Source organism: Gambusia affinis, linkage group LG02 (genome assembly GCF_019740435.1).
Source record: "Gambusia affinis linkage group LG02, SWU_Gaff_1.0, whole genome shotgun sequence".
NCBI classification, from domain to species: Eukaryota; Metazoa; Chordata; class Actinopteri; order Cyprinodontiformes; family Poeciliidae; genus Gambusia; species Gambusia affinis.
In genome coordinates this window covers 20,791,693-20,935,871 of record NC_057869.1, presented here as the reverse complement: position 1 = coordinate 20,935,871, position 144,179 = coordinate 20,791,693, and the positions used below count along the sequence as shown (strand labels likewise).

Below are 144,179 nucleotides of genomic sequence, written 5' to 3'. Positions count from 1 at the left end.
CATGAATAATTTTCCCTTGGACTTTTTTTTTTCCCAATCACGATCTGCTGTGTTTTTACCTCGGTTCAGATTTTGTCATATTCTGCATGGATGTAGTCCCTTGTATTATTTATCAAAAGTTCTTACCATATTGGTTTTTTCTTTTGTATTTCATTTCTTAGTTTATTGATTAATTTTGTCTCCTTGGGCTTTCTTGGTTTGTTATGTTCTCTTAGTTGCTTTCGTGTTGTTAGTCTGCCTCCCGTTTGCAGTGTGTTAACACCAGTCATCGTTACTCATGCCATTCACCTGTGCTGCTTTGTCATCCCCAAGCGTTTCAGCTGATCTGCCACTCATTCTGAATTTGTTTGCTCTTCAGCGCCAGATCCTCTATTTTCTTTCCCTGATTAAAGCTAATTTATTACTCTGGTCTTCCTGTTCTGGAGTTTTAAAAGTTTTATTTAATTTCTCAATAATGCCTGTCATTAGTGGTTGTTTGCACATTAGCTATGTCTATTGAACATGAAGCTTGACACTCTGTGTGCCAGCAGAGTGCGAAGGTGACGGATTAGGAGGAAGCAGACACGTTTTTTTATTGCCTGTATGGTGCAGAAAGGTATTGGGAGTATATTGATGGGGGAACACAGACAGACTTTGACACCTGTTACAACACCAGGAAAAAATCAGCAGTAAATGTGGTTAAAAAAATGTCACAATATATTGAAGGGTAAAATGTAGAAGTGGTGAAATTACATACAAACCAGCCAACTTAAAGCACTGGGTGGGTGGGACACAGGATTCTTTTACTATTTTACCTTACTTTGGTTATCTCCTTCTCAAACTTTAATTTCTGAATTGCCTTGCTACCCTAGGATATCAACTGCAAATGAGCAATATCAAAACTCTGCCGGCACCAACCAAGGACAAATCTTTCATGCTTAAATTTGTTAGTGCACTTATTCTTTTCACTTGTCAGTTCTTACAGATTTTTCTTTTAAATGAACAAAATAGATGTCACTATTTGTAGGTAATGATAAAAAATATGCATTAAAAATGAGATTATATTCCCCTTCAAGAGACGGCAACGCTCACTTGAAGGTTTCCAGGTAAGAGTTTTGGCTAATTTGCTTGTCAGAATTAATTACATTTTAAATCAAATGGACTTGAAAAAATGCAATAAAATAGACTTCAAATATAATTAAAAAAACCCAAAAACTTAAAGTAAACAAAAAATGTGTACATTTTCGCAAATGTGTTTTGAAACATAGTAAATATGTACGTCAGGTGCCTTACATTGTAGGCAGTTTTTAAACTATCCTTTCTTGGCATGCATGGTCAGATTGCTGCTGAATCAGAGTTTAGCTATGGCTTCCAGAGAGAACATAGAGTTTTTCCTGTTCTTCTCACCACAGTAATGGTTAGAGCATTCCTATTATCTGCTCTGAGCTCTGAAGATGGGATTCCTGTTGAGAAGGCTGGGAGCGGCTCTGCTGCACTGCATTGCGATGAGTTATCCACTGATGTTTTCCTGCTCTCGCTTCTCTCGACTCATCTCAACAGTTTTACTTTGCTTGCCTCCTCTGTTTAACCATAGAGCAGTTTTTTTAGTATGTCTGGCCTTTTTGAGCTAATTCTGTCCTGTTGCTTCACCGACGTGAACTCTTCACACAGCATATTTTTCTTTCACTTTTTGAAACTCACTTTCTAACTGAAATTGAAGCAAATTACATTATAGATGATTCAAACAGCTCTTTGTAGATTTTTCTTTCCTTGTATTTTCTTTTTAAAACACCCCTAGGTTTCACTTAGTTCAACATTCATTATTTGGTCTGAAAATACAACCTGAAATGTAAGTAGCCTTTTTTAACTTTTTATTCCTTTATGGAAAAAAAAAATAAAATAATCTGTGAAGTTTACTGTTGCGAAGAAGACCAATCTTTTACTGTTGTGCCTATGTAGCCTGGCAGTGTGATAGATTGGTGATATGTTTGATGTTTACGTCTTCTTTTGCACCTTGTCAGCTGGTATAGGCTTCAGATAAGTTGCAACCCTGAACCAGAAAGCAGGTACCAAAAATGAAAACGGGAAAATCATGTAGTAAACTTTACAAGCTAGAAAACATAAAAGAGTCAAATTTTTAGTTTGCCTGACATTTACTGGCTTTTTTGCAAGCTATGGGCAATTACGTACAACACCTCCTTCTGCAAATAATAACTTAAATATATGAAAGGCAGACTGCCTGTCTTTTTTTCCAACAATTGTTGTCATGCAAGATTTGACTCCTGTGATCCATACCTTTTTTAATTGTTCTAATGCAATAATGCATTGTTTGATAGACTCATCTGCACATGTGGCAATATTGGATGTTTGTAATGAATATACAAAACATTGCATGCGTCACATTTTAATGGAAATATGAAAGAAAAATATGATGAAAGCTGCACAAATGTTATAATTTTATATAAACATATTAGTGGCCTAACCAATTGATTGAGTGATTGATTAGTGAATTGGTTAAATTATTTATTGGTCAATTAGTTGTTTGACTGATTTTTTATTTTTTTTAGCAAGCTGTCAAATAGATGTTAAGCGAAACTAAAGTTTCACTAGACTTCAAACAACATTACTGCAAAAGAAAAAAAGACTGTTTTGCAAGAAAGGACATTTTACAAAGATTGGCTCAAATTGTCAGGAAACCAGAAACCTGCTTACTTTCATTATGAAGCTTAAAGAACCAGAATGAGATGCATATGTCATATGTGCCTCATGTGCAATAACAAAAACTGGGAAGTTTACTTTCACAAAGAAGAATAGAGAGACTGAAATTGGCATCCCTTTGGTCCCTACTGTCAGTTTGTCTCCTTATTTTTAACTTCTGTCCTCATCCTCATTTCTCTCTTCCAACTAATGCTTCTCTATGTTGTCACTCCATGTCGTGTTATCAGACACCATTGTCATCTTATTTCTCATGGGAACCCCGGTTGTCTCCTTATTCCCTCTATATCCTCTCTCCTATCCTGCCCTCCTACTTTCTCTATCTTCCCCCAGAGTCTGTTGTCAGTTTTTGGACTCCCTGCGGCACATCTCACAGCAAACATTCCTGAGACATAATTGTAAAAAGATTTAAACAGAAATATAGAATTGAGAGGATCAAAGATATTGCAGAGAAGATGCAATGTAGCAATCCAATCAGTAGTAAGTGCAAAGATGTGTCTCCATTGCTCTTGTTTTATAAAATCAAGAGATTTAAAGACAGTTTGAGACATGGAGGCATGCTGTTTGTGGGTGTGTGTGTGTGTGTGTGTGTGTGTGTGCATGCTTATATGCGTGAGTGGGTGTGTACATGTAAAATAGGTGCCAGGCTTGAAAGTAAAAATGAAGTCTGTAATCCCCAGACAGCTTCACACTATTCCTTCAGACAAATACCCCTCCTACTTTCAAAGCCATCTTCAGGGTAGTTCTGGCATGGGACACTCTTTTACTGGGGAGTCGACAGGAACCAATATCCTTTCCCTCTGAGCCTGCAGGAAGTCTGGGTTTCTCATCACAGAACTGGCTGCCTGACAGCTCATCCATTCAGCATGGCCCCACTAGGCTTTGCCCCAGTGCTTACTGTTTTAACTGGGCCTCCGCAACAAACCTCTTTGCCATGTTGACTGTGTTGAATAAAAAGCCGTGACACTGAAGCCGGTCAGGCTGCATGATGGTCAGATCTCAGGAGTCGAGGGGTTGTTGGTATGGTGGAAGAGGAAGAACTTAGGCAATGGGAGACAGAAAATAAAGAAAGACAGAATGAAGAGAGATCTTAAAGTAAGTAACCGAAAGCAGCAGTGTAAGGAAGAATAGGCATTTCTCTTCCAAGTCCCTTGTGGTTAGCACAGTGAGCAATTTTTCAAGTTAAAAAGAAGGATTTGGGTTAGATATGGAAGCCCATGAGAGTCAATGTGGCATTTGCACTACATGTTTAGCACCAGCTGAAAAAGAGAAAAGAACTCCAGAATATAAATAAACAGGAATGTATTTGAGACATAATGAGAAAAAAAAAAGATTTGTGTGAAAATAATTTCAGTTTGGTGTTAATTACTATTATAAAACATGAAACACTTTCCCATTTGAAATTTAATTGGTATTAGGCATATAGGCGCCACTCTTTTAATCACGTAGACCTAGATACAAAGAAGCGCAACCAAAATAGCTCCATGTTCCACCCGTTTATTCCCTCAAGTCTGTGCGGGTGCACCACTGCTCAGTGACGTCCTCCATACTCTGATGGTGGCCAGCCTCCACCACAGATGGAGAGAAAAATATACGGAGAGACAAAAGAATGGAATTAGGACAAGCAAGGCCTGAAGCAAATGGAACAAGTAGCTAGAATCAATTTTATCATCTAATTATCATTTTGGCCTGACCTCTGTGCACTCAATATCACTTCTTACAGTAATAGATTTGAAAGCCCTTTCTCTACATCCTAATTAGAATGGGCACATAAACCTACAGGTGGACATGCATCAATTCGGCTAATATGTGAGTTTAGACTTCAGGTGAAAATTGTTAGAATAGTTATGTGAAAGCATACCCATATGTTTGAAAGCTAATTTAAATTAGTTAAATAATGAGCCTGGGACAATATGGAGGCACATCCACTATTTGCAGAACTGGATTTTTGAGTACCAGATCTTCGACAACTTAAAGTGTCTGTATACATGCACATTGTCCCAGTTTGCTATTTACTGGCTGTGTGTACTTTAACTGTGATTGTAGGGAAGGGAAGGAGGTCACAGGTAGTGACAGTTAAAAGACAATTTTAACTGTCTTTTTAAGACAGTTAGCTCTCACTACAAGATCTGGCTAGTAATTTTTTTAAGAAAGCAATGTATTCTTTTAAAATATTTGAACATAGCAAATGTACAGAATAACATCACAACATCAGAGAGGTTATTGTCTGTTACTGGCTTGCTGTGACACGACCGGACACAACAATCAGTTACAAAAAAAAAAGCATGCTGACACCAAATTTCTGTAACGAGATCTTGCTATCGTGTTGCACAAAGTGCAGACATCAGACATATTTGTGGATTAGCAGGAGTGAGCGACCTTTTGCCCACCAGCAGCACTTGTGAGTCATGTTGCCTTGTTTATGTATCCTGACTTTGCCTTTGTCTCTCCTCATCTGTACAGTGACAGCCAACAGTGACCTCTGCCAGCATACTTCAGACCTGACCTGCTCTCGTCTCAAATAATGAACAAGTTAAGCAAAGAGCTTTGTAAATAAAAAAAAACAAAAACCATGCTGGTTTCTGGATAAACCTCTATTTAAAATTCAACCAAGACAAAAGAAAATACATGTATTTTAAATTATTATTATACTTTTCAATTCATTATGCGATCTGTTTCTTTTAAATTTTACAGACTTGTAAAGCAAGCATGTTCAATACAGTCACACAAACAATTCTAAGACAATTTAAAGATAAAATGAATGTATGTAGACCTACCTCTCATTCTGTGTTCCCACTCTTTCTTTTTTTCATTTATAGCTTAATGTCTAAGAATACAAAATGCTATTTGATTCTGAAACCCAGCAAGATCAAAGTTGTTTTTGTATGGATTTATGAAAGAACTGATTTGATTTAGGAGCTTTACTTTCTTCAGATTTGTTCACAGTGCACAATAGAAATAGATCTTTGTGTACGATTGTCTGTCGGCAAATGAGTCAAAATCTCAGAAAAGGTTTTGCCTGTATAAGATGACAAGTGTCACAGTTGCACCAAAGAAGAATTCCTTTGTTTTAGTGCAACATCACAGCACATCTAAATATGAATATGATTGTATTTTACCTTGCTCTTGAGGTATGTAACTAAAAAAAAAGAAAAAAACTTACAAGGTTATTTGCATAATTCCTCATTTGAAATTGTACATTTTCTCTACTTAGATTATTGCATTTTGAAAACTTGCAATAATTATTATTAGTTTATTAATTATTAGTTTGTGTTATCTCAATCATATTCATGTTTTAGTATATGACGCTATTGCACCCTCTTTTATTAAAGCTGCATAAACCTCAAGGTAAAGAGGCAACCTCTAATCCCCTCTCAGGATCTCAATGCTTACTTTGTAATCAGAGGATATGATTGAGATATAGAACTGCTAGTGTGCAATAAAAGTCTTGTTGTGTCGCTTGAACAGTTTTTCAAAAATGTAAACTTAAATTTAAAATTTTTCCTTGTAGTTTTACTGGCCAGGTTCATAAAATGTTATGCACCATGTGTTACGCCGATCCATTTTACAATGTAGGAGGAGTAATCCAAGCTTTGCATTTGTCTCGTTACAGAAAAATAGTCCGGTTTGGTAGAAGTGGGCATGGCCAATGTAAAAGTGAGGCAGAGTCATTCAAGGATTGAGCTGTTATTAGGTTTTTTAGGGAAAGGCCCCACAATTCAGGAGTCATTAGTAAAAACACATTGTCTTCCCCAATAGGGCTCCCCAGATATTGAGAGGTAGAAAATTTTTAGTCTGAGTAGCAGTTGGGTTTTTCTGCCAAATTGCTTAGTCAGCTTATCCCAGCATTTTCTGGTTCTTGTGGCCCACACGTTTTAAATTAATACTAATTAGTGAGAAATAAAAAATTCCTATAACTACAATAGAGTCCCCTGCTATGCTGGGAGCAAGAAACGGCCCAGCTTAGCATTGTGCATTTGCCTGCTTCTGAGGATTTGGAACCTTAATTACAGTTAACAATTTCTTCAATGGAAAGAAATTTTCCACACCTGAAGGATTTATTTTAGAATAACATTTATTTATCAGTCTGTTGAAACAGATTATGTTGTATAGACCCTTGAGTATATGGGACCCAAAAACGCTTTCTTTGTTGTAATGGTGTAGGTTAGATTTCATCTGCTGGGTTACGTGTTGACATTTTCTGCTACTAAAATTGAAGTAATCCTCTTAAGTGTGGTGGTTGAAAAAGTGCACAGAAGCGCAGCGACATGATGTCGCTGAGGTTAGTAATAAAAGTAATTGTAACAGCTTCCAGAGAGACCGATAGTAATCCATATGGGAACCTAGCAGAGATTAAAGCTTCTGACCTTAAGGGCAACAGTGTCACATGTGGCTGGATAAATGAAACCCGAAAAAAAAAGTGATTCAACTAAAATTGATGACTTAACTTTTATTTTGCTACCTCTTCCTAAAAGCAATTTTAAGAGATTGGATGGTGCAACGTCCGTACAGTGATGTAGTGGTCAGCACTGTCATCTCGAAGCAAGAAAGTCTAAGGCTTTATCTCAGGTGTGTGCAGTTTGTGTGTTTTTCAGTGCATGGCTGGGTAAACTGGTGATGTCTAAATAAGTTGTAGGCTTGAGTGCAACTTGATGAACTAATGACCTTTGTAAACTTTAGGTTACTTATAGCTTGTTGATGGATAACAAAGATTGATGGACAGATGGATGGCACATCTTAGATAACCTTTAATAAAATATTTAACTCAGTCAAAATCTATAAAAGTCTATTTTTCCAAAGTTTGACAAAGACTTCAACATTTTGCAGGAGATAATTAACAACTAGAGTTTAGAAAGTGCTTGCCTCTTTATAAATTATTTATTTCAAAACCAGACTTGTTTGACCTGAAATGTCTCCATTTTTGCTAAAATAAAACATAGTGGAGGCATCAGATTTTTACAGGCGACCTGATTTGCATCCTGAATTGTTAATTACAAGGGGGCTTTAACATCTTTGTCTAATGGCAGAGGTATAATTAGTTTTCTTGAGTGGTGCTGTTCATAATTTTCCCCATTCAGGATTATTCATCCTTTCCACTGTGAATTTTTTACTTGTCTACCAGGTGCTCTTGTATTTTTACACCTGGTTTATTTGCCAGATTTTACATCTTCCTACTTCCCATTGTGTGTCCAACACTAGCCTCATTACTGCTTGGAGTCTCACTTGCTTTTTGTTTGAGATTGCCTTATTTGCCATGATGCCTTTGTTAGATAGTTGTGATCCCACAATCCTGCCTGATACCTGTTCTGGTGTCATTGTGTGTCCCTTATTGAAACCTCATTAGTCAGTGTGATTTTGCATCTGACAGTTTCCCCTTTTAAGCAAAATCTGTCAAACAATACATTAACTACCTTATTCACTTTATTTTATGAATTTATTTTATTTTAGAACATTTCTGAAATGTAACACTAAAACTGTTACCGTCCATTTTAGGAGCTGATATAGTCAAGAGAGCCAAATACCTTTGAATCTTTTTTTTCTCTTTTCATCTTCTGTTCAATACCAAAGTATGAACATTATACCACTTTCTTTTTGGTCAGTCTCTGGCAATCAAGATGATTTGTCACATCTTGAAAAGTCCCTAAAACTAACTTATTTCCCTCTCTGATGCTTTTGATTTGAATGGTTTTAACAGTTGGCTGTCTTCACAGTACGTACTAAAATGCTGCAATGAGATTTAATGATTTCATTTTATCTTATGATTTGAACAGACATATGATCAGGTGGCCAATGAGCGTACAGTTTAGTATTTAAACTATATATTTTTTATTTCATATGTATCGCAATTTCAGGAATGAATTCCTTCTTCCTGCCTTGTAAATGTCTTCATGTCAGAAAGGTAACGTGCACATCGGGTTTCTGATGGGTCCATAGGGTGGAGGATTATGAACAAAACTGAAGTGTGAAGGTTGGTAAACCACAGGTAGAATGAAACAGAGTCTTTATGTAAATATAGCTCATCCAAGAGAGAACCATGCATTTGTGCATCTTTATGGCCTAGATCACAAGTACAATTGTATTTTATAAAACAGCAATTTAATGCATTTCTCAACAGATGAGCAGTCTGACACCATCACAAAAAGGGTTTGTATCCTTGAAAATCCATTTGATATAACAAATCACACACACTGCCTGTGCTTATGCCAGTGTGGACAGGAAACAAAAGCTTGACTTTTGTCCTTGACCGACTGCACTTGCATGATGAAAGAAGCCAAAATCCAAAGAAATATTTCATATTGAATTATGTTTGCCTGAAAGTGTTGGGAAAAAAGCACTTTGTTATGGCACACCATGATGACATACAGAATTATGGTGTCTTTACCTTCAACTGGATGAAAATAATGAGTACTAAGTGACTTCACAATCTAACTCAAGCCTATTTCTATTAAGGTCAAGGTTCGTAAGCCATTGGTGAACAACAATCACTAATCTACAAGTTTTGCATAAAAACGTGGGACGTAAAATTAAAGGTGTGTGTAATGCAACATTGAAACTGAAGCCTGGCGTAGTTTTTATTTTTTATTTTTTGGGTTATCTTCGAGAGGCTGAGGCAAATTTATTTTTGCCTGAGTCATGGCTAAAACATGGATTTGCACAGTGTTTTTCTGCTCGCTAAAGGCCTAGCAATTCAGAAATGTCTTTTGTGACAGGTGGTTCCTTTTGTTTGTGAAGTCATGAAGGACGAGTTGTATCTCTTAAAGCGCTGCTCCACAGAGAGCCGTCCTTTCTTGTCGCTGTATGACAACAGTTAAAATTTTAATTTGAACTGAGACATGTCAGAGATAAAAAAAAAACCCTGCAAGAATATTTCACTCCTCGTGTTCCTCTGCAACAAACGGTAGGCAAGCAACATTTTGTGTACAAGTGTTCTGGTGCTGTCATAGGAAATTAAAACATTGCCTTAGAGCACTGGGATGAGAAGGAAGTTTTGTTTGAAGTTTCTTTATAGAAGGAGAGCAATTGTGTCTTATACAGTACACTGAATAACTATATAGACAGTGATACATTTGGAATCCATACTCATGCTTTTTAAGACAAAAACTTTTCAGTTTTGCTAAAGAAATTACACAATTATAGGTTAACATTATCATAAACTATGTACAAAATAAAGTGAACAAAATGTCAGAAGCAACACTTCCTGTGCTTCCAACTGAAAAAGGAAATGAAACAAAGGACTCTCGAGTTCATTGTTTATATATTTAGTCCATGCTTTCATTTGTGCATCTGTGGAGAGCAATATTTCCCTTTTATTTTACCAGTAGACAACTACTGCACAGCTTGCCCCGACCTGGTTCCATATTGCATGTCATTATTGAAAACCAAGTTAAACCTTAAACATAATTATAGCAGGAATTTTACCAAAACTGTTAAACCGCTAAACTTTAAAGTAAACATTATTTATCTGATCTTGTCATTTCAATTTGCGATATGTCAATCCGTTGTATTATGTATTACTGCCATATATTATATAGTCATATGGTCCAATTGCAACTTTCAGGTATTACCCAAGCACTGGCAGAATCAGGAGAAATGGGGCTTTGAAGATTTATTACATTATCAGCACATGGAGTTGAATAAGTTCAGTAATGGGCTCCTTTTATTCCCCTTAAAAGCAGGAGACAATCTTCTAATGAGCAGCAGATAAAATGTAGGTCAGCTTCTTGTGAAAAGAAACTAAAGCCAAACAAGACACAAAGACGTACATCTCTAAAGTGTTGCCAGAGACAAATTAGTTTCCCTTTTAAGCAAAATCTGTCATCCAATATATTAACTACCTTACTCACTTTTATTTATTTATTTATTTATTTATTTTAGACTCATTCTGAGATATAACATTAAAACTGCTACTATCTATATTAGGAGGTGATATAGTCAAGAGAGCCAAATCCCTTTGGCAAAGAGAAATTTATATTTCCAGTAATACAAAATCTCTTTTTCTCTTTTCATCTTCTGTTCAGTACCACAGTGTGAACATTATATCACTTTCTTTTTGGTCAGTCTCTGGCATTGACAGGAAATCAATAAGACATGCTTTTTTTTTCTCTCATGGAGTTTGGAAATTATGTCGAAATGGAGTGATGAATGGCTGGAGAACAGGTCTAACCATAGAGAAAAATGACCTGGACGAGAAACTGTAGGTCAATCAGGTTAATGATGTTGGCAGTGATTGTTTTCAGGTAGGAATGATTTGAGGTTAATCATTTGTTGAGCAGAGCTTAAATGACAGAAGAGGTGAAATGGCTGTGATCAAAGTAGCAATGTTTACTCCATCAAACCTTTGCTGAGGCAGAACAACATTAAGCCGGTGCAAATAGTGCCATCATCAGGAAATGTACAGAACAAAATCAGCCTTTTTATATATTTAACAAAGGCTTTATGGTTGACATAAAGTCTTTATGTTATTTTATTTAGATTGCCTTGCAGGACTGTCATTTTTAAATATTAAACATATTGGTATCCATCACCAAGTACAGTGAAGATATATGAATGGACTCAAATACACATTTATATTGCTCTCTCTAACATGTTAGACATGTGCTCAGTCGCCTGACTGGACGAAAGCAGATTACCCAGGGCTGTGACAAGGGAAGATACATATATGTCTTTAAGACACACCTGAGAGCCCCAGAAAGCAGCTGATATAGATTTATTGGCTCAGTTTAAATTGCATCTCCACGCACATCTAGACCCAGATGTCTGTGTGATGCAATCAGCAGCCCAGCACTGGGAATATCGTAACAAGCAGAATGAGTGGGTACAGTTCCAGAAGGGTAAACTCTGAGATTGCAATCTGTGGTAGAATATGTGTTTATCTATAAAATGTATGTACAAGTGCATGGTCTGGCATTATTAGATTTGATGAGACTCAAGTTTAGTTTTAAACACTATGAGTAAGAACCCATTTCGGGAAAGGAGAAGCTCTTGTGCTGAGACTAACAGTTTTGTAGGCATTACTTTTATCCATGTAGATGCTCAAGGACTGGTTTAGTAACGGAATAAACAAAAACATGTCTGGTAACAGTTTTATTATGCTTCAGTCTGCATTTTGAATATCAAAAGAAAGTCCGTCCAGGGACTGACATCCTATGCATGGACACAGGTATGCATACAGATGAGCTCCTCGATAGAAGCAAAAGTTGAATGTATGCTGCAATAATGTGAAACTGTATAGAAATATGTACAATTTTCACCATACCCTTGAGAATCACATAGGAATAAAGCAACACATTTGATTTTTCTCTAAAGCAGAATTTATGATTAGTGCCGCATACGTCTGAAGGAGAGAAGAGAAGGTTGTCTGAGTAACACAGAGGACCTAAGTTATGTGAACACCATGATTTGTTTCAAGTATTTTGGTTTGGTGCTGCATCATTCAGCATGTGAATGATTGTAATTTTAATGAAAAGGATAGGGATGCTTTTCATAAAAATGATATTTAATCATTACTACAAAAGGTATGATTTTTCTGCCACTGGCCTGTCATTGGCACAGAAGCACACAGCATGAGTCCTGAGGAAATCAATAAAGTGACCTCCCACAGAGCTGTTTATGTCTTACGCATCTGACACATAATCAATTGATAAAAGTGGAATTATGAAGTTGAACCGATCACGTTCCATGAGCTGTGTGACTGAGCAGCATACTAATGGACAGGAAAACAGCAATCAGAGACAACATGACAGCAACATACAGTGTATGGGTGTATAGGTTAAGAGGATCTCTAAGAGTCAGGGATGATAAAAGTGGATTCTGTGATTTTTTTGTTTTTTTTGTTTTGGTTTTTTCATTAGAAACAACATTGTAACAGATGAAGTACCTCCATTTCCTTTACCCATCCTTTAGATTACCAAGATCCAAATCTGATTTAGTGTGGGAGGGACAGGTCAGAAGGAAGCCACATCCTTGAACGCCACACCCTGTAAATCACAAGATACAAATAATCTTCGGGCATGTTCATGTTTGAACAAATAATGCTCTTTTGCAGCACAAGTGGTAAGTGATAAAGTAAATCATAGAATGTGAAAACCTTTAAGAAAGGGTATAGTTTAAAAGTAATGGCCCTTTTCTTTTGCTTTCCACTAAAACAATTGACATCTCAAGAAATGTTCTGAGCTCCCATATTTGCCTTTCTGTATGACAAGTTTTGCTTGCGTGTAGATTTGAAGACACAACTCCATACTCTCCATGGTTCTAGTTATAGAATTACAAGAAATGTTCTATCATGCACATGCGAGCCCTTATTTTCCCTTGAGTTCTAAAACAGATCCAGTTCCTAAAGTCTGAACTCCCAAAGACAGACACATCATAAACCCACACACTAGCAGCTTACATTTGGAACAGTAATCAGAGATAACACGTATTCTCATTAATTTCAGATTCAGGTTGCATGTGCTTTAAAATTACATATCCTTCAGAGAACCCATGTTATTTCTCAGACAAGCTCAAAATGCAAAATGTGTAAAAAAAAAATTAATAAAAAATGAGAGAGAAAAAAAAACACTGCAAAAGCATCACACCATGTAAGAAAAGAATTTCCTTGTTTGAAAGTTGCAACTATACTGAGAATTTTACATCCCATTCCTTTGCTGTTCTGAATATTTTGTAGAAGCAGCCACACACATTGTGCCTAGGCTTGTTCTGTGAGCTATGGGGAGGGTTGGACAATAAACAAGATTAGAATCACAACAATCAGTGGGTGTGGTTAGAGCTGACATCAGATTTGACCTATGGTTTTTCATTTTCTTTCCTAATAAAAGTACATCAGTTTAATGCAAATATTTTTCTTAGTAGAAAGAGACTCTTTCACAAGGGATAACACACAACCTGATTAATGAGCGTTGCAGGATAACACGTTTGGTTCTCTCTTTTTTAAATCAGATCAAGGTGTAACCTTTCCAAATTTATAATAATCTTTTTAGCAGCAAACACAAAAGATAGCAAGGAAGTACGCCATTAAATATATGTCACATTTAAGTGGCTATGTATAACAGAAAGGACTGGAAAACAAGTTTGGGACTGACAAAAGACCTAAACCTATCAGGTTCATGTAAATATATAGAGAACTAAGGTCATTGCAAAGTTACCCCATTAATGAAAAATACTTAATTAAGTATTAAAGGTCAAAACATAAATGAAAGACGTCGAGCAGCCTGGTGAAGTTCATTAGGTTTTCCTTCCAACTTTTTAAATTCTGGAAAAATTCAACAATTAAATTAACTACTCTGGAGAAACTCACATCAGTGTTAAAATATTACTCCTAAATAAAAATACTCAAAATATATTTGTCTCTGCTTGTGATTATTATTGTTCCTATTCCTCAGAGAGGATTTTACTGATAAGTGGCAAAACCTATGCAGTAAGCACATTTGGAAATTAGAGGATCTGCTGTTTAGTAGTGTTTGTTGAAGATTTTCATTCACACATTGATAATACCTTTGGTGTCAAATAATCATCATTTTTGTGTTTTTAAACGTGGGACCAGTTTGGCTCTAAAATCAAACTTTAGCTCAGATTAATAAGAAGACCTTCTGGCTTCAACATGAAAATATTAACAATCTTTACTGTAGTTCACAAGCCAAAGACAAATTGTACAGTCTACAGTTCTTGATACTCAATGTTAGTGCTGCATATACACAATGAAATTTTCCTGTGTAATTAACAAAAATAGAAATGAGATATTTACATGTCCTTGTGACAACCCCTATATTAAGGGGTCTCTTTTTCTTTTCTTTTTCAGGCCGTAACCTGCCTTTAGTGGCATGAGATGCAATGTTTTCTTACCATTTAAAAGCAGTTCCTACCTGTTGTCAGGCTTCATTTATAGACCTTTAATTTGAAATCAGGCAAAAATAGAGGTTTGACAGTTTGTTTGCCAAGTTAATGTGCTCTATGAAAGAATCTGTGGTATTAATATTTGTCATTGTCTACAGCCATTCATTAAAATCAGCCTTTGGCAAATTTTGGACACCTCTACCAGGAATATTACATAGAAGATTATTTTCTGTACTCTAGTGTTTACCTGACATGCAAAAGGTTTCTGGTTTGAAAATAGACAAAAACAGTTTTCCAGGTTATATTTATCACAGCGTGTAGCAGGTCAACACGAGGGTTTCTCTTTTGTGAACTGGCACATGCCAAGAGACTTCAGTGCTTTCAAATCAAAGCTTTTCTTAAGGTTCATTTATGGACTCTAATTTCAACTCAGGTTTGCCAATTGTTAGACCTTCTTTGATTTCCCTTAAGCTGACCACTGACTTAATTTTGGCCCGTCTTCCAATACATAATTTTTATCATAGTTTACAATATGGTTATAGTTTTGAATTTCTCCTCTACATTCAATTTATCAAAGTATAATATTCTGTTGAAAGTGTGAATTATAATCCACCCTATTCAGATTTTCAGAGATAACTGCACCGTAATTCCCATGAATTGACCTTCACACTGCTAATATTTTGAACATCCATCTTTGAATTAATGATTTTAAACATAACTGCATGTCATCATTTATTTATTTAAATTAAGTGTACTATATATATCTTTATAAATTTGGTTAAAAAAAAAGTACAAATCTCAAGATGCTCTATATACAGTATTGTACTGGTTTATACTATTGGTGAAAATACAACTTCCACAAACCACAGTGAGTCAGTAAAATAACAATAAAAAATACTTTCAAGGTAATCAGAAAGAAATTGTCATTTTTGCAGCAATTTTCAAGGTATGCTTTGCAATTTCAATGTTAACGTGGCAGCTTGTGTTTCTATTTGCTTTAAAATGAAACGACTGACTTAAAATCTTGATTATATATAATTTTATTTATTTATTTATTTTTGTCATGGTACCTTAAAATTATAGTCCTCGTTATTATTTCGCTCTGTTTTGAAATATCATACATAGTTAGAAAATATAGACTAGAAGCTAATCTAAAATTATTCTGGTTGGCAAGAACCAGTGTGTACTTTTCATACAATAAAATACAACAGTCTTTAGTCGGAGGCTCAGGTATTTCACCAGAATTCAAAGAGTACTAGCAGAGTCATAAGATGTTCACCAAACTTGCAATGTTTTTATTAATCACAGACCACACTGCTGCAGATACCAACACCGTCTGAAAATATCAAACCACTATTCACAGATGTATGTGTAAATGAATTAATTGGATGGAGAACATGAGCCGAGCTTGTTTCACCACCAAGATATAAATAAATAAATCTAAAGAGAATACAAAGAATTGGAATTATTTTAACATGAACAGTGCTTGTAAAACCAGCTAATCCTAATGTGTTTAAAGCTCTGCAGAATTTTTTTTTTTTTTTTTTAACATTCCCCGATCTCCATTTAGTTCAGAGATTATCTGAGCATAGTGTATGTGCAGGTATTCAATTGTACCTTTTGTTCCTTTTTACTTTCTGCAATCAATACAAAGAGCAGAGCAATATACAAGGCATTGATCAGTGCGAAGCAAAAGACATACTTGGTCATCTTTTTACACACACACACGCACACACACAAAAAAAAATAAAATAAATAAAATTGTATTTAAAAATAGCTGCTTCAGAGCAGCACAGTGGGAAAATATAATGTTTTCTATACCCTTTTGAGAAAACGGAGCAGTAAATCTTTTGAAAAATGGAACGTAAGAAACCCAGGTAGGTTTTAACATCATTCATCACCAGCCTATTGGGTCATCAGCTCAGATCACCTTAGCAAGAACTTTCCCAGTTATCTAACAACAGTGTACTCGTCTTGCCAAGCAATGGCCAATTTCCATGGACACAAGTGATATCATTAGTTTGGTTTAAATTATAGTAAGTGTGAAATATTTAATAATCCTTCCATCTGTTGTTTGAAAAACAGCTTAAGTGTTTCAGCCCTTAATGGGCTTCCCCCTACATTAACCATCCTCCCTCTGCCAACAGGCTGCATCCAGCATACAGTAGAGAACTTTCAAATCAACAAGCCATCTGCAAATAGACAGAAGGGAGGGATTGGGGTGGAACAGCAGTAATTCTTCATTCCAGATGTGACCCTGCGCCAGGCCTGGCAGGATGGAGGCACTGATTCGGAGTAGGGAAGGGGGGGAAAGGTTATAGAGATAGTAGGGTAGCTGGCCTTGCACTGAATGGAGAAGAGCAGGCTTATTATGTGCGCATGACTCTCAAAAAGAGGGCATGGAAGCAAACAACGTCTGGCTGTGGGAGTGATGTGGCAGCACAACGAGGGCTCAGAGGCAGCCAGTCGCTAGTTGGAAAAACAAACTCCGAAAGCTGAGGTGGGAAGGCAGATGGGGCAGGAACCAGGACCAGCCGAGGACAGCCATATGCGAGAGCCAGCTGATGTGTGAAGTATTATGCCCAGCAGTCGTCTTCTCTACGCACTGCTGTGTGTGAGGGCACCTTGGCCCCCTCAGAGCTACCCAGATAAACATGGTCCAAACCTCCTCTTTTACGGCTTCTCATTAGTTAGAGTGGGGAGGAGGAGGAGGTAAAGCAATCCTGCTCGTAACCCCGGCACTCCCACACGATTGAAATGGTGTTTTATATTCTGTCGTCTTTTGAAGCAATATTTCTTTCTTTTTTGTAGACAAATTCAAAGGTTTTTTAGATAGACTTTTGTGCACAATTTGGCCTTGTTATCATTCATCCTGAAAACTCCGTTCATGAACATTTCACTGTTTGTCCTTTAGAAAAGTTAAGTTTTTATTATCAAAGTTTCTTGGAGATCATTTAGGAAAGCTTATTCTTTAAATGTCCATTTTTGTTACAAATTGAGTTGCTCTTAAAAGAGCACTTTAGAAGATTGTTTACGTCTATTTTGCGTGACCATAAGCCTGAAATATTCTTAATGTTCTCAGAAACCAACTCAAATATCTAGTCAGAAACCACATATAGGGCTAATAATACCACTGTTATATATTTCTGGTTTTCTGGACAATATGTTGGTTAATATATGCAATTTTCTTACTCTTTTCCTGTTCGAAATTGTAAGACCAGTTGAGAAATGGCAAAAATTTACATTTTGCACTGCATAATCTTATAAAGGTCCTAAGTAAAGCTACAAAATCCAAAAAGAAGAAATGGTGGTGAGACTGAAAAAAATTAGAGTAAGCATTTTATTGCAAACAACTATTAAACTCAAATAGTCTGTCCATCTACTGATTAAGAGTCTCAGACCATCTTTCAAAAAACCCAAACCACCTAACATAGAAAAAAAAACCTCAGTAATGAATAGATGTGCCATTTTTGTTAAACACCTCAAATATTTATTTGGGGATTTTTGATGCCCGTGATACATCCTAGGGAAAATAAAATTGTCATTTCTGGGCCACTTCCATCTATTCAACATATTATCAGTATAACCACCATGGAAATGTCTAGCTATCCGAGTTAACATGCTTTGATATGAGCAAAAGACCATGTAAAGATAATTTTATAATCCACAGTGAAATAAGCCCTGTACCTAACATGTGCTCAATTGCCATTTAGACAAGAAGACAACCCTCCAAAAGCAACATGAAAAAGCTTGAACCAGGCAACAGGTTTTTGAAAACCTGCTCTGTTGTCTAATTAAGTTAAAATTGAAGTCATTGGCCATATTGACCATCAGTGCATTTGAATGAAAAAGAGAAAAGCTTGCAAACCACAAAATATAATTTCAACTGTGAAGTACAGGGGGAACAGAATGATGTTGTGTTGGTGTATTTTACTGCACGAGGGACTTAAGCACTTCACACACTTAGTGGCATCACAGGAAAGGAACATTACGTCTAAAAATTGAAGCCACATTTCTAGGCATCAACCAAGCAATTAAAGGCTGGTGGGTGAATAGGTCAAACAGACAATGACTATAAGCATACTGCCAATTAGTCACACAGTGGCCCAAGGAGAACAGAGTCAATGTTCGGAAGTGTCTGTAACATAACCATGAGCTCAGTCCAAAAGCAAATTTTAGAGCTTAAAATGGTGTGTGTGAGCAAAGTCTACATCTCTGATGGAGTGACACTGTTCTGAGGAATGGGCCAACACTTCAACAAACTTGGAAATCTTGGAAAGGATGTTCAAGGATATTCATTCATATTCATTTCAATAAAGTCAGAATTCAAATGTTGAAAAATAATCTCTAAAAACTGTTCTTGCTCATTGATTTGGCATTTTAGCAAATAGAAATCATTTTAGTAATCCTAATTGACCCGGAGCAGCAAAAGCTTCATCTGGTTTAGTGTCAGACAGTAAGAAAGAAAGCTTTGTGTTTTTACACAGTGTGTTACATGCTGGCTCAAGAACTGCAACAAAAAGGAAGACAACATGAGGTGGTAGAATTTTAAGGAAATAAATTGTTCATCTGAAGCAGAAAATTGAAAGGTTTGATCAGTTGTCAGTAATTTCTGGATGTATGGAAATCTGTATGGTGAAAAATCCCAGACATAACCAAAATCCAAATATCAGAGACCACTCCCCACTAAACAGAGGAGTCACCACTAAAGAACAGTTAGAGTATCGAAAATGTTCAATTGTGCAAAATTTTAGGTGCGATGCCAGAATGTCCTATTGAGACTTGAACTCAGACAGCTGGATTTAAAGTCCAGAGTGCTGACCATTACACCAAAGAACCCATATATGACAAAGCGACTGAACAAGTCGTTATTTCAAAGAGGCCTGTATTGAGTTTAGATAAGAATGGCGCACTCCTCCATTTTCAAGGTTTTGAAGATCTTTGTTAGAATCCCATTGCTGAGCCAGAATTGTTGGTTCCCATTCTCCCAGAGAGAAAATTTCTGATAACCTAAGAATCAGAAGTTAGTGACTCTACCTAGTTAAAACAGATCAGACTGAACAGACACTGGAAAACTCTGCTTTCTTTTGTCATTCTTGAGAGAATTTATAAAGTGCTTTTCAAGTGCAAATCACAGATCTCTGCTTGGCAACTAATCATGACAGTACATTAAGGGAAACTCCTTTTTCTTTCTTTCTTTTTTTTTTTGCATAATCAGTTCTGTAAAGCAGTAACAAATTTGATATTATATTTACACTTTGAGTGTTCCCAATGTACTTCCCTTCTCAATCATGCTACTTAAATTTTAAACACAATTGTAGGTGTGTAACATCAAGCTGTTTTTCACTCCTAGCAGGTTTTAAACTTTGATAAAGCTGTCCTCTCAACATATTAATCTCAGAACATAAACCATGTTGAGAAAAAGGCATTTTCTTGTAATAAAACTAAATGAATTGAAGGATAACTAACTGCTGTCTGTTTAGGCCAGGTTACTTGGCTACATTCCTACAACAGCTGCCTTTTTGCCAGCTTTTAAAGCAGAGCAAGAAATCAATACACATTTTGAGACAGCATTGGTAGTGATATAGACATTTTGCCAGTTTAATGACAAGCTTCTTAATTTTTCAATATACCAATGATCTATGTCCAAATCCTCACCAACACCAACTCATAGTAAGTAATGATAGAAAGAATAAGTCTGCAAATTTGATATTTACACAAGTAGCTGAAACTGCAGGATGGCTGGACTCAAAAGTAGTGACAGGGAGATCAGGCCAGAAATTTAAAAGGAGCTCAAAGTAAACCCATTGTTTCTCCATATTACAGGGGAGTGCAGTTAAGGTGGTTTGGTCATTTAGAAAGGAAGGTTGGAAAGGAAACCTTCTGAAAGCCTTCCAAGGAAGGAGTTTCAGGCATGAAACCAAAATGAGCCACAGGAAAGACTTTGGACTCAGTAAAGAAGGAAATTTCACACCTTACAGTTTACTTGTGAATGAATCTGAATCTGAGTTCCAGCTGATGACACAGTGGAGGTATTTGACAACAGGGATCTGGGGATCACCTCTAAAGCTGTTGCTGCTCTGACCTGGACGCAAATAAGTGCATATAAGTATGTAATAATGTATGGATTGTTGTGTGGACTGTTCTTTCACTTGAGTACATTCTTTTATTCCAGATTCCTCCTGTGTTATTTACATATTTTAAAATTAGATATTTCTATGCTTCAATCAATCCACAGTCAAGTGCGTGATTGAACAATTTATTCACCAGACACCAGACAATCAGCACCATAAATACAGGTATGCCCTGAGTCATGTAAATATTATACTTCACCTCAACATAAGTATGCAGTTTAGTCATCTTAATATAGTTAAAAAAATATTGTAACCTTAGTAGTTAGAAAACTTGTTACAACCTGATCCTCATTAGTTTGAAAGTACAATCAAAGTAGAAAATTTATTTTATTTAATCTTCAATTACTTTCAGAAGCAAAAATATCCCAATGATTTTTATTTGTTTATTTTTTTTATTAATGTTTTGGTTTAGTGAAGGTATACTGTTGAGAAATAAAAATAAAAAAAGAGTGAGTCTGTAGAGTACAAATAAAATAGACTGCACAGACAATTTAATCTGAGAGTTTACGTTTTGTCAGTTTATAGCAATTTGGCTTTGTCTTGCAGTTCTTTTTATATGTAGATATGAAAGGAATTCATTTGAAAATGTACCTGCACCATATGCTGCTTTACACATCCATAGCCAAAACCCCATTACTTGGAAACTGCTTACAGCTGTTCTTTCTCAAGAGTTTGGCAAAAGCACCCTGTCAACAACAACAGCCCATCTAAAGCCAGGGGGAAAAGTGTTTCCAAAATGTGACTTCATAAAATTGGCCTGGGCTCCCATAAACTGTTTACCTGCTTGGCCAACAAAATACTATACCTTTTGCAAATCTGATTGGACTGTGACGTTTGTTTCTGAAACAATTTTAAATAACATCTATAACTAAAGTGAAACAACACTGGATGTGTTTATTTGACAGGAACTAACTCAAGCAGTTAGTCTCTTAAGTGCTCCTTTAAAAAGCAATCAGCCTGCTAAATTTAAATTGGGTTAAAAAAAAAACAAAAAAAAACAAGAAAAAAGAAATCCATTTGCACATATGGATCTCTGCTCCAAAAGAGATGTTTGGCAATTGCTTCTTTCATATATTTGTGGCTCACTATGATGCATACTCTGTCATAAACTATTGATGATAATGATCTCACCTGCTGAGTTCTGCCTATTTTGAGTTCGTTTCAGAATTAGCTTTTTTAGGGCCTCTTGTTACTTTACATCCAAATAAACTGCTTCTGGCTACACCCCCCAACTCGGCATGTACAAACCTAAAATTATCAGCATGCAACAGCTTTATTCACTTCCTTGTTGTTGGCCCCTAACTAGAACAACCCATGAAAAGATATAGACTTTTCCCACAAGAATTTAATGTTGTAGACCTTAATTCAGAAACCAAAACCTGTTTTTAGACATTTCCCAGTGTTGGATAATAATTTCTAAATGAAGAATTTGGGTATTGTAGATTAAACTGCATGTTTTTGTTAACCCCGTTTCATTGTATGTCCGTTAATTTGAGGTTGTGGTAGGTTATACAAGCCTGCCTGTTAAGGTAATTGCAAGTTGCCACTGGGACCACATGTAACGTGATGAGGAAGGTTTCTATGGCCTGTTGGTATATCTGTTCTGTGTCAGAGAACCGATATACTAGTTGATCTGAATCTTATCTCTTCCTCAAGTTTAAATCCAGCCATTAGATTTCATTCTAAAAATCCTCAAGAATAAAACAAATGAACAGATTTTATAAATTAATGGTAGAATAGGTTTAGTTTACACGGTGTAAGAATTATAGTCAAAATTCTGTCCCTAACTACTGTGTTAGGATTTGGTTTTCTCTGTGTTGATTTGAGTTTTTCTGTGTTTATTTTGAGTTTCCATGTCTCCTGAGTCTCTGTGTTGTCCTGTCTTCCCCTTGATTGTTCCCAGGTGTGTCTGATTCCCTCATTACCTCCTGTGTATTTAATGCCACTTGTGTTTCTGTGTCTTTGTTGGGTCCTAGTCGTATGTGTTGTCCCAGTCTGCCTTGCTGTCCATTTGTTCCCGGTTGCTACCCGCATTGAGCCTGAGCCTTCTGCTCTCAGCTGTGCCGCCTGGATTTTGGATTGTTGGACTGTGTAATTTTGGAATATCCACATTAAAATCATCATTACTTTTCACTCTAACCAGGGTCCTCCGCGTCTAACCTCACCACCACTACCGACCGCAACTCATAACGTATTGTTTCCCTTTGTGTTTTGTTTGAAACATAACCTTTTGCATCTTTATGTTAAATAAATAAAAAGAAATTGTGACATTTTCTTTACAACACCGACATTAATCATACCTATGTTTCTTGCTTTTGTTCAGTAAACAGCTGTTAAATATTGTAGCACAAGTTGGTTATCTTTTAAGAAAGTAATGCAAGAAAAAGGAAGACAACCTGTTGTAGATGCAAAGTACTTTCCACCATAAAGAGACAATATGACTCACACGTGCCAAGATGAATTCATAATAAATTTGAAGGCAAAGTAGATCCAACAAAGGAAAAGGTGTGTTTCTTAATTGCACTTAGCTCTTAAAATTGTACTTATATATTTTATCTGTTTATAGGACATTAATTAGAGATTCTTGGTTCTGATTGTGTGGTTATTTTGGAGATGATTCACAGACAGATTCCCTTTTATTTCACATATACATTGTTAAAATCATGGGGAGCAGGAATTAAAGCCCACATATGAAGGCCATATCTAAGATTCAAACTGGGTAGATTTTCCTTCCAACAGTGCACACTATGATCTTTCACAAGAAGCCAGTAATATGTGACTAAGATGGCACACGACCAGAATTACTGGAACAAATGACTGTATTTTTGAAGCTAAATGTCTCTTTTTAGGATCATAATCACAGCAAAGTGGTTGAATACATTTACACACTGCTTTTTATAGTCTTTTGAGTTTTTAAAACATGTCTTAAATTTTTGTTTCAGTTTACTAATTTAGAATATTTCACGTCATACAATTTAGAATAAGCACAAATAATTTTTTTTTTCTAAAACATGAGAAAAAAATTTATTGAAAGCTGCCCTATTTTTACGAGCATCCAGTTTTTCTGTGCTCTTGCCATTATTGCTTGTCTATAACAAAAAATGGATGATGATTTAATTATCTATTTTTAAAAGGGAAACAAATCACAAAATCTGTATTTTTGCTCACCCACATGGTCTCAAAAAAGGTTAATTGTGAAACATTGAAAGACATGGGATACCTTCTGAATTTAGTAGACATACATATAATACTTTTATTTAAACTGTTGCAGAAAATCTTAGCTGTTTTGCAAAGCGGGTGCTGGCATTTTGGGCAGTGTGTGCTGGTTCCATTTCCTATTGGACAAAAAAATCAGTTTGAAGTGCTCCAAATTTCCTCCCACATAGCTTTGACAATTGACGTTTTATAAAACATAGTGGAGCAACACCAGCAGAGGACATGGATCATCAGTGAATGTGATTAATTCAATCTGGTTTGAATTTCAATGGATTTTGCTTTATAATCTTCTCAAAACTGTGGATAGCCGTGTTGCTGAAAAAAACGTTTTTTCTCATTATGATGCATGATGTATAGGTAGATTAAAAAAGGATATTCTGTGGCGTACCTTCCCTGTGTAAATAACTTTATGTTTTCGATCCTGTCAAGTCAACAGTCTTCTTCCCCTACGGTTGTGTTGGCCATACAGTGGCCATAACAGTTTCTTGAAACATTTTGTTTTGTCTGATGTGTAATTCCCTTTCTTGAGAAACAAAAAAATTGATTTTCATTAGTTGTAAGCTACAAAAATTTAATAAAACCCCGAAAAAATGTAAACCTAAGGATAAAGTTAAAAAACAGATCATGATAATCATTCAACAAAGTAAAGAAAGAAAAAAAGATAAAAATTCCAAAGTTAAAAGATTTTAGCTGATAAAATCAGATTTCCTCTGCAGTCAGTAACATTTTAATTACAAGAACTGTATTAAAAACATTGCATGTTGTTTGCATTTGATTAGTGACACAAAAGAGAAAAACAGTTGGCCAGTAATGTTGATAAACAGAAGAACTGCGATTTTATTTGCAATGTGGCTGGGAATTTTCTTTTGCAATATGCAATACTTCACACATGCACAGTTAATATTAACAGAGGTATCTGTGTTCAGTTTTTCCAGAACATCATCAGCTTCTTCAAGTTTCTTTCTGTTTCCTTTGAACTGACAAGGCTGCTTATGATAATCACTAATAATAAACTAACCAAAAGACAGCCCTCGGGGTGAATTTGTCAAGCACATGCTTAAACACACATTCTGGAGTGATGGGGAAGCCAATGCAAACTGTTGCTGGCATGTACAAAGGAAATGTTAAGTTAAAGCAAAAAAATATATATATATAAAATAAAATGCCTGACAGAATGTTGCAATAAAAGTGAGATAGACAGAAAAAGCACAAATTAAACAAATTTAATAAAATGCTCCTTGTGAAGATTTGTATTTTAGAGGGCTTGACAACAGACAACCAAATCTAATATTCAAGCGGCCACTGCACAAAATGAAACTTTTTGTGCAGTAGATATTAATTTACACTTCCCCTGTTTATAGTTAGTGCATCAGTATTCTGATTGAATATCTGTCAGATATCTCTAATATCGGAGAGTAGATTTTCACAAATCTACTCTTCATGAATTCAAGTCTTTCCTTAAGATGTTGCTCTCCAAGTGCAGTTGAGAAGAGCTAGGCAGATACTGAAAACCTCAGGCGTTAAACTCTAGCATTTTCAAACAGTAGGGTATTTTGTTAGCTCAGTATTAGAAAATCTTACAAAAAAAAACAACAACAACAATCCAATAAATCCTGGCCTGTTATTGAAAGTGAACATTAATTATAAAAGCATATTTTGTTATTCACATCACCTCTCTTCATTCTTGTTTTGTATTATAGTATGAATGGCAGGGGATGTGAGCTGACTCCTGATTTCCCTTCCTTTTGCATTCGGAAAGTCCCAGCGATTTGTGTTATTACGGCTCTGTCAGGCTGATGGAGGCGGGATTGATGGGGCTCCTGAGATTCCGCGGCGTACGTGAACAAGAATAGAGGTTACAGTCTTTTTCTCATCAACACCTATGATATGGGAATGACTGGCGGCTTGCAGTTTTGACTGACAACTAAATGTGAGGCCTGCCAGATACTTATATTTGGATAAGAGACAGCATGTGACTCTAATTTCAGAAAACCATTGCAATTCATGAAGCATTGGAACTTACAGTTTGAAAATTGTTTGAGTAGGAGACAAAAAAGAACAGGTAGGGTTGAGAGACAGGAGGAAGGTTAGCAGAAGTGTTTCAGGCTGAGAAGAACTGACAGAAAATAATAAAAATGCATCAAAGTAGGTGGAGGTTGACTTATCAAAAGTGCAATTCATCACCTTGTCAGTGTACTCTTGTTTGTTATGGTCTACTTTACATGTGGAATAGCAGAAGAGTTTTGTCCCCTGAGGTAGTTTGCAAGCGCCTGGGGTGGCTAGCAGAGTGTAAGGCACTTGGGTTGGTTTTAAGGGCTATCCAGTTCTTATATACTGTGGAGAATTATCCATTCTCCATGCTAAGTTCTTGATGTATGACTTTGAAGAAGAGCCAGTGAGATGAATTCATGAATTCCATTTATTAATACCAAAATATAGCTGGTACATTTCACATGCTACGTTTAGGAGCTAGCAGGACAAAATGTCAACCAAGAACAGTTAGTGATTTCCTTTGTTAGCCTCTATCTAAGCTAAAAAAAGAGATAGAAGAAAAGCACTGAATGATTTATTCTCAACAGTAGAATAAGAACTGTGTCTGCATTATTGGGACAAAGTTGGGCTTGTTCCTAGTGCGGTCCATGCAGTCAATGAGGGACTATCCCATGTCAGCGATCCTATTTCTGGTCTTCATCAGCATGACCTCAAGGTGTTGTCATATAAAGGGGGGTGATTCTTTTTAAAGCTTCTGGTATGGTCTTTGCATTTTGCAAATAAACTTGTTCAGTTGCTTTCTTTACCTTTAGGGTCCACTGAAGGGGTAAGTTCATGTGATGGTAGGATGGGCTGTGAGATAGACAACGGATTTCTGCCATGTTTGTGGTAATGAAGGAGTTGGTTCTCTCTGCTAAGGTAAAGAATGAGCTGAGCTAGAAAAAAAGGTCTTGATTTCTTTCGTTCTAACTCTCACCCAAGGTCATTAGACATTACTCACTGAGACGTTTAGTGGCTGTGATTACCCTGAACAACTGGATGAAAAGCTTAATGTAGAATAAGTTTGCCATATGATTAGGATCTCTTCAGTGTGGCTCTCCTTTCTGGGCATGCCCATGTAAGAGAGGCATGTTAAACTCTAGTCCTCAAGTCTCCTGGATGTCTGATATTTGTCCTTGCTACAACACATCTGATTCGAATCATTTACCTTATCTGGATCTGATCAATTTCTGTAAAGGCCTTTTAATTAAGCACTGCCTAGGTTCAGCTCTGTTGAACCAGGACAACACTTATAACATGCAGGATACTGGTCCTTGAGGACTGACGACAGACACCACTGCTCAAAGAGGATGCCCAGGAAAGACTCAATACAAATTGGAGGGACTACGTTTGCCTTGTGAACTGTGAAGATCCTAGAATACCCCGGGATGAGTTGAAGAGTCTTGCTGTGAAGAGAAATGTGTGAGTTTCTCCTCACAAAGCTCTTACTCCTTCAGATAAGCAGAATATAATCAATGGGTGCCTGGACTTCAAATTTAACAGGCAAATGTCTACACAATCAAAACCATGGCCAGAAGAAGTGGACATGAGAAATGCTCTTGAAACTTTTAGCATTTTTTAGACAGACCTTGGATAACCAGTTGACACTCATGGAAAGAGCAGGTGAACATAACAAGGTTCCTGGAAAAAGGTCTGTCTGCAGGAAATGAAAAATAATGACTGACACAGCAGAGAGTGCCAGGTAGGGAAAATTGGAGTTCTTTGGCACAAAAGGCTGGTTTAGTCTAGGTTTACATCAAGAGAATTTTCTTTTTCTTCTTACATAAAAGAAAGGACACAGGAAATGTACAAATAATTTTCAGCAATCACCACATTGGTTGCTAGCAGTGCTAGTTAAAAAAAAGTTATTTCCAATTTTGCTGAAGGGCCAAAGTGGCTTGACCCTTTTCAATGTCATGTTTTTCATCTGTCACTGCATCTGTTCTTGGACAAAACAGCAAAGCGAAAACAAGAATTAGGATTTGTGAAGCAGTCTTGTTGATTATGTGCCCTACCTCTCCAATTTGTTTTCATGGTGGGTTTGAAATGACCTCTATAATTGTGGCACAGTAAATGGTCAGATGTTTAATCCAAAGGGAAACTCAGAGGTTACACCAGAAAGCAAGACAACATATGGTTGACATGATCCTGTCACACATCTCATCCTCTTTAATCTCCTCGCCTCTCTCAGTCGCGTTCAGGCCTTTTGCATGGGTGCCTGTATCAACAGAGCCTTCTAAAGCCAACATCAGCAGGTAGTTTATCTAACTCTATATCCTCCTTCATCACAACAGACCACCAGCTGTCACAGCAGACATCCTTTCAGCCACCACACTGAGAGGAGAAGAGTTCAGTCCAACTGAGCTGCTAGGGTACATCTGCAACATCAAGCCCTCCTAGGAGGTAGGAAGCATGAGCAAAGGGAGCTTTCCCTCTCTCCCATGGCTCACAGTGTGCAAAGATAGTTATTATCAGCAGAGGGAGGTGAGAGAGCACCTTATGAGGCAATGAGGTGTCGAATGAATGCATCTCTTTCTTCCTTTTCTTTCTTTATGCTTCTTTGTATATAACCAGCACTTCCTCCCTTACTGTGCTTCTCTTTCCACCTTTCCTCTCTTAATGCCTCTTGCACTGCTCCATTTGCACACAGCTGACATCAACATACGTAATTCTGACTAATGTGACAAATAAACTCTTCTAATCTCAACAAAGCGGCTGTTGCTTTCTCCCGTGCATTCATCTGTGCTAAATCAAAGGTTTTATGCAAATGCGCAATTTTATGAGGTACTTTTCATCCAAGTAAGTAGGTACATCGGGTTGTAAGCTGGACAGGTTTGAATTTATGAAGTAAACAAGTGTCAGACTTAATTTTGAAACCTCCCCAATGTTTGGTTGTCAAGATCAGAATTTTTTAAATTTGAAATTCTAACTCTTCTAACTAACTAAAAAAACAACAACATCCACTTCTGAGAGGTTTACCTTTCTTATTCAGGTATTTCTAGTGTGCAATTCACCTTCTGCATTTAAATCTGCCGTGACCTTAAACAGCTTAGTGCAACATCACAACTTTCTCCTAACAGTCTTAATGTAAAGCCACAGCTTTATGCTGTCAGCTGTGCAAACTAGATAAATAACACCCGTAAAAAGGCTGAAAGCTCCACACATGAAAACGTCAGATTTGTTGAGCTGTGAAGTCTGATTAGTCACTTTCTAACTCCTAAAGTTCCATGCACCTTATTTTTCCATTTCTACCTCTCATCCTTGTGAGGAAGTGCATTACTGCGCTTTGTATTGGCACAGCGGTAAAAGCATTTAAACATTAACAACAATACATCAGAACGTATGGGTGCTGTCAGCCTGTATCCTTTGTGTTTGGCTGGAAAGCACATCACCAAAGCACAGCTGTCTTGTAAGTGAGGTTGGGTTCAGTGCTGCAGAAAGACAAAGCGTCACTCTGCAGTATTTATGAACAGTTTTTAGAGGGTGGTGCTGAGTGCTCTCCTTTGTACTCACCATCCTACATATCCTGGCCTACATAACCTCCGTGTGACAACAAGCAATTGTCTGCTGAGCAGTCTGCTCCCCAAGGGAGAGTTCTTGTAGTCTGTTTAATGTGCCGAGCAAACGATTCGTTGGCATGCAGGTGCACAATAATGGGTACACCAACATCCGTTCACCTGCATCAAAAATAAACATAATTCCTCCCCTTTTAGATCTGGCCATGCAAATAGTTTGGGTTGTATGTGCCAAGCTTGGAGGTCTCTGCCAGTGAAAATTATGCTGCCAATCCATTACAGTAGAGGTCTGTAAAATTCTGTTCTGCCGAAAGCAGTCAACGTTTACTTCTAAAAAATTGAAAGCCACAATGACTTTGCAGACAGAGTAAATAATTTCAGGCATCATGTGTCTCATTCTGAGATATTTGTATGCACAATGTCACAACAACATTTCCATAAAATGAAGCAAAAGCAGTCTCAAAAAAATATCTTGCTGTGTTTTACTTATTTAAAAGGATAATCCTTTCGTCTTCTGACATTTTGAGGGCATCAGATAGTTTTTGCAGTTTAGCCTTTCAGTTGTCATTGGGCATCAGTGCCCCTCTGGTGCTGAATGATGCCATCAGGAATGGATGTGGTCTACATACCACACAGGCGCCTCAATACCGTGCCAGATGCAGCTTTGCCACCCGTGGCACCATCTCAACCTTTGAAATTTAACGGTTCATGTACGTCAAGGCTGAACCATCTGGCCCTTTAGAGCAGTTTTGCATGTCAAAATGACTCGGGAGATGATACATGGGCAATCTGATGACTGCAAAAACATGCACTGTTTTCCATTTATATTTTATGACATTTGGGTAGATGGTATAGTTGCAACATACATCATTCATGTTTTTTCAGTGCCATATTATACACCAGGGGTATGGTAACAGGGTTCTAATAGTATGATAACCTTGAGTAAAAACAACACTGTTCTTTGCTATGATTCAACATGTAAAGCTATGAAAAGAGCAAAATGTTTTCACCAGATGCAGAGTATTACATTTGATTAAATTATTTACGATGTGACCAAAGCAGTCGTAAATAATTACGACTGCATCTATAATTGCATCTATAATAATTTTTATTTTATGTTTTTGGTCATTTTAGCATCTTTGGCATCTCCAATAAAAGAACATTAAACCATCGGAATATATTAAAGTTTATCCATGTTAATTTCACATTGAATGTTCTAAACTCACACCGATGTTGCACACAGCAGTTTTTGACCAGTCATTTAACAACTGGACATTGAAATTACATGTTTTAAAACAGAAAATGCAGACTGGATAAGACTTTGCGGTTTCCTTACCTTTTAACAAAGCTACAGTTTAACATTCATTACTGTGATGACAAAATATATGGAGGCTGCTGTTATCTTGCAAAAATAATTTAATGGTGTCTTCTGCTGAAAATAACGTTAATTTGTATATTTGGAATAAAAGTGTTGTTTTAATACACATCTTACATCTATATTAAAAGTCTAACTTGACAAGTTTAGTTTAATATTAGCTGAAGTTGATAAGACTAAACAAGTGCATCAGGTGAGATGCTAACTGTATGCTAACTGCAGTCCGTGTGTCCTGATAAAAACAAAACCCTTCCTCATCTGTCTGAGAGAAATTCTGTCAATGCTCCATCATCTCTGTGTTATGAGAAACCTGAGAGAGAGGTACTATGGCTGTAAGGAATTAAGTGTGTTTCTAATTTCAAATTTGGAGGCACTGAGAGCGGAAAAAGTCTGTTGTTTGATGCCTCTTCAGTGCTACAAACCATCAACATACTGGTTGAGAGTTTATGGAATAGCTCACTTTGGTAGAGTTCACTGGATACTGGATGTGTCAGAAACACAGGCACAGAATAACAATGTCACTCTGCTCATTTCCTATGCTCCCATTGTTTGGGTCTCTCATTTTTAATGAATCCAAAGGCCTGTCCTTTGTCAATGAAATATTGATGTTTCTCAGTGGCTAAAGCGAGACTGAAACCTCGGTCATAGAAAGCTTGTGTATAATGAAATCAATAGACATATCAATAGCACAAACTATTAAGCAGTTGATTGGTCAGATAATTGATGCATCTCCATGTCACAACATGAATTTTAGGACAAAATAGGTCATTTAACTGGAATAATTTGCCCGAGAACACACCCTTCTCTGTACAAAGTGACACATCATTGTAAGCCAGTGACAGGTACATTGTGCAACACAACGGATGTGAGACAGCAAGTCACCGTCCTTCTGCCACTCAACGGATACTTGAAAGCAGGGTGTTCGGATGTTCACTGGATTGTGATCTAAGCTGTAATACGAGCTCAGATGCGCGACACACGCACAGTTACTCACTCACGTCACACGCCAATACCCAAGTGGTCCTGTGGAAGACAAAGGGAGGGAGAAAAACAGCAGTATATCTAAAAGGTGAAACAGTAGAAGGGCATTTCCAATGTTTTCCATTAAGGTAAAGGAGATATGATGGTAGAGATGTTTGACCAGATAAGAGCAGAAAGTGACTTATATGGAAATGTATGACTTTATTTTTTCTATTTCCTGAATAACCTCAGGCTGCTATGATTTAACTGTGACTTTGAATGTTTATCTCGAGGCAGTACTTCAGAGTGTGGTCTGCTTACAATAAAAATATAAATTACAGCACAAATATGGACAAAATGCTTGCAGTGAATAATATGTAGTGTGCTCCATATCTTGATTTCGGATAATACAATGAAGTGTTGGTGCTGTGGCATTGCAAATTAAAAAGGAAGATGGAAGCTGCTAAAATCATGAGGGTAAAATGTTAAAGTCTTGAAGGTAATTTTCCCGGTAAGTGGTTATACAAATGTCAGATAACACTTAGATGAATCAAACCCTCAAACAAGTGAATCTTGATGGTATGTGGCCCACATCTCTAGGGACTGTCTGTTATTTACACCCTCTTATCCGTCCTGGGTTGTTGCCATGTGGAGGCATTGCATTCTCACTTTGTTGTAGATCTGCCTGAGACTGCTTTAACTGTCAGCTGCAGCCCTTTAAATCCCTCAAGGCACATTTTATTTGCAGTAGCCATTAGCTGAGAGAAGACCCCTGTCTGTTACTCTGTCTGTTTAGCAACTCACTGTTTGCTTTTCTCTTGCCAGTTTATTTGATCGTTCCGTTTCTCACTTGTCATTGATATGGAGTTCATTTTAACTCTCATGTTTCATTTGATAAGTTTGGGGAATACTTGGAGGGGTGGCTGTGGAGGTTTAAAGCTCAGAAGGATTGTCTAATCATATGCAGGCAAGCTGTCACAGGCTTTAATCGCCTTTGTGAACCATGGTTTTGAGTTCAAAATGAGGCCGATGTCCCTGCATGATATCTGTTGCTGTGTTCATACGAGAGATCTACGAATTTAAAAATCAAAGGGAGGCAAGCAGGGGGGTGGAGCTTTGAACTCACTATAGGTTTCCAGTTCCCATCATTACACATACTATATCATGCTAAAGACAAAAGATTTTACAGAATGGACAAATAAAAGCAGTGGCAGAAGCTAAATGTTTCCTTGGTTGTTAGTGGTCAGATCAGCTGTCAAACCATGACTACTATGAATCAAAAGAGAAGATGTAAAGGTTTATAAGTAGGCAAAAAGTTATCTTTACCCTTGGCAGACTAGAATGTGACATTATTTTTTTATTCAACCAAGAAATCTTTCTGACAGGGAATGAGGTAGTTGTCACTCAAGAGATTAAACAACGGGAGTATCAATTTTGGAAAACAAAAAAAATACATTGTTCTAAAAACTTGCAAAATTACTTATATCCTTCACAATAATCAATGAAAACATCTCTACAGGCAATGCAACAATTTTAATTTCTGATCAGTTTTGATGATCACCCCAATCATCAGGTTCAAACTGGGATGTTGACTGGTCCACTCTAAGGCATCAATGTTTCTTTCAGTCAGAAGCCTTATGTTGATCAGACTAAAATAACTCTGATCAAAATATTTGATCAGAATAAAGCTGCAAGAATAATTTTGGTCGAAGTCATAAAGAATGTAAACTTCATGGTGTTGTTGTCATTGCAAGTCAGAAAATCCTATTTCTTATAACTATACCCTTTGTCATTTTAAATCTATATAAGCAAAATCTATAAATCCACACTTATATAAAATTGCGGGTTTGTGTGGACAGTGTGATATGTCTGATTTTACCACAGTGAATAGAGAGCTTGTTGAAGGTGGCAGCACTGCTTGATGAACCAGACAGCCAGCCAGGACGGCAGCACTAAATCACATAATTGCTTGGAAATGTCATTTGTGTTCTTATTATAACAAAGTAAGCAAATATAGTAGATAAAGAGCAAAAGCTATTACGATAAATGTAATAATTTGTTCCACTAATTTATTTTTCCTATCACCATGATTTATCATGCAGCAAAAGTAATTGGTGAGTGTGGGGGGTACCCGTCTGCATGTGTCCCTCTTTCACTTCAGTGTGTATGTATAGCACAAGAGATTTCCCAAAGAACGCTCTCAAAATGACATTGCGACTAAAAGCTCATTTAACGATTGTATGGCTAATTGATATTGGAGCAATGGATCAAAGGTGTGGTGCTGCCAAAGCACAATAGGTTTGGTCATAAGAACTTTGTCCCCAAAGTCATATTCTGTTACTGTAATATTGACCTTGCTGTCCCATTTGGTTCAAAGCACATCCTGTTGCTATAGTCCAGGCAGTTAGGTATCTGTCTTTTCTTTCATCCAATACATCCGTTTCCCATTGGTCTCTGATGATACATCAACAAAAGCTAACTTCTAAATCACATGTATTGATTGCTTTTTTTTTTCCACAGATAAAAGAATAAAAAATAAACTAAACAAACAAAAAAACAAAACATTCTTACAGAGCCAGATTCAGTTTGCAAACAACAAAAAACGTCCTCATCAATATTTTTTGATAATTTCTAGTTTGGTGTGAAGAAAGACAAGAACATTTGAAAGTAGCTTTGTAATGTCCAAAAAAAAAATTTAAAAAATATAAGCAACAAAGAAATACATCTTAGTGAAATATAAGAATGCCGAAAGCTCACATGCATAAGTCATCACAAGCAAAAAAAAAAAAAAGACCAAATACAAGGGACAAAATAGTTGAATGGAACAGTTCTAAAAGTCCTGTTGGCATTTAGTGGAAGGTCCCCTTAGTACTCAAGTGTCTCACTCAGAAGACATTGGATATTTATGAATTGATTCAGCAGTGTCAGTCAGTCCTGCACTTTGCCAGCGGCACTAATCCATGTGATAGAATTCATATGTCTACTTCATATTAAGTTTCCCGTGCTGCTTATTGACCTTTTCATCTAGCATTTTCCCTCCACTGATGTGAACTGGTCCCTTCACAGAAGCTGTCTAGACCCATTATTTGGTAGCTTTCAATTTTGCTTGAGGTGAAAAACACTCGAAAATTTAACGCAACGGTGAAAAGGGCTTTAAAAGTGAATGAGGACGTGCAGTACGCAGTCTGGGGAACATAAACAATATTCTGTCCATTTCTGCTTAGACTGTATATATCATAAAACTCTCATAACTTTTTGCAAGTTTCTCCACCAGTGTTAATTTTTAGTTGAGCAATACCTCAGGTGAAAATGCCAGAGAAGCAAATATACTCAATGTTTGATTTGACATATATTCTATATTAATTGTTGTTTGCTCCAAATAGCTGACAACATATTTTTATTTTAAAAAAACAAACAAAGAAAAGCAATTTAGTCTCTTGTTGGATAAAGGCAAGAGTCTTAAATATTGTTGCTATAGTTACTTTCTGCACTCCTGTTTTTCCTAAAGCTTCTGAACTCTTTGGCAGGAAGAAAATCATGTTTCCACACAAATGAGATGCGACTTGAAAAGCGATGAGTGGACTTTTTAAAAGTCAAAATATGCAGTTATGAGAGAAATATTTTTGGCTTATGTAACAAACGTTTTTTAAATAAAGATTTTTACATTGAAAACAATTAAAACATATTCCAAATTGTATAAAACAGACTGAACAACAACATAATGTTAACAGAAACAACCTAACTATCCATACTTTATGGATTTGTAAGTCACCAGTTGCATGAAAATATCTGCATACTTCGTTAAAGCAGAATTGAATTGTGCTGGCATTGAAATTTTGTCAATGTCCATCAATAAAGTGTTTTTTGAAATGATGTTTATTCTAAGACTAAACTTTAATAAATCCATTTTAAACATATTCTATAGTTATTATTTCTGTTAAATGAAACTAGGTGTTGAGGGGATGTTGGTGGTTGTGGCAACTGTAAACACATTTTTAAAAACTCTGCACCTTGAAGAAGAGGAAATGGGGACACACTCTTTCCCACTCTGAGGGAGTGGGTAGGGACACTGATAGTTAGGGCAGTCCTACAGCAATCAGAGGAAATTCAAAGCCAACAACATGAGAGAAGCAGAGAATAAGCACAAGAAGAGGGACCAGTTATAGCAGGGGACAAAGAGAAAACTTTGAGGAAGTTGGCTGAATGCTGATCTTAAAGTGGATACTCAGCTTTTTGGAGTCACCACCCCATTTCTCTCTCTTCAGAGAGTGAGATGTGAAAAGTTTGAATGTTTCCTGATTACTTTTATCCTAGGCTAGATGGTGGCTTGGAGCTTTGGAGGTAAAAATTACTTTATACCAGGTTTTAGCTATTTTGCAGAATAGATATAACAAGAAAAATATGCTTAGAACACATCATCATTAATTACAATATAATTCCAACCGGGGAATTGTTATGAATTTCAAACCAGATGTCAGTTACAACCTCAGTAAGTCACAGAGACATATAAATCAAAACAAGTTGGACTATAAGTTAACCTGACAGAGGAAACACATTTCAAGCACCTAAAGAAAAGATGCTGCAAAAACCAACAGAATCCAGTGAAACACTGGATTCTGACAGCACACTGAAACAATCATTACTCACAGCAGTACAAATAATATCAGCTTGATAAGTCCTAACTGATGACCTGTAAAAGGCTGTCCCCTTACCAAAAAATAGCAAAAGATGAAGTTATGATAGGTAGTAGCAAAAAACTATTCAATACCTTTAAAACTTTATTGTTGCAAAATATACCATTGATATTGGCTACAGATTTACTTCTACGCTGAATGTTCTAGAAAGTACTGACAGGGACATTATGAGCACGTGGAAAGAACATGATTTCACCAGCCACCTTATAAAATGTCTGCCATATGAGAAAACTGGATCCACTTGCAGAGAGGTTTAAAAAGATGTGGAATTTGTAGCTTCAGATTTTCTATGAAAACGCTGAGTAATACAATCGATTTCACACATAAAATAGGAACACTGAATCTTGTTTGCTTCCTGCAGAACATTTGGCCAAGCAAATGCAGTGCTGGGAGGTGATAGTTTTGTCAGATGTCACCAAAATGGAATATCTTGAATGTCATTGCCTGCACCTTGTTTGGGGGAGGAATGGTGCTTCACCATAATAAAAGTGAAAGAAGGACACCTGGATAAATATACCATGACATTCCTGGTAAAAATCTAAAAAGGAAATATGGTTGGATTTTTAAGCAAGACAAAAATCCCAAACAAAGAGCAAAGGCAAATCTTTTTTTTTTTTTTTTCCAGAGGAAAAAAAAATCCTTTTTGTTTGCAATGTTGTTTGCAATCCTTTTTGTCCTTTCATAATTGCTATACTATTTAACAGTGCACTAGAAAGAAAAAATAAAAGATTATTCAATGTAATGTCAAATTTTGTTAAACCTATCTCAATAATACAAGCTGAGGTCATGAAAGCAGTTTTAAATGTGTTAATAGAGTAAATCTGCATGGCAGGCATTTGAGTTTTGGGGGATGGGGAAATCCATAGCTGATCAAATCAAATCAAACTTTATTTGTATAGCACATTTCAGCAGCAAGGCATTTCAAAGTGCTTTACATCAAATCAAACACAAAAACACAATGCAACACAGAATCAACAATAAAAACACAACATCAAGTCAGATTCCGTCAATAAATTTGCAATTGATTACGTTTCAAATACATCTCTAAACAAGTGGGTTTTTAGTTGAGATTTAAAGGAAGTCAGTGTTTCAGCTGTTTTACAGTTTTCTGGAAGTTTGTTCCAGATTTTTGGTGCATAGATGCTAAATGCCGCTTCGCCTCGTTTGGTTCTGGTTCTGGGGATGCAGATTAACAAATTGGTTTTGTTTTGCTATTCACATGCTTTGGTTATTGTTTTTGGCTATTAAGCTGCACATCTAAAAGGAACACATGGCTACTTATCACCCCAAAGCAAAGTCTGTAATTCTCCACTTGGGACATTGTCGTCCAGCTGCAAACTTCGTCCTGTGGAACTGTAAGCATGGATTCTTCAGCAGCAGAAAGAGAGTGGCAGAAAATTAGAATAATTAGACATCTAGAAGGTAACATGTGTACAGTCCTTATTTTGCAGATGACAACATCCACCATGAAAACAGTTTTGATACAAATGTAAAAAAAAAAAAAAAAATCGATATTTTCTGAAAGTGACATATTGCAGCATAGAGAGAAGAAGTGAGAAGAAAATATCCCAGGACCACTGATCAGGCTGCAAGTATACCTTAAGTCTATCAGTGAGTGAGTTTCAGAACTTTTGTTTTTAGAAAACAATTATTTTATAGCACTAAAATATTTTTTAGGAAATTTATTCAATACTAGCAGTGTAATATGGTTGATTTGATAGATCTTGATTTCTATCACACACTTATTGCAAGTATGTTCCTGTTCAGTCCTGTGCTGTGGTGCAGTGGTTGTGCTTAGTGTACTATGATAGTGACCAGGAGGGTCTTGCATCAGCAGTGGTGTGCACTGCATAGAGTAGCGGTAACACCTAAAATAAAATTATCTATGCCGGGCTTTCTTCAGCATAACAAAACATTGTGGAACATGTTGTATTTAGGCGTGGTTTCATTTTACTATTGATCAAGGTTCACTGACAACTCCATGATAAAGGCTCATGGTAGAAGCTCTCATCCTTATTGGAAAAATGTGGGTTAGATTGTTGCAAAGTGATGTAAATGAACAGACACTCGCAGGTAGCTCGTCAGGTATGGGGACAACTCTTCTCAAACTTTGAGGCCTGTTTTCTCAATAATCTTTGACATTTTCCAACATTCAAATGGTCATATCTCAATTTTTTGTGTGTGTGTGAAATCATTAGAAAGCTTAGAATCCACAATTTCAGAAGCTGTAAATAACTTAAACACTCCTGGAGAGATTTGTTCCTGGTTTTGTGGAGGCCAGTCACATTTTCACTGCACATTTATGGCTGAACACGTAGACTAATAATGTCTCATTTATTAAATTTGCTACGCAGGCTGCAGAACGTCAACATGTGTAGCACATGTGTAATCAAACATGTATATTGAGACAGAAAGACAGCAATGGGCATGTGCCGACTGTCTGCTCCATTCATTGTGTGACACTTCACCACCAGAGGTGAAGCACAGCTCATCACTGCCTCATCCTGCGCTTCTCCCATGTATTTAACCTGGCAATGCATAAATTCAGCAAAAAATAGTTGAAATCATATGCAAACAAATTTATTGAACAGTCAAGTGGACAAATTGATTTTATTCTGTCCTTGTTAGAACCCATTTTACTTGTCATGATAAATATCTGTCCTTTCTGCTGAACAATAGAAAGAAGATTTTCATTACTGTCATTACCAACAAAGGTTGTTCTACGAAGTCATAAATGCATTTCATTAAATTGTCAGTACCCTCATTAGAAGGTTATTTGTAGTGAAAAAATTTTAGACATTCAATATTTGTTTTCTCCTTTTTACTCTCAATACTTCATTTTTATTTCATTAAAATTTCAGTCTAAAAATTTGCTTTTAGCACATAGTATTCCTTAGTAATCAATAGGGTAAGCTTTGCCTGATTTCAAGGATGCACAGTGGCTCTACTATCTTGCAGCAGGAGGCTCCTACATTTGGTTACCGGCCTGGTGTCTTGCTGCATAAAGTTTTTATGTTGTCTCTTTGAATGAGTAAGTTCTCTTCAAGTACCCTGACTTCCTTTCCCAGTCCAAAAAAAATTACTGTCATTAGGTTTGACTGTGTACATGTATGGTTGTTTGTGATGCATCTCTCCATATTACCTTAAGGATTAATGACCTGTCCAGATGCACCCCCTTTCTCATCCTTTCACCCTTTAATTAAATACATTTGCTTTGTTTAAATGGTTAAGACTATACTCTGGTTTATTATCCCAAACAATGGACCAGGAGGCCACAATGAGTTTAATTTGGATCAAAGCTAAGAACTTTTCTTACCCGGCCCAAAGTGTTCTTGTCTGGATTTAACTCCAGTCTGTCCTTTGAATGTCTTCCATTTGATTTTTCACTTTTCAATTCTAAGAGAGGCTTGCATTTACATATTCTGTTGAGTTTTTTCTCACACAGACGTAGTCTTCCTCTCATAGAGATGCGTCGCGTATTCTAATTTTCTGTACCCTCCTGAACACTGTCACAAATGAAAGGACAATACATGTCCTTTTACAATAAAGCATGATGAATACCTTCTCCTCTTAATGTTGAAATGATCTTCTCCCCAGCTGCCCTTTTAGTCAGCTCAATACAGAACAGTGCTTGATTAAATCCCATCAGCACTGCTATTTGGATCAAGGACCTTGATTAAAATGCAGAAATATGTTTTCCCATCTACTGTTAAGCTGAAATCTCAACCTGAGCTCGCCTGAGACTAAACTAAACGAGGCAGTAGATTCATTTAGTATATCAAACCCTAAAACTGCATGCAGAGTTTAGTGTTTCATGAATAAACATGACCTCTGTATGCAACGTTGTCATTGTGGTTACAGTTTCAGTTTCATGACTGAGTCACTCTGGAATGGAGTGTGCTGCGGACATGTGGGGATGAAATGCATATCTTCTCATCTTTGGGTTGCATTTACCTCACTATGCATTCCTAGCTGCTACAAACCATGCTCTGAACCATGTCATTAATATTTCACACCTTCATGCGGTTTCCTTAATGAGTGGTGTGATCTGTAAAGTTTTTGGTTGAAGGTAAAGAACACGTACAAGAAGACAGTCTGTTATTTGCTCGAAGGTATGCTGTGGGTTTTTGAAAACTCTGACTAGCGGCCAGAACAAGCCAGTCAAGCATGAACCTACTGCAGTCCTAGAAGTGGTGTTTTTATGTAGGAGTGCCTCAGCTATCTTTTTAATTAATATCTGCCTTGAGGCGACTAGTTAGATACAAACAGAAAAAAAAGAGGGGGAAAAAAACCCTTGACGCATACGAATGGACTGTTAATCCAGCAAGGGGTAAAACATTCCCTCTCTGGTCAAAATAAAAATGAATTTGATTGAGTCTTCTTCAAATAATAAATTATTCCATGAATAATTTGCCTTGATGTAGCTGAATGAATTCTTTTGGCATTGAATTTTACAAGCATAAACAATTAACTTAGCTGCTACAGCTACAGTAATTTTAGTGTTTTAATTTAAAAAATATATATATATATAGATAGATAGATAATTGAACATTCCAGCTGAAATTTTATGGCCAGGTTGAGAGGGAGCATCAAAGAGGGATTTAGCCACCTTCAAATAGACTTCTAAATCCAGCTTGTCATAGAGCTTTATGTGAGCAAAGTTTTGTTTCATTAAGTATTTTTATTGGTTTTATACTGCCCCATTTTTATGTTTTGTAGTTATTCTGATTAGCAGCACTTTATCTGTTCTGCCTAATGTTGCCACCTTGGTCCATTTAATTAGGTCAAGCCACTCTAGCAACAATTGTAGCAGTTTTTTCTGACTATATTGGAGATCTTAACATAAAAATATTTTTATTATTATTTATTTTTTATTTTCTCAACAAGCTCCAGATACTAACATGAATCTCATCACTTTCCCAAAATTTTCACAGCTGAAATTGGAAATTATGTGGATATTATAAAGATCCTAAAGTGGTTAATATTGTGTTTTGCTGAAAATGGGACCATAAGGTTAAAAACCAAACCAGACATTAGAAAAGTAAACTACAGTAAAAAGAAAAGAAAAAGGCAAACATAAATAAACAAATAAAACAAGGAATAAGATGAATAAAAAATATACTTTCTACTTTGGATCACTTCCAGGTCTCAAAAAGAAGAATTTCGACATTGACAAAATAGGGTTTTAGCACTGAACATTTTTTGTCTCTTTCATTACGTCCTCCTGCAGCTTCTGTTTGAAATTATATAATCAACTAATTTGCATAGTAGGCCGTCTGCATTTGATTCTGTTACTAGAAAGAAAGCCAATAACTACTTTACTTTTACTGAGGAGTTGCAATGGCATCCTCTGTATGTGGTTGTTGCCAGTGCAGTGAGTTCCACCTCTGTTTTCTGTGTACATTGGCATTTGAGTCAGTAATTGCAGAATTCAAACGGGAAAATAGCTTTCAGATTCATGAAATAGTGCTCACATAAATAAATGAGTGTTTTTGTGATTGGAGTTGTTTTAAGGCCTTCTTCACATGGAACTGGTTCTTTTTAAAATGATGTTGTGGAGATATTTGTTTCTATAAAACAATTTTGTTCCTTAAAGTTTGCATATCAACACTTTAAGGAAAGTGTCGATACGCACAAACCCGCTGAATTACACTACGGCGCATTGTTTTAAACATGCCAAACCCATAGGGGGCAGTGTGGGACAGGGCTAAGTGCTATATCAACCAATCTCAATTCTTCAAAATAACTACAACTTCCCTTTAGGAATTAAACATTTGTGTGGACAGACAGACAGGTTAAACTACTTTTAAATACCGTGTTAGAAAATAAAGTCAATAAAATACAATGTGAACTGGGAATCATGTTAAAGCAAGTATGTGGACGCATGTGGAGGTTGAACAGGATTGTGTCTCGATTGGGATAGATGCCTGTAGTAAGACAGCTGACCTCCAAGTGCACCTTCTCCTTTGCAACTCAACACATTGGTGCAATTGGGCTTATGAAAAAAAAAAAAAAAACAGGAAGAGTTTATGAACAAGATAATAGTATCTAATTTTTAAAAACCAATGACTATGCCTTTAGAGAACCACCAGGTTCCTGAAAATGTCAGGATGAGTATTGTAAATGTTTACAAGGCTACAAGCTAAAAAGTTACTAACTTTACTCTTTAACAGCAGAAGAAGAAAAACACCCATATGCTTGTGTAATCAAACCAAGTTGATGGACAATGGTTCCCTATTGCAAATGCAAACTATAGTGTATTGTCATCTTCTCTGTTTCAGTTTGTCTTGGGCAGCACTAGTGTTTAAAAACCCATTGAAAAGCAACAAAAAATAAACTTTTCCTCTTGGGAAGCAAAACATTTCAAAGAAGGTCACACTTTGAATATGCTCCTTTGTTCAGCATCCATTGCCTGTAACAGGCATAAATGAGCAACATTTTAACAGAGCAAATGTGAAGCCTGTTGGCTATCAATAAAAGATGTGAAGAGAGAAGTGTGTATGTGTTTGTGGTCCTGGTATTTGTTTAATTACATTCGATCCGGTGTATTTGTATAAAGCCAATTAAACATTTAACTTTTTATATTTGAATGCAACACAAAGTTTTTACAACTATTTTGTGCATTCTCATTACTGATTAGTTGTATTTTTATATTTTCTTATTTTGTGAACGTACAACTGTGAACAAGCAGTTTTAATAAAAAAAGATGAATAAAAATTGCAACTCCTTTTTAAAGTAACTTACTCACAAGACAACGCAATTCAAGTTGACAATAAAATACTGGCTATGTAAAGATTATTGAGAGGAAAGAAGTATCGGGTGCGCAAGGTCTTCTCCTGGGAAAAGAGAAATTAAATCAAAGCCATGACTAATCATTCCTCAACCAAGTCAAACAAGGACAAGAGAAAAACATTTTGGTTATTTCCTTTTTATTTGCGCTTTTAACTGTTTTTCTTTTTTAACTTCAGATAGATCACAATGAACACAGCCTTTAGACAATAGCAGAAATAATCCATACAAATAAAAATGTCTCTGGTCTTTTCACCAGCTGCTCATGATAAAGTGGAGCCCCACGCTATCAGTGCGGGCCCTGTGGGTGAGGGAACAACACCAACATCATTGGGTGCTTAATTTAACAAACCAAAAAGGCATATTGTCTGATATGTGTCTGTGTTTGTGAAGCAGTGACTGTCTGAGTCTGGGTGCACTTGCATCAGTGTGAGTAATAGACCAGAGGTGGTTAGCCACATTCAACAAGGTCCTTCCCTAATCGCTTGGTAAAGCCAACAAGTCTCAAGTGGGCAAAAAATATCACACTCTAGGCTTGAGCAATGCACTGCCAACAGTGCAAGATGCCAGTGTATAATTAGACAATAATGAGAGACCTCACATAACGCTCAATCTCTAAACTTCTGAGGCCAAACTATGTGTTGGCCCTGAACAGCAGCCTCTGCTCTATTAAACAGCAATAGCCTGAGAAAAGGGGGCCATGGCTTTAGAGAATTCCTTTCCACAACTGGACCCAGCACATTTCTTCACCTTCGATTTTTATATGTGCAGACAGGGGCCAGGGCGAGGGAACACCATCAAAGGGGACAGTACCTTGAATTGTGACAGCGACAGTGGAAACAATAAAACCTGGGATGTCTTCAACATACCTGTTTTGAATAAGGAAAAGAAAGGAATGACATCCAAATGGAGTTTGAGGTGGAAAAGAAGGGAAATGGACAATATGTACAGAAATCAAGCAAACAAGCACGCAACGCAACACAACACAAAGAAAGACTGCTGGCTCTAGCTAAGAGGCAGACAAAGTCGCGCAACATTAAAAATCACTAGGGTAAATAAAGACTCAGAATCAACTTTGCAATGTTTTTTTCCCCTCCCTTTAAGTATTTATTTCATTTTCAGTGCTTATGAAAATGAAATGCTTAAACGCACCAGTGCATTTAATCACTATGTTACTTAAACACACTGGTGTTATTGAGTGTGTGTGATGGCATTCCTGGCTGGATCAAAGTTCCAGTGCAAGCTGATAATGTGAACTGTTAGTTCTGCCTGTATCATGTAATTCTGAGGCTTGCTTGATTTATCCAGATATTTAAATTAAAATGGAAGAAAAAGTCTCCTCAGAAAAAAAAGAGAAGCGTAAATATTTGTGCTCCTCTGTCAAAGCCTCTAAGCTCTGTCTAAAAATCAGCATTCTGCTTTTCTCCTGCAAAAAAGAGCAAGGGTAAACCTAAACCAAATACTTTTCAGATGAAAGAGAGGAGAAAAGGTAACAGTTGCTTTGCCCCTCTAAGGAAAGAAAACAGTCAAAAAGGGAGAGATGTCAGTGAATGAATAGCAAATGCAAAGAAGTCAAAATGATGCAGAACAGAAAAATGATAGAATGCCCAAACAAAGTAAATCCAAAAAAGATGGGTGTGATTTGCCTGTATGTCAACAGGCAAATCTACTTCCAACATATCTGGGTGCCACAATAAGTCACTGTTTCCTGTTATGGCTGCAGGTTATATACATTTTATGATTGTGGTCACATTTTCCAGAACACAAGTAGCCTACTATTCAGTGTACCTTACTCTAAGGGATTTTTTTTTTAAAAAGCACCCTGCATTAGTATTTCAGACTGGCCGAAACTTGCCAAAATTCTCAAAAATAAATGTTTTTCTTCATTTTTTTATTTTAAGAAATCCTGAATGCAAAGACACCTGGTTATACAAACCATGTACCCAAACAGCAAAGATTTTCCAAAGTAACTTCAGATAGAATTTCAGATAAGTCTCTCTGCAAAGTATGAGATTTCCAACATGTATTGAAGAAGAAGTACATACATAAACAACGCAGACTGTTGAAAAAGAACCTGTTTTGGTCCTTTATAGGAAATGCACATTTTGGTGGACCAGGGCTTAAGAAGCAGTCACAAAGCTCCACAGATACAACAAGCTCTCTGCAGAGACGGTAAGGCAGTTTCATGATCACCAAGGAAACCACTCCACTTTCCATATGGCGGGTTTCTTTTTTCTCTTTTTTGGAAAGAAAGTAGAAACAGAATGAACAGAAAATATGCAGACTTGTTATTGTTAAAGAAAATAGCTGCCTTATAAAAAATTTGCTCAGTAAAAATAGTCAAACTGTCTCCTTGTTGTTGTTGCTTTTTTTTTTGTTGTTGGTTTGAATCGTCTTCCAGATCAGCTGGCTCATTAAGCTTCTAACAGTTATTGTATTTGATCCAGCTGGATCTCAGGGTAAAAAGAGGCGACATCTCAAAAGCACTGAGGCCAGTCTGCCTGCAAAGATGCAGAATAGAGATGGAAAAAAGGAAACACCAACAGAAACCCAAACTAAAGCAAACTCACAGAGTTCGACAGCTACTAAGGCAACTTTTGCCAAATACAATATAAGCCCATGTATATTGCAACACAACAATATATTAATTTAATAAAATACACAATATAGCTTTTGTACACATAACAATTTGGCTCAAATGCACAGAAATTGCAGTAAAATCAATAAAAATATGTCAGTTTTTCTGATGTAAACACATCTAAATTGGATACATATACACATATAATGATATTATGTATAGTGATAATGTGAAGGGACATTTTCTTGTTTTGTTATATTTTTGGATATTTGTCTTTGAAACAATGGCAGTGTCCTTTGCAGTTCTTTCCTGAAAAGCTTCTCACCTGACCTCAACTCCAGGACACTATTCACTTCAAATTCCTTTTTTTTCCTCCTTATAAAATGTATAAATATTTTGCTGATATTCGGACACTATACATGGATTCATACATACAGTCATCTATATAACCATATAGATATTATCTTTTCACAGATGAGGAAAGACATGTCCCCTTTTATACAACTTGGTTGCCTTAAGGCATAGTCACACACATGATAATTCACTGTACACAAGGGACTAAAAGCTGATGGTGTACATGTATAAGACAAATCCACAGATGGGCAGTTGTGTGTGAGCATTCATTTGTTTGCGTGTTTCCGCGAGTGGTGCAGCGTCAGCGCGTGTCAATGTACTGCCGTGTGTGTATGCAGTGTGGCAGTGGACATGTGGTGACGTTGGTGCGTGCGACTACATTGCTGAGCAACATGAACATTTAAATAGAGGTGTGGGACAGACACAGCTTACACATGTAGTTACAAAATGAGGGGTGAGACATGGTTACACTGTTAATAAATCCAACTGAAACAGATCCGACTGGTCCATAGCAACCGCCCCCTAAAAGGAAATCTCTTCAGGTACGGATCTGGTCCATCACACGCTACACTTTTTGTTTATCACTTAATAAAAAAACAAACAAACAAATAACCAAAATAAACAGGTAAAGTTGTGTTCCTGTCTTTCACTGTCCGATTAGATCAGCTTTTGTTTCTCTTTTTCCACATCGATTGTCAGGTCTGACCATAAGTAGTCCTTTGTCATTCAGTTTCAATGTCCAACACGCAAAACAGAAATCCACCTACGCACACTTAAAAAGATATGTAGGATTTCACAATAGACCATGAACAACACACGAATGAGCTGGTGGGCACTTAGATAGGAGCTTGCGAGGTGCCAGAGGCTTAAACCCCTGCAATTTTCTTAAGAATCCAAAAAAAGTTTAGAAATTCAGAAAAAGTCAGATGTCAGTTTCTTATTTTGTTGGTTGCCATATGACTGACGTAATAAAAGTCCAGTGTCTGTACTTTTTCTACAACAAATACAGTGAAAAACGCTCTGGGGACCAGAGAGGTTTAACCTTTTCAATTTGTTTTGGTGACAGTTTTGGCATGAGAGTCGTTAGAAGAGCAACAAACCCCGACTTTTATCTTCACAATTCCTATGTTGCAGTCCTTTGAGTCACTTTCTCAGTGTGCCAGTGGCCTCACTTTCTCTGCAGTCCTGCAACAGTTTGTCGATGTCTCTCACCACCTGGTCAGCGTCCATTCCGTCGCGGCTTGAATCTGGTTCCGCCTGCTCCAGGACACACTCCATTTCACCTGCTGCCTCCTGACTGATCCTGGAGCGGGCCTCTGCAAGCACCTTGGCCACTGGGTCTGAGGGAGGCAACGATGGGTACACCCCTTGGTCTCTTGTTTGTTTAGTAGGTGACAGGTATTGACCATCAGGTGGCCCGTAGTGGACAGAGCAGCTGGCTGGGGGAGGTTTGCCCTCAGCCCCATCTGCTGGGCCTTTTACTGCGGAGCACGGAGGCATCGTGGAGCAACCCTTGGTTGGACTGCCGGAGGCTGAGGGTACCTCTTGCAGCAGGGGGCTGAGGGCACGTTTTGCTTTTAGGTAGGGCTTGACATTGGCGACAAGGATGGTGTGGTCGCGTCGCTCCTTGCCAAAAGTACAGAATGTTTTCTTGCCATTGGGGTTGACAGTCTCATAGGTTTCTGTCTCGGCAACTGCCTCCATCCCGGCCGGCACAAACATATTGTTGCGGTAGTCAACACCTTCCGCCTGGTTTCCGCCTGCAGGGAACTGAGGCATCCAGCAGCGGTCAGAATGACCCAGTACTCTGCACTCCTCTGTGCAATTTAAACAATCCTCATCTGCAGACAAAAACAAAGGGAGGGGATGGATGGAGAAGAAAGCAACATTAATGTCAAACATCTATGTAAAACAGAATTAAAATGCACAATGAGACGGCGCTTAAATCCTACTGGCATTAAAAACCAAAGTAAACTTGAGAAGGAGTTAAAGGTAGAGGAAGAGAACAAAAGCCCACAGAAATCCCCAAAACAGAGGAAAACCAGCAAAGAATGTCCCATTCTTAGCACACATATAAACACAGTCACATGTGCACTAAAGCACACATAAAGGCACACAGCTTTCCAAGGGAACTGGGGGACACCTGCTTGCATTTTCCAAAGCTTTGATCAAGGGGATGGCAGAGCATACAGAAAAGATGGGAAGGGAGTGAGAGGAAAAACAACAACGGTTCAGGTTTGGCAAAGGCACAGTGGCGTTATCATAAATTCATGTCAGTGGGCTTTGAAGCCCTCCCTAGATAGTGAGCCTGTGCCAAATGGCTTGTGCTTCTTCCCCGTGTGTTTCTGCCTGTTTATTTGTGCGTGCCTTGTTGATGCCTGGCGTGTGCATGCGTGTGCATAAAAGTGTGTTTCTCTCTTTCATCTCCATTCAGAAGGAAGCACACTTTGGCTGATTATGGGAGTGTTTGTGCCTGTGTAGAGTGGATCCAAAACTTGGTTAAAATAATAAAATAAGAAAAGTAGATTTTTTTTTCTTTGTTTTTTTTTTGCTCCTGATGGAAGAGAGGAGAAAACATTGTGTGTGGCACAAAAGGTATGTTGGATACAGAGACACGATTCTTACAAACAATGTGAAATGAAATTACTGAAGTTTATGCCTTATTTCTAACAAAAATTAGAGATCCTAAGGCCACTATAAAGTGACAAATTGGAAAGATATTAAGAGGGGTCTTAGTGGATATCATAGTCAGTTTCTGTAATGTTATCAGTCAATCTAGTAGACAGATATGGTATCGCTGTAAACATGTTAGAAAAACATCTCCATAGCAGCGAAACAGCTAACAGTCTGTGTTTGCCTGATTTTATTATCTTTCATACTTACAAATTGTTACTCATACTTTTACAGAAAGTTCGCTATATTCACCAGTTTATAAAATTTCCTTAAAAATCCAGAAAAATATATATATAATTTCAAGTAGATGTGAAACTCGGCACACAGAGCACAACTTCAATAACACAGTAAGAGCTCAAAATGATAATAAACTTTGGTCCTAATGGTCAATGGAAGAAGCTCATTTGCATTAATTGCTGCTGCTGCGCCCTATAAAAACACATCAGTCAAGCAGTGGAGGGACAGAAAGTATGTCTTTTTTCTCCTGTGTTTCTTTTTTGATCATACTTACAGGTTAATACACTTAGTTTTAGAGTTGGACAATGAAAAGAGGAAGAGTGGCACAAGGAAAAAGGACACAGTCATAAATGCATCCGTGACTGGGCAAACCAGACGTTGGTCAGACACTGTATTAACCTCCATAATGTGTTGTATGTTCATTTTACATTTTACAAAGAATTGGTTTTACTGTGTATCCAGATCTTTATGGTAGCAATATATCTGTTGTTTTGATTAAGATTAATTAAGATATTCTGGTAATGTCATTTAGACATTACAACTGTTTTCTTTGCTACAGCATTTTATGTGACAGTTGCAACAGTTTCATGCTGAGCTGAGATATAGTGGAAATAATGGACTTTTTTTATTTAAAGGTATTGGATAAAGAACTCACAAGTTCCTACTTGGGGTATCCATGTTTGCAATATAGCCAACATAGAAAGCCATTAATACTGTTTGCTTAAATACTTAATTATTACAAGCATGTCTTTATTGCAGCACTCGTTAACAGTATTTAATATCACATGTCTTGCAGTGACATTGGAGAATTTTCTTCACTACAAAAGATTGCAAGATGATCGCAGTGTGAACCTGGCCCTAGTTGAGATGTTGTTAACCTTGTGTCAAACACAAGTGTCTCTGCCTCTTTCTTCCTGTGTTTATCATCCAGGTTTTACCAGTTAATTTCCACCTACTTTACTTTTCTTAAGTAAGACTGAGGATACATTTTTATCCTTGTACATCTGAATTTGACAAATGCACTCCATCATTTTGATGTTGTTTTATAGCAAAATCAGAGGCTTTAAATTCTGACAAACTTATCAACACAAGGATTAGTTTGTTCTTGCAAATGTAAAAAAACAAAGGTAACCTTTTATTGGAGTAACAACAAGGCTACTTCGAACCGTGCAGCGTTTGAGCAACTATTCTCAACTGACTCCTGAAGGACAGAATTGCTGTTAGGAACTGGAAAGCTACCCCATCAGCTCCATTATGCAATGCACAAGGCTCTACAGCACGGTGAAAGTGCTGCTTTAAAGACCACAAACCTGGGACTAATACAATCTTTCGTTGATGCGAATGAGCAAGCAGAGTGGATGTGCTTGAGTGCACTTGGCTTGGCCGTCTTTGCCGTGTTGCGGGTCAGCAGCACAGATTCCCGAGAGACTGCCCTTCCTAAGCTGTGGAGATGAGCTTAACACTTCACAAATGTTTGAAGAAGCCAAAAAGCGCTGCCAGGGAGAGCCTGACATTTCCCGTGTCAAGGCAGTCATCTGCAGAGGAAATAAGGTGAGCAGGAAAAGCGAGACTAGACCAATACAAACTGGACTACATTTAAGTGGTGTCGATGAGTGAATGCATCTACGAGTGAATGCATCTACACACACCGACTGAGAGTGATGCATGTCCGAGGTTTTAAGAAAGTGACTTAAGATTGGAGTAAGAAAATATAAGCGAGATATCAAAGCGCAGATATCGCTGATTTAGTCAAAAGACTGCACATAAAAATACAAACTTGAATATTATTTTCAACCAGAGCACACTATTACTGTAATCCATCAGCAAGGTTTAAAAAAAAAAAACGAGCTGGCATCTAACAATGCATATCTGTTGACAACTGCTGCCTTTCACCCACCCACTCACAAACACCCAAACAATTAACTTTGCCCCTACGATGTCTTCATGCTCTCCGAGGTGATTGTCCATTCAGCATATTAAAGCATAAATAACCCATGCAGACATATTTCTCTCTATTTAGTCGAAGAAAACCTCTGATAGATTATTCATGTCTCTGCTGCACGTACAACCTTGAGGCACTCTCCTCATATCTATGGCTAACAATATGACATATGAGAACAGGGGTGACATTCATCTCCCTCTCTCTCTCTGTCTTCTTCCCTCTCTCTGTTTTTTTTTTTTTTTCACTCTGGCTCAACCAGCTCTCTAGGATGGGCAGCAAAGGCCTCCACCAAGGACACATTTGCTTATGATGATTTGGCTAGTGGGGGCATGTGCTGTTTCTTCCTCTTTAGTTCCTCTGCACTTACATGCACTTCAAATGCACTTCAGTGGCGCAAGATAAATTACTCTGACACATACCCTAAAACACGCCATCATTTGTCCAAACGTAATACAGCTCTCTGCCAATAATCTGGTTTAGGGCACTGGTTACTGAGACAAATTATTTGGCTCGTTCTTTAATTTTAATTTTCTGCAGATGATTAATAAAAACAGTAATATTACAAGAGCTCCATTACCTTCCATGCTGTGGACTTACTATTAAAAAGAACTCTTCATTAACATGTCAAACGAATAAGTGTTATGGTCATTTCTTATTCACTCTTCTCATCGAGTGCACAGTTGCCATCTGGGTAACAAAACATAAAAACAACAAGGTGCATGTGCAAAGAGCTTGATAATGGCATCCTTTCCTGTCTGCCTCCAACTGTAGCAGACTAACAGCAGAGAAATGTTTCACTACATTTGTCACAGCACTTTTTTTCTCCCGTTCTTTTTAAAGAGGCTGTAAAGAAAAAAAATCCACAAAGTTGGTAACAACCAGGGGAACTTAAGCACAAAGGTGACTGCTGAGAGAGGAATGACAAGCAGTAAAAAATAATAATGTAAATATTCAAAAGGTTCAATGGGGTTTGTTTATTTGTGGTCATTTGTGACCTGTATATGACTGCCTGATACCTGGATCTTCCAGTGTTCATTGTTTATTCAAACTGAAATGACAGGTACTGACTTTAGCTGGCTACAATTTGGTTTAAAGTTCCTCAGAATGGACAGAACTCTTTTCCAAAATGTAATCAGAAACCCCAAAAGTGCTTTGCTTTAAGGCAAGAGTCACTAAACTCTGATTGAATCCCCTGATCGGGAGTCAAGAACTATTGACTATTCTATCTTGGCAACTCTACTGAAGACACTAGACCTCGATTCCTGATTGGAATTAAATATTACACCTCTGGTGTCAACAAAAAGGTTTAATTAAACTCTACACAGTTTTGCGTGCTTGTGGAGACATTCCTACCAGCAATTAGATATTAACATCTTGCTACCTCAGATAAGGCTTGCTACAAATGACTGAGGTTAGATGTGATGTGCAATTGCGCACACTGAAACTTGTGAATGTAAAAGTCCTCTTGTGTATCAGTGTGTATCATAAAACATGGTGTGATTTCCCTAAACACCCTTTTCTTCCGCGAGACACCTGCCCTCTGGCCCTACAAGCCCGTCCCTTCTCGCTTTATTACCCAGGCCGGTGATTAATGTCCCTCTGTCACATGCTGTGGTTCCCAAAGAGGAAAGGATGAGAGCTGTACTCACAGGCTAATGCTAGCAAACCATCAGCATTACGCTGAACACTGGGTAAAACAATGGAGAGGCAATGCGTTCCTTAAGTTTAAAAATGAGGTAAAAGATGATAAACCGATAACAGTGGCAGTGAATCATTCCACTGTCGTGCACGCATTGGATCCACTACACAGAGCAAAATGATCTGCTAAAGTGGACTACAGGACTAGAGAATGAACCAAGGTAACGAGTGAGTGTGAGTGTGTGTGTGTATCTTTGTGTAGAGGTTGTGTTGTGTTAACCCACCCGAGGTGGACAGGAGGAGTGGCAGCTGACGAATTGAGCGGGGCATCTGTGACAAACCATGACTGCACCTGTTCACCTGAGGGAGCTCACAGTGTGTGTTTGTGTGTGTGCATGGGTGTGTGCGTCTGCATTATTGTGTTTTTAATCTCCTCACCTACTGCTATCCAGACCAGCTGAACCATGCCCCTCCTCCTCCCCACCACTCCTGGCTCTCTCAGCCAATCAGGTTAACTAAATATCTGAACTGACCCGATGAAAGAGTCTCCAATCTGACGGTGTCTAATGTTCAGCAAACATCTTGAGACGTTTTATTAAGCGACAACATCTCAAGCTTTGGGTAACAGTGACATAATTTAGAATCCCCCCTAAACAGACAATATTATGATTATGCATAAGCTCTACTTTTTTCATTTTGAACTATTTAAGAAACAGTCTTAAATTTTCCCTGAGATTAAACTGAATAAAGCCTAGTCTACGCAGATTTATTTACAAACAGCAAATCGAATCGAGTTGGATGATTGTAGTTTTCCATTGTTTTCCACACTCAGAGCTGTGCTGGAAATGTAGCTTGCCCTCTACAGTTGGTTGGTTTATAATGCCAGCATTACATCAAAGAGCATGAAACTGTAGTTCTTGTGTACTCATCACATCTTGCTGCGGGACCAGCATTTGTGATGGCCTACGACTGTACCTGAAACTCGAAAAGCAACAAAACCAGGTCATAATGTCATTTTATGATACTTTGGCACAAACTTTACCTGCACACTCTTGTCCTGTAAACTTGCTTCAAAAGGTCCAAAATAAAATAGTAAGTTTGCTTTCTTTGGAAAAAAAACACATTTTTCAAAAGAATTCTAGATATTACCCAAACCTTTTAAGCAAACAAAAGAAAAAAAATATTTTTTTCTCTCATCTCTACCCTATAGTCCATGTGTATGAAGAGCACAGGAGTTCCTACTGAACTCCTATTTGTGAGTGTTACCAAACTATTTTTGCAATGTTCTTGTTTTTCCAAAATGTTCTTACATTTTTTTGCTAATTGCCTTCACTGTGCCCATAAACAAATAAAAAGCAATGATGGGTTTTTTTAATTGTAATTTTCTCCTGACTGATTTTTGAGAGCTATTGAATATTCTTGCTTATCTGACATTTTTACCTTTTTTTCAAGACTGTAGCAAAAATACTAATTATTGGTCAGGAAATTCAACTTCTGATTGTATAAATGTGATTTAATATAGTGTGTCTAGATTGTTTTGTGGAGTGAACGGCTTAACAGAATGAAAAGAATAATTATCTTTGGTGTAATAGATCACATCACAGCTAGAGGCAGGAGAATACTAATGCATAGCAGGAAGTGCTCGGCAGCAGCCGTGGGGAAAATCCGTTGGCTGGCAATGCACAGACTAAATCAAGAACACCTATCTAAGGATCAAACACGTCCTCTCTTTAGGCATTCTGCCGCAAAACCGCAGGCCTCTCAGTTGGCTAATGCTTGGCTAAGTTGCTCAAAGAACACACTGAGGAGAAAGTGTTTATGCACAGCGGAGAGGAGGATAAAAAACCTAGGAGCAGCATAAGCTCATATTCAAACAAAAACAAACACGCAAAGCTTAATCAATGATGAGCAAGCAGAGCCAGGGGGTGTGGGTGGAAAAAAGGGGTTTGCAGGGCTGTGGAAATAAGGGGCATCTGGGCTGCCAGAATTGTGTTCTCAAACAGCACTCTCATACTGGCACAAAGCAGCAATAAAGTGCCCTGAAATACGTGAGGTTGTCCTTAAAAATTTTTTTGCATGGCCACATAAGAGCTTTTGCATGTGAGTGTGTGTACCAGTTAGCCTGTTTGTGTCTGAATGAATTGTGCACTCAGCCCCCCACCACCAGTGTCAGTTTATCTGCAATGTGAGCGCGTATCAGTTTTATTTTTAGTGAATCTAATCAAATAGGATCTGCTTTTCCTGGCATGTTTTCCCACATGCTTTAGATTTCCCCAGCTGCCCCAAGAGCTGCCTGGTGTTATATTATTAATGAAAGATGTCTGCCAGCTTTAACTGTTAGTAAAGGTCAACCTGGAGATTTCTGTGGGAAAAAGGGATCTCAACAGTTTTTTTTTGTTTGTTTTTGTTTTGATTTTTCTTTTCTTCATCTGCTGGCAATCCTCACAAACAAGTTCAACGGTAATGAACAGCCAGGAAAGACTATCCAAGGCCAAAACATGCTGAGTAAAGGCAAACCAGTGTTTAACAGTAACAATGTTTTGTGTTACAATATTCAAACTGCCGTTTCGAACAACAACTTTAGCGAACTTCTCAGTCTTGTTCTTCTTTGATGTATTTTCATCTTCCGTCACCTATAAAATAAACAAATAAAAAGAAAACCACACTTTTTTTTGTTGCTGTTGTGAATAGAGCAGCTTGAGCCTTCACTTCTGACAGCAGTCAGAGGCACTCAATAAATACTGCAAGGTCAGTTAAGGAAGATCCTTCCCTTAGCCTATCAAAATACCCAAGCCTCTTCTCCAACTCTGTGACTTTAGACCTTATATAATTCACATTTCCTCTAGGTATAGATCGCCCCTGCTGTTAGTTCAAAGTCTTTTAATGTTGCAGCTTTTGAACGAGAGAAGCCATGGGCAAGCTATTAGATATAGATGACTGAGAAGAACAAGCCTTACATCTTTCATGAAGTGATCAAGCTGTTTATTCTAATTAAATCACTCTGAAAAATATAAGTAACCTAGTTTAGCAACGCATGGCATCCTATGAATATATTAACCACTACACGGTTTAACCATAAACACACAGACCTTGTAAAAGTATACATACTTCTTGAATGTAATTTCATGGACTTTAAGTTATAAGCAAACACAAATAGAAGTATAATATTTGTGAAATAGTATATAATTGTGAATAAAAAAAACAAACAAACAATTGAAACATCTTTAGAAATACAAATCAGGAATGTGTAGCATACTATTTATAATTTTGTAAAGAACTATAAAACATCTGCAAAGATACCAAAATACGGCTGGCCAAATGAGCAAAGATTATAATTTTTACGGTTTTTAGTAAAATTCTATGTTTCGTGTAAAACTAACACATGAAACATGGGGATGGCAGCATCATGCTGTGAAAGATGGTAGAGCAAAACAGGAAAAGACATTCAAAAAGACAACATGTTAAGAGGTTGAAATCGACTTGAAACTGGAGCTGTGATTTAGATCCCGTCAACAAAACAAAGACACTCTGAGCTAAAATTGATCTTTGTGTTCTAAACTTTGATCAAATCTTTATCATAGGCAGAGGATCACAATGCTCAGACTTAAATTAATCGATCACCTGTGGCCAGAGCTGAAACTCGTGGTTCTCATAGTCTCATCATCCCAGGGGACTGAGCTTGAGGTATTTTCTAAAGGCTGGAGGACAAAAATGTAAATCCTTAAAAGTTTAGAGCTGGCAGAGACGGGCTAGAAAAGATTAGTTGTATGAAAATTGAGTTCATATGAATAAAACTGCCAAGCTTTTTATACTATGTGGAGGCACATATCCTTTATATATACACTATATATATTTATATACAGGATAATAAACTGCAGTTAACGGTTATAATGTGATAAAGTGTAAAAGCGTTCTAGGACTATGAATAATTTTTCAGAGCACTTCAGAACGATTTCATGTTTTAAAGCATTTAATATTTATCAACATGCGGTAAGCTATAACCAGAATTTAACCCATAAAAGCAAGTAGGTCTCTGTGTAATAAAACTTTAAGAATGTTTTTGAAAAACAGGGTTAGATATAATGAATTTGTCCCAAGCCTCATGTTGAACTTGTTTCCATCGTTTCATGTATTCCCTGTTGATGTAGTGACACTGAGATCTAAGCTGTGTGGGTCCACGGCATCTGGTGCAGGCTTCCTTGTTCTTCTCACTGCTGAAGATGAATCTGTGCGACTCTCGCTGTGTGATTGGGGTCATTGTATGGTGCAGATTGAATTTGGGACCAATTAGATGAACGCCTGATGGGGCTGCACAGCGGTTATGAGTCTCAGCATTTAAAGTGACTACAATGAAGCAGCACTGAGAGTAAAATTGTTTTGCTGCAAACAAAGTGCTTCAGTTTATTTTTATTTTTTTTAAATGAATAAACAAACTTGAGAAGTTTATTCACAGAGAGAAACAGGAGAAATACAGATGAGATTAGGATTCTGAATTGTACAGAAATGTTGAACCCATTAGGTCGAGGACCGCGAACAAACAAATCTGCCACACAACCTACTTTCACGAAGGATTTAGTTTTTGTTGTCTGGAGTGTAAATGTTGGCAAGAATGGGCAAAAAAAGAAAGACAGACTCGGGACAACAGTATCCTTCTACCTGTAACTGAAGAGACACGCGGGGTTGCACAAAGGAAGGCAAGGAAACAAGAAGAGGACTTATTAGAAGATGAGGCGAGAAGCGTGGTGAATTGGTGGCTAATCCTCCGTTTCCTCTAAGCCTGTGTAATTAGGACATGGGGGATTGCACCATAACAGGGGATGCTTCTGGACCGCCTTGTTTTTTTTTTTCCTCTCCGCTTTCTCCTTTGTTTACTTTTCCCCCTTTAGTCTGGGTTTGTGGCACTTTGTCATCTAAATATAGTATGCTTGTGTGCTCCCTGTCTTTCCTGTGTGTGTGTATATCTCAGCTTGTTCGCTCATGAGCAACACAAACAGACACAGCAGGCTCGCACCATGTTTTACTTCTGCTCACTCCTCACTTGTTTTTTTGCGCTGCTTTCTTTGCTCCATGGCAGCATTAAGATTATGCCTGGTCATATTTACGTGCCTGTTTCTATCAAGCAACTGTTTGGTGAGCCACAAATGTTCACCAAGAAGACAAGAGAATTGTATTTGAAGGCTGCAGAAGAGCCTTAGCAGAAAAGAGGTTCCCAATGTGTTTGAGACATTAGATCAGAGACCGTGGAGGCTGATCAGCAGCTGTCTGCCAGTTAATAGCCTTTATCTACTTCCTTGCCCCTGTAGATGGCAAAGAAAGTTGCCTTGGCCCATTTAGAGAGATAGTGAGCACAAGACTTGAAGCGAGAAAGAGAGACAGAAAAGAAAATGGAAGGAGGAGAGGAATTTTAAAAAATTAAGGCAAGCGAATCTATGAGTCACCAGCTCATTACAGAAATCCTGTTTCTATCCAAGGAGAAAACAGGTTTAAAGAGCTTATTAAAGAAAGAATGAGGGGGAACCTATTGTTGCTAATTCAGAGAGGGACGTCTTTAGAAGCGGTTCACTCCACCAAATTTTTACATTTTAACCATGGTGCTTTAATGATGCCATACCTCCCTCAGCCTTTTCCGGAGCTGAAGGAGCATATCTTGGACTGAATATAGAGCCGTGTCACGATAACTGGCCTGAAGCAACAGGGAGACTGGTGAGCCAGATGAAGCATGGGCGCTTCATAGATACAATCCATACAATAATAGAATCCACCATAAATTTAATACTGTCACGTTTACTGAATTAGATTACTTCTTTATTGTCTCCCTCTCTCTGCTTGTTGCTCAGTTTTGAACAAATGGATTTGAGCGACTCAGGGTGTTGCGGCTTTGTGCAGGAACCATTCCCACGTGTGCCGCTTTAGCAGGATTAGGGAAAGTGCTTCTGATTCTCAATCTCAACACAACCCTTTGTATATAGCACACGAAGATTGAACAGTTTGCACCAATGTTGTTTGTTTTGACCTTATTTATGCTTCACACATACACATTCACAAGCAAATCAGTCATTCTATGTCTGACAACAGATAAGAAGATCCAAGGTAATTGTGGGATTTAATTTTAGGCCGATGTATCTTCCACAAAAGGATTGAGCTACTGACCTTTTGACTGCATGATAACTCCTTGTGGCAAATTGACACTGCATTGCATAGTTTGTTTCAAATGATCTTAAATATTCTGCACTAAACAAACCAGCTCTGGCAGCAAAATCTGCATTGGAAATGATAATAAAGTGAATATATGAATATTTGACAGCTCACAGCCACAACCTGTACCTTCGGCTTAGTGACTAAAACATCTCAAACTAAAATAAAGATAAGGTGGCTGATGATGCATGTTGGTAAGCTTGCCAATCAAGCCTAATGTAATCCGAAAGGTGGAAAAAACAGCATAAGAAGAAATTAGTCATTGATGGTGCTCTTTTACAGACTAGAAAACATATTAGTTTCCTTTTTGCATAAGCAGTACAAATCTTTCTTGATTGCTACATGACAAAATTTTTTGAAAAACAAAAAAAACATTCATAGATTTCATTTATATACATAAAAAACTGAATATTAAATATAATACCCATTTCAATATTCAGTGTAAAAAACCTTTGTAGGTATCACAGCTGTCAAATTCTCAAAAGAGCTGAACTGCTTTTCAGGTTTCCACCTGTAGTTTGACATTTTATCTTTGGTGATCTGTCCTGGCCATCCTACTAATCTTTATCTCCCTTCACAGATTCTCTATCAGTCAAGTCAGGGCAGTTTGACCACTCCAAAGCCTTAATTTGACTTTTACTTTGAAGAAAGATGTTGAAATTGAGACTTAACTCATTTTTTAAAATAGATTCTACACTTTCCATGAAATTCCAACTATTTAGCAAACTAGTAAAGTTTGTGGCTGTGCTCCTCTTGATTAAGTCATTAGTGCATTACAGGATGAGGTTTAAATAAAGTACTTAGAAGATGCCAAACTCCAAACACCTGTATGAAAAAAATTACATCATGAGTAGGACTCTGAAGAACATTACTTTATGTGGTGATAATGAACCATCATAGTTGGTCTGCTAACCACCATAAAACACAAGAAGAAGAAGAAGAAACTGACTGAGGGCATAATTGAGATATTTGATTCATATGTGTTGCTCAACTGAGACATCTAAAAACTACTGACTGTCAGTCCTCAAGGACTAGAGTTTGATACCTTACCAGAGATGAGACTCATGTAGATGTATATGAATGGCATATACAATTTCATCAGCTATTCTTACTGCCTGTTAAACAGGGTAATGGAGAGGTCACAGAATGGAGCTCAGTGTGAAGTCAAAACATCTCTAGTTGCATGCCATGCATCACAATACATGGCATGCAATCCTCTAAATTCATCCTCCAGAACATGGACTTGTGAGACTAATAAGTGCAATGAGAAAAATGTACACTTAACCATGAAGGCATTTGATCAATTTTGCCAATGAACAGCAGTGTAACTCCCCTAAGGATATTGGCGGGTGTTGAACAGAGGCTAAGTGGAAAGGTGGAGTGAGGTGGGCCGAGTCGATGGTGTTGGCTTTCTCAGCCCCGGGGCCTAACACATTTAAAGAGCTAACTGACACACTTTAGGATGTATTAGCCACGGTGAGCTCTGCCAACCTTTCCACTACTTCTGCTGCACAGCCTTTTCCTCCTATCGCCGTCTGTCTGCCACTGCAATCTCCCCTTCCGTGCAAAGCCAAAGCACATGCCTAGTGTTTCAGCACCATTGCTTTAGCATTGATGTTCCTCTATGTCCCAGCCAAATTAGTGTTTGCCGTCTAGACAATGGCCGCCTATGCCTCTGTTATGGATAAACATACGCAAACAGTAATGCCATCACTCATCTGTTTATATGCATGATTAGATTAAAAGAAACTGACGGAAATGCAATAACAGTTTATTAGTGCACCCATTGGGGGGTGAAGGGGGTATAATCATTTCAAATAGAAATGCATTTTCCATCTCACTATCTCATTTATACTTTCTTTGCCTCTCCATCTGCTTTACGCTTGAGACTGGTGAGTTATGAACAAAGAGCTTTAAAACGCACAGGGTTCAAGTCCAGGCTCTGGCAATAAAACATAAATAAATATAAATATAGAGCTATAGGCACATTTCAAACTCAGCTTGAGAGGCAAAAAACTCAAAAGACTGGAGCGCCTAGGCTCCCTGTGACAAATCTATGCATTGAATTTGAAGGTGAGAGAAACAACTCGCCTCAATCCACACTGCCCCATTCTATTCAGCGGTTTAAGATTAGGGTCAAAGATTAGAAGGCTTACACAAGATAAGAATGGGATTAAAAGAGCTCAGAGATGTAAAATTACAGATCAGAGAACTGGCGAGAACACACCTGAATCATAAACAAACTCCTAACACGGCTGCCACCTGTCCTGCTGGACATCATGGGGGGAAAGCAAAACAATGCACTGCCGATGAGAGAGCAAAAAAAAAAAAAAAAGAAAAAAAAATAGGGATGAGAAGTTGCATCCAATATTCCAGCGAGGGATTCAGCACACATCAAAGGCTGCTTCTGCAGTATGTCTGTTAGATTTGGGATTAATGGACTCCAGAGGGGCCTGGACACACACACACACACACACACGCCCCCACGCGCACACGCAAACAAAATCCCCCACAACTCTGCCTGATAAGATTCACAACTCAGCTAGCAAAGCACTGCAGTGCAGAATGAGTATCTTTTCTAGTAACTCTCCACAGTAGGCTCTCTACTGCAGTATGATACATTGTAGTTACACCTTAGTAAAGGCTTTCAGGCTATTTTTTTTAACATTCCATTAAATTTTGGGTAACAAACATTTGAAATGTCCAGGTAATTTAAGATTTCCACGGATTTGGTGCAGGCTTTCCCAGGCGCGTTTTTTTGATTCCTTGGACAAGGTTTTGATTTCTCTTGTTGAATTGCAAAGCACATGCCCACACATGCAATCATGCCTGCATGCAAACGTGCACATACGACCGTAAGTTGCCTCCAAGCTCCAATGACTTCATGCAAATTATAAATATGCAAATAGGGGCGGTAAAGCCTCAGCTGTCCCATGATGCATTTTGAAGAAAACACAACAAAACGGGGAGGGAGGAGGCACACTGTGAATCTATTTCCTTTAATCTTTACAGACAGAGGGATAGCCTAATCCCAACTCCGACTGCCTTTCCACCCCGGTGCCCTGCTTCGCCACCATTCTCCCGCCCCTTTCTTTCCTCCCCTGTCCTCCGGGCTGAAACCACAGGTGCACACAAATGCAAACCACTGGGTGGAAAATTCTCGTTGACAGCATTCTGGTGTGCTTGCGATTGGTCAGTGAGCAATGAGGGAGTTCCCTGAACCACTTGTCGTGCTGACAGAACAGCTGGACACCAACACCAGACACAGATCAGGGTGGGAAGAGATCATGCGGAACAACAGGGAACTTAAGACCAAAATGAGATTGAGCAAAGCTTAAGCTCACTGTCATTTCACAGACTGAGTCAACAGGGCGAAAGAAAAACAAAAGAACACAAGCAAAACTAAATCTGTTTGATTTTAATATTTCTCAAACAAATAGTTTGAAGTAAACAAGGTGTACAAGCTGTACATGCTGAAATGAGGAGAGATGGACCAATCAATCTGCCAAAGATAGGACCTTTGACCATTTCCCCAAGGAGTGTCTCCGATTGGTGATTGATTTGTCAAATGCTAAAAAATCTGATATTTTTCTCGATATTCATTAAATGAATCACAACTAAAAACTTCCACCACATTCAGTCAATAAGCAAACCTACCAACACTGATACAATTTAATGAGATTAAAAAACAACAATTCCTTAATTTGAGCGATCCTTTAACTCCATCGTTTCTGTTACTATTTTTTTTGTTAAGCCCTTAAGTAAAAAGAATAAAAACTCTGTCACAATTGGAATTAACAACTGCAATTTCCAGTTGCTATATTCCAATAGCAACTGGAATATCAAAGAAAGTTGTAAATCAGTATCTACACGGAAAACCCTGTATATTTCTATAAGGGAGATTCTTCTCATATTTTCCAAAGCAAACACTCAAACATAACTGATATTATAATTATAATATTTATCATACCCTTAAATCCAAAAACCCCTGACATGTATGACCTGCTGGAAGTCTCCTAGAAGATTCTGCAGGTAAAGACTGCAGCTAGTGGTGTTAAAGCGAATGCACAGACGGATTGAAAATAAATTTTAAAACTAAGTGGTGGACATTTATGCTTGAAATACATCAATGAATAAATAAATGAATGAATGCCCTCTTGAAATAACCTGAAGAAAAACAAAGAGAAAGGCTGTGTGGCCACAGCGACAGACACACGGCAGAGGTCACAGATGGCTTTTCAGGAGCGGAACCTCACACCAAGCGTAAAGCGTGGAAGAAGTGTTCTGGTTTGAGGTTGTTTCACTGCCCCTGGGACAGGGCAGCTTGAAGCCACTGATCCAACTATGAATTCTGCATCATATCAAAGAGTTTCTGGAAGATAATGTGAGTCAATCTGGTCAAAAGTCAAAATTGGAACTGGAAGTGGACCTTTCAACAGGATAATGATGCTCCACACACTAGCAAATCCACCAAGGAATGACTCAAAAAGACCAAACGGGAAGAGTTATGGAAAGTCGAGCTACAGGCCAGACTTGAGTCATGTTGAAATGGTGCAGTAGTGAGAGCAAAGCAAACCTTTATACATCTTGTAACTAAAATAATTTTACATGAAGGGGATAGGGGAAAGTTCATTTATTTTGTTCCAAACCAGAGAACAATCATGCAAAATTCTTTTTTTGTTACTTTTTTGCTGTAAAAATAGAAACACTATACCTTTGTGAGCTCGCCCTACCATGTGGACCAACTTCCATAAGAAAGGTACTTTAGCTTATTAGAGGCAATTGTTGGCTGCCTGGAAACCACCAAGATGACTTCAGATGACTGTAAAACATGTAACCGCTTCTTTAGACTTTATAAATCTTGTAATTAAAATAATTTTACATGAAGGGGGTAGGGGAAAGTTCATGTATTTTGTTCCAAACCAGAGAACAATCATGCAAAATTCTTTTTTTGTTACTTTTTTGATATTTTAAACATGGACATATTATGTTTTTCTTTACAAGTACATTGTTGTGTAAGATTTTCCATGTACCCCATAATTTTTCAGCAATTCACCCACAGAATCATAGTCACCAAAAATATAGAAAAACATTTATAGTTATAACAGTATTTATTAAAATTAAAGTCTCACAACATATTTGAATTCATACTAAGCTAGAATATGTTATATTTCATCACTGTAAAGCTAGAAAAGGAAGATAGCAGCAATCATCTGTCATGAATGCAAAACATTATCAATTCTGATGTGGTTGCCTAGATACACCTTCAGCAAAAGTGTGTTTTCCATCTCCCTACATGTACTAATTCACTGCCTCACTCTGCTATTGTCTGCCATTTGTCTTTTGAGCACCAACACGCTGACAAGTACCTCATGAGGATGGGGAAAAAAAAGAAAAAAAACAATACCGTGAGCACGTCCAGACCCGCTCTCATCCACATGATCACCCTGAGAAGCATTATCACAATCTAAGGGACTAGATTATCCCCAGGCTCAAAACTTCATCCTCTTTGATCCGCACTTGGGAGGGGATAAGAGGCAGCGCGGCAGGGGGACCATTACCCAGACTTCGCACTTGCTAATCACGGCAGATTCTGATCACCTTCAGGGACAGATGGACAATAGATTCATAAACATCACAGCAGAACAGACATGAAGTGGTCAAGCCAGCTTGTAAAAATGTTGCAAAAATCCTGACATAGTCTCAGAGGTGCTTATTCCCTGAAATGCATTTCAGTCATCTAAATGACGCTTGTTTTCAACTGAAATGCTCCAAGAATATATAATAAAAATTGTTTAATGAATTAGGTCTGATTAAAAATTCACATTCTAATTAAGAAGCAATAAAATATCGGTACATCTTGAGGAGGTCATTAGGAGTAAGTTGATAAAATCTGCAGTGTTTAAAAAAAAAAAAATCTGTGTACATGCACCACATCCATGAATTTACTTTAATGTTGTTCATGAAAGAGGTGCAAATACCCATCACTCCAGGTTGTTTACACTATAAACCCTCTAAATCTCTGTAATAGATCTTTGTTGTGTTTTGAGGTGAGATGGTGAGGTCAGCTGTTTATTGGCTGCTAGTAATTACAAATGCATCCTAAGCTTGCTGACATCGTCCATGGGGCTTTGCAGGCACTATCAACTAATTCAATGCAGAAACAACTACAATGTACTGAAAGTTACGCTGACTCTTATTAACGTGTAACTTGAGAAGCGATAGGAAGTCGCGGTAGGCCTAATCTGGTGTTCACGGCTTCACAGGAAAACTGCAGGAATTACCTTTTGGTTTTACAATGTGTTAAGTGATTTTTAGGTATTTAGATTGAATTGCAAAGCTCTTTTTTCATAAACTTAAGTCAGCAATTACTCTGAACTCGACTCAAAAATTTTCTACATCACATGCATCATTCTTAAGTTTTTCTGTCCTTCACCAGAGGCAATGAGAGTGTTTTTTTTTCCCCTGTGTGGGGTTGATTCCCGCATAAGGGAGGCAATACAGGGACAATAGCAGCCACCCAATTAAAGCTGTGTTGGCCTTGCAATTCCTCAAGGTATTGCCATGTGACAGTTTAATTAACCAAGCCCGTTATCTTAATTTAGCAGGATCAAAAAGTAACAAACTGAGGTTATCAGGGAAAAACACTCCTAGTCGCCATACTCGTATACTCACATGTACATGCTCTCAGTCTTTGTCAATGTGGCAAAGCTTCAGTGAAATAGATATATTTAATGAAATTTATTATGTTAGCACTGACTGCTTTATGTTAAGATACCATACTTTAGCACAAGTTTATTCTGTTGTGTAATTCTGACATCAAGGCAGGTTTTTTTGACAATCCATACAGTATATCCCTGATTGGGACAAGACTGAAGCAGGTCTTACCATTGTATGTGTTGTCTTTTTCAACTGGATTAGAACTGGTGTCTTTGTAACAGTTGGGTGCCAGATGCCATACTAGTTAAGTCTATCTCCAATTAAGCTAGCCTGGTGCCATGATCATCCAAACCTACCCTCTTATACAGATATCATATTTTAAAAACCTAATTAGGGATTGGGTGCTTTTTATGTATATAAGTATCAATCATTCAGATTTCTGAAATACCTAAACAGTTTCTTCTGTGATCATCCCGTCCACCCTACCCCCCTTTGTTTTAACATCTCTTCTTTTTCAAAAACTCCATTATCTACTGCACTGCAGGCAGTGGATGAAAGGACATTACTAGTTATGGTTGAACTGAGAAGAAGTCCTGATGCCTTGGACAGGCCTGGGCCATTTGTCTCTCTGGTTTCTGATGCAGTGTAACACGGGGAAACAATGCCCCAGGGCATCACAAATATTCACTCGCATCAGGCGTGGAAACAGTGCAGACGGAGGGGCTTTCCAATTGTATCTTAGTGATTGAAGTTGTGCTGAATTCATTGTCTCGGGAAATTTTCATACGGCAGTTCATTTTCACATAATCAAAGCTGAACAATTTCTCCACTTTGTAGCTGACTGCACAGAATTGATCAAGCAATCTGTCATTTTTACTATTGTAATTAATAACGTTGAGGAATTCAATATAGGGGGAACTCGGCACATAATATCGTGAGCAAAACTACAGCAATCAGCATGTGGCTGCTCCAACAAATCCATACAAAACCGTCTAATTATAGCAGGATATTAACAGATGGGACCTCTAAACTAGGTCTAGATATGCATTTTGAAACAAAGACATTTCTGTGTGGCAATCTACAAACTGAAATGACCTTGTGAGTAAAATAAATAATCTATTGTTCAAGATGATTTCAGAGCAGGTGTAATTTTGTTCAATGTAATTCCATAGGTGCTTCAACTGATTTTCTTTTAGAGGTAAAGTTTCACACATCAGCATAAGTAAATAAACACACACATAAAAGTTATCAGAGCCACCTTTCCCAGCAAAAAAGCTCCTGCAAGTCTCGCACACAGAGCATCTGGAAGCCTCCTCAGATGTTTGGCCATTAGCAAAAGAGCAAAAGATATTTGTGCTACTGAAGTTATGTGATAGTTTTTTTTGGAGATTATGTTTCCTTTCCACTACTACCTGAAAGGCCTGACTATATTTTTCATAATTTTCAAAACCGTTTTTTTTTTTAACATAATGGTGTCATTACAAAGTGTTATTACCATGTAATTTGTGGGTCTAGTCTTTGAGAAATATCTTTGTTGGTGCAGAGTATCAAAAATATACCTGTCTTAAAGCAAGGATGCAGATTTCAACCATCATAGGGAACAATATATGAACTAGTCATAGGTGAACTGAAATATTGGGCACTAGTTGAAAAGTCTTTAAAACTGAGTATTTAAAAGGGGGCTGTTATGTATTTTACAGTTCCATTTTACTTACTTTATTATACCACAATAAAGTAAGTATGTAACTTATAGTTGTGAAAATTAGATCAAAATATCAAAACTAACTTCAAAAAAAATTTGACCATATCTCACTTCTTGAAATTGGCCTTTGTCACTTTTAGATGATCCAAGGCAAAGCTTTCAGTAAATAGGTGCCGCTTTGTCTGAGCAACACTTAGGCACCATGAATGGTTGCCACGGGAGACTCAAGGATTTCTCAAACATGCATGAAAGAATCAAAGCAACACTCTGGGCATGTCTTTGATGAGAGAATGACATTATAACATGATATAAAGCTGGAAAAAGTTGATTTTACATAATTACACAATTAATGAAAATCCCCTCTTTTCAAGACATCTCCATGTGCAATTAAATTTCTTGTTTTGTTCTTGAGAGTCCAATATATTTTTCCTTTCCTAACATTACAATCATCTGAATCTCTGACTAGCCCAAATTTTTGTCACTTATTTATTTTCCTACTAACAAGCGTTAAGATCTTGGCGGCTGAGTTCTGTTTCAAATGTGAACTGAGATAACACAGAAAGTTCTTCAACCTGCCCATAACCTTATTAGCAACCAGGCTCTAAAGCAGTTCTACTCTGAGTATGATAGCACACACTACTGTGATACTGCTGCAATTAGTCTGGTTCTCTGAACCTCTCTGAAACTCTAAACCCAAAGTATGAGTCCAAGTTCTATCAATTTTACTACATATAAGAACATGTTAAAACATAGTACCTAGAGATTGTAGAAATGGCAAAATCTTCATTTCAATCCCATAACAGAAAAAAATTTAATTAAAATAATTTGGACCGAGATAGATATTGTGAAATCTAAATCCCTCATGTAGTTTTATGACTCTGAGATTAAAGTATAAACATAACTCTTTTCTCTCATATTTTATTATCTGTTTTAAAAAGACTTCATAGTGAGTTGGTTTCATTATCTAATTTATCACTGTTCTATGACTGTATCATTAACTCTGTCCTTATTATGCATTTGCTTTTTTTTTTTTTTTTTTTAATCAAAGGACAATAGCTTGTTCCTCTCTGTGGGGCAGAGCTTGTAGTTCGACTTTAGCTTCTAATATTTCATAGATTAAGTAAAACAGCAGAAAATATAATAATTCCACTTCAATATTCAGTATATGCTTAAAGCATTTAACATTACCTGAAGGCACTGCTATGGGTCAAATAATCTGACAGGTCACCGAGCGGCTGTAGCACCAGTGTAAGGTCGCTCTCTAAATATACTCAGAGCTCTTTAATGAAGTGCTAGTTGTCATGTCCTAATTTCCTAAATCATTTCAAGCATTTTTGTATAACGTAAGGCAATGTGGAGGAAATGAAAAGAAGAATGTCTCTGGTTATAAGAGAGAGTCAGTTTAAAAAATATATATATTTTTAACTTGGATGAAAAACTAGGTAGTAAAAGAAATGGTAATGATTATGTATATGGCTGGACGATAGTGAGCAAGTAAAAGAGGCTTTCAAAGCATATGTAAAACAGCATGGGTAATGTCTAGAATTACTTCTCACACACATGCACATACGCACGCATACACACAAATACAAATGCAGAAATGCCCGGCTGTCCGTGGACAGAGGACAGATGGCTACGGAGTGGCTCTGATCCAGGGAGTGACGATATTCTGTATCATTATAATCTGCTCCGTAGTATCCTCCCTACTGCTGTGCAGGACAACATGTTTCACCCACTGAGAGCAGACACTGGAACAATTCTACTGCTGTTCTCCAACACGCTTGCAAAAATAAACTTACATTTGGCATTTTTAACATTCTATACCTATCCATCGCTCATTCACTACTTCCAATTAAAACCCATGAACTTAAACTATTGCATATTGTTTCATTTATGTTTGTAGTTGTGTTTTTGATAAGTTATGGAGTTAAACAGTCACTTAAAAATGCTTACATCTACATATATATATTTTTAAAAATTAATTAAACATGAAGTTTAATTTATTTTTTAATATTTTCTCAAAATGTTGCCTTACATCATTTTTCCATTTATTGGTCCCCCTCTCCTGTTTGTACCAATGAAATGTGGTGAGCAAGATGTTAGCTCACAAAGAGTAGTGGAGATATAAAGGAAAAGAAAAAATAGAGTTAAATGTAGGTATAGTCACTATATTCAATATATTTTGCTTCCAGTGTGGCTCTCAGAGGTTTGTCTAAGGACCAAAGTGAGGCAAAAGAGACTTACTTTTCACAAGTGGAGCATTACAACTTTTGTTGAGGTGCTCCAATGCAGATTGATTCACTTGAGCCTATCTGTCTATCAATCTTTGTAAAACTTGATTTTGGTTTTCTTGAAATGTAATGGATGCAGACAGAAAAAAAGGAGAAAAGAAAGGAAAAAAAGTCGAAAGAAAGTTAGAGGAATACTGGATGCATTAATGAAAAGTCAATGACAAGTACACAGATCGAGGTAATACAAGATGTATCTAGTGGCAACCGCAGCCCAATGTAAAGTTTATCTAAAAACAAGCCATTACAATATTCAATAAAAGTATTGCAATCACACTTTTCCTGATATCAAGTAGTATTTCTTAAAATGCAAAACAATGTGTGCTCTAACCCTCAGGCTTTCTGAAATTCAACTTGCTTGCAGTAGCTATTGCTTTGATTCAGTTACACACATAAAAGCAAAATCAACCTTGCAAAGCACAGTTTTCGACTGTTCAATGGGCTTCTTCGCTGTTTATAGAACTACTCTGAAAAACTGCAACACATCTACACATTCTGAGTTGCGATAGTTGCTGTCTTTTAAGCACTTCGATTTAAAAGCTATGATAACACTTTAATTGTCTGAGTTGAATTCACAAAATTAACAAAGCTTTGCATCTAGAAATTAATTCCTGGAGAAAAAAAAAATGGAGGCTGCATTGCCATGGGGCTCAGCTACATAGTATTAATTAATTTCATTTATAGCACAGACACCCCATCTAGGAGGCTGTTGATCATGTGATTACAAACGGAACAACTGGGAACAGAAACATGTCTATCATCATGATGGAGCTGATAAACACTGGATTTTCTCTCTTACAACTCCGTAGGGAGATTTTATATCTGCGTAGAAACAAGTTTGGTAGAGTTGTTTTCTTTTCCAGTCAACTCCGTGGAGTTGAATCATATTCTCTGCATGTGGGTTACTAGCGTGTTTACAGCAAACAAGTCAGCCAGCATGTGTAAACTGTAAACATAAACTATGCAAACTAATCAAACCACCATGCCTCACTTTCCGAGCTCTATTGCGCGCAGACAAGGCATTAAAACAAACACATGCAAATTTGTGCACGGGGCAGGGCCTGAGATAAGCACAATGATGACGAATCTGTAGCTCGAGAAAAACACCGGGATCCATATTGACGGTCCTGCAAGTCGTAAGAGTTATTACTGACAAAAAAGCAAGTAAACAAATGATTACACAATATCACTGGAGCTTTACTGGCCCTGATGCTGGATGAAGGCTTTAACAATATGGGTGAAGAGTGATTACCCTTAAATCTCCAGGACTCTGGACTAATCCTCATCCTTAGCAGACACATTTTTTAGTAAGCTTTGAATAACATTTTCATTGTGTTCTATAGGATTTGAATTTTCTTTTTTCCATGTAATATGAGACTCTTGGAATAATACTTTGTGATTTTTGAGGATGGTCTGATTTTGATAAGCAGTTGTAGCTTCAGATGCAGGTGAAAACCATTCTCAGAGGGATATAAGGCAGACTTTTAAAGGTGAAAAGTCCAACCATGCTGTGTAGAGAGGTTATGAGGGCACTTAGGAAGAAATAAGAGGTCTTCTCACTCACTGCTTCCATAAACATGGTGTAATTATTTGCTACTGCTACCAGAGTAAAGGGATAATGTCACAGATTTACAGCCTAAGTGGTAAGAGTCAGAGATATTCATCAATCCTCTCCAGCACTAGAGAGTTGGAGATAGGCTACACTGGCTGAATGAGGATTGCGGGTGATCCGCCATGCAGTCGGGCTGAGATTTAGAGGTGGATATCACACCCAACAGCCGGCCCGGCCTGAAATAGCTTCCCACGAAGCACAAGAGGAAGGACACAAGAATGGACATTACCCTTTATAAACCACAATCATAACAATAGGATTTAATAAAACTTTGTGTGGTAAAGAAAATAGACTAATCCCTTTAAATCTTCCGTAATGAGAGGGAAGAAATCCTCAGACTGTGATAGTTCCCCTCCCTTCACCCCATAAGATTTTAGGCTTTCCGCAGGATTCCAATAGCTTAGCTGCAAATCGTCTCACTGCTGTGCGATACCACCACATCCTCTAAGAATAGGGGTGATCTGGCACATGTGTATGGCACAAAAACACTCACAAATCTTATTTGACTTTGAGTGATGCATCCTGGAGAACTGCAGACTGTTGATGGCTTTTATATACCCCACCAGGAAAAGTAAGTTGGTGAGGGTGCAATGAATCAAGCTATCGGCCCGGCCAGGGACAGACCGCAGAAAGCTGAGGAGATGAGGGACAGGAAGAGATGAAAGTCTCAGAGACAAATCCTCCCTGCCCAATGGCTCGCACAAACAGTTAGAAGAAGCACAAGCGGCTGGCTGCTGTTTTTGGATGACGCTTGTTTTTTAATCTACTCCACAAGGCCACGTTGCAGACTTTTACAACCATCCTTTAGTGGCTTTGTGCTAAATCACAATGGATAGATGATGCTTAAAAACAATTCCAATTTTTGCATTAATGATTTCTGAAGAAATGTGCAAACAGGAAAACAGGAGCTCAGGAGCTTTCCAAATTGTACTTGTATGAGGAGGATCACTGGAATGACGCACTTTCATATCTGGTTGGAACAACGGGTGTAAACACACCCCGATGGCCTAAATTAATCATGTTTAAACAGACGGACGCGATGGCATCACATGAAACCATGACTCCTCCATATGCTACCTGTTTGGAGCAATATTTGTAAGCTGACTAATTACAGTGCTCTCAGATGAAGCCTATCTCTTAGCAGCTGTTTGTCCATTAACCTGTGGAACAGTTATTTTAGCATGGGAACCAGCACACATCAACACTGCTCTAATTGCAAAAGAGAAAATAAACACAATGTTTTTGCTTTCAGCATTGAAAAGCTGGCTGTTCACTGAACATGAAGGTTAATTTTGCTGACTGTTGCCTTTTCTAACTCCATTCATTGAGAAATTATTGGTGATGTTGCTATCATTTTTTAAGTGACAAACAATGCAGGAGCAAACTCAAGAAGGATGTATTATGTGTTAAACATGATGAAACATTAAACTGGGTGACTGATTATAAACCTGGACACAAAGGCAGATCTGGATCTAAAATAACCAAACAGAGCAAATGGCCTCTCCCTCTCTATCTGTCTCCAACTTATTCAGGTAAATGAATGCATCGTTCCTCTTTTTTTTTTTTTAACAATCTGCAGCAACACTTGTTGATTTAGGCCATTCTTCCCTAATATTTCTAAGCACAATTTGCGTTTGAAAAATTTTAGTCTTGCTTTTTCAGGTCAATTATCAGTTCCTTATTAGCTGAAATTTGAATAACGAAACAAGAAACTATTTTTTCAATCTCTTTGATCACTCCAGCTCCAGCTGTGTTTGTGCCTGGAGAAAGTATTACCATGACCTGATGATATGTGCAGATTTCCTGCATTACCAGCACCCATCTTCAGGTATTTAGCGCAACCTGCTTCATAAATCCAGCAAGGAAACAAAAGTCGGCACTGGGTGCAAGACAGCTGCAGAAGTGAAACATGAATCTTCTCTTTCAAGTTTCTATCTATCAATGGGTTTTCTTTAACAAAATGCAAAAAAAAAAAAAAAAAATTCAATGTGATGGATCACAGTGTCACATATATTGAATAAAATCATGAAATATATGATGGATGTAATAACTGCAATAAGAAAGGAATTATTATGTGTCAGTGAGCCGTCACTTTAGGGACCCTCACAAGAGAGGCAACTGTTGCTTTTCAAGTTTTCATCAGATGAGTAAATGTCAAAAAGTCAGCCTCCCTGTCAGGATGATATGACTGAGTCACATCCTGGTGGCGCCATGGTTCGATCACGCCACTTTGGATTCAAAGCTTACTGGAAATGTTTCAGAAGATGTGCGTCTTCAAGCAACCTGTCATTCAGCAGCCAGATTGCGTGTTGCTTTGTTCATTTGTTGTTTTCAGAATTCACTTGTGCAGCATCTGAACTGTTTTTCTCCTTTTTCCTGTTCAGCTTGCCTCTTTCTTTCTCTATCTCTCGATGAAACATTGACTATGAACCAGGCTTTATCCCTAAAAGGGAACCCAGATGAAAAAAATTGGAACGATAAAAACTTGTTTGTCCAAAACCATTATTGACAAATGTCAAATGGAGCAGCTGACAATGTTTATGTAAATACAAAAACAGATACTTCTCTAATGAAGCAAATAGCCGTGTAAAATTTGCTCTCGATTTTTTTTTGAGTTGGTATGACTGGTGAGCCCAAACGAAAGCATTTTCTATCAGCCCATTAAGAGGAATTCTAAACATAAATACATCAAAATAGTATGGGTTATTGATTTCACCCACTACTGTAATGTGACTGTCCTGAGGGCTGTGTGTGTCAAAATGGTACATGTCAATAATGAAGTCATAAAATGCTGTTTGGGATGCATTTTTAAAAGAGATCCAAAAGCATTCATACAAGAAATGCTCTATCTGACCATGAAATATGAATGATATTCAAAGGAATCCACTTTTCCAGCAATCAGATAAAGGTTTATTGAAGGCCATGGTGAGTAGGAAAAGGGTTCCCATAGCTACATGGTTGAAAAGGGCATCTGATTTGACTTCTGACCAGTCAATTAATCTTGCAACTGCATTTTTTTAATCAAAGGGTCACCTATAATTCAAAATTAATTGCCTTGAACATGAAAAAAGGCAAACTGAGTTTGTGAGGATATAGGAAAGGTACCGTAGTGCTAACGTCTTAAGATTAAGCTGCCTCAAGGGAAGATGGGATTAATATTTTAGATGAATTTAAGTCAGAATATTTCTTTTACCTTGTCTTTGCAGGGACTAAAAGAGAAAATGTTTAATTAAGCACAGTAAATTATGTGGACTCAATTTTATTCATAGTTTTTCAGAAGCACACAGAGTTGAGCCCTTCTTTAGCTTGAAAACATCCTAATGCCACAATAAGGTCAGGAAAATCCACTGTGTGAAATCCTCTTTGATAGGCTGCTAACTTTTCTGCTGCGCTTGTTGCTTTGGGCTACTACATTCATCCGAAAATGCTACTGATAAAATTAGAAACACTGATGTGTAAAGGGATAAATAGAAATTCACACATCACCCGCAGAAGTACATTTATATGAAATATTGCCAGCTCAGTATTATGTTGTTTTGTTAACATCCATCGTTGCAATTACATCTCAGATTCAAAAGAAACCACAGAACACTGCCTATAGGATCCATCGAAGATAAAATGTCTGATTTTATTTTTGTATGTCTTTAAGTTTGCGCATAAAGCAATGAGGTATTCTATAAAACATTAAAAACACACTGCAAAAATGTGTGTTTAATCTGTTAACACAGAAGAAAATAGAATTGTACCTTTTTACTTAGCTGTAATTTACAGGTTCATTCTCAGTATGATAAATTACTTAGCATTTACAGAAAAAACAAGCAAACTGAAATGTAGGTTTTGCAAGTAAGAGCTGAATATAATGCCATCATCATTATCTTTTTATGAATGACATTATATGTGAGGGTGTCCATAGACATCACTGTAAGCGAGCACTAAGGGAACTACTGACCAATCATGGCATTTTCCTTACTTCATCAATTCAAAAGCTGGTGGAAAATGTGCAGGTGGATATTTCTATTACCAAGCCACAAATAACTGAGAAACTCAATTTCATCACCTTCCACAGTGCTGTCATAGGAACACGTCTCATGCTGTCTCCTCACAGTATCCACACTGTCCTTGTAGTATCACATTATCCTCCCACACCCCCATCCCCTCCCTGTCCCACTCATCCCTCCCGTTTCTGAAACAAAGCAGGAGGCGGTTTGATTATCATAATCCAGTTGCAGATAATTAGGAAAGGTCAGGTGGTGCACTCAAACACTGTCCGTTCCTCTCTGTGCTCCAACCCCCCGCCCTCATCCCCCGCTGTTCTTCTTGCTCCCTCTCTATTTGCTCGGACAGCCCTATCAGTGGGTAACATCTCCCAACACCACTGCCGACTGTCTGTTCATGATAGCGACTGTGGCAGTCATCTCCACAGAGGCGAGCGATGTGCTGCCAACCTCTCCGGCGAGCCAGACAAGACCGTATTAATGTCTGCTGCAGGCGCGCTGGAGCATCAATTAATCGCTGTTTAAAACTGGCAAAAATGCATTTGATATACTTAAGCTTAATTAATACATTGCAACCAATTTTGCGAGACTAATTAATCAATTTGAGACTCAGCTGCAGTGCTAAGATATCTAGATTATATTGTGTAGAAGGGAGATTGTTGAACTCAACCTGCTTTTAGTGGAGGGCAGGACAAATCCAGATATTAAAAGAAAAACCTAAACAGGATGGCAAAATTAGGGTGAAAATAAAGAAAAACTTGGTTTCTTTAAGGATAAGAACTGAGACTGAGGTGGGGATTAATTGGGACTTGAACTACATGCTCTGTGCACTGCGAGTCCTGTTTATACTGAACCAGTGAAAGAGGCCACAGTGTTCTGACAGAAAAGCAAAGAGAGCTACAGAGTAATTGAAAGGCCTGTGCTTAGAGGGAAACTGTCTTAATATGGGATAAAGAATGAAAGTTGGGGGTGGGGGAGGCAGCTGTATAGAAAGACCCATGAACTATACACTAAGTGATTAGATGTATAGGAAAAAATCCTGTAAGAAAACAACCTCAGGGACACTGACCAGTGTCAAGCTTTTTTTTTTAACCTGTTTTCATCTGAGGAAAAAAAACTGGAGCGTTGTTTCATGAACAATATGCTGTATCCACACTTGTGTGGGTTTATCTCATGTAGGTTAAACAAATCCCAGTGCATTAAACATTTTTTTTTCTCTTGACAGCTTCAGATTTAAGTGATCATACTACAAATTACTTGTGCATGCATGGAAGAGTCTATTTTTTTCTTCTCTACAAGTCATATCTTGAATACAGAACATATGATGCTATTTATTTTTCCTTAAGATAAAAACATAATTGAGCACTCAACTAGTGGTTTTGAAAGTTGATAAAGATGTGCTGGTGTAGTACCAGAGTAACGTCAGCGCTGGCCCACAGCCCCTTTCCTCCCCCACAGCTTAGCTAAACCCCTATGTTATTGGCAAAACACAGCCGGCTGCTGTCGGTTAACTGTCTAATCTCACATCAGTCGATTTCCCCAAACAAGAAGAGGGGGAGAAGTGGAACGAGACTCATGGAGGAGGAGGGGGGAAAAAACCCCTTAAATACAGATTACACCCTCAATAAGTTACCATCACCTCCGGACTTGTGGTCTGTGTGTATGTGTGTGAGTGTGTGCACGTGGAGGCATGTGAGCACAATTTGTTTTGTTCAAGAACTAAGTTGTACTGCTGAAAGACCGCACACAGAGAAGTGTATAAACATGCTGCATCTAGCAGAGCTCAAACAGCTACCAAACTCCTAAAATTGCATACTTAGTCTTTAGTCACATGCTTTTGTGTTTATAAATGTGATCCTTTGGTCCCTCATGGACAATTAAATGAAAACATTTTCAAAATGAGAAACATATGGAGCTTTTTAATTGGCCAATTTCTCTTGCCAACATGTGTGGCTTTTTTTAATTCAAAAATCAATGAAAAGGAAAAAAATGCTATCTTGTCAGACTCGCATATTGCAGCACAGAGTGTTGCTCAAATTTTCATTGTCCTTCCGTACGGAGTAAAGCAGCCCTTCTGTTCCCAGGATTAATAGCACCATTACAGAGAATCCATGTTCAGTACACAAGACCATTCTTCAGGATCCTGTCAGCGAGATACAAACTTTTTTAGTGTAGATGTTTTAGCAAATTTGTGTTTCCCGGAGTATTTCCATTATGTTAAGCGGGTAATTGTGCGCACCAAAGCAAATCTCCGGTTAAAGCTTCTAAGAGAAATTCACTGTATCTCCTTTCCCATTTCCTCTCTCTTTCTACTCTATGCATAATCTTAAATTTCTTGCCTCTCTGTGACCATGCACTAATCATGCGAGGTTGCGGGGGGTGACTGCAGCAACTCATATCTGGGGAGTTATTGTTCTACACATGTCATATGTAATCTGCCCGACCCACAGTGCTTAGAATAATTATTCATATTTAATCACCAAACTACGAGGCTACATCGCCTGCCGCTCGCTAAGTCATTTTCCATGTTCCATTATCAAAGTTTCAGAGATGGGAGCTCAGAGAAAGGGGACTAAATGCAGAAGCAGAAGTAGTTGAGCTTATAAAAACATAATGGGCTTGTCTGCTTTGATAAACTGAGGACGTGTGTAGCATGCACACATAGTCACACCCTCCAGTCCAGGCACACTGTATGCAGAGAGCAGTGAAAAAAGTGGGGCGTGGATAAAGGAGAACGATGCGATTTCATACAATAAGTGTTTAAGCAAGTACAAAAGAAATATGTCTTTAATTGTATTTTTTTGGCTGTTTCTTCTCCCGTCTGCTTAGATTTGCCAGGGAGGGCTCACCTTGTTCCAAAGGTGGTGGTTTCACACCTGCAGCCTTCAGTTTGAGGGCTTCTTTTGCAGACATATCACAGCAGGAGCCTTTGTTGGTGTCCTGGTCACTGTCAGCCTGGTCGCTGTCACCGTGGCCGCTGTCTCTGAGGCTGGCTCGCTCTGGGTCTTTGAATGTTGAACTACTAAACAACAACAACAAAACAGAAGATTTGGATGCATCAATATGACCACTTTTAGATCTAATTGACATATGGATACTCTATAGTACGTTTTGGTAACTAGCAATGACTTGAAAATAGTTACCTTATAGATTCCAGCTCTTACCTTTGAACAAACTGTTGTCTGCTACCCATATAATTAGGTTCAGTGGGGAAATTGTCCGTCTGAGGAAAAGTGAGAATAAAGTATGCAGTGTTAGTAAGAGAAACATTTTCTGTTGTAAAAACAAGAATTCCTAAAGACATACGATTAATTATGCAGAACTGTGAGGTGCAGGACGGATTAGTTGAAAGGAACTGAAATTGTGCACTCTGCTTTGCCAAGGTTTAAGCATTTCACTAACCGTATGAAACGGGCTAATTAGCCATTGGAGAGTAAACCACACAGTTAAACATCGGGTCTGGTAGATATCAGATAATCAATGACTCCAAGGACAATTGTCTTGATGAAAATAGAAATCTTTGCAATTGCAGTGTCGAGCCGTTGGCTAGACATCTATTAGCTAGATTACAGTACAAATTGTACAGGAATAAGAATGCAATTTCTGCCTTGTTCCTGTTAGAGAACAACTAACTCTCTTAAATTCAACATATTCTTTCTCATTCTTCACTCACGAGTATATTAGAAAATAAAAAGACTTTGTATAGTAGGGATGATTAGTTGACAATTAGACAGTCCCTTCTCACATTTGCAATGACTTTCTTACATTTCATGTCGACTAGTTGCGATCACAACATGCTGCATGAAGAATTGGGTGGGAATGTCAGATAGTTGGAGCTTTATGCTGTTATAAGAACACTGAGAATATCTAGAAATATTGTTCAAGCTGTGTTCAAAAGATCTGACAGCCTATCCATGTGATGGAAACAAACCAAACGAATGAAAGTTCTTTCAATGGAAACAAGTTATATGTAACTCAGACCAGTAATTTGTGATGGTCACTCTGTTAAACCACTTTCTAAATAATCTGGTGGTATGATTAGGGTAATTCTCCATTTGGAAAATCCATTTTTGCGTTATCGTCTTAGCAGATATGTTAGCATGTAATGCTATTATTTCCAAAATTGGTCAAACGCTTTACTCTTGATTTCATTGTCTCTAAACATTGTCTCTGTTTGTCCCCAACTTGGTCAGGGTTTATTTTTACCCAGGTTTTGTTCTTTAGTTGATAGGCACATTTTGCTGCACAAAGAACCCATCGCCTTCTTGAACAATATGATAGCAGGATATCTATTTATACTTGGACATAATTGTTTGAACTGACAAATGAGGTAAGAGCTGTAAAAATATTACAGTTGATTATTACTACTATCAATATTATATAGCCAATAGGAATGATTTGTATACACCAAACTAACACAATAATAAAACTTCTGTCTGATTTTAATGTCAGATAATGAGGAAAATAATTTACATGTTCTGTACAGTCACATTAGGAAGCATTTTGATGTGTGATAAAGTGCAGCACTGTAATGTAATTCTGGTACAAGGCACTCTGCATAAATGGCACAAATGCCTAATCTTTGGAACAATACGAAGCACCGCCTTACGGAGTGGATCAATCACATCGGCAACGAAGCACTCTATCTTAGTCTCAGTGTGTCTCACTGGCTTAGTAATTATTGCAAGCCACAATGTATTGGAGTTTTTAATCATGTTAAAGAGTTAAAAGGTTAAAAACATTGCAGTGTGCTTACTGGCATTTGCCAAAAATATAGTCCCATTATCAAAAGATGTAGGATCTTTTTATGAAAACATATTTTTAACCAGCATATTTTTAGCTCTGATTATTGCAAGGGAATAATCAATTTCCTCTTGTGTAGTGGTAGGGATGATTGAAGAAAATGTCTTAAAGAGAAAATGCTTTCATGCTCTTGTAGCTGCATTCATCACAGCAACACAAATAATTACACTATGTTGTGCACAACTCTCTGTCTAGAATTCATAGCGGCGAAATGTCATGTTTGGTGAGTAATGTGTCGTTGTGCCAGGCTTTTTCACATGCACAGCTTGACTCACGGTCGATAGAGTATTTCAATGTCATCGGTGCGCTGCAGTGGCTCAGTATGAAAAAAGGGTGTGTGAAGGTCAGACAGGCCACCTCAGTACTCTGACCTTCCATGCTTTTGCAAACACCTTTATCTCCTCAACATTTTATTCCACTTCAGCCTTTGCCAATGTTAAAAGAAAACACCCACAGAATATATCAAAGACTGGAATCTGACCATAAAGCAAGAGAAGAAGGAATGTTAGAAATCGTTTGGCAATGAAATGATAAGAGTGGCTGAAAAGATTTTAAAAAAATAAAATGAAATGAAATAAATTTAAATAAAATTGGAAAGAAAGAAGAGGGAAGATTAAAATCTTTTTTCCAGTGATGTGTCCCATCTGTACTTATCTTGACTACACCACTAGCCTTGGACATACGTTTCAAACAATTCTGCTCCTTAAAGGTCATCACAAAAAAGTTTATTCAAAGATGTGTTTTGCAATTGCCATGCTGTGATTTCTTCATCACAACAGACAAAAATAAAATTTTTGGGTACTGAATAAAGTTGCCCTGCGACAGACTGGCGACCTGTCCAGGGTGTACCCCGCCTCTCGCCCGGGACGCAGCTGCAGATAGGCACCAGCGACCCTCCCGACCCCATTAGGGAAGAAGGGTGTATAGAAAATGGATGGATGGATGGATGGACTGAATAAAGTAGTACATAGTTACAGTTGATTTGAATCCAAACTCGTAGTCTCAATGAATGTTATTCACACCTGTAGATTTTCTTAACAGGCAAAAAAACATGCATCTACTTAAAGTAGCATGCCGTTCACTGCACACAAGGCAATAAAAAACACATTACACCACTTCATGGAAACCTCTTTCCTGCCAATTAAGAGTTCTGGGTGATCTTAAGCCTCCATCTCTTCCTGTCTGACCATACCACCCAGCCCTTTCACTACAATGGGCCACTTTCCAATTAATGGGTCGATAACAGGCAACATGAACTGCTTTCCGCTGAGAAAGTCAGAGCCTACAATAAATACAGGATCATTTGAGGCCGGCTGATAAACTGCATTGTACACTGCATAAATTCCCTTTGCATTATAGGTATCATTACTTTCAATTCTACGTGTACCTAAATCTGAATAGCCAAAACTCGTTTGAAGATTTCCCTTGCTTATCGACTGAACATCTGAGTCATTACCGTAAAGAGCTAGAGAAGTGAAGAACCTGTTCAATAAGAGATGAATCCAGCAAGTCCACCTCTACTCACATTGTTCACGTAACAGCAAAAGCTGTTCTTGTTTTGTGGTGTGGATGAATTTTCCGAAGGCATATGTTGCTGAAGTGCAGTAAATGATGTGTTGTATCTAGTTCAGGGAGCAAGGTCACAAAGGTCACAGGGATACTGAACACAGCCAGGCTGAGTAAGTGTAAAAAGCTGCACTCTATTCTGTATTCCCATTGAGGCCCCTAAGACTGACCGCCCAGACAGCAGGCCGATTGAGACAAATGGGACGAGAATATTGGAGTGCTGTTCTCCTCTCGGGGCATAGTGGTGAATTCTGGGCTACTGTTTGCTTCTGTGTGGTTACATTTGTGTATTGCTGCCTTTTCAGTGTGCATTTGATATCCTACACAGGGATGGTGAGCGAGGACAAATTGCAGCTTCTTTTTCACACATCATTGGACTGCTCACTTTTATTCAAACGAACAAGAGTACACCCCCTTCACCTATTCTGAGAGGTATGATTCATGCATTTCTCCTTTGCTGTCATCCTGGAAAACATACAAGGACCTCTATATGTATTGGCACCCACTTGCTTAAACAAGTGGGTGCCAATTCCTTCCTTACGGAAACATGTAAAAACTGTAAGGAAGGAATTATTATTTTTTATTGCACACCATAATCACACATAAAGATATTGAAAGGTCCAGCGTTTAGAATGAAGACACAGATCTAGCTGAGAGTAAAATACAGCAGTAAAAAATAGTTTTCGCCTGTAACAATACACAAGGTCAGAGCACGCAGAAACAGACCTTTAATACTGGTTTTTTGTTGACTTCATTGCCAAATTAAGACGGTTAGGCATTTTCTTGCAGTCATTTTGTGACTTTAAGCTCAAAACACAGTCCCTTACCTGAATTACATGTTATGAGTCTTTCCTATTTAAATAGTGACTAACAAGTTTTCACGGATGCTGATAACAAAGTGACCAAACTTAAACACAACACAAAGAAAGTTCAGTTACATTTATATTTTAGAAATCGTTAGGCCAAGTTTGGCAACAGTGATATAATTAAAAACAAATGTTTCTAATTTTTTTTTTCCATAAAGAGGACTTTTTTTCCATAAATGTGCTCAAGTAAAAATAGCATTTTTTATTAATGTTGAGAATTTTAGTTCATATTTAATAACTGTCAATAACTGTTCAAGAGACTGCAGAAATCTTGTTAATTTATATGTGATTTTTTTTTTTTTTGCCAAAAAAAAGTAATCTGAGCAACCTGGAAGGCACCATAGTTGTAGTAGTACACTGAAAAAATCTAAATGGCACAGAAAATGGGTTATAAAAGAATAAATTGAGGTAAAACAGTAAAAAGCGAGGACGCTAAAAGAATTCAGAAAAGAGGGAAACAATACATTGGACCACATAGAATATCTAGTGGTTGAGGAGCAACTTTAAGTGATCAGATCTAATTAGCATTTAAACATCTTCCTGGAGATAAGAGACCATCAAATCGATGGTCGTAAGTGAACTTAAGGCCAACACACTGCCTGATAAACATCTTGCTTTATCTTCTAAATAACTCAGAACAGAAGTGATCCAGTTGAATTTATGACATGTAAAGGTGTTCTAATGATGCCAGTAAACACAAAAGGTCTAAGCAGTCCTGATGGACAGTAGTAACTAATTAAGTAAATAAAACCTTATATATAAAGAAACGTTCAAGATAATAAATACAAGAACAAATTGCTTTAAAAAGCAGAGTAAAAATATACAGTGCAAAATTAGACATTAGCAGACTTAAAGAACATTTTTGGCTGTCCTTTAAAGGAAGCCATCGAGTCTGCTGATCGCAGAGTCAGAGGAAGAGAGTTTCAGAGAATGCTGTTTCTTTTAGTTTTATGTTTTATTTGGGAGGAAATCAGTATGACTAGATGTAGACTGGTGTCTATCCATGAGAAGCTCTCCAAGTCAAAACCAGAATTTTGAATTCCAATCGATGACGACAAGAAACTAATGCTTTGTCACTAGAAGTGACAAAACTTTAAAGATGGTATTAGCAGCCCAGCAGCAGCATTCTGTACAGACTGCAACTGGGGAGCTTCAGGTTAGACAAAGTCCGTTGCAATTATCCAGATGAAATGAAACAAAAGCTATTGTCTCTCGTCCATCTAAGGACAAGAGACAACAAGGTTAAGTTTGGCAATATTTCGTAAATGGTAGAAACAGAATCGAACCAGAACTTTTAAGATATTTTCCAGCTTAAAATCTGAGTGGGAGGTTATTCCAATGTTTCAAACAGACGATGGCCCAAGGATCTGCTTTATCTTTACCGATACATTTTGTGGCTCAAAGAGGATTTCCTCTGTTTCTTCTTCATTGAACTTAAAAAAAAAAAAAAAACTTTTACTCATCGAGCTTTTAATGGAATCCAGACATCTTAGTAAAATATGTAGTTTCAAAACTTCATTTGGAACTGGATATCATCCGCAAAGCAATGATTGGAAATATCCTTAAAAGTTGATTGTATTGGACCAAGAGGAAGCAGATACAGGGAATTTTCATGGGCTGGATTTGAAGATGCCCCACTGCCATTGTGTTGCCTTGGGGGGGGTTTGCTACAGGAGGCTAAATAAACTTTAACTACAGCAGAAAGTAGTTCATACTTGTAGCACTGTAAATGACAAAGCAACAAAAACCTCATATCATGTGGTGTTACACATAGATAAAGCAAGTAAACCCCGCAATATCAGTGAAAGTTGTATGAATGGAACATCAAGTATAGCGACAGCCAAAAGTTTGAAGACATCCTAGCAATAGTGTAGAGGGGCCTAGTTCTCCCACAATTTTAAAACTCCTATCTGAAACAATCGCAAAACAAGTAACAAGTGTTACTATGAAGAAAAAAACTGAATGTGCTCCAATATTCTCTCCTAGTTTCAATTCTATTATATGTCAGCAAACCTCAAATACAACCTCAAGCATAATTCTAAGTTGCCTGCGAGAGTTGTGTTGTTGACAAAGGTCCAAAATAGCACTTCAACTGGTAATTCCCAAGTGTGAACAAGTGCAGCTACATAAATGATATGAGGCAGAGCTAAAATCGAGCATGCATGCTCAGCAAGCTTTTGAGTACAGCTATAATAAAACAGTTAGTTTGTAGGTTTAGTCATCTAAATCACATGGGGCCTTCAGAAAACATGGGAAATCTTAAAATGTGTTCTTTAAAGCATTGTAGCAGCAGATAACTTTTTAAAAATAAAACTAATACAATTTACTTCATGTCTAGCTTGACAATATTGATACCAGTGAGGTATATGTACAGATACATGCAGCTGCAGAATGATATGCTGTAGTGCTAAAAATAACTAATGTGCCTTACTTCCTATCACAATGTTTGTGATATGTGGCAAGTTACTGTTACGCTAATGAAAACAAATGAGATAATACTTGATGTAAACTCCATTGTACCAGACTTGGTACATGTACATTAATGAATCCTTTGTATGTATCATTATAGAAATTTTCATTTTTTCCAATTGGCATTTGACAGCTACATTCATGTTCCCCAGATTTTTCTCTTCAATACTAGCAAATTATGAAAAGAACTCCTCAGTATAGCAAGAGAAAAATGATGTGAAACTAGCACCGATGCAGTGATAAAACATCACTTGAGACCGTAACAAAAAATATTGATTATTTGTTCCACCCAAAGAAATGAGTCATTAAAACAAATCCTTCTTGCAATCTTATCTGCTGCTCATCACTAGCTGCAGTGAATCTGACATCACAACAAATCTAACACAAGTCAAAGTAAATAAAGACAAACAAATAATCATCTGTTAGCGCTGCTGTGGTGTCGAAGTATCATCTGTGTTTATTATAGAACTACCTCGGGCCTATTTGTAAGAAGCTCCTTTATTATAAAGCTGGCAAATTCAATCTAACGCAGCACTCATACCTTGTAAATCATTGTCTCATCATTTGAAGAGATTTGTTTCTTTCTTTTTTTCTTCATTTGTTAGGAATGGTACCTTTTCCTTTATTAAATTGGGCTAAGAAGCACTCCAGTGACTTTTATATTAATCTATATAAAGGACATGACTTTTTGTTTGCTGATTAATTACTCGATTCAGTATTCATGATTAATATGGAGCCCCTTTCAATGACCACAAAGAATCATTAGGGCTCCCTTTTGGCATCCTGGTAAACAACAAACAAGTAGAATTCATCATGCATGCTTTGTGGCACAGCTGCTGTTATTAAGAAAGAACTTCATTTGAAATATATACAAATGTAGAGTGGAAGATACAGTGGAGGAAAGTTGGCTTATGTTTTTTTTTTTTTTTTTCAAGCCTATCTAAACTGACAAGTGAAAAACAAACAGGGCAGTCAGTGCAGTTACTGATAATCTTTTATTCCATTTGAAGAGGAGCCCGAGCAAACATGCACGTATACATTTCACTTCTGTCTCCAAATAGCTGCTTTAGTCTCATTTGAGGTAGTTTTCGGCACAATCCGAATAGCCTGTGACAGTAACAGTTTATGAGGGTTCATCAGTTTTAAGAACTTTTCTTTGTAAAGCACTTCATCTATTTGTAATAAAGTTTGTCATTTAATCTTGAAAACTAAATGAGTTTTAAAGAGCAAGGAAAGAACACTGGTGGATAAACACCCCTGTCTCCAACAGACTGTCAATAAAGAACTGTTAAACTTTAACTTGATCTTATCGTCATCATGTGAATACACTTCAGATTACAATAAAGAATTAATTATTCTTCTACCCTCAAGACAATGTGTTCTCTTTATAATCAAGGAAAATACTTTATAATCTGATCACTTTGGATAACAAAAATATATTACATTTTTTTTCTTTTAACTTCTTTGCATGCAATTGATTCATTAATAGGATGATTAAGCAGGTTTTTAAAGGATCCTCCCTATCTAACTATAAAGAACATCATTACCCATAAATCATGATGTGGACCAGCATCCCTGTGGGTAAAGATTACAATAAGCTGCAAAATTGGAAAAACACCATGGGTCACAAACACACAATGTTGCTTTTTTTCTAAAATTGAAGCAAGATAGTTTGTCTGGTCCCTATTTCAGGCAAAACTCTGAATCTATTCTGCAACTCATCAAATTAGGATTCATGCCATGGAGGTCATCAGTATATAATTTTATGACACAGCTAATCTGATTAAATAGTTTATAATATTGAATGAATACATTCAAGAACAGAGAGAGGAGACAGACACCTTTGAAAGATGATAAAAGTATTTGTCCACTTACCTAAATTCTTTTGTCCTATATTCTTCTAATCTTTCTGCAGACTAGAAGAAAGTCTTGTGCTATTAAAAATCTCAAGGCCTTTTAAGAACACAATCCTTTCCACACAAAGCTCAGAAACCTTAGATTCTTAGTTGTATGTTTGAATTATCACCTCAGTAACTTACCTGACTTTGTAAGACTTGCATATAATTTCTATCAAATCAGAAGTCATGTAGACACATGTTGAACTGTACATAAAAACATCTGAATGTTCGCTGGTAGTAGTGTAGAAAGATAAAACTCCTTTCAGGATTATGCACCACAGACGAAAACACTGCATATAAAAACATTACAATATTTTTTTTTTTCTCATTACCGTAATATTTAGATATCTATACAAAATGTATAAAACAGAAAAGGAAAATGTGAAATGGTAGATCAGGCCGTTTATTATATGCAGATTCTTAATTAACTTATTATAGAGCTTTATTGCTAATAAGTCAACTTTAGCCATATTTGAACCAGCGATAACCTGGGCCCATGCCACTGTTATTTTGTTAAGACGAAAGCTGGAAATTAGGTAACCCCTGGATAGCAAAATACATGTTATGTATGCAAATGTCTTCACTGCAATGCTCTCCATTACTTTAATTACTTTCATCTGCATGGACTAAATGTTAAATAATGCTTTATTTTAAAATGTACAGTATATTAAAATAAATGTTGTGGAGGAGATGGCATGGTAAATTATAAGTAACTGGTGCATTTTAAATTAGTGACATGATATATTTCAAATAACATTTGAACAAAATAGCAAATAAAGACTATTTCTATATCTATATCTATTCAAGACTATATCTATTGAAGAATCATAATAAATAGTGCTATTGAGACTACAGTGCAATGTATCCCATGCATGCTGCTAGGCACAAACATGCGTTAAGCCTTTTGCATTTTTTGCCTACAGTATAAATAAGTGTTTTTAAAAATCCCAAATCCCATTTTGCTGTTTATTCTCCATCAGAACATAACAGTGTGTTACAGCTCACAGGAGCAAATAGTTTATTCTGTGTGCATCAAATGAAACCCAAATGTTTCCCCTAATTTAAGCAAATAATTCTTGTTTTGTAAAGCAAAAATCAACATCAATTTAATTCTGCTAGTTTGTGGTTTGCATGACAAACAAGTCATAAGTGTAGAAAATTGCAAAAATCCACTGCCTCACAAGCTGCTGTACATTTGTCTTCGGGCAAGCAGACTGTGGGATCACTAAAATGCCATGTGAGTGGGATATTCAAGCAGAAAAATTAATTCCAATTTCATCTGGGTGGCACTGGCACAATTCATAGCCTAACAAGCTGCAAACTAAATTCAAATTGAGTGAATTCATATGACTGACCCTAGGGTTTTGGAGGCTGAGTGAGAAGTCATAATCCTCTTCTACCAGACCAGGGAGTCGGTGTCTACATGTGTGAGCGAATCTGTGAATGATTCTGCATTAGCCTGTTTGTGTAACTGCATGCTTATGTGTGTGCACGTCTATTAGTCATAATGTTGGGACAAAATGCTGTTTACACAGTCCTGTTGTGTGGACCTGCCAGACCTTAGGAAAAAAAAGCAAGTCAACAAAAATATTAAATGATTATATTTCATGGTAATAGCTCTAGCCTTAAATGTGAGGTAATTTTTGGTTAAGAGTGAACCTGTAAAATAGTCGTCCCCAACCCCGGGCCATACCGGTCCGTGGACCAACTGGTACCGGGCCGCACAAGAAATAATTAAATATTTCCGTTTTATGCATTATTTGAGTCTGGATGATCTTTTATTTTGAAAATCCTTTAACCAGATTCTCTTGGTTACGTTTTGCGCGGCAAAATTGAGCCCACAAGCAGCAAAATTAGTGAGCAACAGATCAGATGTCTTTGGAAAGCTTCTTTGTGAAGGGGAAGGCCCAAAGAAGAGACCAGTAGGTGATTCCCACATTCCAAGCCCACTCTGCATAATATGGGGTGACCGGCTCACTAATGAGGCAATGAAGCCTTCAAACTGCTCGCCACGTAGAGACCAAACGTCTTGTGCATACGCAACACTTCGGGCTTCATTGTCTCCCATCCCTCCCAGATGGGACCATCTCCTAGCAGAGAAACGAGCGCATGGCCCTCACTGATTTGTCGTTATCGTGAGATAAAATTTGACTTTTCAAATAGATAATTCTTCATTACGACACAAGAAATGTCAATAAAACATTAAAACAAAAAAGAGCAACTACATGAGACATTTGTATACAGACAGATTTTACCAGCTTGTCTGAGTTAGAACCAGTCTTTTGATTATTAATGAAGAAAAATATGAAACATTGAAGAAAACATGACAGAAATGAGAGACAGAGGATTTTTCTAGATGCCACATTCATCAGTTACATTTAAAATTATCTAGAGAACACACTAAAGTGAGAGGACAGTATGAAATTTTAGAGCCAGGGCTACTAATCCCCTATTACTTGCTCATTAATAGTGACAACTGTTTGAACCGAAGTTATCTAAAGCCTAGAAGCCACACTGATCCTGCTAAACCCTCATTATTCCAAAGCAAACTCAGCTGAGAAGGTCCAGCTTGAGGTAATATATTGTCATCAAACAAAAAGACATTGTACTTAGTCATAAAGGGAGACATGCATAATGTATATTTACTGCAATAAGTAAACAGGGAGTTACGCCTTTATACAATTCTCTTCAAGGTAAATACGGGTGTATTCACTTTGTTTCTGAAACTTTTCAGAATACTGAAACCACTTTGTTATCTACATAAAGAAAATGAAACCTGTAGTTAAAAAAAACTCAGCTACACCACCTGTTTATTTATTTCAGTCCGGACAAATGTTGCTTTGCTTTAGAATCGTGTTTACAGTTTCCATTTTGTATTTTAGATGTAGATCAATAAAATCATAAATTTTCAGGTTAGGATGTGCTGGTGTGCAGTCTGATACCTTTGGAAATTTCTTACTAACAAAGAACTAAGTTTTACAATTGCTGCCTTAAAATTCAGACTTGGAATTTAACTTTATGGAGTTGATGGACATAGAAAAATGTTTCTCCCCATTGTTTATCAACTGTGACTTGTGTTTTTTTGTTGTTGTTTTTCAATGAAGTTATGAATAAGGGATACAGAAACACTAAAGATACTTCTCACTGATAAAATGTTTTAATATAATTCATACCTCTGGGTGAAAATATGTAAATTTCTCAATAAGAAAAAATGACAAGCTAAAATCAGCTGATCTCAAAACAAAACTGATCAGAGTTCAGACCAAATAGCAAGCCAATCTGGACAGAGTGCATGCCTTGTTGCTTGTGGCATGTTCTGCTAGTTCAACAGAAGACTTAAACCCATTACAGTATGCTGCCATAACACCATGTGTAAAAATGGGCCATTCAAAACAAAGAACTCAATTTCTAAAGAAAGGATCCACTAAAACAAAACCAAAAAACAAAACAGCACATTTTCTTCCTATAGGCACAGAGAGTAATAGAATTAATTATGTTTAAGTTATATTTTCTAATAAAATTGGGCAGCTCATTATGTTTTAATGTCCAAAATTAAGCGTCTAAGGCTCACAGACAACCAACTGTAGGCATAAAGTTTCATTTCTTTTCAAGATGTACACAAAGGTCTGAAATCGATTTACTAATCTATCTGGAAATTAAATTTGGACCTTTGAATATGAACTATAATCGTTATTTTTTTATTTATTTTTTATTTTTTGAATGTTTGCAACAGCCTTATGAAGCTTCACAAAGGAGAAGCATGTTTTCATCTTCTTCTCTATTGCCCTTATATTTATTTAACTGATACCACGGTCCTTACTTTCTTCCGAAAAGTAGTTAATTCCAGTCTAAAGAAAAGAGCCAGTGATTTTTTTTTTTCTCAATAGGCCTTATAAAAAGACAGAATCTCATTGAAGAGAATTCACATGATGGTGAATTCTCCTCAGTGATCGAGCAAATGTTTTGCTGGGCTCAATCAAAACGAGACAATAGTAAATACTTAAGTAATTTTATTCCAGTAAAAGCAGCAATTATTACTTAAAGCTAAGTATAAACAAAATGTGTCTAATTCTTCGGCATTATCTGAATCATTTCTCTTCTCAGAAAATGGGCAGTTTGTTTCAGTAATCAGGAATTATTATATCTTTTCACTACAAAGAAACCAGAGCAGAAAGAGGCATCTTTAGGATGAAGTCAATAAACAGCTGTGTGATTCTGTATTAGGAATAATTGTTAAAGAAACATATTCTTACCCAGTGTTTAACTTCAGCATACAATAATTACATTTGTAAACTGATTTCATTAAGTCATCTTCTTTTGCAGATTTATTTAGTTTTTCTCCTGCAAAGAAATAACCCAAAAATTATTGGCTTCTCTGCTGACAAACAAGACAGAAGCTTAGAGCTTGTGAACAAAACAATAAAGAATTAAATTTTTCCTAATGAATGGAGGAGCGGGGGGTGAGCCACTCTGTGGATGAAAGGGCTTTTTAGAGGCTTCCCAAAAGCCCAATACCAAGGCCAGACACAGACAAAGAAACACAAATATTGACATAGACTGAATGCGTGGGTCTCACATTAATACATACACCAATGCACATGGGCACACATAAAGGCCCTCTCGTCCTCACTCCCTCTCAATGAATACGCAAAGAGACATGAAATACATTGAGGTACTTTTATAACAAGGTGACTTATAGGGTCAATAGGCTGTGTACTATTTTAGTAAAAGGTTGAGCCTGAATAAGAGACAATGGAAGACAGGGTGGAAGCTATTCTTGTTCCTGTGGAAAAGCAGAAAAACAAGCTTTAGGATAATGCTCTATTGTCAGAGTGTTGGATGTAAGTTTCTCTCTGTCTCTTTTAAGTGTCTCTGTGGAGCGTCAAGGATCTGGCAGAGCAGCTTTGGCGTTAATCAGCTAGCCCACTGAAGAAACAATCACACATAATCGGAGCTTCTAAATCCTGCTGACCTTCTCTTCAAATGCATAGATAGACCCTGCTTCAAACCTCTGCCTTTTTTAAGACACACACACACACACGCCCACGCCTGCAAACACGCATGCACAAAGGCGTTGCTAACTTGTTTTTGCCCTGCTCTACCACCCTTGGATTCTGTCTGATTGGCAGCACCCATGTCTCTCCACCTGCAAGCATTTCGGTCAAGCATGTTGCTATGACCTCAAACAGGAGAGGAGAAAAAAAGGAAGAGGAGGGATTAATTGAGACAGGGCATAAAAAAGACAAAAAAGACAAGAGGAAAACAGAAAGAGATCCATCCATCATCTAAGCAGTGTTGAGAGTATATAAATAGCAAGATCTGTTCAGAGTTATTACTGAGCCAACGCTTCCATTGTGGTACTTCATTTATTAGGACTTTGCACAGATCAATACAGCAGACATATACACCCTGTACTGTTGACAACATAATCTCATCATTATAAATTTGGCTTGGGTCGTCTGTAACATGAGCAATTGCTATGCTTATCTGAGATGACAAGGGCTGAGAGAAAGAAAAGAAATCCTAAAACTGAAAGCAAAAACCAAGAGCTCTAGGTCTTTTTTTTTTTTTACTTAACAATGCTAAGAGCGCCAGATAATGAAAAACAGTAAGTCAGTACCAAACAGAGCAAAAATCAATAAGAAATGGAGCAAACAGGCCATTGATCTGAATGCTAAAGGACCCCAAAAGATTTCTTGCTAAGACATAAACCCAGCAAGGGGCCAATTCAGTACATCTGTGTGGTACAACAGACAAAGATAAGACTGGTAAAATAAAAAAAAATTTCAATATGCCATAAGCACTTAGTGTTGCCACTGTTACCACTAAGAACAGAGACCATCAAGGTTTGACAACAAATCTTGTGCTCCCACCACTTAGTGGCTCTTTGTTTAGGCAATAGCTACTAAGAGTGTGGGACCATTCGCCTCTATTTCCATCAACACTCCAATACACAGCCGCTTCTCGATTTCTCTCATGCACACTCAGGGCTATAGACACGGGGGTCAGATTTCAAGCTGCGCGATAGATATAGGCAGCAACAGAAGAGAACGGGGGGATCTCTCTCATTTCAGTTTCACAATCTCTCACACAGACCGTGCACAAACTCAGATAGGATTGCACACAAATTGCGAGGGAAATCGTAATTTCCTATTTGTAACCGGCCAGTAATGTACTCCTGTGATTGTATGAGAGAGAGGGAGTCATTTTATAACAGCTTGTTTTGACATGCAGTTAGGTTAAATTATAGCAAATGAGATGGTATGCATGATATATGCCTCCAAACAATTAATCACATTACTGATGAAGCTGAAGAAGAGCTGAACTGTAAAAGGCAAGGACAAGGAGAGAGAGCGAGAGATTCAAGCAGAGGGGGATAAATCATTTCTCTTATACTAATGAGATAGAAGGTGAGAAGAGTTTCACATAACTCATTCTTTGAGCTACGTGTTGTTTCTACAGCACATGCCTGGGGGGCACAGTGAAAGAAGATGTGGCAGAAATAAAAGCTCTCTCAGGCTGGACCGGAGCCAAGGCACAGCAGAGCGGGCTCTACTTTGTTTGACTTTGAGAGCATTTGATTTACACCAAGGAGACCCAGTTGCTGGCAGTTCAAAGAATACATCACCATGCTCTGTACACCTAGGCGACCCCTTGTGTGTCGTGCATTTTGTTGCACGTTAATGTGTGGTCATTCCTATCTGAGCCTGTCTTCAGTTCCATCTAAGGCCCACCTGTGACTTAAAAAACTAAGTGTAAGGACGACGGTAGGGATCCAGAGCCGACGGGGGACAGGCGGCCCCAACAGAGAAGACCATTTCGTTCTGGGGAAACCAGCAAGACCTGTGCTTCAGAGCTCTGCTGGTGGTAGCACAGGTGCGAGGTTGTGCGCACACACACATGTCCGCGCAAAAATACAGGTAGATGCGTGGCAGTTGAATCACAGATTCCTTTGCTGTGAAGGTTATGTTTTGTTCTTTCATCTCTACACCCTCTCAGCACAATGCCAGCAGCACCAAGCTGAGTGGTAGCATGTTTTTTTGGTTTTTTTTTGACAGAATCTTTTTTTTTTTTTTCCTCTCAGGAAACATCTTAAATTATGCAAAAAATAAATAAATAAATAAATAAAAACATTACGGTATGTGCATTCTCAGGTACAAAACGCTGAAATGTATCCTGTGTAGGGGTACACCTGCAGCATAACAGAAATATGGTATCAACAAGGTCTGGCAAACAAGAGAGTGCAGGACAATGCAGAATCCAGAAATACAGAAAGAAGTGCGCTTGGCATCATGGAATAGTAAATAGTTGCATAAAACTTTCCTAGTCTCTCAGTTAAATGTATGTCAAGCAAAACGGTGCTGAATTAGGCATAAAAATCTTCATAATCCTCTTCCCCTCTGTCTCTAACACAGCTAGACATACACCACCACACACTAACAGAGCAAGCATTCACTGACAAGCCGCAGTTTTACTATCAAGCTCATGTCATCTCCAATCGGCTGTTTCCTACTGAGCCAAGAAAATTGGTTAATGTGTCCGGTCAATCTGGCTATCATGAAGGGTGACTTGTGTGCTCATTTCCTGTGTCTTTCATTACGCTACCAAAAATAAATAAATAAAAATTCCTTTGTTGGCCTGCATTGCCAGTTTGGGAGGTCTGTTAAACTAATGAAATTACGCAGCACAGCTAAGTGCGGAGTCCATATGGAGAGCGCTTCCTCCGCATCCAGTGGGTCACAAACAAACCAGTCCGTATCTGTCTACAGCATGTGAAGTTTGTTTTAAGTTACAAAAGGAAATCGTAAGTAGTGGTAAGCGAAGTATGGAACCAACAGATAAATTATTTAGCATGGTTACTGGGATTTTTGAAAACAGGAAATAAATAAAACATTCCTTTCTAAAGCTGCGTAAAATCGCAAACAAACTTTCAGTGTGCTTATAATATCTGTTTATGTAATGAATGTGGGAAGATAAAAGACACGGGTGATGCACATTGCAATCAGACCTAATTTTCTGCTCTCCATCTTTCATAAAACTTCAATACAATTCCCACATAGGAGAGTGGAAACTGATTGGCTATTTGAGAGGCTACTACACTGCCCTCTGTTTCTCTCTCTCCTTCTCTCGCTGTCTCATAATGTCTCGAATAAGCACTCAAATTCTGCCTATATCAGCCAGCAAGCATCTCCTGGTTCCCACTTTCTCTGAGTTCAGTTATCCTCATTTGCTCCGGTTCATAAACAAGTAGCCCGAGACCTCTGATGTTTATTGTGACATCTTCTGCTTTAGCTCTGATTTGTTAAACATCATGATTAACTAATGAAGGAGGATGCAAATATACCTTTATGGTCTGCTTTGCACAGCCGTTGCCGCTTCTAACCACTGTGAAGGCATCTATATGGAAACAAGCCTTTTTTCAATGATTATTAAACACTAGCGAGTTTGTGTTGCAAATAAAATAAAAATATACACATTATCCAAACTTGTGTGTTCTGGGAAAAGAGATAAAATAACTTGGAGTTATTCCCCAGAGCCACACTCTTTGGTTTGACTGCACTTCCTCCCAGTTGTATCTATCATATCAGCTTTGGGTAGCATGAAGAGACATAAAAGTATTCATTAATAATTTAATATTTCATCGTGGTGTGTTATGTACAGTAGGGGCAGATTTATTTGAAGAAATACAAAAATAAACCCCAAAGCAAGATAATATTTCTTTATGTACAGGCAAGCTCAAATAAAACAGATCTGTCTTAGAGACTTAGCAGGCCCATAAGGGGACAAATAAACACAAATTGCAAAAGGTTTCTTGAAGTGTTTCTCATTTGCCATAACTGCTTACGCATTTTATTGTTATACTGCAAAACCTGACAGCAGGTTTGAATATATACATGTTTACTAAACTTACTCTGTAGGAAGCTCCAGACCAAAGGAGTTATCGAAAGATGAAAGGAGAAAAAAAATGAAATAAAGAGTGCTTTTCTATTCATTGGCTCAGTGGCTACTGAAGTGTGGGAGCAATTTCAATACAATATACCACTGAGGCTTGGATAAGACTTTTTGGTTGAGTCCTTAAAAACAGACCTACGTGTGTGTGTGTGTGTGTGTCTGTATGCGTGTGTGTGTCTCTTGGAGGAAGGGTGTTTCAAGGTTCGGACAAACGCAACATTGTCACGCTCATAAAAAGAGAGGGGCTCTGTCACGGAGCCTGCCAGCTAAAGGCTTAAATCACATGCCTGGAATACACAATGACACTACACCCACACACGAACACACACAATCTCCCTAAATTATGCAGAGTAAGACCATCCCTCGAAGCATCCATTCTCAACATCTGCTCCAGTTAAAATGTTGGCATGCCTATTCTCAACCTAAACAGATCAAAAGAGTGAAAAATCCCAAGCAGAGTAAATACGCAACTTTAATGGTCACAATCACATCACTGAAAAGTTCCTTTCCTGCCACACATACACATATTTGTGTATGTGTGTACAATATTCCAGTCCATGCTTCCTGAACCCTGAGGGATTTTGCTGCAGACTGGCTTTATTACTCTGATTCAATTCAGAGTAAATTTATTTAACACCTTAAAACAACATGTATTCCTAAATGAACCATCAATATCATGGATTCACTGTCACAAGTTCAGTGAATGTCAATCAGACCTGTAGCAGAGGAATGCTGTAAGAAAGGCTGTTTTGAAAAACCTCCTATAGCTGATGATTCCACTTATATCCTTTCTTGATAGAGCAGAGCTCTTTTAATAAACTGACGACTCGAGTGACAAGTCAGTAGATACTGGAGCCCTGTTTTTCTTGCCACTCTCTTGTCAATGCTACCCCACAAAAGGCAGAATACCGCCACCTACAGGCAGCTTTTACAGCCTTTTTTGACAGAGCCACTCGTATCTTATTAACAAGAGTTATGTCTCACAGACATAACATAATTTTTTTTTATACAAGAAATAAACACAAGCTTATCAGTGCAGCATCTTCTGTTTGACAAAGCAGAGTTTTAAAATGTGGTCACAATGAAGACTTAAAAATGAGAGCCTCTAAACAAGCCAGTAAGTGACTTCTAGTTTGGTGAATCTGAATCCATTTCCAGTCACTTTTAGCACAGGCTCTGTTAAGCAAAAATATTACAGTCCGTTCATCCTGAACCCCAAGGAATTTTGCTACAGACTGGTTTTATTATTGATTCCATACAGAGTAATTTCCTTTTACGCCTTAAGCGGAATCAGACTTCGCTGTATATCATCCATCTCTTCTCGGGAATTCTGTTTACAAATGACAATATTCTCCACTATGTAATGTCCTTGCATGGTGATGAGGAAAATAAGGAAAGTGGAGCTTTGCTGAATTCTTTATATCGTTCCTCTATTCAAGCTAAATACCATTTCAGCCCCTCTCCCAGTGAACCACTATAAAATATTATTTGTGTAAACCAGCTCTACAGATGAAGACGACACATTGCAGGCAGTAAATATTGCTCCACAATGCACAGATGAAGCCAGCACCACAAAGGTGCCCTTGTGAAGAGGTGATATGTTCATCCAGTTTATTCATCTATTCATTTGTTTTTCCTACTCAGCCACAGCACTGTGGCAACCATAGTGACAGATTGACCGAGAGGCCTTGGATCGATAGAAGGGGAATTCTGTCTTTGTTTCCTGACATTTTTACCATAGACACTTTCCTGACTCAGGTTGCTTACTGTCCATGCGAATGGAGTGAGGGTAGGAGGAAGGAGGAGGGAAGAAACTGATATGTTTCTGTACAGCTTCTGAAGAAACTTAATGCCTCAGGCCATCTCCCTCAACACAGGTTTCTATTGAATAATACAAGAAAGCACCCATACGTTGAAGGGACCTTCCTCAAACAAGGTACTATAGAATGTGTTGATCCCTCTTGTTTTATTGTTGTTTAATTTTTGCCTTTAACAGTTGAGGAGAAAAACACTCATAAACAAGTGTAAGACAGCCTAATGCAGTCCAATTCATCATGAGTAGATTAGCAGGGAAACTGCCTGTGGAATGGACCAGCAATTATTTTGTCCCTCATAATAGGAAGCATTAACGGTCTTTGTGCTGACCTCTGGCCTTCATAGTCAGTTCATAATAGGAGGGCAAAGAATGCGAGAAAAGAACAGCAGACATTTGCCTTCTTTCCTGGTGGAAATATGTCACTTCTGGTCGCAATCTTCGTCCCAAACTCCATCAGGGAACAAGCAAACAGCATAACCTAGACTATGATAGTTGAAGTCCTAGAGGATAAGTGGAGATAATAAGCATAACTGGTTTTAAATTGCACCTGTTTATTTTTTCTATATATAGTACCCTAGATTACATCTGTTCTGAATAAGAGTAGATGAAAATAATAAATATGGAGAATACATTTGTGCTATATTTGGGGAATATAAATTAAGGCCTTTATCAAATAGCAAAATAATTAACCCAGATAATAGAAACAACACCCATCAAAACTACATTTAGAAGGGACAGATATCAACCAAAACTGGAACAATAGTAAGAAAACAAGACACTGGTTAACTTTACTGTGACTGCCCATTAGGTGTTGTGGAATACACCACTGGCTTAAGCTGGGCTTAATCCTTGTCGACCACGACAGACCTTTAATGGGCTTAAGGCCAAAGACTTTGAGAACTTATCACGTTGGAAGCTTATGTGCCCTACTACTTGGCACAAAGACGTATAAAGTAGTCAAGAAAATAAGTACAATCTCCTTATCACCAGGAATTAAAACCACTAGAATAAGTATGAAAGAAACTGTAGAATATAAAGACATACTAAATAGTTATTGATTAGAAAAAAGCTGTTGTTTTAACCAACTAAATGCATTGCATACTAAATATATAGTTGTTGATTGTAGATAATTCTTTAGTAATTTAAATTGGCATTAGGCCCAAGAAACAAGGGTAATGTCTGTTTTATAGCCAGATAACAATTATAGAACAATATATTTTTGTTTCTGGGATAAATTGCTTTCTTCTACAAGAACAGAAAACTTTAAAGTGAAATAAAAACAATTGCACAGAGGCTGATCTGAAAAAATAAATAAAAGTTGTTGTCACATATTTCCGGCACAACAGATTGGTGTTGATGTCATCGGCTCTGTTCTATGTGAGCACCAGAATGGGAGTTTAATCCGTCTAATGCTCACCCCTCCCTTGCTTCTTTTTTTTTTTTTATCATTGCTCCTGGGTCGCTCTGCCACTGTCTGTCCTTGTCTTTTTTTTCATTTGAAGAAACAAAAGTAAGTGCTGATGTGGGAAATGGGAGCTTTGTGCAGCTTGTGATGTAAAAATGATGGTACCACAGTGAAGGAGAAGAATGCAATTTCTCTTACCTGTATGATGGACATGCGGTTAGTAGGTGTGTCTGTAGTGCTGGTGACTGGGCCTGTGAAGCTGGTGTGGCATCCCACGTGGCTTTGGGGCACGCTGAGGTTATTGGCAGTGGGTTTGAGGTACATGACCTCTGACCTTGGTGAGCTGAGTGGCAGGCGTGTCTGATAGTCAAAGTACATGGGAGAGGTGGCCAGGGAAGGACTGCTTACCACATTCATCACATTCATGGCATCCCGCTCCTCCACTTCGCTTTGCACCAGCATGATGTCGTTCTTGTTGATCTTCTTCTTCTTGCCTTTACCCAGCTGTGGGTGCGAATACTCTGCAATGCGACAATTATAAGTACGAATTTCCTTGTTCTCCCGCTTGCACTTGATTGCTATGGTCACCATGGCAGCTAGAAGCATGATAGATATGATGCTCAGAGTCACAATAAGAGGCAGTGACATGTCCCAGTTTTGATTGTCTTTCATGTGTGGAAGTCCGTCTGGAGGACGCCCGTTGGAGGCCTTGACGATGAGTCTGGCAGCGGCAGTTAGAGTTGGCTTGCCGTGGTCTGATACACGAATGATCAACTCAACAATGGGACTTACATCATCCCAGAAAGGGTGAGCCGTTCGCACCTCCCCAGTTACAGGATCAATCTCAAAGAGATGTTCTTCATTGCCATCTGAAATTTCATAGGTGAGTCTTCCACTCTCACCGTAGTCGTTATCTACTGCTCTCACTGTGGTAACAATGTAGCCAACTCCAACATTTCGAGGAACATGGATTTCAGCTGTGTCATTCTGGAGAAGCGGCAAAACTATGACAGGGATATTGTCGTTGACGTCCAAGACACTAATGCGCACAGTAGCATTGCTCTCTAAATGTGGAGATCCTGCGTCTTTAGCAAGAACTTTGAAGTCAAAATACTTTATCTGCTCATAGTTAAAAGATCTTACAGCATAGATGGCTCCGTTAGCGGCATTTACATTAACATAGGTGTTGACATCACCCCCACTCACGTTGGAGTTGATAATACTGTAGTACACAGTGCCATTCTGGCCTAGATCTGGGTCATGTGCCAGAACTGAACCTAGGTACTCCCCAGGGATGTTGTTTTCAGGAATTTGAAGTAGGTAGACTGACTTGGTGAAGCGAGGAACATTATCATTCTCATCAAGAATCTTCACTGTAAAAGATTTTGTGGAGTTTAAAGGAGGAATGCCATTGTCTTTGGCTACAATAGTAACGTTGTATTCATCCTGCACCTCTCTGTCCAGGGGCCTGTCTGTAACCACTGTGTAGAAGTTATCATAGTTCTCCTCAAGTTTAAAAGGGACATTACCCAACACCTTGCACTGGAGCTGCCCATTTCTTCCAGAGTCCTTGTCTGTGACACGGACCAGAGCAATGACAGTGCCTGGGGGTGCTGCTTCACTGATGGCTCCCTGTCTCACAGACACAAAGCCTATAGATGGCCAGTTATCATTCCTGTCAAGCACTTTAACGGTGACTTTACAGTGGCCCGGAATTGGATTGGGACCTAGATCTTTTGCCTGGACGTCAATCTCGATAACTGAGCTCTCTTCATAGTCAATTTCCCCCTGAATCTTGATGACTCCTGTTCTAGAATCTATTGAGAATAACTCACGGATTCTCTCAGGAGCATAACCACTAAACGAATAGACTACTTGACCATTGTTTCCCTCATCAGGGTCTGTAGCATTTAAATCAATTAAGACTTTTCCAGGAGGTGAATTTTCAGGAATTTCTACAACATAAGAAGATTGATCAAATACTGGACTGTTATCGTTGGAATCTATAACTTTAACATTTATCTGCATTGTACCTGATCTAGGATATTCTCCACCATCAGTGGCTGACAAAATGAGAGTGTGATGGCTTCGTTCTTCTCTGTCCAGTGGACGCTGAATGACTAATTCTGGGAATTTGGTCCCATCCCCTCTGGATTTTACCTCCAAGGAAAAGAGATTGTAGTCATCGCAAGTTATTTGATACGTTTTTAGGCCATTTTCCCCTGCATCAGGGTCATGTGCGCTGGTCAGAGGAAAGCGTGTCCCTGGCACTGCATTTTCAGAAATGTCGATGTCAATTTGATCAGAAGGAAAAACGGGTGAGTTGTCATTGATGTCCTGAATATCTATTTTTATCATGCATATCTCCTTGTCATTGGCAAACACCTCCATGGAGAGCTGGCACTTGGGGTTTCTCTTACACAATGTTTCCCTGTCAATGCGCTGCTTTGTGTACAGCAGTCCGCTTTGGGGGTCCACGTCGATAAGATGTGGGGCTGAGTTCTCCAGCACCCTAAAGTTGGCTTTCTTACCCTGTCCTCCCTGCCCAATTTGTTCAAGTCCAAGCCTGGCATCTTTGGCAATGTTCCCAATCACTGTTCCTGGTCCCTGTTCCTCCGGGACAGAGTAATTCAAGTTTTTCAATGTCAAGGCTTGAGCCCACAACAGGAGGAAAAAGAAAATAGAAAGATGCATCTCCACTCAGTAAAAGCTGTTTAAATCTTTGCAGTGATTATTCTATCTGTGACCTGTTGATATTCTGTTCAGATTTGATACTTCTATCACGACGGATAAAGAAAAGAGTCCAGTTCATCATGTGATGTCTTGACATTTGTCGCTGTAGATTGTCTTTGCTTTGTTGCTTTCTCTCCTCAGCAAGCAATCTGTGGTACTGAATGCCTAATTTATATTCAGCTGAGCACCCAGACTCATCTTAACAATAATCGAGATCCAGACTCCAACAGAATAGTTATTGTAAGTGTTCGCTCATATCACCTAAGAAAGGAAAAAGAGAAAAAAAAACGTTATGTGAAAATCAATTAGTAAATCGAATAAAAACAAAATGAGCTACAATCCACCCTGCCAGAGAGAAATCGGATGAAATCAGATTCACTGCCAAGCCAAAAATGAGACACAGCTCATGTGTAATTCATCTACACAATTATGGGAGAAGATTGTTAATTGGTTAACCTTGGAAGGCGCTCAGCCCCATAAATACACAGGCAGCAAGTATTCTCCTGCAGCCTATACATAACAAAATCCAAGATTCTGCAGGCAGTTTCAAATCTATATGTAGTGTGCATGCATCATTTGACCCCAGAGAGATAATGACCCATACATTTGTTGAGGGTGCTGACTGAAGTGTAACAGGGCAACTTTAATAATGCGGTAACGCCGCAGGCGTAAAACTGGGAATGGCCTATTGTAAGGGCTATTTGAAGGAGTGAATATAAAATTATCTTCTTACGCGCATTAACAAATCCGCATAATCCGGATATTTGAAATGAGCCTTATAAAAAGTCACAAATGAGCTGCCAACATCTCAGCACAGCCGTTTAATTCTCTCCACTGCTGCTCTCCGTTTTCTCAACTCTGGTTCTCTCTGACGCTCAACAGTCCTTGAGAGAAGCTGTTGCGTCCGCATGTACGGGAAAAGGTTATGGAACCGGTTTGAAAATGAGCAACAGTGAGAGCTTCAGGTGGAAAATCACGAAAGCGGATAAGACACAAAGAATATATGTATATATATAAAAAAAACACAATCTTACCACGGGAGAAATTGTTCCGCTAGTTCAAAAGGGTAAATGTAAAAAAAATCAAAACAGTCAATTCCAGTGCGATGAATAGATTGTTTAATTTCCACTTCACTAAAGGTGCCACCCGTATCCTTCTTCTCCTCCGTGAAGTAGGAAAGCCACAAGCCTCCGATGCACACGCACTCTACAGTACAGCGCAGTAGAAATAAAAAAAAAAAAGTGCTCCAAAGTATGACTGTAATGTCAATGAGCTGAAGTCCTCTCTCCTGTCTGATTAGGATGCAGCGACTCGCCTTCTTCCTGCAGTGAGTCACTGTTCTTCAGGATGGAAAACTGTTGTCAAAATTACTGTGTGAAAGAAAGAAGAATCCAGATGTGTGGAAAGGTAGCCGATATCCACAGTGGACATTTAAAGGGCGATCGGTGTTCTCTCCCCACGTCCGAGACAGCTCAGAGTTACTGATTCCCGTAGTGGCATTTTGTCCTTGTGCGTCGTCCCCCCGTCAAAGTGCGCAAAGACAGACGGACAGCTGCTGTGGAAGTGGTCAACAACAATGCCGCATATTAGGATAAGTCTCCATGCTGCTGTCAGAGAAAATTTTTAGTATTTTTTAACTACTCAAGCCAAGTCATCACTTACTATTTTCAGCACGTAACACAGCCCTAAGCACAGCAAGCGATTCCTCTCACTGACTGGACTCCGGACACCGCATGGTGCATTAAACATTGTCGCTACTCCTGTGGCAGCCAATGAATTTGAAGAGGTGGGAAGAGAAGGAGGGATTCAAAAGCCGCCGTGGGTACAGACTACAAATGATTGGTGGGTCTTAGTTCACCGGTGGCGGATCTGTCTTTTTTCAAATATCACACTTCATTGTTGTGCGGGGCTACAATAAAGGAAACGGTGCGTTGACTACGGTCACCAACGGATGTGCTGAGGCCAAGCCCAAGTGGTTTGAAATTTCAGTTAGACTGGGAGGAAGAGAAACAGACCAATTAATTCACTTTCCCGATAACTGAATAAATAATACCCACATATAAAAAAAAAAAAAAAGAAAACCTTGTCATTTAAATACAAACAAACGGACGCTGTTAGGTTATTTTTGTAAATGCTACGACTCGCAAAAGTGTTTATAGCATTTAAAGTTATCCTATTTTGTACAATCAGAAAGTTTAATATGTCTGAATTTTATATAATAGACCATTAACATGTAATCTTGAGCATAGTTTTAAGGTGAAATGCAAGTTCTTACTTTTTTTAAAGAAATCTGAAAAGTGTGTTGTGCATTTGCATTCCCCTTCTCATATACAGCAGAATATTTTACCCCTTGGTATTAGCAAAACAACTGTGGAACAGGCTGAAAGGGTTCCATTTGTGAACAGCAGATTTTTTTTAATTTATTTATTTATTTTTAGTGTTGAAACATTTTCAATTTGATATTGGTTTGAACTTTCACTTTCTTTGCAACATATGGGTGTGCTTTGATTTCTAAGCCATTAAGCCATTTCTCTGGCTATTTATTTTAGGTAATTTTCTCCTGAATGGTTAACATCTTTGAGTGTTTTGCAGCCTCTAACAGGTTGTCCTTCAGGATTGCATTATATTTATGTCCCTCCATTTTCCAATCAATTCTGATCAGTTTCCCTCTCTCTGCTCCAGAAAAACATAATTTCAGCATGATGTTGCCATCACCACGTATCACAATAGTGATATTTTAGTGCACAAAATGCATTAATTAGATTAAATGTATTTGGGTTAAATAATGCAAATGTATCATTTATGCAGGCACAATTTCATTTAAATTGATACTGATGTGTTTATGTCCACCAGGATTTATTTTTAAAAAAAGCATGCATGTCTGCGCAGAGCATAAAGACAAACGCAGAAGCACTTATGTTTGTTTTGCATTTTCTGAGTGCCCAAAATGGACTTGAATCATAAAAAAGGCTAAGACTTTACTGCACTCCCTAATTAAGCTACAGGCTACGCATATGCTTATGGTCTTCTAGTGTTACAGGACGAGAGAATGGGAGGCAATTAACATCCTTCAAAGTTTTAACCAAAGCAGACCAGTGTTGCTTTCCCACTAGTTGACATAGCCGGGACATGTGCAAGTCAAGTCAGTTTGCCCCAATCAGAAAGACATCAATAGTACAAGTGTGTACATGCACCACATTCTGAATATTGATCAGTACAAGCCATTTTCGCTTGCGTTTGGTTTACAATTTCATTCTTATTGTGCTGAATCCGATCTTAGATATCATATTTTTTATTTCAATTGGCAGGTTATTCCAATTACATATGTCCATGTGAACATACCTACCAACGATGTTGTGTTCAAAGTAGTAATGGGTCGATTTGGAATGTTTCGACTCGTAGAGCCGACTCTTGGAAGTGAGTGATGGGGGGCCGACTCCTCGCTAACAGCAATTCTTCATTGGGAAGGGCTACAAACACAACAACGCAACGATCATAAAACACAAAAGGTGAAGAGAAAGAGGGAGAGAGAGCGAAAGGGACCACACTTTCGTCCCTTTGGCACTGCAGAGCCGGCCTGGTCCCACTCTGCTCTCCAGCCTGATATAATCTCAAAACTTCCTAGTCTGCATCAGTTGTACACAATCAAATATCTCAAGGTTTTCAAGTTGATCTGGAGGATGAATCTGAATGAATTCTGAATGAATCTGAATGAAGCTCCGTGCTACACTGGAATTACAAGCGCCTCTTCAGTCACAGACATTAATGGTAAATGTAAATAACATTTCTCCAATTGAACTGATCAGAAGTCACCAAGACTGTGAATGAGGGGATTTTCCACTTGTGACTGGGAAAACCCACAAGCTTTAGTGGTGGTTCAGCAGTACCAAATGTGAATTCAGTTCTGAGAGAACACTAAGATGAGAATTTTTTTTAGTTAAAGGTAACGCTGAGATAATTTGTTTCCTCAGCTTCTTTGCTGACAAGCGCATACAGAAGGAGCCAGACAGGATAGCCAAGAGGCTGTCTCTTGAGAGATAGCTTCGGTAGCTTTAGCAGGAATTTGATTGACATGACGGTCCGCCCACTTTCGAAGTCATATTCTGCTCAATGCAAAATGACCAGAGCCGAAGTAAAATAGGGCTGGATCTTCAGTGCAAAAAAGTCTTTTTTTTTTTTTGCCTTTCGCAGCACAGTTCTCACTTTCACTGCACGCGCTCTGCTCAAGGCCGAATTTGCTTTGATTAGAATGGCAGCCTTGTGACCAACCATGTGAGGATTTGGGATTATATCATTATGTAAAAACGGAGAGGAAACAGACACAACAGTCAGGTGAGGACTTCCTTTCACTCAATAGGCAGTGGTGAAGACAAGACTGTCGCAAAAATTTTGAAATATAACTGACAGCTGTAAGAAAAGCAGCATATGAAGATTAATGATCCTATATAATAATAAACTATTATTATCGATCTGTTCGGTATATTTATTTTTGTTAAAAATTAAAATGTCGATTAAATATTGTACAAAAGTAGGAATATCTGCTTTTGTAACAGAACAAATACTTAAAATTAATCAAGTATCTATAGGGAACATTGAAAGCAAAATGATTTATCATGCAAAAAATTCCTAAATTCCTAGTCTTGCTAAAACATGGGCCAGATGATAATAAATGATAAGAGCCGTTTGGGAGCTGAAAAAAACCAGCTGTTCTTTGGGAGCCGAATCACAAGAACCGGGTCTCTGAAAGGAGTCAGACTTGCCATTTCTAGTTCAGGGTGATGTGCCAATTTACTTTTCTGCCATAGGACAAAAGTTAAGTTATGATGTCATACGATCGTGTTTTTTGTGCACCCTGATTGGCTTGTGGCAAAATGTAAATATCATTTCTTTGAATAATGGCTTTCTTCTTGCCACTCTTACAGGTTTATGGGAATGCATGCATTATTTGCCCAGTTAAAAGATTTTTTTTTTTTAAATTATCTGCACTATGAATCTTTTCCATATTTTATTTTTCATTTGCAGATAATAGATTAGACAACTTAATTAGTGACTTGATTAGTAACACCTTTATTGCTTTATTTATACTGAGATTAGAGTCTTCATATTTATACTCTATTTGCAAATTAGCACAATTCTAAACGCAGCTGTTTGCGGTTGATATAACTTAAGGGGTTTCCTAGTAGCAGAGACTGTGTCAAACTTTTCAAAATTTTAATTTAAAAAAAAAAAAAAAACGGAAACCCATGGGTATTTTTCTTTCCATAAGTCTATCACATGAAATCATGCTAGAATACATAGAAGTTTATTTTTATGACATCTGGAAAGGTTCAAAGAGTATTAACACTTTTGCAAGACACTGTAACTAATGACCAGCATAACACACTTTTTTTTCTGTATATAACACAAGAACACATGATAACATCAGCAGTCTCAAGACATTTCCTGAAACTGCTGCAAAAAGAAGTGTTTATGATGTGAAAAAGAAAGTAAAAAAAAAAAAAAAAAAGACAGTTTGAAAAAAAAAAGTGTTTGGAATATTGCATGGAGGGTATATTGGCAGTGTGCTCATATGCAAGGCATTTTCCTACATGAACTCAAGAATGCCTGGAGAATGCATGCATGGAATTAGGTAGAGTTTCACCAAAGGTGTTGTTCACACATTCAGTTCACAGCGGGATATTCTCCACTGGGGAGGCGTTCTCACAACAGAATACTCTGCAGGCTGGTGCTGTGGGGTAGCACACAGAGAGCACAACTTGATGGAGAAACCTGTGCAGCAGAAAAAAAAAAAATTGCAGTTGTATATTTACAGAATGTTGGTAATGACAGATGCAGCTCCCCATGTCTCTGTTGTGATGAGTACTGATATCATCCCCACATGAATTTTCAGCATGTAAAAAAAAAGAAAGTCCATTATCCTTCCAGTGTCCACTATTTTACACATAACACAATTTCTATCCATATCAGAGTCTGAAATTACTGAAATCCTACTTCAAGTGACAAAAAATACAATGTGTTATGCACTGTCATAATGTATTTAAATAGAAAGCACAAGAAAACCCAATAACACATCATTGTTCAATAGCTTGTTGGACAATCTTTAGCTACAATAATTTAAAGTAATAATTTCCTTTGTTTGTTAGGCTGATACACTGTTATGGCAAATTTTAGTCCACCTGCCTTCACTACTATCCTGACTAATTAAGTTCTGCATGTATAAATGTATCCTGAGTGCTATGTAAGGCTCCTCTACAATATTTTAGATGGATTAAGATCTGGGCTTTTACTTTGTTAGAGGATCTGGTCTTTACTGTAATACAAGCCCAAATGATCACCCTTCGTTCTGACACGAAGTTGTAGCCTATATGTTTTCAGTTAGGTTCATTTATGTAGTTCAAAACGGGGGGGGGAAGCCTGCCCCATGTGTTCTTTTTAGGTACTGCAACTTAGCAATCGTTTTGAAACAAAACTTTATATAACAGCAGTAGCAGTCAAGGAGACAATATGACGTTCCATCCACTTTGTGATGTCCGGTTGAGTGAAAATCTGCAGACGTCCTTCGTTCACGGTTGCATTACTCGTACTGCACGAGTAATTATGTGTGGTTATTTCTGTGCTAGATGTAGCTTCCTAATGTGCTATTTGACTGCAATAATATATTGTTGTGTAATTTAACCGCGAGTTGAGAAATTACTTAATATGGCGTCGGTACCCTAGATCTATACATATTGATGTTCGGCAGAAGCTCAGTATAAAAGTGCAATATATTTTGCACATATTTATATATTTATTGTATTTTTTGTCTTGTTTTTCAGTTTCACCCTTTTGATTGCTAATAAACCTGCTGACAACGGTCTTTGGTTTCCAGAGTTTAATAGAGAAAGGTGTTAGCTAGCCTTTGCATCAGACATGCACAGCACAAGTAACCGGACGCCCTTCACTTATGATAGTCTTAGAAGTTTGGATGATTTGTTTTCACCAAGCATGCCTTCTTCTTCTGAGGTCATCTCTTCTTCGATCCCACCTGTTCAATAGACATTACTCAAGGACTCGTGTTTCTTTACGAACTTGTTTTGTGAAGCCTTATTATTTTGATTTTCTCCTGTTAATTCTTTCAAACAATCTTTACTTTGTGTTATTTTTAATTGTGTCAGGAACTACTTTCATTAATGCATTGAACATAGGAATAGTTTGATGAACTGTGATGGACAATTTGACCATATTTTTCAATAACTTAAAAAACATAGTTTTGTGTAAATGGCGGAACAATGGCATTTCATCTCTGCAGTATTTCACTTGTACATAGCCACATTCAAACTATTCCTATAGTTTAGCACATTAAGTGAGCATCGTGCAGATTTACGGAAAATGAATGACCAACGTGTCCTAACCTTCATACCTCCCTGCTCCAGCTAATATACCTAGCAGGTAAACTGCGGCGGTACATGTGACCCCAATAATCAACCGCTATTGGCTATATAATCATCTTTAATCGCTAATCGTTCTATTAAAAGTATGGCAATATTTGAGATATAAAAGGTTAAAAGAGTAGAAAATCGGAGGAGGAGGAAATAAAGGTTAAAATTACACTCGGGTTACATTATAATACATTGTCAGGTATGAATAAGGACGTATTCCTAATCAAAAATCATCTTAACCGTAGCTTGCACAGTAGTTATTAAAAATGATTATTTCCAGAAAAATGTTATCACTTTGCCTTTTAGAGCTTTGTCTCTTTTTTTGTTGCAAGATTTAACAAAGCCTGTTATTCAGGTTTTCTGTTTTGGCATGTCAGCACAGTTCAGTACAATCATCTATAAACATGGGTCTCAACCTCTTTGACTTTCGTGTTGACCTTTCCCTCTGACAGCAGCGAATGACAACAGTGTCAGATTTGTTCAGTCAGATGGCGACCAAAGCTCATTATCAAACAGCAGGTTTGATGTACTAATGTCAAGATGTTGATAACTGATGAAGGTAAATGTCACATCACTGTCTCTATCTGTACTATGAGCATGTGTCTACGTGCTGCACATTTTGCTTATTCATAATGTCTTTGCCCTCGGTTCCAAAATTAAGGAGTTCGAAATGAACAAGTAAAATATTACAAAATGTGTGGATAATTTTTAAAAATTATTCGTTCTCCTTTTAAATAAAGTTGAATTAGCTATTGTCCTCAGGACTACATTGTTACCAGCACTATTTTCCATGATTTGCCCAAGTAACACACTTGCATTTTTTTTCATTTTCTTTTTCACTATGAAATGCACTGAGCCAAAACAATGCCTGGAAAATCACCTGCTTTGATGAAATGTCACCAGTGCTTCCAAAGATAAAGCCAGCCATTAGCAGCTTTCTTCATTAGCCCAATTAAATGGCCCTCAGGAAATGCACTGACAGAAAGTGTATTTGGAATGGGCTGCTGGTGAACAGCTGCATTAAAACCCTATTTCGTAAATTAAATTTCAATCTAATGGCAATGGCCTTTCTTCAGGTGGTAATAAGAGAGAGGAAGCCTATTCCTGCCTGCACTATTTAACCTATTTCTAGATTTCCTTTCCCCATTTTCTGGCATCCAAATTTCTTTCTTTCACACAGCTTAAAAATATCCAACTCTTCCACTAAATAGAAATTTGAGCCAACAGAATGAAGACTAGCTGTGATTTTTTTCCCCTTTACTACTTGTCTAAAGAAAAGAAAATTGAAATGAGAACAGACTTTTACACATGGAGAAATTTTCCTGCAACACACTTTTGCCTCTTTCATAGTGACTTTTTTCTTGACAGTAGTTGGCTTCACATGTTATTTTTTTTATGTTCCCATCAAATCTTATCCTCTGTGTTTTCTTCTCAGTGTTCAATTCTTTGCTGTGTTTAACGAGAGAATATTTGGCACATTGTGTACCTAACAGTACTTCTGGTATTAGATGAATCAGCATTTTAGAAAGCTGTGCTAAGAACATGTTTTAAAGTAGCATATTGTTGGAATTACCAAAATGCTGCATTATAGTTTGAAAGTTTAAGGCTGTTCCACACTAAAGAGGTCAGAAGAACGAAGTTTGAATGGACAGAGAAAGCACAAATATGGGCAGTTTTCATTCAGTTTAGTTCACTTTCATACAACAATTTTGAAACTTCATGCAAAACATCATGTAGTCATAACAGTTGCTCTCCTGAGGCATTATCAAAAGACGCTGTTCACTAAGAGCAGTAGACGTGGCACCAAGCTACCCAGCATGTAGTTATATGCACCTGAAAGGACACAGACATAACTAGTATCACATAATAAAGTAAGCTAAATAGGCCATAACGTCAATTTTGGCCTATTTAATCAGACTCTATGGACACCTTAGCAATAAATCAATTAATCAAAAAACTTGAATACTCTTCTACATATTCAGTAGAAAAGCCTTTATTTGTATTACAACAAACAAACCTTTCTCTTAATTGCTGACCAGCTATTTGCATATTTATTTTTGCCGATGAGTTCCAGCCCTTGAGGTTGGAAGGCCTCCATCACATTGCTCTAATCTTTAGCATCCTCCACAAATTTTTCAAGAGATTCATGTTGAGACTCTGGCTGAGTAATGTCACTTTTATTAAATAAGAAACATATTGGGGAATCTGATAAATCTAAAATGGGTTATGCGTTACAACACGTCTGGAAATCATGCATCAACCTCATATTTTTGTTTCCCTTTCTATATTTGGTCTGCTTGCATTCTAACTGTAAATGAACAGTTAGAATGCCTCATACAAGTAGGATAAGTAAGTGGTGCAGAAAACATCTTCACTTGTTTCAAATGAACCAGTTGGCCTTTTTGGGCAGGTGTGAAAGCAGATCAAACTGTTTTGGTGCAAAAGCACCTTACAATAACCCCAATTTCAACAATATATAATTTCAAAGTAGAGCAGAGTTCCTAACTCTTACTCTTTCATAATCTGTTTTCTATATTTCACTGAATTGCTCTGCCATGAAAACGTATTGCTCCAAGGAAAGTCCATGCATTGAAACTATTACTCCCCACACTGCTATTTGTGATTTATTGTGCTAAAAAGAGGGGGAATTACAACTTGCATATTTGAACATTCATATTATACAACTTTTAATGTACCAAAGTGCAAATTTAGCATAATATGCCACTGCAAATGTCAAAGAAAATATTACCATAACTTGGTTACTGCACTTGTTTTAATCTGTTTAGAACTTTTTCTTTCAAAACTGACTTGCATTTGATCCAACTTTTTTTATACTGATGCCGCTGGAATCGTTAATCTCACTCCAAGCTCCCCACTAAAGCTGATACCCCTGAAATAAATACTAAAGCATACACTGTGTGAGTTGTCTTCGTTCACTTTCCCTATGAGTCGCAGCTTACTTTTCACTATGTGATGGCGCACAGTTAAACTTTTTGGTACGTGCTGCTACTTGATGAAGTGAAGACTGACACTCTTCACTCCAGCAAATTGCTTGTTAGGAGGAAAGCAGCAGTCTGCAGACTCTCACACAAAAGATTGTTAGTTTGAGATGAGTCACACACAATGTTTTCCACAATCCTTTGGCACTTCCACTTTACTTCCACTCAGTGTTGCTCAGTTTTTAGCTCCACTGGTGAATGGACTGTCCATCTGCCCTGTACAAAACCATGTCACAGTGTTCCTGAAGTTCCTAAATTAAAATGGTAACAGTTGCTCCAAGTATATGTGAGTAGCAACAGCCTCCCTGCTCTGAGACGGTGCTTGCTGCAGCTAACCTTCAGATGATCTGATTTCAATAAAAGTAGATGTATTGCCTGTTAATTTCATTGCTATTTAATCATAGGTTAAGGTAGAAGTCACTGCCTAGAAAACAATAAAATATTTTTATCTTTTTAAATTTATACTATATGCAAATGGATAAACAGCACGGATATTCAGAAAGCCTGTCCTCATAGGAAACCACTGAGAGAGTGAAAAAAAAACGAAAGCTACATCATGTGAAAGTTTACATTACTTATATTTATGCCTTTTTCCATCTCTGACAACAAAGAAGAGCTGTGCCCTAACTTCTTTCACAGTCAGATGAGAAGGAGAGTTTTGATGGCAGGCCAGATGTCAATGCACTAATCGATTCAGAAATACTCCCAGCGCTGCTTTAACCCATTTAACAACAGTTTTCACCATGGGAATCTGTCAATGTATACTTCTGTATATGCTCTCTGTGCAGTATCTGTTTGCAACAGAAACGGATCCTGTCCTGGGTTTGCACATGCCAAAAGGAAGTCTCAAGACAAACAATGTTTTAAAATAGCTTGACAGACAACATGCTTTCCCAAATGTACTGTGTGCATTGTGAATGTGTCACTTTGTGTCTGTTTTTGTCTAACGTATGTGTCAGGGCAGTGTGTAATGTCAATATGTTGATTTCTAATTTGTCTTCACAAAGGCTCCAGGTAATGTATGCTTCTATCAGAGAGTTTAGGAAGAGCACAAGCTTAATGGTCAAGCTCAATTTGAATCTCTTTGAACCTGTTTTCCTGTGAATATTTTTTTTCCCAACCATGTTAATGGTTTGCACATTCCAAGAAGTCAGTCAGTGATTGCATTTTAGCAGGTTCTGCCTCTCATCAAAGGAGCCTTTTATCAGCTGTGTGAGATGTTTAGATGTTTATGGGTTGTTGTTTGTGGCAGCAAAAATGAGATTAATTGGTCTCATTTTTTTTCATGAATAGATATGAACACAGAAAAGGGCTTCTCTAAATCTTTTAAATAAAAGTCCTTTTTGATGCATATAATAAAGCCTCTGGATTGCTTTGAGAAGAATAATTTTCTTGTCTTCTAACAGAACATGCAAGGCACATTAATTGTAATTCTTCCCCACATTTTCTAAACATCAAGTATTGCCCACAAAGATTTTAATCACATTCGGTCAGCTGAGGCTGGACACAGAATATTGGGGGAGCAATGTGAGGTTCGCCCGATGGAATGATTTTTATTCACCCTGAGGTGCAAATAATTACTTCTCCTTGCAGAGCTAGGAACCATGCTGAGACAAGGAGATGAGACCAACTGAGTTCTTTTAAATGCTAGCCCAACATCAAATGACACACCAACAGACAGTTACCCATTAAAATCTGCCCATCAAGCACAGTTTAGAGATGGGTAGTCTTGACAGAAAAATTGTCTCCTTAGAAGTAAGAATGAGACTATACATTTCCTTTTACTCCCACTGCAGATTTATGTCTATCTTTCTATTTTTTACTGAAAGATATCATCTCACAATAATTCACTTAGCACTAGACCTGAAATTAATAAACACATTTGAAACACATTTTTTACAGTCTTAATTTATTACTGTATTACTTATTACTGGGGATGGTTAAGGATATATAAGAGCCTAAGATGGCCCAAATCTAAGATATAAATAGTGTGTTTTATATTTATTGATTGAGATTGGAAAAGACTGAATTGACAACCCAATAGATCTGCTCTTTTAAGTTCTTAGATCTTTGTTAACTAAGGTCAATGCCCAGGCATAATTATGACTGGGAAGCCAATGAAAATGTTTATATATTTATATATGAATAAATAGTGGAGAGCAAAATAAATCACAAAAGACCCCTAAAATTTTGTTCACCTAACACGATTCAGGTCAGTTTAAGCATAATTGCTTTTTATTTGTGGGCAGTTTCCCACTTTATTGTATGAATTACACAAACACATCCAATCCCATGCAAGCCTTTGTCCAGACCTAGTTCAGTACCTTCTCTGCTCCTTCCTTTTTGTATGATAAAGGACAAAAATAAGAACATGGACTACTTTACATCAAAGTAGGTCAAAGTGATTTTCTACAGAGGAGGTAGAATCACATGGGTCACTGCATTATTTCTGGCAATTCAGTAAGAATGAGTGTTGTAGGACTGTCGAAAATTACCAACCAATTTTATATAGTTGACCCAGTAGAGTGTCTATATTTGTCTTGCGCTGGGTTTATTGTATGTGGAAGGAGTAGATTTGTCCTTCCTACTATTTCCAATCCAATCTCGGTTTAACTGGCCTTTATCACCTCTGTTCTCTGCAGAAGTTCATTCTAGACTGGCACTGCATGTCTGTCAATGTTGAATTACACTTTGAGTATAGTTATTTATAAAGTATGATGAAATTGTAGAAACCTCTAAGCAGATCCTATAAAACCGACATTCTTGAAAACATCTCTATGTAAAGTTTGGAGAACAAACTGCTGCCTTCTTTGGATTTGAAGATTCTCCTTCAGTGTTGTTTTGCTTTACTTGGCCTCAACTGGAGCAGCTTGGTTGTCAATAGCAATTTTCACTCAGGAGATGGTCACGGACTACCCCTCTGTTGCTTAACATGCCTGTCTTTTTCTCTTTACACTTCCCACTACACCCCACCTCCTCAATAGCAATTTTCTTCATTCCCTCCACCAGCCACTCCTTCTTTTTTTCCCTCTCTGTGACCTCTGTTTCAGTCACCCTGTAGTGAACAGGTGTATCTGTCTCTATCCTGATGAGTATATTACTCTGAAGTGGCTCCATGGTCCCCATGGACCCCCTGCCTCCTAATACGCTTAGCTCTCACAGCTTATGTCAGCTGGAGTGGGTGGTCTGATAACGCTCCACTTGATCAAGCCATCCCCATCAGGGTCCATCTGGTCCACGGTCACTCCGGTCCTCTCGCATGTCACGGAGTAAAACTGCAGAGAAATGTCTAAATAGAGTTTAACTTTCCCTATTTTCTATAAAAGTTAGGAAGGTTACACTGAGTTCAGCAAGGCTTTACATTTCTAATTAAGTCATGTGGAGATTAATGGGGAATGACTGAGCATAACATTCACCTCTTTGGATAAACACTATGTGATTGGGAGATAACATCCATTGTGATTCCACATTACTTCACAACATCATCAAAATAATGTCTTCTATTATCCCTTGCATTTACATCAGGACCTGTTCAGCATGTACCACCTTTTAACTTCTGTCTCTTGAAAAAATACAGATGCCCCTGCCACACACACACACACACACACACACACACAAAACCCTGCATAAGATGAAGCAGATACTGAACATGTGAACTAAATTTTACATTTTTGTATTCTCTGTATTAAATAAATATTTCAAATATATTTCCTGTCATATCTATTACTATCAGTAAGGACAGCAATAAAGGTGTGGTTGTGTTTAATCAAAATGATAAAAATTGTCCCAACAACGTTAATATATCTGGTAAATTTTCAGCCTGACTAAGCTATTTTTTATTTTATTTTATAACAAATAGCAAAGGACATAATTGTGAACTGGAGAGAAAAATGTACATGGTTTTCAAATGCTTTGAAAATTGGAGAATTGAACCAATTCATCTGATACCCCTAAATAACATCCAGTGTAGCTACATTTCAGATTGTAAAATGGAGTCTGTCTGTATTTTACCCTGGTTATTAGCAAAGCTGTTCTGTGACAGTTTTGTTAAAGAACAGAAACCGAATTTACCATTGGAAATGGATAATGTATGACACAACTACAAAATCACCGCCATATGACTGTCCATCTGCACTAACAGGCAAGGCAAGGAACACAAGGGGCTTATGGTGACTTTGGAAGGACTGCAATGATTTATGGCTCAGGCCGAATTAGCTATCAACAAGTCAACTATGACTTATAAAGTATACAAATCTAACCTTTATGGAATGGTGAAAAGAAGAGAAAAAAATTGACCCTCTAGTCATTTTGAAACTAAACCTTTTGCCCTACATGTAACACACTGCTATTAATAATCACCCGTCCTTAACATAAGACATTGTGGTGGTAATATCATGGGAGTGGGTTGCTTTACAATAACAGGGTTGCAAGTTGCTCAGAGTTGGTAGGGAAATAGATAAAGCTTAATGAAGCCCAATCCAAGAATAAAATCTGTTAGCTGCTGACTTGAGACAAATGTGAATGCTCACTTTCCAATAGGACAGCGACTAGACTTTTAGATAGAGCTGCAGTAAGAATGTTTAGAACAAAGCTTATTCGTATCTTAGTGGCCCAGTCATGGCTCTAATCTAAATCCATTTACTTTCACCTTTAAATACAGTAAAAGATAGTTCTTGAAAGTAATAATGAGGAGGTTGGGGTGGATGAATACATATGGAGCCTACATTCTTCAAATGATTTGGAAAATGCACTGTCACTCAGACAAAAAAATAAATATTGACTCTCAGACTAAAACTTTTTGTAAATCCTGAGGAAAATAAGGCTATTAGGGTTTTTTTGGTTTGTTTGTTTGTTTTAACAAGCTTTTAATTTGCGTGAACAGTAATTGGAATAAAAATGTTAGTGAAATTGAAAGCATAGAAATTGCAGTGGTTTTGAAACAAAGAGTTGCTGAAAAAAGATTTGCTGAAATACTGCATGATTTGATCACAGAGCTGTGATTGTATTTTTGGTGCCACACTAACCCAAGAAACCAATTTTAATTTACACAGACATTTGAAGCATTTTTAATATAAGATATATATTGATTTTAAGTGCTTTGAAAAATATCCACTGTACACTGAAACTGAAACGGCGCAGCAGAGAACACACCTCTAGCGCAGGAATTAGGATTAAATGTCACTAGATGCAATTACAAGCTCTTGAGGTTTATAATGTGGTCTCGCTAGTGGAGTTCAATGTTCTATTTTTACTGTAACAGGGAGATATGAGACTGTATCTTCTTTTCATTCATGATGTCACCTTCTATTGTTTCCTGCAGAGTATAAATAATAGCAGGCTAACACATGTACTGTACAATCCATTGTGGCCCTGGGACAGCAGAGCCAAAACAAGGAAGATTTTTTATTATTATTTTAGTTCCCATTAACCATGATTGACCCAGCCTTCTTCCTTTCTTTCCTGTTCCTCATTTTTGTGTTTTTCGCTTTCACCTACTTACAAACACCTGACCCCCCTTTGCCTTCCCACAAAGAAATATCAAAGGAATTGAGAGCAAAACAAAGACTTCAAGCCCTCCCTGTAGAGCAGTGTGGTGCCGGTGCTCAAATGTGTATCACTTCAAAAGTGTAGCACCTGATTCTCTCAGAACTGATGCAAGACTTTGTACACTCCATGGGCCTTGAACTATGCATAAGGGTTGTGCTCATCATGATTATATGTGCACAACAGACAGAAACAATGTTCTGACTCTATATGGAAACCCTGCGGAGAACACTTAAGCCTTGTTGCACACTCACAACATAACACAAACTGCAGATTTTACACTGTGTGCATTTTCCATAGGCACCATCCATTGTATTTTTTATTTTATTTTATTTTTTAATGTTTTTGAAATGTTGTTTTTGGTTTTCTTATTATTTAGAAACTAATAAAAGTTTGTTGTGATAAGGTGTTCTCAGTTTGTGTTGTTTGCTTTACCCATTCCTATTTCTCCAACTAATTATTTCTAGTGGTGTGTAAATCCACACAAATAAAAAACTAAAACAGAGTAGGAAACAACACTATTCCTTTTGCGCCTTTATTTAAACAGTGTGTTGTCTATGGCAACCACAGGCACTGCTTCTCCCTTACTGTGTCTTGATGGCATACACAGATTCACAGTTTCAGACAATATGCTAATTTGATTTGTTTACAGGAATCTGCTTTTATTAAAGCTGTTAACTGTTAACCCTATTTTATGAGTTTGTGTCAGGGGCACAAGAGGCACCTGTGTGTTAAGACGAATGGGGTGACAAACACATTAGCACCATCTAGTGGCAAGTTTAAAAGAGATTTTCAGTACCTCAAAGGTTTTAAATGTTTATTGTAAAATCTATCTATCTATCTATCTATCTATCTATCTATCTATCTATCTATCTATCTATCTATCTATCTATCTATCTATCTATCTATCTATCTATCTATCTATCTATCTATCTATCTATCTATCTATCTATCTATCTATCTATCTATCTATCTATCTATCTATCTATCTATCTATCTATCTATCTATCTATCTATCTATCTATCTATCTATCTATCTATCTATCTATCTATCTATCTATCTATCTATCACCATTTACTTTTTAGATAATAATTGAAATGTCTATTCAGACATAGTGTTATTATGCCCTACAGATCAAGTATCTTAATTAGGGAAAAACTCATACTCCAGCTAATTAACCAGTATAATAATAAAAAAAATCAAAAAAAATCTGAATGTCAACTAAATTATATATGCACTTCTACAGTGTTCCTGCAATCATCTTCAAATGTGTCCTCTAAGAAAACACATCCTTTTACCTTTGTGAAAGTGCCAGCTCATGATGATATTCACAAAAAAGATCTACCATTTAGCCAAGCATGTGAAGACTGTTAATAAGTTTTTGCTCATGAAAGTTCTGAACCAATCTCTAAATAAATGCAAACATCCATGCATGCTAGAAACTCTTTGCCTGTGGTTTGTAAAAAAACTGCCAATTTGTGTTTGTCATGACAGCATAGGTGTTTGCTTAAATGGGAGGGTAATTCCATTTGGAAAGCCTGTGTTAAAATTTGATTTGTGTCTGTTAAAGCTGCAAGACAGCAGCGGACAAAATTTCAGCATTATAATTGCCGAAACTTTTTGCAACAGTGCCGACCCCAATCATTCTTTTCCCCAGCTTGTCATTGTAGCCAAATTTAATAAAATGGTTGAAGGAAAGAGAGAGAAAACCTTACTATTAGTACTGTAGATAGGGTCCCGGTGTGGTTCTAACTGTGTGTATTCAGATATGTTTTTAATAGTTTGAGAATACTAAGAAAAGCAATTCTTAGTCAGACTGCCACATCAAACACTGAACATCCACATGCAAGCCTTTTTAAATGAAGTTAAACTATCACTTAGAAATTATGTAGTCATTGCATTTTTTTAATTGGCTTTTGGAAAGACCCATAATGATTTTACACTGAATATTAAGCAGTTTTTCAATAATATAGCACAGATTTGTCTTTAATTGAACATTTATAGCTCTTTTTTCCCCTCTTTTTCACAGCGGGAGACCCACATTCTGGGACATGAATACTACATCAGATAATCAATAGATATAATGTAATATAATATAACGTAGTATTAGATAATAGATAAATAGATACCTTAATGGATGATGTTTTCCTAAATAATGTACAACTATAAAACTATGTACTGCAAACTTGACATTACAATCACAAAAAAAAAACAACTGGAACACATATTGGCAATTTGTCCTTTAAAAATATAGCATTTTATGTGTGTTAGTGTTGGAGTTGCTGTAACCCAGGTTGTCCTTTTGTGTAACCAGCCACCAATGTGGTCCATGCTAAGAGCCAACCTTGTCCAGAGCCTCCAGCATCTGATGAGAATCTTATTCACACCTGGTGCTCTGCCACAATTGACCTTTGTAATTAACTCAATGACCTCTGCTATTACCATGGAATCACCTTCAGGCTTAGAATTATCAGAATGTTTTCTATACATTGTTTTGCTAAATGCCAGTATAATTACATGAGTGCTTTTTCAGAGAATATTGTTTTACTTTCTTCAAAGTTAGAGATTTACATACACTAAAATTATTATACCTTTAGCCTATTTAGGAAAGCTCTGGTAACAATAGGGTTTGTAAGCTGTTCATAAGTTCATTCACAGCACAACTGTGGGCGTGTTTTCAGGTAACACCACAAGCATACTGCATGTGCCATGTTCATCTGCTCAAATAATTGTATTCAAGAATATACAAAATATACCATCACAGTATTTTGGAAGAATGGGTTCTGTAACCCCTGTGATGGACTGGCGACCTGTCCAGGGTGAACCCCGCCTCTCGCCCGAAACGAGATAAACACCAGCACCCCTTCTGACCCCACCAAGGGCAAGCGTGTGCAGAAAATGGATGGATGGATGGATGGATGGATGGATGGATGGATGGATGGATGGATGGATGGATGGATGGGTGGATGGATGGATGGATGGATGGATGGATGGATGGATGGATGGATGGATGGATGGATGGATGGGTGGATGGATGGATGGGTGGATGGATGGATGGATGGGTGGATGGATGGATGGGTGGATGGATGGATGGGTGGATGGATGGGTGGGTTCTGTAACCCAGATATGAACAGTATCTGAGATACAGAATAAATGTTTTGGTGTGAAATATAACATAAAACAAAAAAATCTTGACAAGATGTTGGCTCAAGTAAGTAAGAGAGTTTTATTATCCCCGGTGAAACATGTCCTGTACCTACATCTGACAGGCCTCTCAGAGGGGAAGAAGTCATCACTCCAAAAGCAACATAAAAAATGTTACCTGAGAGCTTACAAAGGCTCTCAGAGAGATAGACCTTCATTTTTAGAGGGGTGTTTTGTGGGCTTCTGAAACTAAAACTGAAGTGTTTGATCAAAGTGACCATTGTTGCATTTGGAGGGTGGAAGCTTGTAAGTCTGAGAACATTATCAGAACTTTTAAGTTCAATTTTTATTAATTGTATTTTATATTTTAAGGTTTGTCAGCTAAGGTGGATTGATATTTATTGTAAACCTTGTTTTCTTGTTTGTTTTTTTTACAATGATTTTTTTTTTACTGTCTGAAATCATTTTATAAAACCTGAACATAATATTTTTGTCCTGCAATAATAGCCTTCTAACCTATCAAACTGTGTGGCTTCAAAAATCTTTCATAAAATTTGAAGAAGCACCTGGAGTTTCAGTCAAACTGATAGAGCAAGTCCCACTGAATCAGAGAGCTGGGAATAAAATGTAGGAGGACTCCATTCACCCAAACAACAAAACCTGATTTTCAGTACACAACCAGTAACTTGAGAAGAATTGAAGAAGTTAGTCAAACAGAAAGGAATACAAGTTCTGCCCTTGAATCCAGTTGTCAATTTTATGTTGCGGTGTTGGGGGTTGTGTAAAAGTACTAATAAAGAAACTTGATTGCTTTTAAGATCTAGTACGGTAGCCAGTTAAATAACTAAATTACATTTTCAAGGAATAACCAGTAATCAAGTTACTTCTCATCACTAGTTACAAATTGGAATGAGATCAGAGCCTGGTCAATACCAGCCCCTTGCTCTACACTTTGCGTGGTACAGAGGGTCTGGGTTCTCGGCTATCAAGAAACACTTGCTTCCTGGAACCGTGAACTCTGTCGAGGTTGAAATTATAACCAATCCCTAATGTTTGCCCATGATGTATCTAATGTGCCAGATGGACGCCATGAAGTTTACCAGAAATTGCCTGCACTGTAAACAACTATCTGTCAATTCGAAAAGGGAAGTGCCAATCTGATCGAGGCAGCTGTTAACGTTAATTCAGTAGTTGGAAGCGTGACCAACACGGACTGAACAGCTTTGTGCATTTCCTATGCTGCCATTGCTGAAACTGCAATTGTAAAACAGCAAAGAAAATCAATATTGTTCACAACTTCTCCTTCTGTTCGCTGATCGACCTGGAAGGAATTCTACCGCAGAGAATCCCAGTCTCTCTCCAGTAGTGCTTTAAGCACAATCTGAAACAGACTGTGCTTTAAGTAAGGTTTGAGTCGAGCAGAATAGTGTAGGAAGGCAATAGCCAGTCTAAGATGTCAGCAAAATCAGCATTTTGGGATTTCTGTCATAAGTCAATTGTCTCAGCTCGACATAAATTTGTGGACAGAACATAAAAGATGTGTTTGAGCAAAAGAGTTACAAGCCTTCTCATTCAGTTACATGATTTCTTTCCAAGTAACTAGTCAAAATAACATTTGGGAGAGTTTTGTGCATGTATAATGGATAAGGTAATCTTTTGAGTTGGACTATAGTTACAAAATAGCCCATGGAAATATGTCCCCTACTATTCTATCATATAGCAAATAAAAATAATTTACGTCAGCCTGGCTGTAATTTAATTTGTAATTCAATTAAATTACAAAATTTAATTGTAATTAAATTTTGTCTGATTTAATTACAAATGATCAGAGAAAAAAGGTTCTGTGTGTTTTATAGTTCTGATTCAGAGTGTATGTAAATATTTGGTCTCTCTTGTATCCTCATTAATTAATGTTCCTGTACATAACAGTTCCTTATGTGGCCTATATGTTTTATTGATATTTTTGGAGTTACTAAATTATAGCAGACTTTATCTATAGAACTGCCTTAAAGATTAATAGAGAAAGACAATGATATTGTTAACAGTAATTAACTTAATCAGAGTTAACCATCCATTTTAAACTCTTAATTATAGGAGACGGCCCTCTGGTGACCAGAATGAAAGAATACTCGTTTGCTTTGTCTTTGATGTCACTGAAACAGACACCCCCTCTCCCCGTCTCAAAAAAAAAAAAAAAAATTGAATAACTTTTTATGAACTACAATAATATATAATGTAATGAGCTTGTGCCAAGATCAGCCACTCAAATTCTGTCCGAGTCTGTTTCCCCCCATCAGGACAAAATGAATATGTCCATGGCAAGTTAAAAAGGAAAAGATTTTTAGGAAGTTCCAAGTTTATAATCAACATAATAAACAAACTGACTTTTAAAACTGGCTATGAATGCACAGTTCACGACGGGAGGGATTACTTTGGAAACATGCAAAACAGCAAAAGCTTAAACATTGGTTCATCATGAGTAACAAGGGTAATGATATCACTCAAATTGTTCAGGATTATTTTAAGTTAGGAAGTTGCTGACATGTGTAAGTAAAACTAAGCAAAACTCCTTCAAAAGGGTATTTAGATGAATCTCTCTGAAGATCTTTGGTGGCAGATTATACAAGTCTTTCTCCACAAAAAACAGTCAGAAATCCATTGAGATTGTTCCAGAGTCATCTAGTGAGACCAGACGTTCATCTCAAATTAATAATCCAATTTGAGATGGATTTATATATAGCGTTAGTATACACTAACGCTGTATATAGAACTACACAGTTCTCTAAGAATCATTTCCAATTGTACAAGATCCTATAGTATATAGCAAGCTGCTATATTATCTGGCACACAAGTGTGGTAGCTTGAACATTCAATATAGTATCAGTGCACAGATTTCACACTAGGCTAAACCTTTTATTCAATTATACTAATGAATTGAAGTCATAACGGTACTACTGTCTTCACTCAATGTATTACAACAAACTTCCTATGTAACATATTTTCATTTTTGCAAATTTATTGATATTTTGGATCCTCAGTTAATGCCATAGTACCTAGGGTCTGTCACTATTTGCTGTAAATTCTAAAAAAAAAATTAAATAATAATAATCAAAAACTGGGAAAGAGTATTTGATGTCTGATTAGCCAAAAAGGGCACAAGTCACTCCGTTGTTCACTGAACTTCACATGGCTGCCCAAAAGTAACTTCAGCTGCTCGCACTCGCCTACAGAACAGTTTATATGTCTGCACTGAATCTTTAGACATATGTTGTTTCAGAAATGTGTTTATTTCAAGAATGTCGCCTGATGCTGCCATCCTTATATACACGGCACTCAATCAGACTGATCTCATGTGTTGTTGAAAGACTGTAAAAGTCAATCAGTGACATCTTAATCGTCATCATCATAAATCATTGTCGTCCTTTAGTTTATTTGTGTAGGAATAAGGAAATTCAACAGTTTTAGGTGATAAAAATATAACGTAATAAATAAGAAATCAAGACTAAAACTAATGATTTTACAGTTGTTATTGATTAAAGGTAATGCAAATACTTTTACAACTTTCCATGTTGACAAAATGATAACCAAACAGAAGTGTTTTTTTTGTTTGTTTTTTTGCTTTTTCAGCTGAACCCAACAGCTGTATTTTCCATTTTAACAACTTCTTATGTTTCAAAGTGATCACAACCTTCAACAGAGTACACCTTCAACAGAGTACACCTTTATTTTAACGATTCATAAACAGCTTAGTTCTACACAGTTCTCTAAGAATCATTTCCAATGGTACAAGATCCTATAAAGTGTTATAATGTTGATCATTTTCTCTCCTTCTGGTTTGCAGACAGTTCCTTAGCAACAAAAACACATTATCCCTCAACAACATCATTCCCTCTCTCACTCAAAAAAGGCACATGCTCCTCTTCAGCTTCTGTTTCATCAGGTCTTCTCTAAAGAGTCAGAAAATGAGTCTCATCTTTGATGTCTGAGAATAATGCGGACTGGACCATTAACACTGTATGCGACAATGGTGATGAAGAACAAAGCCCAGAGAGGTGAACAGCCATAACCATTGGCTTTCCAATCCACTTTTTTCTTTCTTGACACAACCACTTACAAACACTAGAACTTCTCATTAAAGGCCAGCTCCAATTAGTATGAGTCAGCAACTCAGGGTCTGGCTAAAGCTGAGGACATTTTTAGTCCAACATTTTATTCATTAAGCCTTCTCCCAACTTGCTCCTTGACAGTTTAATGTTTATGACTAAATAGAATCGCTGGCGTACAACAGATCTAGGAAAAGTTAGATTAGGCCATGAAGGCCATAAAAAAAGTAGAAGGTTTTATTTATGAAGCTTGTATTAATTTAAACAAATGTTTAGGTTGGAAGTTGATTTAGTGCAACACATTTGCCTGTCCACAACCAAGCCTAAACCTACTAAATTCTGTCATTTGTTTCAAAAATGATTTACAAACGACTTAAGAGCAAACTATTGAACCATTGCCACATTGCATTTATAAACTTGGCCAGTGATGTATTACTGCATACACATCAACATAACCCATTTTAGAAATTTCTCATCTTGATATGATTATCTGGAGCTGCTCAGTGAGGGGTTTGGATCCTAGAAGAACCCACATAAACCCTGAGCGCACAAGTGGTCAAGCTTTAGTCTGTTGTGACAGACCCCCACCAGCTGTCATTCATTGCTCCTTCCTTTTTTGTTTACTCTGTAAAACTCTTCACAAACCACCACATTTTCTGAAGGTTTAGAGAGTTCACAACAAAAGAAACTGGAGAGCAGAAATACACACTCTCTGGTTTCACACCATTAAAAATGGTTGTTTATGGTAGGACTGGAAAAAAGCATCTTAAAGAAAAGACCTCCACTGATGTATGTTTGTCCCTCCCCACATTGAGAGGGCAGGTGTTTGGATTGCTGTAATCTCCATGTCGCTTTCAAAGGCAGAAGTGGCCTGCTGCAAGGATGTTCTTCAGCTCATCTAGGCTCTCACTGGATTACCCTTTGTTTAGAAAAAGTTTGGTATTATGCAAAGTTTGTTTGGTGTTGTTTTTATTCTTTGTCGCATAGCAATCTTAAGATTCATATTTCTTTTCCTTGTAAAGTTCTATGTTTTCACATGTACTTTAGGTGTAGAGAACTGAATAAAATCAATAGAGGAGATAACATAAATTTAAATATTTTACGATATACTCTCAGTAAGTGCTGTCCAGATCCTGCTTGTGATTCAAAGTCATGCAGATGAATTTGTCTGGTTTGGGAACCTCATGGTCATGTATTTCCATTTTGCAGATGATGTGGTTGAATCTTCTGCTCATGACCTCCAGTTGGCACTTAAGCAAATGAGTGGCAAGTAGCTTTCACTATTACCCCTTTTCCATTGGCTTTATTTCAACAGCCCGGCTCAGCTCCGCTCTACTTCGGGGTGAACGTGTTTCCACAGGCCCTGCTCGGTTTGTACCAAGGCCATTGTTCTCAACTAAAAAATGTTGGAGTGACATACAGCACTTCAAGTATCCTGCCTTTTATGAGTGATGGTAAGATGGAACAGGAGACAGACTGATAGGGCTTCATCAGCTTTAATGCAGGGGCTTCTGCAGCCTGTTGTGATGATAAAAAAATCTTAGAAAAAACCCCCAAACTTCTCAATTTATTGTCTGTCTAGGTTCCAACCCTCATCTACCGTGATGAGATATGAATTACGACTGATATGAGATCCTGGATACTAGCAGGCAAAATGAATGTCCTCTGTAGGCTGGCCGAGCTTAGCCTTGGGAATATAGTGAAGCGGTTCCTTCATCCGGGGGAGGCTTGGCGTAAAGTCCCTATATATCCACATCAAAAGGGCATCTGATCAGCATGAGCACCTCTCTTTGGAGGTTTTTCAGGTCTGGGAGGAGGAAGCCCCATAGCAGAAACGTTGGAGGGACTGTATAATCCTTCTGGCCTGGGAACGTCTTGGGATCCCTCAGAATGAGTTGGAAAGTATTGCCAGTGAGACTGATGGGTGGATTTCCATCATGAATCTGTTACTGCTGTGACCTAATCACAGACAATAAAGCTAATAAATAGATTGATGGATAGCTGATTGATTTTAAAATTCATCATTCAGCTTAAAAAACAAAACTTATATGTCACAACTGCACTGTGAACATAGAAATTTTAAAAACTGATCAGTCGTTTCCCTTTTTTCAGCTCTTGCCTCAAATTTCAACAACTGTGTGACAATTCAGCTTTAGTCAAGCATCTGTACACATCTGTTGGGCTCTTTTTGATTTCGATCCAAACTCAAGCACCAAAAATCATGACTTGTCAACTACCTCTTCCAGTTACAATAGTTATTTAGACTATGCTTGAATTTTTCAAAATTCTATCAAATTTGGGATTCACAGTAACCAGAAACGGTGCTGACAACTTGCCAGGATTACTAATGACTCATCGACTGTGAGATGTAACGTCCCCTGGTCTGATGAAACAATTACTGAGCTACTTAGCCAAAGTTCCCAACAGCATGTGTGCAAGAAACCAGACACTGGGGACCAGCTCATTAATAGCATCCCTACAGTCAAATTTGAAGATGGCAGCAATATTGTGTGGGGATGTGTTTCAGCAGTCAGAACCGGGAGTGGAGCTAATATAACGGCTAAGACAGAAGAAAAAAAGTAGAGCAATTTTAGAAGAAATTATTTTTCCAGCGTGCTCATGGCGTGCTGTGAAATAAGGTTACATTTTTAACCCCAGAGACCAAACCTTACCATAATAAAAACTCAGAAGTGGCAGTAAGAAAACATTGGAGCAAGCCTTTGAAAAATATAAACAAGAAATCTGCAGTCTTCTTGTACCAAGTTAACACCAGCAATGAACAGTATTTAACTCATTTCCAAACAAATAAAAACAAGGTAATTTCTTTTCAATCATAAAAAGATCACAAATCACAGGTTCAAAGCAAAATTTAGTCATTGAAAAGATACATTGAAAACTGTCTTATTGAAAATTATGCTACCACTGGCTCAAGGCTGAATTTAACAAAGGCTCTGAAACCGGGTGTCATGAACAGAAGGTCTGTGGACCTTGGAAAGAAAGAAAAAAAAAAAAAAGGAGCATTTTTACTCATTGGTGCGAAGCATAAATTCCACTCCAAAACAATCCTAAAATCATAAAAAAATTTATAACAAATTAATTGCATCTTTATCTTTAATAATAACGTAAATAATATAACTCTTTAACAAAGATTTATATAATCAAAGTTTTAGTCGTTTTAATTAAAAACTTAATGTTTTAATGTCGTAAAGGCTTAGTCCCTACAAACAAATTAATGTCTGTGTAACTGGATTCTTAATATTTCAAGCATCAGTGAAAGAAAGCTGTTGTGGATATTAAACGTTTACTTGCTCTTTATAGATTCCCGGGGGTGTGTGTTGTAAAAAAAACTTGACAATAAATAATTACTGAACTTTTTCTACCGTGACATCCTGTGTATTTCAACTGAAAGAGAAAGTGAGACAGATAAAAGTAAAATCTAATAAAGCTGCAGTAGGTTTGAAGATTCTGCCACCAGTTGAAATGACATCTCTCAACCATTTTGGACAAATCTCTATCCATCAAGGTCACAACACTCAACCCTACACAGAACCTAAGTCCTAAATCCAGGACCTTTACTTCTCAATAGTTGTGGGTTCAGTTTGGGCGGAGTGTCATATACACAAACACACTGGCTGACGTGAGACAAAAAACTTGTTGAAATATGAGATGCATGACACTAGCGTGTTTGACCAAGCTGGTGGCCAGCCTGAGGAGGACGAATGATAACAAATGTAACCTGTTGCAAATTTCCTTGGTTTATATATACAAATAAGCTGAAAATTATTCATTCACTTGGCAGATTATATCTAAATTCAAAAGTTTGTTTCTGATAGGAAACAATATGGGCATATCTGAATACTGAACTACTACTTAAAGTAATAGTTTAGGAGTGTGCACATTGTGGCAGTTTTAGATATATACTTCTGTATTTTCAACAGACATGTTTATTTTTTCATTTAAATTGTGCATATGATTTGTCTTTTTAAATCTGGAAGAATATTTAAAATCATTCATCACTGTCTTTTCAACAGGTGTGTTTTTCCTTTGTACATTTGCTCTGGCTTCATGAAAATATTTTAGAAAGACATAAAAAAGGGATCAGCTTCGCAAAGTTACCTAAAAGAACAAAGGGTCTGACTTGGAAAGGGCAAAGTTGGTAATCCTGTCACATGCTGGCTGGCTCGGATTCAATTGAAGGACAGTGCTCAGCTCATCAACAATAACTTCATGTTTGTGTACATTCCGCTGAGTCTGAGTTGCATTCTAAATAAACTGGATGCTTTCCTGGAGCCCGGGCAGAGGTATTTGCATGCAAAACTCACACTTGCCTCCCTCATGCACAAATTGACTGACAAGCATAAACAGGAAGTAATTTTCTATTGGCACAACAATGTATGTAAAGTTGTTTCAATCTCCTCTGTGACTTCAATGTCTTTAAGTAGCCCACGGCAATGAATGTCATTACTTAGTTTTAATTTTGAGAGAGAGATGAGAGAGGAATCCTGAAATGTATGCATGCTGACTGAAGTGGCTTTGTTGCCCCTTCATCCAGTCTGAAGGGCTTCAGAAACTCAGGATCACTGGCCAGTCAAAACAATTTTATGATCTAATGTTTGGTTACCTAAGCATCAGAGTAATTTTTGGGGAATTAATTATAAATGTAAGGATTAGGTTTTCTCTGTGTTGATTTGAGTTTTTCTGTCTGTGTATTTTGAGTCTCCATGTTGTCCCGATTGATTGTTCCCAGGTGTGTCCCGTTCCGTGTTTACCCTCTGTATAGTTATTGCCACCTGTGTTTCTGTCTTTGTCGTACCAGTCTGTCGAATCTGTCTAGTCGTGTTTGTTATTTTGTAACCAGTTGCTACCAGAATTTGAGCTTTTAGCCTCCTGGTCAATCTGTGCTGCCTGGACTTTCTGGATTTGTATTTTTGTCATTAAATGATCACTTCTTTGTCCCAACCTGGGTCCTCAGCATCTTCCTCACCACTCACCGCAAATCGTGACAATAAAATGACAAATTCTGAAAAAAAACAACAACAAAAAACAACAAAAAAACAAGAAACAAAAAAAAACGGACACAATTTAGAGACTTCTGAAGTACCTCCATAGTTTTTTAGCAAAACTAAAGTAATTACCTATTACAGCTATGGAAAAACTGAAAACCATGTAATATATCTACCAAGTATCTACCATGTACCTTGTTTTGTCCCAGTATTTGTGGTGACCCTTAGATTTTTTTAGATTAAAGTAACAAACTACATAGTCATTGGAAATACTTTTATTTAACTGAAATAATCAACTTTGTTAATTTTCCAATGTTAGATAAGGGCTAAATTTAAAGAGATGTGAAGCAGGTAGCAGAAACAAAATTTTCTTCAGTAGAGAAAAAAAATCAGCATTCCTCAAGTTAAGATGTTTTATTTAGAGACTAATTTAAAATGGAGATACCACAAATAAACAAGTGAAATAGCTTGCATATGAAATGTCTACATTCTCAGTAGCTTCACTGAACAATTCATTCAAAGTACAGGAAAAATGGCAACAAAATAAGACTGCATGTCAGGTTTTTCCAAATATTTTGACCAGAGCTTTAGTATGGCAGCACAAATTTAAAGCAGATGCATCTTGAATACTGTATGTAGAAAAAAAATAATAAAGTGGATGCAGAATGATTTCTAAATTCAAAATAGGACTATAATAGACATTTGACACATTTTAGTTTTAAAAAACAAATTCCTGACTTTGTGTGCCAAAATTAAAGAACATGTAACTCTTGTCAGTTCACGTCTTTCATTTTATCCAAGAGTTTTGGTTCATTTTTCATCTTTCACTGGGAGAGAACATTTTAATTCTCTCTCAGTTCTGGTAAGCTCTAACAGTTGGTGCCTGTTTTTATCCCGTATAACTAATTATGTTTTCACAAGCTTCAGCACTGAGTTACTTAGCACAAAACCTGATGCATGGTAGATTTAATTTACTTAGATTTTGTCTTTGTCTGCTGTGTTCTTAGCAGTACATAGAATCTAGTTTTCACTCATTCTTTGTCTAATCCTCTCCATTGTTAGCTGAGTTGCTTCCAAGCTAATTCTGTTTTACTTTTTCCATGAAGTCAAGACTGTATTACAGTATGTTTGGAGATTTGTTACAATTACACCATCAATTTGAACTTCGTGTTTTTCAATTCTTTTGGTTTGTCTTTTGGGTTTGATGAAATATTTTTATTTACACAGAGGCTTCTCTTCTTTTTTTGCATCTCAACTAAACCTTTTTACACTGCAGTTGCTGTCATGATAAAACAATGGCAAAACACAATGATGAGTTGGTGCAACTGCACTTGTCACATCACACTATTCATCTCTGAGCACATGCCCGCAATAACATGAAAATCATTTAAAAAAAAATTGAGGTTTAGATCCGTCTCATTACCAGTTCTTGAATTATATAAAATATAAACTCTTTTAATTTTAGATTTTGGTTTGTGTGGAATTATAAATTTATTTGTAACGTTGATGGAGCTTGTTGGTTTAGATTTTGTAATATTACTGTATTATGGGCTTCCAACCTGTGATGGACCATGTAACTAAATATGTTTCTCATTTATACAGACATTGTACATAATAATACTTGGCTTCCTATTTCCCTTTAGTGGAACGTTCAAAATGGCAAAGACAAAAGAACGTCATGCCAGAAAAGCATACATTTGCTTTTTGTAAATCAAGAAATCAGCTACCTTAAAACATCCACAAATTAACACAGAGCAATAATTAACAAGCTTGATAAACTTGGAACTGTAACAATCAAGTCTGAGGATTGAGATCATCCTGGAACTTTGAATCTTCAGCAGGATGCCAAGAAATGTAAAAATACAATTTTTAAAATCTCTAAAATTCACTATTGGAGAAGTGCAGAAACCAGCGATACTTTGGGGTTACAAAGTTTTTACGACAACCTATTAAGGCTGTTGGTGTCAGCATGCCAAAGTAATTAGCATGTTAGGGAAAAGCCAAGGAGTTACATTTTCTTTCCAACCATTACAAACATAAACTATGGGATTGGATCAGATGAGACCACTGGGTTTTACAGCAGCTGGCTCTCTAGCTGGGTGTGTATGAAACATGGGTTGACTAAAAAAACAACTCAAGCCTGCTATTATGCTATTATGACAGAGGATCTTTGATAACAGACTGTCTCTTCTAAAGCCCCTTGGAAGCTTGTTATGGTATCATGGATACTTATTATTTGAAAGAAATTGAAAGTAGGTCATAATTACTCATTTTAGAGGAACAATGACCCAAGACATACAATCAAATCAATTAAGAAATGGTTCACAAGACAGAAAATGAATCTTCTTTTATATCTGCCTTAGTCCCCCTTACGTAAATCCTAACAGTGGAGTATATAAAAGAGGATGAGAGCTCTGAACTCTTTACACCTACAGTTTTGCTGAGAAGAATAGTCAAAGATCATTCTTTCTGAATGCTCCAACTTTGTGAAATGTTATGGGAGAAAACTTAAGGCCTGTTCCAGGGGTTGCAACCTATGGCCCTTTAGCTTGTCCACAGGGACAATTAATTACTGATAATTAATGACAGAGCAATGGATAACTATTTATATGAAGAGTAAGTAGGAAAGTCTGGTTTAGAAGTTAAAGTGATAGATTGCCCTAATTCTGTCTTAATAAGTGTATTTTTTCTTTTGATGTAAATAGTGTATATTTATTTTATTCTAAAACTATAAATTAGATATAACATAAGTAGGAGTTCTCTAACATCGGAAGAATTTAAAAAAAATATTTAATAATGATAAATCCTTCTGTTTTTCTTTTCATTTTAAGGGTGAAATAGGGTCTACAGGTGTGCAGTCTAACAGAGGTTATTTCTATTCTAGAGGCTGCTGACCCTTGACCTTTACATATTCTATAAGTTATCATAAAATGTTATATTTGTGATTTTATTTTGGAAAATACAATACAATTTCTTTTTGTGTATGTTTCCCATCCTCTCAATACATTTACTCAAACTAAACGGTAGAATTTTTCAAAAACTTTCAGGATAACACCAAGGCAATTAAAAATAAATTAATTTTAGGGCTTTTAACACATCCTTTGCAAAAGAGCTAATAAGTATGGAGGGAGTTGTATATAAAATTATATCTTAGAACATTAAAACCTTTGAAAAACAAATTGGCGAAATCAGAAGTTATTTCACAAAACGGACCCAATGGCGCAGGGTGAGTCGGGATCATACTTTTGTGACCCGTGTTATTGTTATTGCAATGAGTAACAGCTGTGTCTTGTTTGTATTACAGACTCCTGATTATGAACATGTCCATTTGTTTGTGACTCTTTGCTAAGCTGTGCTTCTCCCAGCAGACTGATTTGGTCATTATTAAAATTATCTGGTTGTGCCTGTGGATGAACATCAGTACAGTTTGGAAATCTTGGATGCACAACCGGACACTCCCACAGTCATTAATTCTGAATTGTGACCAGACAATAATCTGTCTCTGTAAGCAAGCCTCTTGTGTTATTTCCGTGATCATTATTACAAGTGTTGCAGAGCCATAAAAAAGTCTCCCTTTTTTATTCCTTTAGCGATTATCTGAACTGAGCTTAATAGAAGCAAATTAATATAATGGCAATTTAATGATGATAATATTGCTATAATTACTGGTAGCCTGTAGGTTAATTAAAAAGACTATAAATAAAGGCTGTCAAAAGATTATAATTTTAACAAATGAATCTGCTAATAAATTCATCAAAGAAATAATTTAATATGACAATAAAAAGTGAAGTAAATCCTGTTTGAGCTTTATTCTTTTACATGCCTTGAGTTAAGACCTTGATGAAGACACTTGGTTTTCATCAGACTTTACAGGAATGCTTGATGTTTTAGCCTCCACCTGTATTTAGTTAAAATAAAAATAAAAAATATGTGGTTACAATGAAAAGCTAACCATTTTTTTTTTTTATGTCTAATTCAATGTGAATTCAAAGGGTAAGAAACATCCAGTTGCTGTTGGTGAGACTAAGCTTGATTAAAAGGAGACCTTAAAAACATTTACAAGTCAAAGGCCATGGCTCTACAAAAAGTAAATCAAAAATGGGAACAATTTAAAAAGCAGTGAGGGAAGGATGCCAAATATTTTCTATCTTTTGGGAGATCATGCGATACTTAGTCACCAGCATATCCTGCAGGTTTCGGTACTCTCCCTGGTGGTAGTTGCTACCTCCATAACATGTCAATGTTTTTGCAGAGGTCTTCTAACGAGCCATCGTTTGATCTAGGTGTGTTGAACCAGGGAGAGAACTAAACCATGCAGGATACTGACCCTTGAGGACTGACTTTGGACGGCAACTGAAAAAAACAAAGCTAAAGACTCAGGCTATATTAAAATCCTTCTTGGAGTTTTCCAGACAACAGTGGACCACACAAATTACTCACGTTTTTTATTTTTTTTGGACTGTTCTTTCTACAATCTCCTCTTCAGTTCAGCCTTATCAGTGGAGACACATTGTTGATGTTACCATTATAAAATAGCTGACAAAAAAGTATTGGCAAAGATCAATGTTATTTTCACAGGAGGCGGAGCGTTGTTGTTAGCAGCTGCTGAAAGTAACTAAAAAGTTACTTTTTGTGTAACTTAGTTACTTTCCAAATCAAGTAGTCAGTATTCTAACTAAGTTACTTTTTCAAGGAGTAATCAGTAGTCCGATTAAAGTTACTTTTTCAAAGTAACTTTGCCATCACTGCACTCCCCTGTTAATTATGATGGTGGTTAAGGGTTCATTTGTTGTCATTGGCAAGCACTTTCAATTGTAGTATCAAATTACCAGGACTAACACTGCTGCTGTAACATACTTGCCGTATCTTCAACTACATTATGTAAACGCTAAAAATATAATGGTTTAATCTGATCAGCCCTGCAGATTGTGTAAAATAAGTAAAAATTTAGAACAAAATGGTATCACAGTTAACTCCAACATAACTTTCATCATGAATATTTTTAAGAATTTGCATGTCAAGACTTCAGACAATTTAAATAGTGTAAAATACATGTTGTTAAATAAGTACTGTACTTGTGTCATACCAAAAAATACTGTGTCTAAGTAAATACTTTACTTAATCACAGATATTCTACATTCTTTTGCAAATTCAACAATAGCTGATAGAAGTTAAGAGGCATAAACTGGAATTAATTAGAATAAATGCTCTCTGTCACCATAGTTTGGCATTCATCTCGACATCACAAACTCCTTCAGTCCCCTTCAGCCCCCACCCACAAAAAAAGCCCAAGCAAAACACACACATACACACTCAAATTAATCCACCGGGCTTTTGCATGCCTCGAATAACAACACTAAACAAGGTGCCTATAATAAACAGCTTGTTACTCAGTCAAAACAATTAGGACCGTGTACTACAGGAGTCGTATCCTGGCAACTGCATATGACAATCCATAAATAAAGAGACACAAGGAAAAAGAAGCTTAGGCACTGTGCCAGAACAGTTTTTTTTTTGTTTTTTTTTTTACTTTGATGCTGTTGATGTATTTGTTTATTCAGCATCTGCACTGTAGCAATTTTGCAACTTTGTGATGAGACGATTTGTCGAAGTTCCAAGCAGAGCTACCACAGAGAGTCCAGCCCACAGGCTGTTCATACCACCCTACAACGCTATGGGGACTCGCTGCGAAAGATAATTTTGACAGTGGCTCGAAGGTTTTCCGCTGATGCTATTTGGTATTTCCACAACAGGCCAAAGTCAAGTGTTAGTACAAACACTACTTATTTCTTCCTCTCTCGCCTGTGCTCATGGAGTTGAGCAAACATATGATTACTTAACAATATTCCTCAAAACATTGTTATGCGACAGTGTGACGTTAGCAAGGAAATCGGTTCCTTTGTGATGCAAGACGTACTCTTGCCAATAAAGTGCATATAGCACTTTATTTTCATAAGCACTTGGCTCTTGCTGTGTTACAAGTTAAAAAAGAGAAAAAAATTAAACAGAATAAATTTAAATAATCATATGTAAGCACATGATTATTATCATTTATTTTTTTTTCATTAAACTGCTTTGGTCATTTCAAAAAGAAAAACGGCATCAAAATAAGTAATAAAAAAACTGTCCAAATATTAAAAAAAACAAAAAACAAACCCAAAGTCACCAAAAAGGTACAGGCTGATAATTCACCTATTTTCTAAATATTTTTTCAAAGTGATTCTACACACCAGGCATTTATGGAACAAGAAAATGTGTGTGGTCAGTGTAAAGTATACGTTTACACTTACACTTATGAAAATAAGTGTTTGTTTGTTCATTATTTAGGTTATTATTGTGATCTCACCTTTACCAAAGGGTTAAAGTAGATTAGAATTATATTAAGAGGTTAATGGACAATGTCTTTACTGCCAGACTAAATGAAAACACATACAAAATGACACCCACAGAGGCAACGGCACACAAGGACTCAACATGTGAATAGATGCTCACAAATAGACCAACACTCATGCCACTTTAAGATACACATCGTTAGCTCCAGCAGTGGTGGTTTTGGATGAGTTGTCACCCACTCTGCTGCCTCCACCTTGCCACACTCTGGGCGGTGGGGCTAGTGATGGTGAGAGCAGTATCATACGATGCTAACAGCTAAGCAGAACATAAGGTGACATTGACACAGTCATTGCACCAGCTCTGGTTCTGCACATGACGTCAGTGTCCTTTGAGAGAGAGCACATGGGACGTGGGCTGGCTGAGTCATGTGACTTGGCCATCCTTGTCTCTGTTTGTCAGCAACTCTGCAGTAATGTGCGTACCTGTATGTTGAGAAGTGGGATTGCTACATGATGTACTGCGTGCCAAGTGCACCTTTTAGAAGAGGAAGAAGAAGCAGAGTCCGAAAGAAAAACTGAGCTGCTTTGTTACAGGAGCTGTGGGAGAGTGCTGAGGGTTTTATGTCATCATTCATAAAGAACCCATAAAATGGGCAGAGATAAGGTTAAACAGCATTTAAGGCACATGGTTATAAAGGCCGACCATGACCTAAAGTGTCAGAGGAAGAGAGAGGAAAGATAAAGGATGGAAGTGAGGAGGGGAAGACATTCCTAGTATAAAGACTGAGTAATAAAACTAAAAAGATCTAAAGGACAAGAAAAGGACAGAGAAGAAAAAATGCATTATAAAAGGATTGTTAAAGACTTACTGTCCAGAGTGAAGTGCAGTGATAAAGAAAGTTCCAGATCAATAATAGTCTCAATAAAGAGGTTAATGGGAAGCATAATCAAGGAGGGGAAAAGGTAAATGAAAATACTCAGCTCCATAACTTGGATTAATATTATAATTCTTCATTGAGGGATGCTGATGAATGTCTCACAAATGTAAAAAATATGAAGTATCAATCAATAACACAAAAATAGAAATGCTATTCTTTTATTCGATGTGGTCTATTTAAAACTACACTGCATAATATTCCTCGACTTTTACCTGGATCTATTAGAGTCAAATACAATGTCAAAGCTAATTGAGTTGCAAAGCTGCTTTCACAAGCAGTTACAATTGGGAATGGGGAGGGCGGAGGGCAAAGGCTGGACTGCTACTATGCCTGTCAATAAAAGCACATTAAAATGAACACATCATAATTACTGTCTCTATTATCCTTCGAGATCTAGGACAGGGGCGCTCGTTTGTAATTGGTCGACTAACTGCCCCATATGGACCCGGACAATAGAAGTAATTGTCCTTGTCTATGGAACTGACATGTAAACAGAGTCATATCACTCTTTGTAACTAAAACAGTCACTTTCAAGGTGCTCCCAACCAGCACTGTTGCTATTGGCAATTATTGGCTCAGCACACAGAATGGTGCAAACGTTAACAAAAGCGCTGCATTGTAGAAATAACACAGCAGGTTTATAGATTTACTCCAGCTAAGATGGGTTTAATAATTAAACTGAATACAGCCTCTCTGGATTTGTTCTGTTTAAAAAGTGGGAAGAGAATGGAAGCAGCACCTGTTTATCATTGCACCAACAGCACCCACTGCCCAGGAATCATTAAATACTAAGAGTTGTTTGGGAAGTTCAATCAAAATTACAATAAAATACAACTCTCACACGCTTTTGAGAAACAAGCAGAAGTGGACCCTTACTGATATGTCGTGTGCCCTAATCTTGCCACATGTATAATCTGCTTGAGCAGATTTGATTTATTCACCATTTCAACTTTGAGCAGTTGTGGCTTCGTTTCAACGTTCCTGTTACCACACACAAAAACGAAGAGATTAGGAGACTAATGCTTTTAGAACAAAGTGAGGCTGCCGGCCCGTTGTGAGCTTTGACACAATGCCGTTTTAAATCTGCAGAAATGAAGAGCTTACAGAGGTAAGAACGTAGTAATTCTCTCATCTCCTAAAGGACTTAGCAGTCCTCATGATGAAGGAGAAAATGAAACTTTGATTAATAGTTTGGATAGGGGTATGCACAGATGTAGATAACATCTTCCTAATCTCTCTTTCTAATGTGTTACCCCCCTCTCCCCAGCTTTTCCTTTCACTTGTTTGTGCAGAATAGCATGAAAAGGCGTGAGAGAATGACGGATGTTTGAAGATAGATTGTTTTGGAAGCCAGCTGTGAAGCAGGGATGATGTCCTGAATAAGTTACATACTCATATCAGACCCTAAAGCTTGGCAAAGAAAAAAGCGGTTCAATCCCTAATTCTTCTCTGCTTCTAAAGAGATCAGATTAAAGTTTCTTGATCATGAGTGTGCCTTCTTTTCTTTGCTTCAAATACAATCTTGCTTTAAAGTTTTATCTCCAAGCAACGGCCTTTTAGCCAAAGATTTTTTTTCGTGCATTGTGGCTCTTCATTATCGTCTCAGTGACCTTGCCCCTGTTTCCTGACATAAATGTAAAATCTTTACTGAATATTCCCTAGAAAGCTTTAGATAATCTTTTGATACAATCATGTAAAAGGGAGATTGACATTTTCAACATGGTTTCTCTCTTAAGCAGAATTTTGAATACAGAAATATTTAGTAAGTGCAGTGCCATGCAAAAGTTCTCAGCTCCCTCAATCCTTTTTCCACATCTTATCACATTATAAAACAAACTGAAATATATATTTTCCGTAAAACACATGGACCTTCTTATGTGTCTGGAATAAAGAGATTATAATGATGATGATGATGATGATGATGATGATAGTGCAAACATTTGGCAGTATAACCTAAACTGACTGAAGGATCTCATATGAAAACCTGATGAAAAGCACAGATCTCTAGGGTGTAACATGAAAAAGGCAAAGGTTAGAAATGTTGTTGCACTGAACTGTACATTCAGTGTGTGGAAGATCTTTGTTGCATTCATGGAAACAAAATGAATCTTTAGCTCTGTGATTCTGACTAGATTTCCTCTTAAAATATGCTGCTGAAAATATAAATATACAACAGTTACAATCATTCCTTATTTAATGGTTTTACCTAATTGTTAAAGTTTACATCATATAAACCTGAAGGTTAGAGGGACTCATTAACATGTGGTTCTATCGTCTTAAAGTAACAGAATATGTCGCTCTGTTTTGAATGTTCTTTTTCTGTTTCTGGCATCCTTTTGTTCCTACTTGGTCAAAGCATCAAACTGAACACAACTAAGGGCTTCTTTGAAAATTTTTAAATAATCATCAAATAAATCGAACAATGTTGGCAACATAGCCTCATGTGCAGTCTTTTTTACAGATAAATAACTAAGATTTATGTGGCTTCTTTTGGCTGTTGGACATTCTGTCCTTCTGCTTCTGAATGCAACTTCTGCTTAAGAAAACTGTAGAGGCTTTGTGTAGGTATATGTGGTGATGTGGGTTGGGATAAGGAGAAGATTGCATTTAATACATTGTGAAGTCCATTTTCCTAACACATATTTTGTTTTGGGTTTCTGACTGCTCCTTATTTGCCCCAAATCCCAGGTTTAGAGTAAAGGTTCTGGGTTAGGCTACAGGAATGAATAAAAAAATGAAGTGAAGTCAATGCAAAGTCCCAGTAAGTATAGAAAAACATACTGTATGCATGTGTGGTTGTGTGTTTGCTGTGGTTTAGTAAATGTGAAGCAATATGATGGAACCCCATCAGTTGAGTGATAATCTAATTACTCCTCAAGACTAAGAAAGATGGCGTCAACTAACAAAACACACATCTTTTCGAAATTAAATCTGTGGCGTAAAAAGCTCCACAATTAATTTAGTCCTTAATGGTGATATGTAAATTTTAATGTGGATGTATTAGCTATACTAACAGAGGAAAGCGGCTCATTATATAAATTAGAGCAAGTCAGCCCGACACCAAACTGAGAGGCTGTTGAAACTGCATTAATGCAGGATGTGATAAAAAGTTAAAGGATCAACATTTCGAGATTTATTGAGAACCAGATGTGTTGGCTACAATTTCTTTACTTCCAGATTGCTTTGTGAAGAGAATGGCTTTATTCTGTCTCTTTTTGCTTAAAAGGGGTAATGTAGAGGTTTCACTATGGCAGAAGATGATAAAATCATGGTTTTATTACCCTACTTGTCATGATTGGCAAGTGGTGGACCCAAATGCTGAACTGCAGAGGCATGGAGTAATGAAGATATTTAACAAAAAGAAGAAACAAAACTTACAAGAAACACAGGGAGCCAGGTCAGAACACAAACCGTAAATCCAAGGAGAAAAACCCAGTAAGGAGACACAAGGAAAACACTGGGTAAAATTCGGAGTGACTGAGAAAGACATGCTTAAGTACTGGGAGGTTGAATGCTCAAACCTGAGCCTGGACTGATGAGCTAACTGATTACAGGTGTGGGGAGAGAGTGGAGGCAATCTGAAGAGAGCGAGAGAAAAAGAGAGAGGAAGGTGGCACAGGGGGCATGTGAGAGTACACTGGGACCAAGGAAATAAATCTAACAAAATAACTAGACAAAGGAAGAAAAGACTAGAGACAAGAAATAAATATAACTAGAGTCACTAAAAAGGAGCTGAAGTGAAAATAAAAACAGGGCATAATCAATAGATATAAGACACTAAGGAACACAAATAACAAAACCCAAAACAAACTCAAACAACCCAAGATCCAGGCACTATTGGTATGCATTTTGAGTTCATACATGATGATTTTAGAAATGCATAGAAATGAACCATGTTTTGTTCACCTCTTAGCTCTGGAATAAATTGTTGTGCGTCTTTTCCCAGATATTTATTGCAGATTCACAATGTGACAGTAAAGGCATCAACGGTTTAGTAATTGGATTTCAGGTTTTTTATAAACGGTAACCCACTAGGGTCATTTTAATCAAACCTTGTAATTACAAATTACAAATCACAGGATGCCCAGGGAGCTTTGTGACATGACTGCTGGAAAATGGTTCCAAGGTGGAGAATCTGCTTCTCACCATCTATCAACTGGAAAGGTTCACAGAAAGGATCACTTTGGAGAGTTTTTGAATGAAGTTTAATTTCTAAACAACTTCCCATGTCCTTTGAGGTAATTATTTTAACTACTTAATTTAGATAACAATCCTGATGTTTGGTGTACTATATGTTCTAGTTCCTTTATTTCTGTTGCCAGAAACAGTATTAAGAAAAGTCATAAGACATTATATATGAACTCATAATAAAAAGACGTACACTATGCGTTACTTCAACGATTTTAGCACATAATGAGGTCTTCATGAGGTAATGAAATTATTTAGATTTGATTTCAAATTTACATACCCATACATTATGGAATCCACTGTGATATGGAGTATCAAACAAAGCCAAAAATGTAAAAACTGGGTCTAACAAGTGTTTGATCAATCAGAAACTGAATTCTGACATAAGCTGAGGATCAAATGTTTAATTGGATATTCTGATAGTCTGCAATGTGCTGTGCAGAATATTTCTTTCCATCAACCTGTACATCTGTGCCCAAATTGCATTGCTTGACTTCAGCACATGTAAATTACAGTAGCTGCATCCCATCTTTGGATTTGCTAAATGCTGTCTCATGCACATATAACTTTTCAATAATGACACTTAATCCACACAACATTTCAAAGCACATGCCAACAGATGATTCGCAATTGGAGTAAAACAGTATCATGTTTTACAATAACTATTGAAATATCAGGCACAGTAAAACTATCCTTTGACATGTTGGTTGCAATTTGGTTCAAAAGGTCTACAAAGTTTTTGTTAAAAAATGTAGTGCCCAGGGCAAATATTTTCAGAATGATCTTGACTACAGCCAATATTTAGTGACTGCTATATTGACTCAAAACTCAGCCGCACAAAGTTGTGTTTCTTGCAAACAGTACTGCTTTGAAAATATAAGAAAAAGAAGAAGAAAGTAAAAATTGTCAGAACATTTATAATTAACAAGCATTGAGAAGTGAATGCTATGGATAAATTAGACAAATATATTTGATGATATTTCTTTATTTTCTGATTCATAAAACAAAATTTTAATTAGATTTAATATTTATTTCTCAAAATAGAAAATCTGACAATTTTGCCTTGCTGAATGTTTATTGTAACATTTATCTTTCTGTAACTTCATCTGTGGTTGTACATTTATCAAATAACTGAGCAGAGTGCAAATATTACAGAATTTATTGTCAATTTACTTTTAATATGTTTGCCAGGCACTGGCAAAGAGAAACAGCCGGTAGAAATGGCTTTAAACACTGTAACAAATACAATAGGCAGGTAAGACATGAAGAGGTCAGGAAAGTCTTGGATTGCCTGCAGAGCTCAAACCAAAAGAAATTTATTGCGCAGGTTATTCCCAGCACCCTTTCTACCTTGTTCTGAAATAGAAGGAGTGATTTCTCCTGCAGTCACTCATTTCTTAAAATTTTATTTTTCTACACCTCAGACTGTTTCTCAATTGTAAGGCTCCCCATACCTTTTTGAATCCCTTCTTTAGCCCATTTGTGTTCTCCAAGTCTTGTCGGCAGCTTTACAGGAAATAATTCCGCTGTCAAGACAACTGTTCATCTGTTCTTCTCATATCCACTCCTCTTCTCCTTCTCTCCCTTCTCCTGCTGCTCCATCTCTTCCAATTCTGTATTGACAGAAGCCTGTTTTAGATGGAGTGTCCTTTTTGCGTCACGTACCTTTCTCATCAGTGAGAACAAGGTTTTTTCACATATCCTACAAGGCCCCTTCACCCTTAGATTTATTGTCAATGTGGAGGCTGAAGTTGACTGCTTCCTTTCTGTGATGTATTTTCATTGATGCCCCGACGCTCTGGACTGTAGAGATGAGCCTTTACCATGAATAAAGTCCACTTTTGTTGGTGTAGGTGTGGGTTTAAAAATACCTGTTTGGACTTGAAACTTTATCACTTAAACCAGTGGTGAACATGGAGATTTGACCAAAACACTTTCCTGTAACATTTCATCTAGGATTGTGATGTTTTATTTTAAAATGACTATTTTCCCCTCTGCATATGCGGTTTCACATCTCCCTCTGTTATTTTGCACAATCACCACTTGCTTCACCTGCTGCAACACTTTACCCCTATCTGTCATCATCCTCCACCACTTTCAGTCGTCTTCCTGATATTCATTTGATGACTGTGTCCTTCACCTTGCCCTCATCTAGGGAGAAGATCAATAGAGACTGAGCGAGGCCACGCATCACTCTTTCTCTTTCCCCTGGATTTGGTTGCATGAGCATGTACAGATTCCTGCACACTGACAAATTTGTCTGGCGACGCTCTGCAAGCCAATTCAGGCTCAGAATGTACTCGCTTGCCATCTTGTTTTGATGGAATCAATGTGTTGAGTCACTTTCGTAGAAAAAGAAGGCAGGCTTGTGATAGTGTCAGTATCCAGTTTTTCAGTTTTTTTAGCTCAATTTTGTGTCTTACTTGCTTATCTGAGCATTTTTCAACAGAAAGCACAGAAAGTACCCCATAGCAGTTCCAATAACAGCTCTGTTCTAAAATTCCCACATTATGTTTTAAGTCACTTGTGACTGTATTACTATGCTTTGTAGTTTTTCCACAATATGAAGTTAAAACCAAAATTTTAAACACATTTCATAGTGATTTTATTTGGCATACCAACACAGTTGTGTGGTATTCATACAGTTTAAACATGATACCTACGTACTCTATGAAAGGGAGAGTGTGTTTTTTTGCCACATTTTGACACTGACATAAAATCAGTCTAAATGTTTCCTGTTTTGTCAACATGTTGGGTAAATTGAAGTATTTTTTTTTAACTGGAACACTTACATTGACAGAAAAAAATAAAGAAGAAAACAAACAATAAAAAATCATAATATAATTAAACATAAAAATAAAACTGTCAGATCAAGTTTCAAAAGGTG

At 37.4% G+C, this 144,179-nt stretch overlaps 1 protein-coding gene across 3 annotated transcripts; it reads right to left on the bottom strand.

Annotated features, from left to right (window-relative positions):
* Window positions 1-43,360: 43,360 nt before the first annotated feature.
* Window positions 43,361-140,559, bottom strand: pcdh17 (protocadherin 17). Of its 3 annotated transcripts, XM_044135826.1 has the most exons (9): window positions 140,483-140,559; window positions 107,282-107,391; window positions 104,969-105,092; window positions 103,481-103,616; window positions 102,657-103,382; window positions 99,088-101,883; window positions 78,279-78,337; window positions 77,964-78,136; window positions 43,361-48,013 (listed from the first exon to the last, which is right to left on the bottom strand). In XM_044135826.1, the coding sequence occupies exons 6-9, from the start codon at window positions 101,581-101,583 to the stop codon at window positions 47,316-47,318; spliced, it is 3,426 nt and encodes a 1,141-aa protein (XP_043991761.1). In that variant the 5' UTR covers window positions 101,584-101,883; window positions 102,657-103,382; window positions 103,481-103,616; window positions 104,969-105,092; window positions 107,282-107,391; window positions 140,483-140,559; the 3' UTR covers window positions 43,361-47,315. The 3 variants fall into 3 exon arrangements, with proteins under 3 accessions (XP_043991761.1, XP_043991751.1, XP_043991770.1); XM_044135816.1 differs by lacking the exons at window positions 104,969-105,092; window positions 107,282-107,391 and having other exon boundaries at window positions 102,657-103,616; window positions 140,483-140,519; XM_044135835.1 differs by lacking the exons at window positions 102,657-103,382; window positions 103,481-103,616; window positions 104,969-105,092; window positions 107,282-107,391 and having other exon boundaries at window positions 140,483-140,549.
* Window positions 140,560-144,179: the final 3,620 nt, after the last annotated feature.

Bases quoted from the DNA above. Each gene is read 5' to 3' on its own strand.
- pcdh17 (XM_044135826.1), bottom strand. From the start codon at position 101,583: ATGCATCTTTCTATTTTCTTTTTCCTCCTGTTGTGGGCTCAAGCCTTG. The intron at 78,338-99,087 runs GTAAGAGAAATT...ACTTTTCCTCAG, and splicing joins ACCGCATGTCCATCATACAG to ACGGACAATTTCCCCACTGA. The intron at 48,014-77,963 runs GTGAGCCCTCCC...TTTTGTCTGCAG, and splicing joins ACCACCACCTTTGGAACAAG to ATGAGGATTGTTTAAATTGC.